Source organism: Mytilus trossulus, chromosome 2 (genome assembly GCF_036588685.1).
Source record: "Mytilus trossulus isolate FHL-02 chromosome 2, PNRI_Mtr1.1.1.hap1, whole genome shotgun sequence".
Lineage (NCBI taxonomy): Eukaryota > Metazoa > Mollusca > Bivalvia > Mytilida > Mytilidae > Mytilus > Mytilus trossulus.
The window spans coordinates 99,315,216-99,439,160 of record NC_086374.1 but is presented as its reverse complement, the minus strand read 5'-3'; the positions used below and the strand labels follow the sequence as shown (position 1 = coordinate 99,439,160).

Here is a 123,945-nt window from a genome sequence, read left to right as displayed (position 1 = left end):
CATCAAGAAATGCCAAAAAATGTGTATTTTTATTATGTCATCTGTTTTTGATTTTAACCTACATGGAATGCCACATTATCAGTTCACTCCAAATTAACTGTAAAATTAAAGGGCACATAAAATTAATTTCCAGTTTTTTCCCTCAGAATTATCACCTTCAAAAAAGAGATGCAAACAAGCGTGGATAGTCAATGTTTATTTTTCAGTACAAAAGATTTTTTTTTCAAGCAACTTTTTGTTTTTATTTTTTAAATTTAGGGAAACATTGTTTTTTTTTAATGTTTAAATTTCCCTCGAGCACTTCTAAAAAATGAATACTTCAGTGTATATAATTATTTTACAGTGGTGATGGAACATGTAAGCACGTGGCAGCACTCCTGTTCGGGTTGCAAAGATTTTGTCAGGATTTGTCCGATAGATCGGTTATTTGTGTTACTGACAAGGCTGCTAAATGGGTTAACCCAGTCAGAACATCAGCTCCAGTAAAAATAACCTCTTTAGACCTGAGGAGTGAGCTTACAGGACAACCACCAATCAAACCAACAAGTGACCATTATGGGCCATCTTGTCATAACATGTCACCACATGCTATAGAAAAAGAAATGCTTCGGTTAATAAAATCAGAAAACTTACCAGCATGTGCAGCATTTGTTCTGTCAGATAGCTCTGGTTCGGAGTATGATTTTGAGTGCCTGTCTGTCAACATACTAGATCTAGCAACACAATTTAATAATGATGATTCGTCAGATGATTCACTTGAATCTTTTATTGAGCACATACATAGAAATATCCCTGATAATTATTTCACTGATATATTCGAAAAGACCATCAGTCAGAGTGATAGTGATTTGTGGTTTTATCAGAGACATGGCAGAATAACAGCTTCCATTTTATATAGTTGTCTTCATTTTACAGGAAGAAACCCTGGCCATCTAGTCAAACTCATTTTAGGTCTTGCAAACAGTGTTAATTCAGACTTGCCTGCTTTAAGACATGGAAAAAAATTTGAACATGTTGCTAGAGAGTCTTATCTTCATGACAAAAAAAACTTGTTTAGTTTAGAATGTAAATTATCTGGGTTTGTAATTGACAACAACAGTCCTTACTTAGGTTGCTCTCCTGATGGTTTACTAGAGTGTAAATGCTGTGGACAAGGTTGTTTGGAAATAAAATGTCCGTTTAAATTTTCAGAAGAAACTCCAATCAATGCTGCTTGTTTAGACAAAACAAACTTTCACATAGAAAATGATACTCCACTTATGAAGAGAAATGACACATCTCCGTATTACTGTCAAATTCAATGTCAGCTTGCAGTTACTAAAAGAAAATGGTGTGATTTTGTATTATTTACTTTTAAAGGTGTACATCATGAGCGAATACCATTTGATGAACAATTTTGGTCTAATGTTTTACCAAAACTTGCATCATTCTACAGTTCATATGTTCTACCAAAAATTCTGCTAGTATAGACGTTAGAATTCCACATGTACATTTTGTATCAGTTGAATACTTTGTTCGAAGTTCATTACAATTCACGAAATAAAACAGTGATAAAGTTTGGTTATATAATTTAATTTGATTAAACATAACTAAAATAAACAATATTAAACATAATAAATATCATCTTTTATTTTAAGACAACTTATGATATATGCTAAATAGTCTCTATTCTTCTAAATTTATAAAAGACAACTCTTTCAAACGGGAGATAACCTACTGTTGTGCCTAGACGTGTACATCTGTTAGTTTTTTTTTTTTTTTTTTTTAAGACATACAAACGTTTTATTTCTAAATATTTCCTGTGTACAATTAACTTAGTCGTCCAGGATCAGGCTAAGGGTCCCTGTTTACAAAATGAAACCATCTATCCAGGGGAAATAGAAGGCAATAAAAAAAAATATCCACTTTTAACCTTGGAATACATTTAGTGTAAAAAATATAATATCCATATAATGTAAGAAGCATCTAACAGTTCTACACTTTAATTTCAAAATAGTAAGTAAATAATTATAAGATACCCACATAAAAGATGTGCATTTACTACAATAACCATGATAGGCTAATACTTTTTTTTATCATTTGTTTTTGATACAATTATTATTCTAATACTATAAACCATAAAAAATGTACTTTGACTCAAGCTGTATAAAAAATGTCTAAATTCTCATTATTACAGACTCCAATTTTGTCTTATCAATGATATCAACGCCTTTCAAAAGAAGAACAAATTTTAGATTATATTTCAAGTTTTGTTTCCAGATTTTATAAATATCTTGTGGTGTTTTAGGCGTTTTATTAAATTTTATTGAATTCCTAATTTTCCATAGTGTCCATTTAAAATATATGATTATTATGTTTAATAAATTATCATATTTTAGTTGTTTCGTGTTTATACCCAATAGAACCTCCTTTTCACCAAAAGGATTACTTATTCCTATTTTTGACTTAATAAGTATTTCTTGGAGGTTTTTTAAAATTAACTGTGATGTACTACAACTGAAAAATAAGTGTTGCAGGGTTTCTATATTATTGTCATTTTGACAAATGTGGCATTTTCCATTTGATATCTTCATTTTTTTTAATCTTTCTTCAGTATATAAAATATTGTGCAAGGATTTCCATTGGAATTCTTTTACTTTATTTTCAATTTTCAAAAAGTTTAGTCCCGACCACATATTTTCCCAAGGTAAATTTGTTCCATATATTTCCTCCCACTTAATTTGACATTTTGGAGATACATCTTTATTTAAAACCGTACGAATATAATTGAGTTTTAACTTTGATGGTTTGATTTTTTTGTTGTTTAAATTAATGATCTCAAGGTCATTTGAAATCTTTAATTTACTTTCATGATGCAAATTCTGGTTTCCGCAAGATTTCAAAATTTGCACGAAATCTTTAGGAATTGCCTGTTTAATTTTTGAAAATTCGGAAATACAATTTCTTCGATCAATCAACTTCTTATAAATTTCATTGCAGCTGATGAAATCTGTAGTTTCTAAATTCCAAATGTCCTGGATAGTTGTGAAACCGCTGTTTAAAAAAGAAGAGTAGAACAATGATTTATTTTTGAAACGAATAGAAGAGTTTCCAAATAACCTCGTATTCAAAATAGCACTTTTATAGGGAGGTATTTCAACATTTTGAATAAATCCTGACCACGTATTTATAATTTTCTGATAAATTTGTGGTAGTTGGTTCATATCTAAACCGTTTAAACTTGAACATTTACATACAAAAAAAGTGTCATTATATTTTTCGTCAAATTTCCGAAGCCAATACTTACCGATCGCATTCCAGCTTTCCAATGGCTCATGAACTAAACGATATACTAGTTTTGTTTGTTTGCTTTTTATAAACGTATCTATACTTACCATTCCCATCCCCCCTTTTATTTCGTCCAAACAACAGACATTTCTATCTACCTGGTTCACTTTACCGTCCCATATAAAGTTCCAAATTATATTATTTAGCTCTTTAGTATATTTATCCGGAATTCCTCGTATTTCGATCTCGTAAGAACAAAGAGAAAGTATCATATATTTTACTATAAGTGTTTTACCTTTAAATGTAAGCTTCCTACTTTTCCATACATGTACACAGTTTTTAACCTTTTCTATTATTTTTCTCCAAATATCATTGTCATCTATTTCATAACCATGGCACACCCCTAAAGTTTTAACATTGCCTGTGATCCATTTGATTTTATCAAATTTAAATCGTTTTCTTTTAGAAGCCCCTAATAGTAAGCCTTTTGTTTTGTCATAGTTTATTTTAGAACCCGAAGCTTTTTCGTATAAGGACAAAACTTTAAAAGTATTTTCTACAGATTTTTCATTTTTATTAAATACCTGGGTGTCATCTGCAAACATACATAATTTGGTTTCTATAAAGTTCGCTCCCCCTCCTGGTAATTTTAATCCTTCTATTTTAATGTCACCCCTTATTGCACATGCCATGGGTTCAGCTTGTATGATATACAACAGAGGCGCTATTGGACACCCTTGCCTAGCGGAGCGAGTAATAGAAAAGTATCTTGATACAAACCCATTAGTTTTGATACACGTAGTAGCATTATATAATAGCATGTTTATCCATGCTCTAAATTTCCCGCCAAATTCAAATTTCTCCAATACAAAATCTATCCATTCCCATTCAACCCTATCAAAAGCTTTTGTTAGTTTTGACAATACACGATAAAGCCATATTTCCACTACTTATCAGTGTTTGAAAGAAAATTTTAGAACAGAATAATTCTCTTATCAAGCTGTTGATTTTTTTTAATCAAGGAATATAAATTTTAGTATTAACATGAATCATAAAAGAAAAAAAGAAACACTGGAAAAAAAAAATTGCCAATCATTGCTCCTTAAATTAATATATATGTCAAATAAATTTCCAATGATTTATAAAACAAAACACGTTTTATAACTTTTGAACTAATGGTTTCATCAGGTTACAAAAAAATCCTGCAACCTTAAGAGCCTGATTAGCTACAGAAAGTGAATTTATTGGCATAACACCACTTAAGAATTTATAAGATTTCAGTCTCTGGATTGATCTTTCTACATGTATTCTCAAAGATGCTATGGATTTTGATTCCTTAATCTCCTTTGCCGTAAGACATCGTCCTTTTCCATGTTTACATGGTCTGGTAAATGGTGGCATATTTAAGGTGGCACCTTTTGATAATAATAAGTCTTTGATTAAAAAAACCTCTGTCAGCCATTACATGATCCCCCTTTTCAATCAGATCAATGAATCCACTTCTTTCAGTAATGCTCCTATCAGAAATGTTACCAGTCCATAAGTCAGATATAAACGAAAAAGCTCCATTTGGTGTTATACCTACAAGCGTTTTAAAAGTGTTCTTTGACTTGTAATTTGACCACGTTTTTGACTGTGCTGTTGGGTTTCTTGGTCTCTGCACATAAAATTCAGTAGCATCGATGATTACACGAGTGTTAAGATATTTTCTACGAAATGATAGAGGCATGTGTTTTTTAATCTTTTCTGTAGATGGCCATTTAATAAGTGGTCCTAAACATTGTGCCATTAAAGATGTCCAAGTCGTGAAAACCCTGCTAATTGTTGACTGTGAAACACCAAACAAAAGAGACAACACATATGTGGTTAGTCCTAGCCTCAATCTCAAAAGAGTTATAACAAACTCTTCAAAAAAGTCAACTTCCTTGAAGCACCAGGTTTTTTCTTATTATTTACTTGCCATCTTTTACCGTCACTTGAGTCGGGACCCATCAAGTATTTCATTTTTGAAGCATGTCCTTCTAATAATTTAAAAATTCCAAAAAGCATTGAAATACTTGGCAGTCCAAGAAAACATTTAACATTACTATTTGATTTAGTCAACTTTTCAACAAGTTTGTCCTTAAGCAGTTCATCTGTATTATTAAACTTCTCATTTAAAACTTTATTTTCCTCTTTGGTAGCATGAAGTTCAACTTGTAGCAATTTAACTTGCTTCTGTAGCTGGTTATTATCTGTCTCATATCTTTGACATTTTTGCTGTGAAAAAAAGTAATAATTATAAATATATAAATCAAGGCAAACAATTTATGAAATTGTTTTTGTATTTTTTGTTTTCTTAAGTCAAGTTGGTAACAATAAAAGATTGATTGATTTTTGGTTGCTTAACATTCAATTTCAGTGGCAAATATTTCATGCATGTTCAGAATGAAATACAGTTTGAAAAAAACACCAATATAATAAGCATATTTTGTGAATAAATATATATGGTAAAATGACTTAAAAAACCCCATTTACATGTAATACTATATTTCAACATGTTCATGTTGGATTACAAATTTTAAAAGTAAATATATATTTAGTAAAATGTTTGAATAGATCATATTTAATATTGATGTATTAATTTGAATATAAAAACACCTTGCTTCTGACATTACATCATTTTTGATGTATGAACTGCCATCTAATAAATTAAAACAAATCAATTTTTGATTGAAATACATATTATTTCTATAGTTCATAAGATTAAAAAATATCTTTTTCATGGCTTTTGACTCTTATATCCAATGGAGGAATTTTCAATATCAAATAAAATCCCAATTAATTTCGTACCTCTAAAGCGTTGCTATTTTCAATTAATATCGCAAATTTTTCCTCAATGGAGACATCTTCACTAACTTCAGTGCTAGTGCAATAAGTGTGGTCCAAACTTGGCTTTTCAATGTAGGAAATTACTGAAAGTAAGTAAATATGTACCATTTAAATTAGAATTATTTGACTACAATGTACATCAGTCAGGATCATAGACTGGTCGATTTTAAAGAATTAAACGTACAAAATGTGCATGTAATTTAGAAAGTTGTAGTACAAAAATGTAGTTAGTCATTTTATAAATGGGAACTAGAACCATATGTTTAATAATAATACTTTATTCCGAAAGCAATACAGCTTATAAATAGGATACATATATACACAATTTTACACCAATATAAGAATTTTACAAGAGATATATAATATATATAAATATAAGGTGTGAACGAAAGAACATATGCAATGTAATACATAATACATAATACTTAAGAGCCATAACTTTCAGAATACATATCTTTTCTACTGGACCTTTAACGACTGTCCACCAGTATGCCAGTTGATGGTGTACATGTAGTGTGCAGACAAAATTAATCTGAGACTCATATCTATCTTTTCAAAATACTTTTTAAATTTTGTTTTTGAAGTTAAGTTTATTTTGTGATAAAATAATATTGACAATTATTTTATCTTGAAATTGTGAAGATAAATTGTTTTAAATTTAATATATGACTTTTATATTTGTATTTTAATTAGAATAATATTATAATTGTTATTTTAGCATTGTTTACTAATTGATTTTATGTCGTCATTGACTGATTAATCACAATTATTATTGTTAAATTAAATTATGAAAACCATCCATGCACTTTATATATATATATGTATGCCTATCAGAACATGCAGTCATACAATAGACTGACCCCTATGTTCCTTGGTTCAATTACAAGTAGCTGCTCCCTCTGATTTACAACAGTACCATGGTGGCACACTGACTATTCAGTCATAACATCATTTTTTTTAGTAGTTTTACTTAAAATTACCTGGAATATCTGGTATGTTATTCTTTTGTCTTGGTACTTTTGGCAGTTGTGAAACTGTAACAATGACTGCTGGTCTGTAAAATATATATATACATGTATATTAAAAAATAAATATATCTTCATGTGCATCCAGTCCAATATTTAAAAAACACTGTTTCATCATAATAGGCAAACAAGACAAAAATATATTGAAGAATGAAAAAGAAAGAGGACACTAATTTCAACTATTTGTTACTTACTGTGTTGTCAATATCAATTGTTCAAAGGGACGTAAAATACTGTTCTTGGTGTCTCTTGGTGTTCCAGTTTTGTAGTTGTTGTAGGCAAATAGGGTTGGGACTGCATTTTCCTTCGTAGGTCTTCATACAATAAAATGACGGGAGCAAAGTGCATGCCAGTGACAATTTGGATCGGGATTACACCCTTCCCTTCTTATCTGAGACAACCAGAGCTTCCTTAGTTTAGGATTCTTTATAACTGAAGGAAGTACATGAAAGTCGACGATACATCCATTTAAAATCATATCAGGATACTTTACAGCATTATGTTTCTTTCGTGAATCGTTGGAGCAACCCTCCGCTATGCAGTGAAAATTCACCATGCTTCTTTTCGAAGCTTTACCGCTCAAAAACTATCATAATAATTTTACATGACGTACATTATATACATGTGCTTTGACACAAAACATGCCCATAATAACGCAAAATCTCGCAGTAAACGTTATCACTAGGGCGAGACTAACGGTAACCTCAAATACGGAACGGATAATCTGAATCTTACGTATTACTAAGCATAACACAGTTTACCACATTATGATGAGTATACGTAATCAAAGGTTGTACGATAACCTGTAGGTATTTTCATCTTAAAGTTTGTTCTTTTGGTCTCAATGGATACTTTCCCTATTGGCAAGTATATATCTCAATACCATACTTTATATTCATTTTGTTCTTCAATACCTGGACGAAGATGTTCCTTAACGCTTGCGAATGCTTCTACAGTTAAATCTTTGGTTTATTAAACAGTCTATTGAGGCCGAATGCGGCCGACTTTATGAGTGATTTAGCATTGTATGTACAAAGGAAAAAAGCCCTTTAGACGAAAACACAAATTGAGAAATCGGAAAAAAACGAAGAATCGCGAAAATGTATATCGTTATTTCGCGTTTTTACAATTTTACATTTCGGAAATGATATGTTTTTTCTCTAACCCAGGATAATAAAACTGCGTTTATACAGTTGTTATATGGTGGCTTCAAGGCGAGTAAGAGGTATCGATTATGACGAGACCTTGATTATTCGGGTTATGTTTTTTTTCAATTCCTTAATTTCATGTAAAACATTTCTCAACGGCACATGACAGTAGTGTTATTATATGTGATACTATTAAAAAGACGAACATAGTTTGAAGTATTTGATTTAAGATCTAAATACAATATCACAGTTGTATTTCTTATAACTCAAATATATATTAATGATAGTATGTAAGTAAATGTTCATGTTAACCTTAAAACAAAGTAATTTTTAATCAGTTAAGGGATGGTTGTTTAAATATTTAAATAGATCTACGACATACCCTGTTGTTGTATCATAATCACAAGTCTTTGAGTTAAATAAATAAAAAAAGGATTCATCTTTCACGACTGTCATTCGTACGTCAGGATGTACAATCCTTTCTACGATTGTTTATATACTAAAGAGATCGTTTCATTATTTTATATTCCTCGTCGTATGCTCGCATTCTTTGACTGTCCCTGTGGTATCTTTCGTCCCTCTTTTACTAGAAATAGCGTCTGAAATTAGTGACTAACTCTGTTTGATTTCGAGCATTACATGTACGTGCCCGAGTTACCAGATTTGTGTTGTGGCTTTTATTGATCGTTTGAGTGGAGAAAACTGAAACTGATTTTTAAAGTTTGTTCGTGCGTTGTGCTGCTACGCCACAGATAGTTTCAAGTCAGTAGCATGACAATTGTTTCCATTCGTTTTTAATTTTTGTCTGGGATCAGTATTTTTGTGTTTTAACTATTTACTCAATCAAATTGTTTTTGGCGACGTTAACTACAAACAAATGCTTAATTTTGTCCATCTGATGAGTTAAGCTTTTTTTAAACTGATTTTTATAGTTTGTTCTTATGTTGTACTGTTATACCACTGTCCCGGTTAAGAGGAGGGTTGTGATCCCGCTAAGATGTTTAAACCCGCCGCATTATGTTTGTATGTGCCTGTCCCGAGTCAGGAGCCTGTAATTAATGGTTGTCGCTTGTTTATTTGTTACATATTTGATTTTCGTTCATCTTTTGTACATAAATAAGGCCGTTAGTTTTCTCGTTTGAATTGTTTTCATTGTCATTTCGGGGCCTTTTCTAGCTGACTATGCAGTATGGGCTTAGCTCATCGTTAAAGGCAATAAGGTAACATATAGTTGTTTATTACTGTGTCATTTTGGTCTCCTGAGAGAGTTGTCTCATTTGCGATCATACCATATTGTTTGTTTTATATTTCAAAACTAATATGTCTGTCATTAAACTTCAAGTACATAGATGACTATAATTGAAATAAAACTTTTTTTTAAATTAAGTACATGAAAACAAAGAAATTCCTGCTTTTGACGGTTGCCAGATATTGATTTTTAACTCTACACTACACTTTCAAAATGTTTTATCAAACAGAGATGTTCTTATCTAATTAAATGTATTTTCTTCTGTTTATGACGTCTTAACATTGAAGCCGTTGGATGTGTAATGATTGATATCTGGAAATACCCGATGTATTTATAAGTCGAAATTTGGTTAGCTTTCAGTCACTATTAATAGAAATAAATTTATACCTTATGTTTGTTGTCTTTTTGGTCAGAGTATTTGTGTGTGCTTGCATTGGTACCGGTCTGATGAGTCGATGATTTTACAGGTTGTATTTATTTATATATCAATTTTCGGATATAAAGTTCAGTTTCTCTCGGAAAGTATAAAAACTAACGATTTAGATTTTATTTAGATAGTTATCTTGCTCAGTTGTATACCAGTTTGTCGTACTATAGTTGCATGAAGTGATTTATACTAAAGCATTCAAATGTATCAATAAGCGTACTTGATATCCTTAGATCAGCTGCTATATAGATGTCACAGTATATTCTTGATCATCCAAAAAAAAGGGTATGGATGATGACTATGAACAGATTTACTCATTAAGTGAAAAGACATCGTGTCAATAGAAGAACTCAAACGAATTGCGAAATTTTTCAATGGGAAATCCCAAACTCATGTTGAAATACAAACTAATATTACCAGAAAAAAAAAACAGAAAAAAAGACCAAAATACAAACAACAGCACACAAAAATTACATAAAGTAGGCTACGCAACGCGAACCTCACAAATACCGGATGTGGTCTCGTGTACCCTGGAACGGTTAGCAGCTTCTGCTCAACACGTTCTTTCAAGTCATTTCCACTTTTCTTGATAAGGTTACTTAAATTTTGGATAATAAGAATAAAGGGAGAAATGAATGACGAACTAGCCGAATAAATCTAAGGGTATATACGCCTTTGGGAAGTAAACTTTAGTGTTTTGAATAAATTCGAAACATTATACAAAGTAAATTAACAGTTCAAAGAGTCACTTTTCCTCAGAAATATTTAAATATAAGTTGTTATATATTTAATCATTCGTGGCGACCTTTTCAACCAGTCCTTGTTTTCAATTTATATAACAAGGCATGGAACGACTCAAACTTATTTTTTTTTGAATTGATTGAAAAAACATATTTCATTTGTTAATATTGTTTTGTTTAAAACCTTTAAAACATTGTGATTTATGCTTACTGTTGATATTTTAGTTCATACTCAAACTAATTCGTTCACCATGGATTTCTTTCAACAGGTAACATGTACATTTCATTGTACTATATATTTTCCTGCCATATATGAAGTCTTTTTAAAGGATGATATTTTCCAATATATAAAACAAATGAATAACACTAACAAAATGCACAACAATTGATTTTGTTTTCTTGACTTCAGTTTAAGAACAATAATAGAGATTTGACTTGACGTATCAACGATAAAAGGACTCGACAGAACCTCGCATTATCCAGTTTCTAAATCTAATCCTAAATCGATGATATGTACAGTCAACATTTATTCTCTATTTAATATACCATGATGACCACCTGTTCTCAAATTTCCAAAAAAATCAGAAGACAATACTGAGATATGTTTGAACTATAGTTGAAGGCATAAGAAGAGTTAAGGATGGATTTCAAGTATATCATTCTCTATATATCATTAGTTAACTTATATAAATACTGGAAACCATAATGTCAATTAATAATTTTAATTCCTCAATATTGAAATATACAAAAAGCATTAACACATCATTATGCAGTAAAATTCGTTAAAAAAAGGAAATAAAATATAAACTTTTAAGATGGGAACTTGTTATTAATGTGAGAGCACCAAAGAGATAGGAAATTTCTATGCTCCAGAATGGCCCCTTTTTGTTTAAAGGGATCAGCAATTAAAAGAACTCGGATCTTCAATTTTAATTCGCTTGTATGAATATCTCTCAATGGTAAGTCGAAGTTGTATTGTTATATCAATAATAGAGTGTTTTGCATCATATCTGGTGCAGTTAAATCCGAACCGTATGATATAATCGATCAGCGTAAATGTAGGTATTTCGGACAGTTTGCATAAATATTCCAGAGCAAATTGTCCTCGACATCATCTATAGTGATGTGTATGATGTGGCTTCAGTTGACCTTACACGGCCAAAGTTTAAAAAATAAGTTAAATAAGCTGACTTCTGCATTAAGGAAAAGGAAAGCGATACGCTTCATCGAATCGACGTAGGAGATCAACAATAGAAATGTTTACCATGGGGTTTGTGTCATCGACTTAAATGTATCATACCTATTAATGGTAGATGCAAGTTCTTTCTAGAAAGGCGAAGTAGATGTACAATGTAAAGCAAGAGAAGCAATTGGTGTTATTTTAACTCTTATCGAACTTTTGATTAAAGAGTTCAAAGGGTGTAAAATATTTATGTGTTCATAATATACATAATCAGAGTTAACAGAAGCAGTGAACTGATCCCATCCAATCGGCCGGATCCATTAACATTGTTATTTGTAAGATTTTGAAGGTATGCATCGGCAGCAATTTCAGCTTTACACGAATCAGCTGCTACAATGAATGCCAGCATTTCCTTATTGTCCCACTGAAGAGACATTTGTCTAATCAATTCGTAAACGTCACCTTTCATACATGGATGCTCTGCAAAAAGGACCTCAAGTGTCGCTTTGCATTCAGATAGACAATTCCCGAACGGTTTACAATTTGCCATTACTTCATCCTTTACGCGCTTTGTTTCGTTTACATTGACATTCATAAAATCAGACCATTTGCAATCTTCATGTTCTCGTGTAACCCACAAATTGCATATTGAGATATCTTTCCATGCTGTACACGTGGAGAATGGCATGTTTGCAGCAGGGTAAAACGCCAGGAATCCGAAACACATCTCATCACTTGTAGCATCACCAAAAAACGTTGTTTTTGGCCTCGACAGTGATTTGAATTTGCATGTTGTTACAATTTCGTCTCCTGGTAGCACCTGAACTGCAGTTGAGTACCTATAACATATTATATGACGGTTATTTTTTTTTTAATTTACATTTTTAATCTTTGAATGTTTATGTTAAAATGCTATAATTTAAAATACCTACCAAAAAGTAGAGTGGTAGTCATTACAATAATGGCTCTAAGGACAATTAGAGAGTACAATAAGATAGGTTTCGATGCCAGTAATTTGAGTCAAGTTGTTAATCGACTCTTTGCCAGTTATATTATTGGCCAAGAATAAATTATACAAATTCAAAATTTCTTATACGGTAGCGAATAGTATGTCCCATACTTTCATATTGTTATTTTAACGTTGTCAAAACTGATAGCGTTGAAGTATTAAGCCCCAAAAAAATTGTACCTCAAAATATGAGGAAACAAGTACGGGTCTAAAAAGGACACACACATCACAGCACATCATTAACAAACTGCTGATCAATTATATAGTAACTTTGTTAGTAGTTTTGAATAAAAATGTTCATTCAATTTGATGCATGATGCAGAGAATCAACAGTCAGAAGGCAGTCGTCTCAATCTTAACACTGTAAAGTTGCTGGCCAAATATGAAGACGTTCTGTTTAGTAGAACTGAATTAATACGAAACGTGATATTACTATTGCAAATGGAAAGCGGGTTTTGATCCAAAAAAGGCTAAACAATTCACTATCAGTGTCGGTGTCAAGTTAAATATCAAGTTTAAAGTTATTCTGTTCAATATGTTCGTGCGCATCATTAACAAACTGCTGATCCATTATATAGTAATTCTGTTAGTAGTTTTGAATAAAAATGTTTTGATTCAATTAAATTATTTGATGCATGATGCAGAAAATCAACAGTCAGAAGGCAGTCGTCTAAAACTCAACACTGTAAAGTTGCTGGCCAAATATGAAGACGTTCTGTTTAGTAGAACTGAATTAATACGAAACTAGCACCACACATTATTTTTTAAAGTCCCTATCTTTACGTTATAAAGCAGAGGTTTGCGTTATAACGCAAGGATAGGGGGAAATGGTTGGCGCTATTACGCTTCCATAATTAAGTCCGCACTGAAACAATCTTATTTTGAAATATATTGCCAATAGTTATCAAATGTACCAGAATTATAATTTAGTACGCCAGACGCGCGTTTTGTCTACATAAGACTCATCAGTGACGCTCATATCAAAATATTTATGAAGCCAAACAAGTACAAAGATGAAGAGCATTGAGGATCCAAAATTCCAAAAAGTTTGTATTATATCATGTATATATATAGAAAAAAAGTAATAACAATAACGTATGTTATATTACTGATTTTTAAAGATTTCATAGCTACAAAACAAACGATTTATACACTCACTTTTTCTCTACAGGACTGTCATAGTTGTAAATAACATCATTTGTGAGTTCTGTGTAATAAACGCCGTCTCTGTATACCTTAATATTCATTTCATGTCCTGAAATATTTTAACAATAGAATGATCAATTTCTTTGTCAACTCTTAGTTACTATTTCGGTTTCAAACACTTCTATATGTGACTATTTAGTATATTGCTATACATGGACATTATTCCCAGTCATATATCATAAAGGCGTGTAACCAGGTGTAACGACATCATTACATCGTTTCAAGGCAAAGAAATGACATGATAATATACTGTCAACGCATTTTGACTGTTCAAATAGAACGAGTGCAGCATAAATGTATATAACAGTAAATTAGGTTTGGTTTTAAATTACAGGTGATATAAAGTTTGTCCCAATAATAACAAAATCACCTGGACTCAGGGGCTAGCTTGATTAATGAATTAAAGGAACTACAAGGATTAAAAAGTGTGTGTTTAATTAATTCGTATGCCAAAGTCGCCATCTTAATTAACAGCTTTGATTTGGTATAACAACATTCAACCCTTAACTTTTGAAATGCTAATTCGAATAGTATTGACATTGTTATTGAAATGAAAAACACAAAGCGCATTTTGATATATATTTTCTAATAATAGTAAAGTGTTACCTAGATAATGCATATGGTTTGTAGCCCAAAATATATTAATTGGTGCTTGTATTAATTTCCTTGAACATTCTGAATGGCATTTCCCTACTACTGTGTAACTCTGTTGTCCTGGTGGAATTTCAAGGTCTTCCTGACCAGTCATCATAATACCAGCATCATTATCTCGGAGTTTTGGAGTATAATAAAGAGTGACTCCCGATGAATCTTTCCAGTTGGAAACTAACTGCGGATTGTTCCAGTGAAACTATGAAATGACAAATCATATTTTTTTAACAATTTAGTATGATTGCCAATGAGACAACTCTCCACGAAAGACCAAAATACAACAGAACTGCCAATAAAATGAATCGACAATCAGTACAAAACAAGAAAAAGATGAATGGAACAGATTTCTTATTGATGCATTTTTATCTATTTTTGAAGAGGCATTTATCAAAGTTTCGTATTATCCAATGTGGTATGTGGTATGAATGCCAATAAAACAACTACTCATGTAACGTCAAATGAAGTGGATGCAGTTGTTCAATTTGATGACTGATAGATATAGGATTATTGCATGCAATGCTAGCATTGATTTCCTTAAAACAAGTTTATAAATGTAGTTATTGGATAAAACAAATATAAATATGGACAAATTCAAGTACACCTTTTAGGGTGCGCTCGACTTTAGTGACTCAGCACGAGGTGTTTTGGAATTTACAGGTTGCTTAGAACTTTTTGTAAAAAATAAACACTAGCACATCATAGAAAATCAAGTGAGTAATTTATGTTTTAAATTTTGTAACAAAAATCTCTGTATTAAAGGCTGTGGATTTTCTTTATTTATTTGCAACAAAGTTCTCTTTTTCTATCAAATGCAATGAAACAGTAAAAAATAATGCTTTGCATCAAGTTTCCCCTTGGAATATGTACTAAATGGCTTATCTCTATTATTCATTATATCTGTAGTTTTGATACAATTGAGGTTTGAAAAATTCCTACAAAAATGGCTACAGAAGGGTACATAAACCTTAAATATAAACAAAATAAGTCCTCTTATCAGTAAAATACGTAAAACACAAAAGAAATTGTAAAAAGGTTACTCTGTATGTATATCCGTTATAAGCATGATATACAAAACTATTCATATTTAAAACAGTTAACCCAGGCCTAGCCTAAACGGTGACACAGCCGATGCTTATTGCAAAGTAAATTATGTTACACAAATAATTAACTGACACACTCGAATCAATAAAATGGCTAAATATAATTTAGATGGCATTGCGATATGAACTTGTTACTTTTAAAGGTCGGTCATTTAAAGACGTATCAACCATATCGTTTACGTTGACGTATCCGCATCTGCAAATTTATCAAAAACAGTATGAGATCTCGCTTTAGTTTTATGTACTTTCAATAATACAAATGAGCAACTGATTAATTTCTAATGCAATAATTAACAAAACAATTAGGAAATATCGAGTTTTGGTGAACATGTAATTTGGCTTTTAAAGATATTCTAGATAGTTGAACAGTTTACAGGCATAATAAGAGTGAATACGGTAAAATCGTTTATATGTGTGCTAACTTGTGCTTACGTAGAACCAAATTGTTATTTGACAAATAGAGTAATACTCAGTACTGTTTTTATTAAATGTACATGTATGTATATGACATCTGAAGACAACTCGTGTTTCTATTACCAGTTATGATAACATTGCAAATGAACAATATTCAAAAGTTCCTTACATGTATATAAGTAGTACATTTGTTTTTTTGTGTGTGTGTTTATTCCTGTAAGATCTGTAAAAAAATTTTAAACTACATTATCAAAGGATTGTATACGATATTCATGTACCTGCCCTAAATTGGCTCCTTTCCCAGGGCATGTAAAAGTAGTTGATAGACCCCTTTTATTATTTTTACAAAGCACCACTATTGCTAATTTTTTAAGTGAATGTTTGATTGTTTGGAACGTTAAGTGTTCTTAAGCTCGGGATCACAATATATTTTTTGATAAGTCTGCAGATGCGGATACGTCAATGTATACGATACGGTGGATACGTTTTTAAATGACCGACCTCTGTTGATATTGTTATTAGCAAAACGTGACTTTATAGTGAGACTGGATTGTTTCCCTTAGTACATCCAACCAACCGTAATTGTATGAGCTATGGATCAGCCAGTTAGAGCACTGCCTTTTTGCACAGACGTCACTGGTTTGAGTTTCGAAGGAAACAATAATGTTTTTTGTAATATATATATGACGCAATCCAATTATTTAACAAATTATTCAAACTTGGGTTAAACTGAATAAGGAATTTAAATTAAACATAAATTTGACTCACACCGACACCTTTGAAACAAAAAACAACAAAATTTAACTATCTATTTATGTTTGTTCACAGAAAATTTAAAAATGAGATAGATAGATAGATAGATAGATATTTTATTCTCTAAAAACTATAGATACAAGTTTACAGAGAAACATACAATATAAAGATGAAATGAGTTGTATATGATAGGTCTGAAGGCCTAATGCACATACCAAAGCTTATGAAAAATGTCTACAATGTCAAAGGAACTACGAGTGAAAGTAATGTATAGCATTTCTTTTTGTGAAATACTATTGTCAAGATCGTTTTACTACCAAACCTCAAATGCGGCCTGTTTGAATCCACTTTGACCAATACGGAATCCCATTGGTCCATCTATACAATATCCAGTAAATCCAACCGACCATAATCCGATCATTTGATTACAGTTACTAGCTGCACTCATGCCACATTTGGTAACTGTGTTAAGCTGTTCGTCTGGCACTGGGTCCTCTGTATAAGGATAATCATTTATTTGTTGAATTTTTTCAGATTCAGACATTTCAGATGAAAAGTTATTTTATCTCGATAGTAATTAATACTTTTCTAATTCTTACATGATTTATCCTTTTCCTGACATGTTGATTTGTTTTATTTAATCAACGTGTGGATCGTTTTATCTCAGTTCTTCATTGGTCAAAATTCGATTATGACGTCGAATTTTCTTGCTTTCCTCTGAATTTCCTATTGTAACGGCACGAAAAAAGGCGACCGTGGCATATTTGAAAAGAAGTATTGAATTTGTCTGCATATTGTTCGAAAATCATAAGAGAAACAGATGCCACCACAAAATCTCGTTAAATACTATATTTATCCACTTTTTATAGTTAAATTAAAAATATTTAAAACGCTTGGCGATCCTCGCGTTTAACATTTGAGAATTTAAATGTCTCGAGTAGATAAATATCATATCACACTCGATGCAGTATAGATAAATCTTCATACAACAAAAAAGATGCCAGTGCCAGCTGTTATGTAAATTAAAAAGAAAATTTAAGACACTGTCAATTTAAAAAATAATGTTCAGCATGTCAAGCTGAAATAGTTACGGAGCCCTATAGGATTCTGATGCAATAAAAATGTGACATATAACTAATTCACATAACGTCAACTTTGTCTGAGTGAGTTTAAACATTGGTACATTAGTCATTTTTTAAACGTATCAATGGATTCTGTTGTTCAGGATATTGTATATTAGTCAGGTCTCAGCCAGGGTATATACTGTGACATTCCTGGCTTAGAGTTTATATCCCCTGAGCCGAAGGCGAAGGAGATATTAGCCTTAAGCTGGGAGTGTCACAGTATATACCCTGTTTGAGACCTGTATTACACATATATAACGGATTACGTCACATAGTAACCGGTGTTATGATAACGTTTTTGAGGTTCCACTTGGGGATGACAACGTCGTAAATACCCCGGCAGTTTCCTGAATATATACTGACATCTTTGCGTTGTTATCCAATCACAAACCTCGGCACATTTTTAATCCGTTATATTATAAATTATGTCATATAATTAATATCAATGTTGTTTTTTGTCTTCGATTGAAGTTTTCTTGAAGTTATATACTCATGGCAAAATTGTTGAGAACAAAACGAACTATATGAGGCCGTTTTGTTTTACATCTTGATAAATGATCTATTTGTCACATGACCTGTATTTGTTTGGTTGTATGTAATGAGTCTTGTTGAGAACTACATTTTTATACATCCTTTATTTTTAAATTTTCGACATTGAACATTTGTAACGATAGTAAATCCAGAAGACGATAAGGTCGCATGATATTTGTGTTCTTGTCATAGTGTACCTACCATTCGGATCACATCCGTAAATTATTATATGATGCATGACCATCTCATTATCTATGTAAGGTTCATATGCCATCAGATGATAATCTTGGTCAGAAGGAAGATTGAAGATCATACAGGAATACGTTGTTTCTTCAGCTGGCACTGCCGTCTCAGGAAAGCGAATGGTTTTATTTAATGTCTCTGAAAACACAGTCGTACGACGTAAACTTCTGGATTAATGAAATTAGACACAAAGTATCATCTTACTATCAAAGCAACTTTAACCTCATATCATTAAGTAATAAAAAAAATTAAAAAAAACGACATATCTTTTTTTTATTTCTTATTCGAAAAGATCTCTTGTCGTTTTAGGATTATTTTTATTACAAAGTTTCAGTTGCGCCAATCATACTTTTTAATTTTTATCGCATCAAACTTGTTTGACAAATTTCTTTTATTTAGAATGTAGCATAATTCTAGGATGAAGGAAAAAAAACAGAAGATCACTTCGGACGCATGCAATTAATAACTTGTTATTTTATTTTTATTTTTTTAAAGTTAAGTACTTCCGTTACATTCTCTGTTGTTTCTTTCATATGTAACTAGAAATGTTTTATTTTCAAACGAACAGTCAGTGTTTGACATATTATCGGTCGTCCCACTGTTTATATCACTCTGTTCAGCTCTTAATATTATTCCGTATCATGTCTTTGTGACGTAAAATACGTTGACCCGTTCTGAAAAACTTTGACCCGGACATATCAGCGACGTCATAATGTTTGAACCGACGTTAATAACTTTGACCCGAACTTATCAAGTCATCTTTTGTGTGCTTGTGTAACATAGAAAACCATTCTGAAACACGCAAATATAGCCCGATAAATCGATTATCAGATTATCTGCATATTGATATTGTAAAATATCAGCTGCTTGACATTATATGAAGGCTTTTTGATCTCGTTCGCTACACTCACTCGACAAAAAGCTTTATATTATGTCTCGCAGCTGATATTTTACGATATCAACATGTAGATAACCTGATAATCGGTACTTATACATACTCACCTTATCATACACGTTTACATCAAAGCTCACTAAATTTTTTTATTATGTATTGTTTTTTTCATGCAGATATATTGAAACAAGAACAATAAATTTGAATGTATAAACCCAGGACAAATGTTCATGTCACTGTGCTATCTAAGTCAGTGGTTGTGTCCGAGGTAATCTTTTGATAGCAAACTTGTGTCATATTATCTAATAGTTATTTAAAACGTTAAACACTCGAAGCTTTATCAGAATTGGCGTCATGTTGTGATGTAAGCGTACTTTCATTTCACCGTGTTTGTATTCCGGGTAACTGTTTTTACAGGAGAATATTGGATGTACATAGTGTGAAAGCGTCGATCTTGATATCGTTGGTTTTTGTTTATATAAGACCGGTTTATTGTTTGTATAAATAAATGGGTTAATGAGATTTCCAATGAACCAGTTTAGTTAATCGTTGATTGATGATGATAAGGAGGATATTTTCATAACTTCAAACACTTTCAACAATGATCGAGACACAAAACTTGATATAAACCAAAGAGCAGATTTGTTCTTAGAGAAAGTTCAATTATAGATTTTGACATAAAAGATATGTTTCGATCTCCTAGCAGGGGTTCGTCAGCTAAGCCCATTTTCTATTGCCTTTGTCCCTTTTTTTCTTTTACAGTACAGTAATAACTGATAAAATCTTGTTCAGTATCTTAAACCTGTGTGTAGTTCTCTACCATTTTTTATGATTTTTACCTGGTTCTTTCAAAACATCGCAGTTTTTCAGTCCATCTTCCACTTGACAATCTACCCATCCCTTATCAGCATCGCATACAGACCCATCTGATAACGTACAAACTCCTGAAAATTGTCATAATTATCACATAAATTCATTGCTTGGGTGTTTGATATCAAATATTAACTCAATGATGCCCGATACAATCAGTATAAAACACAAATGACCCCAAAAATAAAAGAAGAATGTGTCTGAGGTCACGAATTCCTACGCTCAAGATTGAAAAAGAAGCATTCGGATAGGAAGACAACTGACCAAGGGTAGCTCTTATGCATGCAACATTTTGTTTTTTAGGACGAAAAAATAAGCAAATATTCGTAAAAAAAAAGAATTTACCTTCGCCATTTATAAAAAAAATGGAATGAAGCCTAAATCTAACGAATTTCCGTTACAATCGAGAATGACATAAGACCTCCTGATCGAAACATGTCTCACTTCAATTTTCAATCTTACCTGGGTGTGTTATATCTGATAAACGTGATGGTAAACTTCCTATTTTCCAGACACATTCAGGATCTCCAAGTTCTTCGCCATTTGTTCGTCCATCTCCATCAGAATCTTTTCTACATAATTCAGGTGTCCATGACTAAATACAAATGAATTTCGATGAGATTGATTACACGAGATCCGACAGCGCCAAAGATTTTCTACATGTTATCAATTACTTTTTTTTTTGTTCAAATCTTTTATACTCTTTCTATTAGGAACAAACAAACAAAGATAAATAATAAGTAATCAAAAGTTAATCCCAAAACACTGATTGATTGTTGGTTGCTTAACTTTCAATGATTGGTGTTGTATACTTAATCAAATAAGACATGAATAAGAATAAAGGATGATGTCGTATGTGCTGTCTGTAAATAATCTATTTATAAAGATCAATATACTTAGATATGATACAGTAAGATACACCTACTTCGAGATGCACAGCCTATTTCGGTAGCCAGTGGAACAAAATGGTTGGTCAAAACAATAAGCCACAACATAAACCCTCGAACTTTCGGAACATGAACAGAATGTGAAACTTTTATTACACACGTAACAAGAAATAATGGCCAATTTTAACATACGTGTCGGCGTATACCTCCAAATCGGACGGATGCATCTTTTTACATGCATTTGTTTTCAAATATGCCTACTTTCTGTATTCTATTCAACTCGAGTAAAACGGAAGGTAAAAAATATAATTGTATGTCTGGTGTCATTGCAAAATGGATTATGATCATTGATGAATAAAAATGAATAAGATAATCAGTTATATGGAATTATAAGTTATGATATTTTGAATAAGCGACATACCACAACTACTGTACCCAATGTGTTTTAAATGTTTGACCAAAAAGGTTTCAATAGTGCACCAAATGTGAATACTCAAATGTTCCGTTCATGTTTTGTTTTTTTTCTTAATTTTCAGCTATCTCAATGAAGCATCATTTTACTGGTACATATTTTTCTTGAAGTGAAGTATCAAAGTTTTTTGGCTCTTTTAATAAACATAAACTGCAAGAACCATCAATTATAAGGAACATTCAAACGATTATTACATGCTTTTTCAGAACACCTAGTGCAAACGAAGAAATAAAATGCATCGTTCAGGAAGTCAGAACGTTCAAGACCCTACGCTACAAATATATTTCATGCATTGTCTGTTTCAATATAAAATTTCGATCCTTATCAATAAAACCTCTAAAGATGGTTTAAATCTTCTGTTCTTTATCTTAGTTATGCTGTACAAAACAATTCTAATGATTTCATATAGCATATATAGTCATATGTAGATAAACACACCACGTCAAACAAACAACAATTAATCTATCTATTTTAATATTTTAAGAAACTTATTTTTTCAACATACCAATCCCGCTGTTTTAAAATCCAAACCAAACTGGTTTCTACTTCCACCTCCAAGTGGATTGTTGTGGCCTACACCATGCCACACGTAGTTCGCTTTACATGGATGTGGTACTTCGTTCCCATTCGGAAGGATATCTTTAAAGTTAGGATAGGCAGTTGCAATGCCGACACAGACAAGAGTTTTGAGTAATATTTCAATCCTGCCATACAAATAAATAATGAAAACATTTTAAAATAGGTTATTAGATTTCAAATAAAAGACAGCATGCTATAACAATAATACTAATTTCAACTTGTTTCTGTGATACAAAATAACAGCACCATCATGGTCTTCCGAGTGATTCTGCTAAGCTCCCTAATATAACATGCACAAAACAAATAAACAAGCTTTTTAAGTTCAGTTAAAGACGACGTTAATACAATTATACAAACAAATATATCGATATCAAGGGTATAAAAAAATCATGCTAAGATAAGAGATGCATATGTGCTTATATCTAGCTAAGAGGTATGAAGGCATTAAATCAATAAGCATATAGATAAATATCGAGTGTTTTGCACGAACAGAGCATTAAGGATAGTGAAAAGCAAAGGTAAAGTTTTAATTACCGAAATATACCTTTTCAACATAATCATTTTTTAATTGTATGATTTGAAAAAGGTTTTACCACTCTGTTTGTGACACTGGGCTAAATTATACTATTTTGTTCTTGCTTTGCAACTGATATTTACTGTCGATTAATTGTAAACTACTTTCATTTGATTAGACTAGGAGCAATTTATTTCTATTGACAATGCGATAATTTTCACATTAAATCTTATTCATTTTCATCAAAAGAGTGTCTTATTTTAGCCAATTCCCTTACTTTGTGGGTGTTAATCAAACTTATAAAGAAATAGTTCAGTAAAATGAGTTTTTGGTTCGAATTCTTCAAATTCTTCAAATTGTTAGTTCAACTAAATGTGAACACTTTTTACAGTATTATGGTTGATCCTGTCGAGAATCGTACCACCTACTACGGCAATCAAGGCAATCATATACCTATATCGCAGAAAGGTAAATAAATTGTACTTATATAAATTTTGACCTCTTGACACAATATAGTCTGTTTGACAGTTTATTTTCACTTTATTAATGCTTTTATACGCGGTCGTTTCGTGGTTTTAATTACTTGAGAAAAAAAACCTGTTATTCACCAAAGCTGCGTGCACTGATCTGTTGAAAATAATGTGTTGAAATTATAAATCAAAACGTTGTTAAATGCTGAAATATTTCTCATCAATAGATGCAGAATCTGATCCTGATACATTTGTTTTCCTAAAAATTTCACTGGGAAAGAGGGTCAAACTTGACCCATGATTGGCGTTTGTTTGTATAGGTGCGATGAGGAAATACTCAATCAAGCTGCGATTTGAATGTTGAAATTATACTCGATGACTCGTGTATGAGAAACAAAAACACCATGCAACAACCCTTTATTATTATTGAGTCATTATAGGTGGCATGTTGAAGACAATAACAATAAAAACCAAGGAGTAAACAAAGACTTACAAAACCAAAGGACTTTCACATAAACAGTTTCAAATAATAAATAAGAAATAACACGAACTCCATTAAAAACCGGGAGTGATGAAAAAGCAACTTTTTTGATATTATAAAATTCAAACTTCTATTTAATCTTTAACTATCAGTAAGCTCTTCCTTTCCAATCATTTATAAAACTCGTTTTAATTTTTTATTGACTTTTGACATTTACAAGTATTTGAGCAGACAGCTTCTTTAAAGTTCAAACAAAAAAATCAATTCCTTGTTTTTACACATCCCACCTTTCAGTGTGCTATGAAAATTTTTGTATTCTTGTCCTTCCTTTTTACTTATACATGTTTTCTATTGAGTGGCTTTATGTCGTTTTGCTTTTTTTTGTTGGGATAGTTATTTGCTTTTAAGTGATAAAGATCAAATATGTCTGTTTGTTTTGTGCACATATTGTCGTCAAGATAAGGAAGTTGATGAAAGTATTACTTATATATTTGAATGGCAATCATTTAGCAGCAAACATACATGAGAAAAAGTGGAGATACAACGCTATTTAATACTTTCCTTTGAACCAGCTAAAATTAAAAAAGCATTATAATATAATGGGAGTGATGAAATAGCTTAGTGTAGTTCTGAGAAAAATGTCGTATTATAGTTAAAGAGAGATATACCATTGGATTTTGATTTCAACTATAACCTTTTCCCAATGTTATCAAAAGTTGACATATAACACCAGTAGATTTCTACTCAGAAGTGTAGATCAAATCATTTATCTGCAGAATGACAGCTCGATATGTTTCATTAGGCATGATCATTCTGTTGTAAGGGCACGAAATCTAGATATACGAACCCCATTTTGGAAAGGGTACATTTAAGTTTTTTAAGAATGTATTGTGGTTGAGTGTATGACCATAAATGTGTATCGTCCTTATAATCAATACAATGTTGGTTGATAAGAAACCCTTCAATATGTCATCAATGGGTCAAAAATGGTTCATAAATTAAGATTATTTAAAAATAAAATGTTGTATAATTGACTCATTTTTTTATCAATTTTGCATGTCTTATGAAATAAGTTGATTTTTATTTACTTTTCTACATTAGATTTCAAAATCATATCAAATTTATAACTTGTTGCTTATAAGTTTCCCAATAATTGTGGAAACTTGTGGTAAATGATAATGTTTGGATAGTCGAATAGCGAATGTGCGTGTATTTTCTGAACCATATAATGCAAGTAAATAAGTGGTCATTCAGACTATATGCTGAAGTTTATCAATCAATTAACCTTTAATTGGTCAACAGAGATTACCTTATGAAAATATCACAGTATGCTTTTATTACTGTCCTTCATTTCAAAGTTACACTGACACTTCAACCAAACAGTCCTTTATTTCAAAGGTACACTGACACTTCAACGTAGCAGTCCTTTATTTCAATGTCACACTGACATAAGGCAAACAGTTCGCTAGTGTCGGTTGTAATAAATACATTATTATATATGTTACTACTTACTAGTAGTGCTCTTAGTGAGGATAATTGTTATTGTTATTTTTATCATTTGATTTATACTTGATAATTATTATCTAATGTGTTTTCTTATTTGGATGATTATAATACAGTAAGGTTAAATGATACCATATATTGTGCACATAGTTACATTCGTTTTATTCTATTTCATTTTCGGGATGTGAAAGAAACGCCCTTTGTCTATTATCCTTTCAAACATTTGAATCAAGGATACATGTTGCGTATTAATTTGAAAAACTGGGTGCAGGTTTGGGGGTTGCGGGCTTCTCTTTTTTTTCTCTTTACTTTTCTCGAGTTCCTTTTTTCTAAATTAATATTAACTCATGTACTGACAGCGATACCCTTGGTTAATCATTTGTAAATAGGTACCAGGATTATAATTTAGTACGCCAGACGCGCGTTTCGTCTACATAAGACTCATCAGTGACGCTCATATCGAAATAGTTATAAACCAAACAAATACAAAGTTGAAGAGCATTGAAGATCAAAAATTCCAAAAGTTGTGCCAAATACAGCTAAGGTAATCTATGCCTGGGATAAGAAAACAGTTTTATCCATTTCAACAGGCAGCAGAACAAACTACAGATATTTATATGAAGATCGATACGGCCTTTGTAGGAGAATATTGCGCATAAATAGTTTTAGGTATGAATACCAAATGGATGACAAATATGATATAATTTAAAATTAAGATTTAAAGTTAAGGTAGTATGAGTGTCTTAAATAAAAAATTATAGAAATTGTTCATATTTTGCCAAAACGTAGTATGGTTTGATATATGTTCAAAACTATAATAAAAATGATAGGTCATTGCGCAATTTTTCACGCTATAGGTTGTTACAAAATGACACATTGTGTATGGATTGTAAAGGAAAACACACCAGTTTGTTATTTGAAACTTAACTAAATGATAGGAGAAATAATTTTCTCACACCGACCAATTAATGTGAAATTAGCAAAGAAAATGGCATTTACTGTACGACCATCGTCCATTTTGACTCCAAAAAGATATTATGTTTAGTCTCACCAAAACGCAAAAACATTTGAGTCGAGTTTCGTTGAGGAATAAAAATAAACAGTTAATTGAAATGTACATTATTTGGGGAACAAGTATTATAGATATAGTAAATCACAGGTGATAAATCAAATCACTGACACCTTGATGATCGAACAAAGGAAGAATGACGCTCATTGTCCTATATACTAACATCAAAGTTGGGGTTGAAGTGTTAACGGTCCATCAAATCTCTTTTAAATGCAAAATATATTGACCGTAGGCAAATGAAATTAAATTTACCGTTCAAACACTACTTGATATTTTGTTTGTAATTTGTATATTTTATTTGAAATATTGTCCGAAAGACTCGAACTTTGAGCGAACGTGTGTAATATAACATACGTTTTGAGAGCCATGTAAGATGCATGTATTGATTGAAAGAGACGAACCTTTTTTTTACATTTCTTAATATTTGAGCGAACGTTTTCTATCAAATACAGACGGAAATACAAAGATTTTACTCATTTAATACTTATTTTTTGGACAAAATACATAAGTGTTATTGCCTTACTTAAAAAGATTGTTTACATCCATTAGAATATTTGTAAATAGATATATGAAGATGTCGTATGAGTGCAAATGAGGCAGCTCTCAAACCAAGAAACAATTCATAAAAAGTAAACCATTATAAGTCAAGGTACGGCCTTCAACATAAGCCATGACTCAACCAAACTGAAAGCTATAAAGGGCCCAAACATATAACTAGTGTAAATGGTTATCAAAGGTACCAGGATTATAATTTAGTACACCAGACGCGCGTTTCGTATACATAAGACTCATCCGTGACGCTCATATCAAACTATTTATGAAGCCAAACAATTACAAAGTTGGAGAGCATTGAGGATCCAAAATTCCAAAAAGTTGTGCCAAATACGGTTAAGGTTATCTATGCCTAGAATTAGAAAATCCTTAGTTTTTCGAAAAAATTTTGTTAACAGGAAATTAATCAAAACATGACCACATTATTGTAAAACCATTCAAACAGGGAAACAACGGTCTTTAGTTTTCTATGTTGTGTTTTCTGAACTATAATTTGTCTGTTTGACTTTTTATTTTTAGCCATTAGGCAAAGTCAGTGGTTATCTATCCGATATAAAAAAAACATAAATAAAAATACTTATCACCATGGTTAACTAAGAACAATTCAAGTTAAACAAAAGAATGGTGTTATTTGTTATGTTTATAAATCTTTGTAAGTGTCGCCAATGAGCGATGAAGATTGTGTGTAGTCCTGAGGATATTGGGATTGATATAGAAATTGTAAAATTATTTGAATTATTATCACAAAATATATACCAGGAAATGACATGGACAACCGAAATAAAAAAAAATGTGGAAAATTTCAAATTAAAATACATTTGTAATTAGAATCATATTCAAAACAGTGTAGCTGTAGCCATTTATTGACGATCTAACTGGGACAGATTATGTAAACGTTAGTCTGTAACGATCACTGCTCACTATGTACTTGTTAAAGACACTTAAACTGTGGGGTCACTAAAGGTTCTCAACACAAAAATAAAGTAATTCGAAAAACTAATCAGGAATAATACGATGTTTTGATTTTTATCAATAATATAAATCAAAACATACAGGGTTTTTTTTATTAACTTTTTCAAATTATTTTATTATTAAAGGTGTTAAGAACCTTTGCTGACCCCACACTTTAAATTTTATAATAAGCAAGTAGTGAGCAGTGGTGGTTACAGACACATATCCACCTAATCTGTCCCAGTCAATGGGACAGTTTAGATCGTCAATCAATGGCCACAACCACACTGTTTTGAATCTGATACTATATGTTGATATTTACAAGTTTTAAACGACAGAAAATACGATTAAGTTATCTAAGTGGAAAATTCATCAACAAATATCTCAACTATGACACATGTTATATAGGTAACGAAATAAAAAAAAATTGAAATCATAGCAATGTTCATATTAAGTATTCTTGTAAGAGGGTTCTAAATTTCATCTTTTCTCGGTTATACATTCTCCTTCATAAAAAAAAACCTGATTGGCTAGTTAAATAATTTTGAAAACATTCGAACAATGATATTTCATTAAATACGAGTTCACTATTTTTCCCCTGATGAACAGATCAAAATGTTTCAAAGACACTGTCAGTTCAACAAAAGCGATCACAATTCTATACAACTAGGGCGATTGTACTTTAAACTGTTCATCTTTAATTTCACAAAGTATATCTAAATGTCTAAAAAAAAATCAATCCTCGATTTTGTATGATCAGATCAGTATAAAGGTCTCTGTTATAATCAATCGCAATTTCTATCTAATAAATTTTAAAAAGAAATACATTAGTTAAGAAAACATCTTGAACTACATAATACTGGATTAAAAACATACCTCATTGCACTAGTCTTTCAGTATTCCTCTGGCCGTTGACCAAAAAAAAAAAAATTTAATATGTTCAATCTAGTTTTAAAATGGGTTAGTAAATGGACCGAAAAATCCTAACTATGTGATTTTGATTTTTTGTATATGAAAGATGTGTATGTTTAGTAAACATCTATAAAGTTACTTTGATGGGACACTCAATTAAATTGTAGACTATATACGAGGGTTTGGATGGGGTTAAATAATTAAAGAACAATGCCCTTAAAAAAAGGAAGATAAGAAAATAACGGACAAAAAAAAGAAGATTAGAGAAAAAAGGGGTTTAATTTTTCACAGGCATAGATGAATAAAGTCAGATTTGGGACGCCTTTTTTCACAATTTTGATTTCGATTGCTGTTCAACTGTGTTGCCGAATTGAAGGACATATCCCTTCATACAAATACCACAAAACAGCTAAGCAAATCAATTGCAATTAAAATAAATTACCTCAATTCCATAAAAAGCAAGTATCCCCTTTTCTATGCGTACAAATTCATATATTTTGATTTAAGTTTTTCTTTAAGCTTTGATGCATTTTATTTTTTAAAAAATGCAAAATTCAGATTGTTGCAACAATTTTTTAGGGCAATGCATGTCAAATCGTCTTGGTTTGACGGAAATATGTTCAAGTGGTAACAACAGCTACTCACTAATTTAAATTATTACCGATATTGACCAAGGGAGAAAAACCAAAACGAAGAATGTTGGCCTTTCTTATCGTTTATTATCTATACGATTTTTGTTGAAGTTGACCATTCTTCTTCATGAGTCAATTACATTGATACTTTTCTTACCCGACTCAATTCAAAATTGTGCATTGGAATTTAAATTCTGGTAGCTTTTTTTTTTATCGAAAATGACATTAGATACAAATTCATCATTAACTTTGCAAAACATTGCGTACGAAAATCCTATAACCTTATTATAAAATTTTTGACTTTCCTTCGGTTTAATTTTGTAATTCTATATTCATACTTACATCCTGGTTAATAAGTGGAGCGATTAGACATACACATGTGACTACACTTTGGTATTGGTATATTTGCTTATTATAGTTTATTCCTTTATTACTGGCTGACTCTTTTTTATACATTCTCGATCTTTTTCTGAAATTAGTTCTATTAAAACTTTTGATTTTTCAACCTTGTATACAACCATTCCCCATGTGAAATTGAAAAATCGTCTAAAAGAAATAATACACAATGCTTTTCGTCATAAAAATGGTAGCATACGCTATAAATTTATCACGTTGGGATACCATAAGGCATATTTTGTTAATAAGGAACAAAAGGGTAAAACATACTACACAGAGGAACAAGTGATCAGTATGCTAGAGTTTCTTATTGACAATATATTTGTTGAATTTGGAGGTAGACTTTTTCAACAAATTGTCGGCATTCCTATGGGAACGAATTGTGCGCCTCTCCTTGCCGATCTCTTCTTATTTTCATATGAATCGGAGTTCCTTCAGACACTTGTTAAAAAACAAGAAGATCAAAGAAGCCAGGTTATTTAATTTCACTTTCAGATATATTGATGATGTTCTTTCCATTAACAATCCGAACTTTTCTGATTGGGTTCCATTAATATACCCACCAGAACTAGAAATTAAAGAGACCACAGACACGGCTTCCTCCGCCTCATTTTTAGACTTATACCTCGAATTTGACATACACAGTCATCTCAGTACCAGAATCTATGACAAACGAGACGATTTCAATTTTGAAATTATCAATTTCCCCCACCTTAGTAGTAATATACCAACTTCACCTGCATATGGAATATACATTTCCCAACTTATTAGGTATTCAAGAGCTTGCAGCTCCTATTCAGACTTTGTACAACGTCACCAGTGTCTGAGCAGAAAGTTGATGAACCAGGGGTATGTCAAAGAACGTCTCGTCCTTTTTCTAAAAAAGTTCATCGGAAGATACCCAGAACTTGTTGATAAATATTCTGTATCAACTTCACAAATAATACAAGATGGTCTTGAAGTATAGATTTTGCGTACTGACGTTGGTTATCATCCTAATAACGCGTTATAGTGTTATTTTATTAGTCTTTATTAATATTGCTTGTACATTTTTGAGATATTCTTTTGAATTGACTCTATGGTTATATAAAAACATCATGCTTTGAACGACAAAATTATTTCATTTACTTAAATTACTCTTACTTATGGATTTTTACATACTATGAATGATAAAATTATTTCATTCATTAAAATACTTTAAATTTCTGTTAAGTCTGTTTTTTATTTTATACATTTGACGTGATATTGTACGTATGTATCCCATCATACTTTGAACCACACCTTATTTATCTATTTTTATTACATTTACTGTTGAGTCTGTTGTTTGTTATATCATGGAAGTATTATATTGACAGGAACTCCAACAAGCGGACTTCAAACGTTTATAGTGCGATGCCGCAAAATCGTTAAGTATCTGTTAATTAACTCAACATGTCAATGTATGCATGGGTTCCGATCAAATTTTTGGAACCTCGTGAATGATCGTAATTACGGAACATACCGAAATAACCGGATGCGTACTTAATTGTCAAGGAAATGACATTTACCGACCATGTGAATGACAAATATGTCAGTTTTTACGGGTATTGCTGCTTAAAAACAAATAAAAAGAAACGAAACGAAATCCCCGCGACTGTTTTCACCAAATAAAAAAAAAGAAAAACTAAAAAACTGAAGAGTAAAAAGATTTCAGTTTAAGTTGCAATCAATTTTAAAATAGTAAGATTTTTATTCATGAGAGGGCCGACCGTTGGCTAAACACGTGTAACAGTTATATACATGTTAGGCTTGCAAATCATAAAATCCTCATGTAAAGTAAACGGAAAAGTTTTTATCAGTAATTATTATCGTGTTTTACTGCTAACTTTGACAAATATTTTAATGAAAGAATTTCCAACAAAAATTTAATCAAAAAGTTGGCCGGGGGGGAGGGGGGTACGGGATTAAAGAGCTCTGATCCGAAAAAATATTAAATATTTTGATTTATTGTTTACTGAAAGTCCAATGGCAAATATTTCATGCAATTAAACAAGAAACAGAAACATAAAATGCTTAGCATACGGCGTATTAAAGATGTTTCAGAACTGTTAAGCACATTTTAAACACATAAATAAATTCTTATTTGGTTTCCATGATAAAAAAAATAAACTGCTTAGGGCCCATCATGGTGATCTATTCAAATGCATCCAGAAATATTTAAAGTCATCTTTTAAAAATAAATCTGTCAGACGTCAAAGTAATGTCGGACTATGTTGAATGTTTAAGGTTTTGGAATTATCATAAAAGGTGTAACAATTCATCTGCATGTCTCGTAACCTGATATTGCTATGTAGAGGTCATCACATGCGTGTAATTATTAACCTCTTTTAGTCTTTAAAACATATTTGATAAATAAGTTAATAACATTTTACGATATTTTACGATAGAGAAAACCATAAATATTTGTGTTACACTCGATAAAAGTTTTCAATCTTTAACTTAAAATTTGAGTTATCTGGCAATATCTGGCACATTACACGCGCATCCCATTATTTTCTGCAAACACTCTACTTCAGAATCATGTAATTTTCATAATCCGATATTTCCCGATTTCCAAGTTCCAATGATTAAAACATACTCAACAAAACTAAAAATAAGCTTGCCCTCTATGCGAATGCAGTTAATTTTCTTATGTTATTCTGTTAAATGTGGAGCGATTTTTTCGATCTTTTCAGCTTTGTTCTTCATTTATTGAACGGACACAGGTGTTGTTATTCATGTGGCGATTCATAAATAACCACGGGAGTTTCCGTGTTTATTTACATTGGTAGGTAGATAAGACAATCGATATCAAATCACGTGATGAGACCAGCTTCAGTTAAAAGAACAGGCGAAGGCGGCATCGCAGATACCCCACAAAGGAGTTATCACGTACTTGACAAACTGAGTATGAACCTTTTATTTTCTTAAAGAAATCAGTGGGATGGGAATGTGCTAATTTTTCGTTGGAGTTCCTGTCAATATAATACTTCCATGGTTATATCAACTTGACTATGCATGTATGTATACCTTCATACTTTAAACGACAAAACTATTTTTATGTCTACCTGTGCGAATTTCAAACGCGCAATTTTACACCAGCAATGAAAACCTTCTATTCTTTCCGAGTAGACTTTATATAGATAAATTAAGTGGTATAAGAAAAGCAAAATGAGTATATTTAATTTGATGTATGCCTTTTTGTGCTTCTTCGTTACATTTGTTGTTTTTATAGTGATGCAAGTATGTTTGTTTTGTTCATACTTTTAACGACAAAATTATTTTTATGTCTACCTGTACGAATTTCAAACGCGAATTTTTACACCAGCAATGAAAACCTTCTTTCCTTTACGGGTAGACTTTATATACATAAATTAAGTGGTACAAGAAAAGCAAAATGAGTATGTTAAATTTGATGTATGCCTTTTTGTGATTCTTCGTTACATTTGTTGTTTTTATAGTGATGCAAGTATGTTTGTTTTGTTCATACTTTTAACGACAAAATTATTTTTATGTCTACCTGTACGAATTTCAAAGGTAAACGGACAGAAAGTCACAGGACAAAAAGTCACAGGACATAAAGTCACAGATTTGATAGGACAAAAAGTCACAGGACAAAAAGTCACAAACATTTTTTGACAATTGTTTAAATATATAAGAGAAATATCTTGAAACATTTACTTTTTAATACATATATTCATATTAAAGTCAATGAAATTTATCTTTTTACTTGAAAAATGAAGATTTATTTAATTTAATCATACAAAGGACATATTTCTTGGCAGTGCTATGAAGCCATTTAAGTGCCAATCTACTTTGACATTTTGTTTTCGTAACAATTATTTGATCATATTTGATATTTTTTGGATAAATTTTGCTTATAAAGTTGGTTAATATACAATACTTCAAGAAAAATACAAAAATGTTTTTGTAAAATGAAGCATTTTTATTCAAAGAAAATAATCAGAAAAAATTAATTGTGACTTTTTGTCCTGTGACTTTTTGTCCGTGACTTTTTGTCTGTGACTTTTTGTCCTGTGACTTTCTGTCCTACATTCATTTCAAACGCGCATTTTTACACCAGCAATGAAAACCTTCTTTCCTTGACGGGTAGACTTTATATACATAAATTAAGTGGTACAAGAAAAGCAAAATGAGTATATTAAATTTGATGTATGCCTTTTTGTGATTCTTCGTTACATTTGTTGTTTTTATAGTGATATTAAGATGATAACACAATAATGACTGCTGTACCCCTATTTTTGACATTTTTACTCTTTGAGTATGTTTGTTTTGTTCATACATCGTTGACAATGTAATGGAATTTGATGCGACTGTCATACAAGTGAGAGGTTTAGCTAGCTATAAAACCAGGTTCAATCCACCATTTTCTACATTAGAAAATGCCTGTACCAAGTCAGGAATATGACAGTTGTTATCCATTCGTTTGATGTGTTTGGACTTTTGATTTTGCCTTTTGATTTTGGATTTTCCTTTTGAATTTTCCTCGAAGTTCGGTATTTTTGTGTTTTTACTTTTTTCCACCATTCAATAAAATTTACATATGAATCCTCTATGGAGAAAATTAACTTCCTGGATACTACGAGTTACAATAAGAACGGAACCATTATAACGGACCTTCATACCAAACAAACGGACAAACATCAATTCCTTTCTCCTAAAAGTTGCCATCCTTAACACTGCTCCCGTGGTATCCCATTCAGCCAGGCATTACGAATCAAGAGAATATGCTCTAATGAAAATACGAAAGATGCTCGACTTGGACAACTTCGTAAACATCTAGTTGTTCGAGGATACAATAACAACATCATTGATAGCGCTTTCGAAAGAGCAAATAAAACTAGTCGCCAAGAACTTCTTGAGTACAAAGATAAAAATAAAGCAGCTAACAGAACACCCCTTGTACTCATTTACCATCCTGATTTTAAAAATGTGTCATCCATTGTTCAGAAGCATTGGAAAATTATAGAAAATGATTTAAATCTAAAAAAAGTATTTTCATCACCACCAGTCATGGCCTTCAGAAGACCTAAAAACATCCGTGACAAATTAGTGACTTCTGTATTAGCAAAGCAGCCTACTCCATCGCCCGGTTGCTACAAACAATGTGGTCGAAGGAATTGTTTGTGTTGTAAAGCTGCCAATACAAGCAGTTCTTTCATCAGCTCCGTTACTAAACAAAATTATACCATCTACTCAAATTCCAACTGTAAAACGGAGAACTCAATTTATATATTAACATGTGACACTTGTTGCATTCAGTATGTGGGAGAAACAATGGACAAATTTAATATTCGGCTTAATAACCATCGTTCATCGTACAAAACCAACAAAAACTGTCCTCTCACAAGACATCTTCGTTCAACGAAACATTCTTTTGAAAATGTCACTTTCCAAATCATAGAAGTCAACACCGAGTGGGACACCACGGCGAGAAGGAGAAGAGAAAACTTTTGGATCCACCAACTCCACACTTTAGAACCTGATGGTCTAAACGAAAAAGACGAAAAAAGATACAGGAAAGATAAAGAATAATTTAAAAACAAAGCATCGTCCTTTTTATCCCGTAATATCGGCCAATGGACGTTGCTAATTTCAACTACCAATTATGTATTTTTAAGGCAGCTTAATCCAAGAGCAACATATACATGGAGCTGCAATTTTTATTTTTTTTTCAAGGCAGCTCAATCCATATTCAACATGGACATTGAGCTGCAAAATTTTCTTATTTTCAAGGCAGCTAAGTTCAACATATACATTGAGCTGCAAAAGTTTCTTATCATCTACATCCGATTTCACCTGGATAGATGCACGCTTGATAAAGCTAGTTGGTCTAGCGAAATATTGCGTTTATTTTCATCATATTGTAAATATTTTAAACATTCTTATATTTACATACAATATAGTGTGTTAAAATTACATTGTTAGGCAATCTATAATTTTATTTGTGTAATTGAATTAATCTCTGTACTGATTAATCCACACTTCCATAGATTTGTATGTCATGTGCTGCTATTTATAGGCACTTATATATATATATATAATGTGATGTTTTCTTAACGTTAAAATACCTGGGGGAGGGGGGTGTGGGTCGGAACAAAAACAAAACAATAACTTTCATTTTATTTCAGGAATAGATGAATATAGTCAGATTTTAATTTCGATTGCTGTTCAACTGTGTTACCGAATTGAAGGACATATCCCTTCATACAAATACCCAAAAACAGATAAGCAAATTAATTGCAATTAAAATTAATTTCCTAAATTCCATAAGAAACAATTATCCCCTTTACTATACGTACAAATTCATATATTTTGATTTAACTTTTTTTTCAAGCATTGATGCATTTTGTTTTAAAAAAATGCAAAATTCACATTGTTGCAACAATTTGTTATGGCAATGGATGTCAAATCGTCTTGGTTTGACGAAAATATGTTCAAGTTGTAACAACAGCTACTCACTAATTTAAATTATAACCGATATTGGCCAAGAGAGTAAATCCAGTACCAAGAATGTTGGCCTTTCTTATCGTTTATCATCTATACGATTTTTGTTGAAGTTGACCATTCTCCTTCATGAGCCAAGGCCATTGCTACTTTTCTTACCCGACTCAATTCAAAATTGTGCATTGAAATTTTTAAAATTTTGTAGCTTTTTTTTTATATCGAAAATGACATTAGATACAAATTAATCATTATGTTTGCAAAACATTGCAAAAGAAAATCCTGTAACCTCATTATAAAATTTTTGACTTTCCTTCGGTTTAATTTTGTTATTCTATATATTTATACTTACATCCTGGTTAATAAATGGCGCGATTAGACATACACATGTGACTACAATTTGGTATTGGTATATTTGCTTATTATAGTTTATTCCTTTGGAGAAGTTTTAAATAAAGTAAATACATTGGGTTGCGAAATACACATAACCTCTTAGTAGGACGAACCGCTTGAAAAGATCACATTTTTGATAATATGAGGTGAAGAAATTGACATAAAATAATCATACTACTTTCTTTGGATGCTGAAAAAAATCCAAAACTCATAAGATTTTAATTTTTCAAAGATCCGATTAAAACCACAGTCGTAAATGCATCATATATTCCTAAAATCAATGTTTCTCTCCGTGAAAAAGCGTGACAATAAAAATCTTATATAGATGTATTTTTTTATTCAAAAACATGTAAAAAGAGTAGTGTTCTTGGTGTCTCAGATGCTGCTATCTCCCCATTCCCCAGCACTCAACAACATGGAAGCTTTTAAACGTGGTTGCGTATACTATAGAGTTAGAATGTAATTGAATTTTTAGATCCATGTTTCAAAATTAGTTCTTCATTTTATTAATAGAAGAGGGCAAAGGATACCAGAACTTATTGATAGAAAATAAACTAACAACGACAAGGCTTAAAAAAGAAAAAAAGACAAACATACAAATAAGAGTACACAAAATAGAAAACTTAAGACTTAGCAATAGGAACCCTTCCAAAATTGGGGGTGATCTCAGGTGCTTCGGAAGGATGAACAGATCCTGTTCCACATGCGGTACCCATGTTGCTGTACAATATAAATATGAATTACACAGTCATTCGTTTTAGTAACTTATAAGTTGAAATAAATTGATATGGTCACTTTTGTCTTAGATTGTCGATATGTTTTACTTAGCATTACATGAATGACTTCTAATGACGTCTTGACGCTGTACCAGTTTTTATGTGTTCTGCTTGATATGTGAGAGAACATGGTTTATTGTCTCACCTGCATTTAGCGTCATAAAATGACATAATAATGGGTATCAGATAACGGCGACGGTGTAAACTATTCATTTAAGGAATACAAATCGTTTATGCAGAAAACTTATTCAAATTATTTGCACATTGATCAATTACTAAGCATAGCACAGTTAACCACATTATGATGAGTATACGTAATCAAAGGTTGTACGATAACCTGTAGGTATTTTCATCTTTGTTCTTTTGGTCTCAATGGATACTTTCCCTATTGGCAAGTATATATCTCAATACCATACTTTATATTCGTTTTGTTCTTCAATACCTGGACGAAGAAGGTCCTTAACACTTGCGAAAGCTTCTACAGTCAAATCTTTGGTTTATTAATCAGTCTTTTGAGGCCGAATGCGGCCGACTTTGAGTGATTTTGCATTGTATGTACAAAGGAAAAACGCTCTTTAGACGAAAACACAAATTGAGAAATCGGGAAAAAACGAAGAATCGCCAAAATGTATATCGTTATTTCGCGTTTTTACGATTTTACATTTCGGATATGATATGTTTTTTCTCTAACCCAGGATAATAAAACTGCGTTTATACAGTTGTTATATGGTGGCTACAAGGCGAGTAAGAGGTATCGATTATGTAGAGACCTTAATTATTCGGGTTATGTTTTTTTCAATTCCTTAATTTCATGTAAAACATTTCTCAACGGCACATGACAGTAGTGTTAGTATATGTAACACTATTAAAAAAACGAACATAGTTTGAAGTATTTGATTTAAGATCTAAATAAAATATCACAGTTGTATTTCTTATACCTCAAATATATATTAATGATAGTCTGTAAGTAAATGTTCATGTTAACCTTAAAAAAAATCATTGTTAATCAGTTAAGGGATGATTGTTTAATATTTTAATAGATCTACGACATACCCTGTTGTTGTGTCATAATCACAAGTTTTTGAGTTAAAAAAAAAGGATTCATCTTTCACGACTGTCATTCGTACGTCAGGATGTACAATCCTTTCTACGATTGTTTATATACTAAAGAGATCGTTTCATTATTTTATATTCCTCGTCGTATGCTCGTATTCTTTGACTGTCCCTGTGGTATCTTTCGTCCCTCTTTTACTAGAAATAGCGTCTGAAATTAGTGACTAATATAGTCTTAAGTCTGTTTGATTTCGAGCATTACATGTACGTGCCCGAGTCTCCAGATTTGTGTTGTGTCTTGTATTGATCGTTTGAGTGGAGAATACTGCAACTGATTTTAAAAAGTTTGTTCGTGCGTTGTGCTGCTACGCCACAGATAGTTTCAAGTCAGTAGCATGACAATTGTTTCCATTTGTTTTTAATTTTTCTCGGAGATCAGTATTTTTGTATTTTAACTTTTTTTGGCGACGTAAACTACAAACAAATGCTTAATTTTGTCCATCTGATGAGTTAACCTTTTTTGAACTGATTTTTATAGTTTGTTCTTATGTTGTACTGTTATACCACTATCCCTGTTAAGAGAAGGGTTGTGATCCCGCTAAGATGTTTAACCCCGCCACATTATGTTTGCATGTGCCTGTCCCGAGTCAGGATCCTGTAATTTATTGGTTGTCGTTTGTTTATTTGTTACATATTTGATTTTCGTTCATCTTTTGTACATAAATAAGGCCATAGTTTTCTCGTTTGAATTGTTTTCATTGTCATTTCGGGGCCTTTTCTAGCTGACTATGCAGTATAGGCTTTGCTCATCGTTGAAGGCAATAAGGTAACATATAGTTGTTAATTACTGTGTCATTTTGGTCTCCTGGGAGAGTTGTCTCATTTGCGATCATACCATATCTTTTGTTTTATATTTCAAAACTAATATTTCTGTCATTAAACTTCAAGTACTTAGATGACTATAATTGAAAAAAAAACTTTTTTTTAAAATTAAGTACATGAAAACAAAGAAATTCCTGCTTTTGACGGTTGCCAGATATTGATTTTTGACGCTACACTGCACTTTCACAAAGTTTAATCAAACAGATATGTTCTTATCTAATTAAATGTATTTTCTTCTGTTTATGACGTCTTAACATTGAAGCTGTTGGATGTGTAATGATTGATATCTGGAAATACCCGATGTATTTATAAGTCAAAATTTGGTTAGCTTTCAGTCACTATAATAGAAATAGATTTATACCTTATGTTTGTTGTCTTTTTGGTCAGAGTATTTGTGTGTGCTTGCATTGGTACCGGTCTGATAAGTCGAGATTTTTTCAATAATTTTACAGGTTGTAGTTATTTATATATCAATTTTCGGATATAAAGTTCAGTTTCTCTCGGAAAGTATAAAAGCTAAAGATTTAGATTTTATTTAGATAGTTATCTTGCTCAGTTGTATATCAGTGTGTCGTACTATAATTGCATGAAGGAATTTATACTACAGCATTTTAATTAATCAATAAGCGTACCTGATATCCTTAGATCAGCTGCTATATAGATGTCGCAGTATATTCTTGATCATTCAAAAAAAAGGTATGGACAAGAATTGATTTTTTTTTCTAGACTACAGTTTAAGAACAATAATAGAGTTTTGACTTGACGTATGAACTATAAAAGGACTCGGCAGAACCTCGCATTATCCAGTTTCTAAATATAATCCTTATATCGTTGATATGTCCAGTCAACACTTATTCTCTATTTAATATACTATGATGACCACCTGTCCTCAAATTTCCAAAAAAATCAGAAGACAATACTGAGATATGTTTGAACTATAGTTGAAGGCATAAGAAGAGGTAAGGATGGATTTTAAGTATATCATTCTCTATATATCATTAGTAAACTTATATAAATACTGGAAACAATAATGTCAATCAATAATTTTAATTCATGAATATTGAAATATGCAAAAAGCATTAACACATAATTATGCAGTAAAATTCGTTAAAAAAAATGAAATAAAATATAAACTTTTAAGATGGGAACTAGTTATTAATGTGAGAGCACCAAAAAGATAGGAAATATCTATGCTTCAGGATGGCCCCTTTTTGTTTAAAGGGATCAGCAATGAAAAGAACCCGGATCATCAATTTTAATTCGCTTGTATGATTATCTCTCAAAGGTAAGTTGTATTTTTATATCCTTAATAGAGTGTTTTGCATCATAGCTGGTGCAGTTAAATCCGAACCGTATGCTATAATCGATCAGCGTAAATGCAGATATTTCGGACAGTTTGCATAAATATTCCAGAGCAAATTGTCCTCGACATCATCTTTAGTGATGTGTATGATGTGGCTTCAGTTGACCTTACACAGCCAAAGTTTAAGTTAAATAAGTTGACTTCGGCATTACGGAAAGGAAAAGCGATACGCTTCATCGAATCGACGTAGGATGTCAACAATAGAAATGTTTACCATGGGGTTTGTGTCATCGACTTTAATGTATCATGCCTATTAATGGTAGATGCAAGTTTTTTCTAGAATAACGAGGTAAATGTACAATGTAAAGCAAGAGGAGCAATTGGTGTTATTTCAACTCTTATCGAACTTTTGATTGAAGAGTACAAAGGGTGTAAAATATTTATGTGTTCATAATATACATAATCAGAGTAAACAGAAGCAGTGAACTGATCCCATTCAATCGGTCGGATTCATTAACATTGTCATTTGTAAGATTTTGAAGGTATGCATCGGCAGCCATTTCAGCTTTACATGAATCAGCTGCTACAATGAACGCCAGCATTTCCTTATTGTCCCACCGAAGAGACATTTGTCTAATCAATTCGTAAACGTCACCTTTCATACATGGATGCTCTGCAAAAAGGACCTCAAGTGTCGCTTTGCATTCAGATAGACAATTTCCGAACGGTTTACAATTTGCCATTACTTCATCCTTTACGCGCTTTGTTTCGTTTACATTGACATTCATAAAATCAGACCATTTGCAATCTTCATGTTCTCGTGTAATCCACAAATTGCACATTGAGATATCTTTCCATGCTGTACACGTAGAGAATGGCATGTTTGAAGCAGGGTAAAAAGCCAGGAATCCGAAACACATCTCATCACTTGTAGCATCACCATAAAACGTTGTTTTTGGCCTAGAAAGGGATTTGAATTTGCATGTCGTTACAATTTCGTCTCCTGGTAGCACTTGAACTGCAGTTGAGTACCTATAACATATTAAATGAGGGTTTTTTTTTTTTTAATTTACATTTTTAATCTTTGAATGTTTATGTTTAAATGTTATAATTTAAAATACCTACCAAAAAGTAGAGTGGTAGTCATTACAATAATGGCTCTAAGGACAATTAGAGAGTACAATAAGATAGGTTTCGATACCAGTAATATGAGTCAAGTTGTAAATCGACTCTATGCCAGACGCGGTTTTGTCTACATAAGACTCATCAGTGACGCTCATATCAAAATATTTATAAAGCCAAACAAGTACAAAGATGAAGAGCATTGAGGATCCAAAATTCCAAAAAGTTTGTATTATATCATGTATATATATAGAAAAAAAGTAATAACAATAACGTATGTTATAACACTGATTTTTAAAGATTTCATAGCTACAAAACAAACGATTTATACACTCACTTTTTCTCTACAGGACTGTCATAGTTGTAAATAACATCATTTGTGAGTTCTGTGTAATAAACGCCGTCTCTGTATACCTTAATATTCATTTCATGTCCTGAAATATTTTAACAATAGAATGATCAATTTCTTTGTCAACTCTTAGTTACTATTTCGGTTTCAAACACTTCTATATGTAGATATAGGAAGATGTGGTGTGACTAATTAGTATATTGCTATACATGAACATTATTCCCAGTCATGTATCATCAAGGCGTGTAACCAGGTGTAACGACATCATTACATCGTTTCAAAGCAAAGAAATGACATGATAATATACAGTCAACGCATTTTGACTGTTCAAATAGAACGAGTGCAGCATAAATGTATATAACAGTAAATTAAGTTTGGTTTTAAATTACAGGTGATATAAAGTTTGTCCCAACAGTTTCAATAATAACAAAATCACCTGGACTCAGGGGCTAGCTTGATTAATGAATTCAAGGAACTACAAAGATTAAAAAGTGTGTGTTTAATTAATTCGTATGCCAAAGTCGCCATCTTGATTAACAGCTTTGATTTGGTATAACAACATTCAACCCTTAAGTTTTGAAATGCAAATTCGAATAGTATTGACATCGTTATTGAAATGAGAAACACAAAGCGCATTTTAATACATATTTTCTAATGATAGTGAAGTGTTACCTAGATAATGCATATGGTTTGTAGCCCAAAATATGTTAATTGGTGCTTGTATTAATTTCCTGGAACATTCTGAATGGCATTTCCCTACTACTGTGTAACTCTGTTGTCCTGGTGGAATTTCAAGGTCTGTCTGACCAGTCATCATAATACCAGCATCATTATCTCGGAGTTTTGGAGTATAATAAAGAGTGACTCCCGATGAATCTTTCCAGTTGGAAACTAACTGCGGATTGTTCCAGTGAAACTATGAAATGACAAATCATATTTTTTAACAATTTAGTATGTTTGCCAATGAGACAACTCTCCACAAAAGACCAAAATACAAAATGAATCGATAATCACTACAAAACAAGAAAAAGATGAATGGAACAGATTTCTCATTGATGCATTTTTATCTATTTTTGAAGAGGCATTTATCAAAGTTTCATATTATCCAATGTGGTATGTGGTATGAATGCCAATAAAACAACTACTCATGTAACTTCAAATGAAGTGGATGCAGTTGTTCATGTCTATAAAAGGTAATAAGATTGTATCAATTTGTTAAGGTTTATGTACCCTTCTGTAGCCATTTTTGTACGAATTTTTAAAACTTCAATTGTATAAAAACTTCAGATATAATGAATAATAGAGATAGGCCATTGTGTACATATTCCAAGGGGAAACTTGATGCGAAGCATTAACTTTTCTGTTCCACTGCATTTAATAGAAAAAGAGGACTTTATGGCAAATAAATCAAGATTTTTATAGAAATCCACATCCTTTATCGTTGTACTCTCATATTTGGCAATTTGATGACTGATAGATATAGGATTATTGCATGCAGTGCTATCATTGATTTCCTTAAAACAAGTTTATAAATGTAGTTATTGGATAAAACAAATATAAATGTGGACAAACTCAAGTACACCTTTTAGGGTGCGCTCGACTTTAGTGACTCAGCACGAGGTGTTTTGGAATTTACAGGTTGCTTAGAACTTTTTGTAAAAAATAAACACTAGCACATCATAGAAAATCAAGTGAGTAATTTATGTTTTGAATTTTATAACAAAAATCTCTGTATTAAAGGCTATGGATTTTCTTTATTCATTTGCAACAAAGTTCTCTTTTTCTATCAAATGCAATGAAACAGTAAAAAATAATGCTTTGCATCTAGTTTCCCCTTGGAATATGTACTAAATGGCCTATCTCTATTAATCATTATAGCTGTAGTTTTGATACAATTGAGGTTTGAAAAATTCCTACAAAAATGGCTACAGAAGGGTACATAAACCTTAAATGTTAACAAAATAAGTCCTCTTATCAGTAAAATACGTAAAACACAAAAGAAATTGTAAAAAGGTTACTATGTATGTATATCCGTTATTAGCATGATGTACAAAACTATTCATATTTAAAACAGTTAACCCAGGCCTAGCCTAAACGGTGACACAGCCGATGCTGTTTGCAAAGTAAATTATGTTACAAAAATGATTAACTGACACACTCGAATCAATAAAATGGCTAAATATAATTTAGATGGCATTGCGATATGAACTTGTTACTTTTAAAGGTCGGTCATTTAAAGACGTATCAACCATATCGTTTACGTTTACGTATCCGCATCTGCAAATTTATCAAAAACAGTATGAGATCTCGAGCTTTAATTTTATGTACTTTCAATAATACAAATGAGCAACTGATTAATTTCTAATGCAATAATTAACAAAACAATTAGGAAATATCGAGTTTTGGTGAACATGTAATTCGACTTTTAAAGATATTCTAGATAGTTGAACAGTTTACAGGCATAATAGGAGTGAATACGGTCAAATCGTTTATATGTGTGCTAACTTGTGCTCACGTAGAACCAAATTGTTATTTGACAAATAGAGTACTAGAGCATTTGCATTAATCAAGTATTTGCTGACGTATCCGTATCGACGTATCGTGTAACACGTATATGAGGAAAGGGTTAATTAAGTCAAGTTGGTCCCGATGAAAATATTATATAATGCATTTTATTTTAATTGAGATCGGGGTAAACTCATTTTTGTAAACAAATCTGGTCGATAAGTATACGTCGATCCGTGCACGTATCCTGATACGTGAATAATGCAAATGCTCTAATACTCAGTACTGTTTTATTAAATGTGCATGTATGTATATGACATATGAAGACAACTCGTGTTTCTATAACCAGTTATGATAACATTGCAAATGAACAATTTTCAAAAGTTCCTTACATGTATATAAGTAGTACATTTGTTTTTTTGTGTGTGTTTATTCATGTAAGATCTTGAAATATTTTTTTAACTAGATTATCAAAGGATTGTATACGATATTCATGTACCTGCCCTACATTGGCTCCTTTCCCAGGGCATGTAAAAGTAGTTGATAGACCACTTTTTATTATTTTTACAAAGTACCACTATTGCAAATTTTGAAAGTGAATGTTTGATTGTTTGGAACGTTAAGTGTTCTTAAGCTCGGGATCACAATATATTTTTTGATAAATCTGCAGATGCAGATACGTCAATGTATACGATACGGTTGATATGTTTTTAAATGACCGACCTCTGTTGATATTGTTATTAGCAAAACGTGACTTTATCGTGAGACTGGATTGTTTCCCTTAGTACATCCAACAAAGCGTAATTGTATGAGCTATGGATTAGCCGGTTAGAGCACTGCCTTTTTGCACAGACGTCACTGGTTTGAGTGTCGAAGGAAACAATCATGTTTTTGTAATATATATATGACGCAATCCAGTCATTTAACAAATTATTTAAACTTGGATTAAACTGAATAAGGAATTTAAAATAAACATAAATATGACGCACACCGACACTTTTGAAACAATTAACAAAAAAATCTTTATGGTTGAATTTTACTATCTATTTATGTTTGTTCACAGAAAATTTCAAAATGAGATGAAATGAGTGTAACTTTTTGGAATTTTGGATCCTCAATGCTCTTCAACTTTGTATTTTTTTGGTTAATAACTATTTCGGTATGAGCCTCACTGATGAGTCTTATGTAGACGAAACGCGCGTCTGGCGTACTAAATTATAATCCTGGTACCTTTGATAACTTTTTACACCACTGGGTCGATGCCTCTGCTGGTGGACGTTTCGTCCCCGAGGATATCACTAGCCCAGTAGTCAGCACTTCGGTGTTGACATGAATATCAATTATATGGTCATTTTTATAAATTTCCCGTTTACAAAACTTTGAATTTTTCGAAAAACTAAGGATTTTCTTATTCCAGGGATAGATTACCTTAGCCGTATTTGGCACAACTTTTTGGAATTTTGGATCCTCAATGCTCTTCAACTTTGTATTTGTTTGGTTAATAACTTTTCGGTATGAGCGTCACTGATGAGTCTTATGTAGACGAAACGCGCGTCTGGCGTACTAAATTATAATCCTGGTACCTTTGATAACTTTGTATATGATATTTCTGAAGGCCTAATGCACATACCAAAGCTTATGAAAAATGTCTACAATGTCAAAGGAACTACGAGTGAAAGTAATGTATATCATATCTTTTTGTGAAATACTATTGTCAATATCGTTTTACTATCAAACCTCTAATGCGGCCTGTTTGAATCCACTTTGACCAATACGGAATCCCATTGGTCCATCTAAACAATATCCAGTAAATCCAACCGCCCATAGTCCGATCATTTGATTACAGTTACTAGCTGCGCTCATGCCACATTTGGTAACTGTGTTAAGCTGTTCGTCTGGCACTGGGTCCTCTATATAAGTATAAACATTTATTTGTTTAAGTTCTTTAGATTCAGACATTTCAAATTGAAGTTATTTTATCTCGATAGTAATTAATACTTATCTAATTCTTACATGATTTATCCCTTTCCTGACATGTTGATTATTTTTATTTAATCAACGTGTGGATCGTTTTATCTCAGTTCTTCATTGGTCAAAATCGATTATGACGTCGAATTTTCTTGCTTTCCTCTGAATTTCCTATTGTAACGGCACGAAAAATGGCGACCGTGGCATATTTGAAAAGAAATATTGAATTTGTCTGCATATTGTTCGAAAATCATAAGAGAAACAGATGCCACCACAAAATTTTATCCACTCTTTACAGTTTAATTTAAAATATTTAAAACACTCGGCGAGCCTCGCGTTTAACATTTGAGAATTTAAATGTCTCGAGTAGATAAATATCATATCACACTCAATGCAGTGGATAAATCTTTATACAACACAAATGATGTCAGTCCCAGCTGTTATGTAAATTAAAAAGAAAATTTAAGACACTGTCAATTTAAAAAATAATGTTCAGCATGTCAAGCTGAAATAGTTACGGAGCCCTATATGATTCTGATGCAATAGAAATGTGACACATAACTAATTCACATAACGTCAACTTTTTCCGAGTGAGTTTAAACATTGGTACAATAGTCATTTTTAAACGTATCAATGGATACTGTTGTTCAGGAATATTGTATGTTAGTCAGGTCTCAGGCAGGGTATATACTGTGACATTCCCGGTTTACAGTTCATATCCCCTGAGCCGAAGGCGAATGAGATATAAGCCCTAAGCCGGGAATGTCACAGTATATACCCTGTCTAAGACCTGTATTACACATATATAACGGATTACGTCACATAGTAACCGGTGTTATTATGACGTTTTTGAGGTTCCAATTGGGCATGAAAACGTCGTATATACCCTGGCAGTTTCCTGAATATGTACTGACATCTCTGTGTTGTTATCCAATTACAAACCTCGACACGTTTGTAATCCGTAATATTATAAATTATGTCATATAATTAATATCAATGTTGTTTTTGTCCCCGATTGAAGTTTTCTTCAAGTTATACATTCATGGCAAAATTTTCAAAAATATGCTTACATTGCATTTTCACCTTGAAGGGAGGAGGTAAAACAAAAGTAATTGTAAAAATTAATAACTTTGCACATTTTTGCCATGTTTATACACTTAAAAAACATTTTGAGAACAAAACGAACTATATGAGGCCGTTTTGTTTTACATCTAGATAAATGATATATTTGTCACATGACCTGTATTTGTTTGGTTGTATGTAATGATTCTTATTGAGACTTATAATTACATTTTTATACATCCTTTATTTTTAATTTTTCGACATTGAACATTTGTAACTATAGTAAAACCAAAGACGATTAGGTCGCATGATACATGTGTTGTTGTCATAGTGTACCTACCATTCGGATCACATCCGTAAATTATTATATGATGCATGACCATCTCATTATCTATGTAAGGTTCATATGCCATCAGATGATAATCTTGGTCAGAAGGAAGATTGAAGATCATACAGGAATACGTTGTTTCTTCAGCTGGCACTGCTGTCTCAGGAAAGCGAATGGTTCTATTTAATGTCTCTGAAAACGTAAACTTCTGGATTAATGAAATTAGACAAAAAGTATCATCGTACTATCCAAGCAACTTTAACCTCATATCATTAAGTAATAAAAAAAAATCAAAAACCGACATATCTTTTTTTTCTATTTCTTATGCGAAAGGATCTCTTTTTAATCGTTTAGGATTATTTATATAACAAAGTTTCAGTTGCGCCAATCATACATTTCATTTTTTTATCGCATCAAACTTGTTTGACAAATTTCTTTTATTTCGAATGAAGCATAATTCTAGGATGAAGGAAAAAAACAGAAGATCACTTCGGACGCATGCACTTAATAACTTGTTATTTTATTTTTATTTTTTTAAAGTTAAGTACTTCCGTTACATTCTCTGTTGTTTCTTTCATATGTAACTAGAAATGGTTTATTTTCAAACGAACAGACAGTGTTTGACATATTATACATACTCACCTTATCATACACGTTTACATCAAAGCTCACTTACTTTTTTATTATCTATTGTTTTTTCATGCAGATATATTGAAACAAGAACAATAAATTTGAATGTATAAACCCAGGACAAATGTTCATGTCACTGTGCTATCTAAGTCAGTGGTTGTGTCAGAGGTAATTTTTTGATGGCAAACTTTTGTCATATTATCTAATAGTTATTTAAAACGTTAAACATTCACAGCTTTATCAGAATTGGCGTTATGTTGTGATGTAAACGTACTTTCATTTCACCGTGTTTGTATTCCGGGTAACTGTTTTCACTGGAGAATATTGGATGTACATAGTGTGAAAGCGTCGATCTTGATATCGTTGTTTTTTGTGTATATAAGACCGGTTTATTGTTTATATAAATAAATGGGTTAAAATTAGATTTCCAATGAACCAGTTTAGTTAATCTGCGTCAATCTCACAAATAATGTTGATTGATGATGGATGATAAGGAGGATATTTTCATAACTTCAAACACTTTCAACAATGTTCGAGACATAAAACTTGATATAAACCAAAGAGCAGATTTGTTCTTACAGAAAGTTCAATTATAGATATTGACATAAAAGATATGTTTCGATCTCCTAGCAGGGGTTCGTCAGCTAAGCCCATTTTCTATTGCCTTTGTCCCTTTTTTTCTTTTACAGTACAATAGTAACTAATAAAAAATCTTGCTCAATATCTTTAACCTTTGTGTCATTCTCTACCAATTCTGAGTGTTACCTGGTTCTTTCAAAACATCGCAGTTTTTCAGTCCATCTTCCACTTCACAATCTACCCATCCCTTATCAGCATCGCATACAGACCCATCTGATAACGTACACACTCCTGAAAATTGTCATAATTATCAAATAAATTCATTGCTTGGGTGTTTGATATCAGATATTAACTCAATGATGCCGATACAATCAGTATAAAACATAAATGACCCCAAAAATAAAAGAAGAATGTGTCTGAGGTCACGATTCTCTACGCTCAAGATTGAAAAAAAAACGTTCAGTTGGAAAGACGAATGACCAAGGCTAGCTCTTATTCATGCAACATTTTGCTTTTTAGGACCAAAAAATAAGCAAATATTCGTTAAGAAAAATCTAGCGAAGAAATTATTTTCGCCATTTATGAAACAAAATGTAATTGAAGCCTAAATCTAACGAAATTCCGTTACAACCGAGAATGACATTAAGACCTCCTGATCGAAACATGTCTCACTTCAGTTTCAATCTTACCTGGGTGTGTTATATTTGATAAATGTGATGGTAAACTTCCTTCTTTCCAGACACATTTAGGATCTCCAAGTTCTTCGCCATTTGTTCGTCCGTCTCCATCAGAATCTTTTCTACATAATTCAGGTGTCCATGACTAAATACAAATGAATTTCGGTGAGATTGTATGCACGAGATCCGTCAGAGCCAACGATTTTCTACATGTTATCAATTATTTTTTGGTTCAAATATTTTATACTCTATTTTATATTCTATTAGAAACAAACAAACAAAGACAAATAATAAGTAATCAAAAGATAATCCCAAAACACTGATTGATTGTTGGTTGCTTAACTTTCAATAATTGGTGTTGTATACTTAATCAAACATGAATAAGAATAAAGGATGATACCGTATATGCTGTCTATAAATAATCTATTTATAAAGATCAAAATACTTAGATATGATTCAGAAAAGTTCACCTACTTCGAGATGCACTGCCTATTTCGGAAGTCAGTGGACAAATGGTTGGTCAAATCAATAAGCCACAGCCTGAACCCTCGACCTTCTTGACCATGCACAGATTGTGTAATTTTTATTACACACGGAACAAGAAATAATGGCCAATTTTAACATACGTGTCGGCGTATACCTCCAACTCGGACGAATGCATCTCTTTACATGCATTTGTTTTTATATATGCCTACTTTCTGTATTCTATTCAACTGGAGTTGTAAAATAATTGTATGTCTGGTGTCATTGCAAAATGGATTATGACCATTCATGAATAAAAATGAATAAGATAATCAGTTATATGAAATTGTTAGGTAGGATATTTTTAATAAGCGACATACCACAACTACTCTACCCAATGTGTTTTACATTTTTGACCTAAAAGGTTCCAATAATGATTCAAATGTGAATACTCAAATGTTCCGTTCATGTTTTTTTCTCTAAATTTTCGGCTTTTTCAATGAAGTATCACTTTACTTGTACATGTTTTTCTTGAAGTGTATTATAGTTTTGAGCTACTAAACCCACTTTTGATTAACTTCAAGAACCATTAATTATAAGAAACATTCATGATTATGAACACCTAGTGTAAACCTAATAAAATGACTCGTTTAGAAAGTCCGAACGTTCAAGACCCTACGTTACAAATCTATTGCATGCATAGTCTGCCTCAATATAAAACTTTGATCCTTATCAATAAAACCTCCAAAGATGGTTTCAATCTTTTGTTCTTTATCTTGGTCAGGCTGTACAAAACAATCCTTACGACTTCGTATATCATATACAGGCATATATAGATAAACACAACACGTCAAACAAACAACAATTAATATATATATTTTAATTGTGTGGTATAAAAGATATATTTTCAACATACCAATCCCGCTGTTTTAAAATCCAAACCAAACTGGTTTCTACTTCCACCTCCAAGTGGATTGTTGTGACCTACACCATGCCACAAGTAGTTCGCCTTACATGGATGTGGTACTTCGTTACCATTCGGAAGGATATCTTTAAATTTAGGATAGGCAGTTGCAATACCGACACAGAAAAGAGTTTTGAGTAATGTTTCAATCCTTCAATACAAATGAATAAATAAAAACATAAATAAGTTATTAGATTTCAAATAAAAGACAACATGCTATAACAATAATTCTAATATCAACATGTTTCTGTGATATAAAAGGACAGCACCAACTGATTGTCCCGTCGCCATCATGTTCTTCCGAGTGATTCTGCTAAGCTCCATTATATAACTTGCATAAAACAAATAAACTAGCTTTACAAGTTCAGTGAAAGACGAAATTATTACAATTGTACAAACAAATATATCAATGTCAAGGGAGCATTTGTAGTACAACAAAATAACAACTGTTTGTCAGCAATATACCCTTTGACTATCAGTAAATACAAAGTGAGATTCCTCAAATACCATACCTATAGTGTATTTCAGATGTATAATGATAAATAAACAGATGAAAAATTGATAAGTCTTTAACAGTAGAAAAGAAATGATATACAAAATATATATTATAAAAAAAATCATAATCAGATAAAAGATGCATATGTGTTTATATCTAGCTAAGAGGTATGCACGCATTAAATCAATAAACATAATATTATATACAGTAATGGGTGAGAGCAAAGCTCGAATCCCCATATGGAATTAACTGACCCCATATATACCGTATAAGGTCACTAGCACACTATGTAACGAATTTATCTTACCGACTATCTTAACGTGTGAAATTTGGACCTATCAAAATGAGCAAGTCTTAACATGTTTAACCCCGCCACATTATTTATGTATGTGCCTGTCCCAAGTCAGGAGCCTGTAATTCAGTGGTTGTCGTTGTTTATGTGTTACATATTTGTTTTTTCGTTTATTTTTTATATCAATAACGCCGTTAGTTTTTTCGTTTGAATTGTTTTACATTATCTTATCGGGGCCTTTTATAGCGTCTATGCCGTATGTGTTTTGTTCATTGTTGAAGGCCGTACATGACCTATAGTTGTTAATGTCTGTGTCATGTTGGTCTCTTGTGGACAGTTGTCTCACTGGCAATCATACCACATCTTCTTTTTATATTCAATGCTGTTAGCATTAAGAAACTACTTCCATTGATTTTACAAAAACAGAAACAAACAAACAATGAGAACTGTTTAGGTTTAATTGTGTTTTATGAATATATTTTAATCTTAATCATCAATTTCTTCGATGTTGAAATCTTTTTGTTGTTTTTTTCAGTACCGATTTGTTTTTATAAAGGGACGTAACACCACTACTAACCGTGTATGAAATAAGCGCCGCATCGCTACTACCTTATATGGAATATTTATTTTTGTCGAGTTCCCTTTTTCTAAATAAACATTAACTCATGCACTGACAGCGATACCCTTGGTTCTTCATTTGTAACCATTTAAATAGGCCGCAGAACAAAATACAGATAAAATTGAGAATGGAAATGGGAAATGTGTCAAAGAGTCAACAACCCGACCATAGAAAAAAGAACAGCAGAAGGTCACCAACAGGTCTTCAATGTAGCGAGAAATTCCCGCACCCGGAGGCGTCCTTCAGCTAGCCCCTAAACAGATGTTTATTTAAAAATCTATATGGCCTTTGTAAGAGAATATTGCTCATAAATAGTGTAAGGTATGAATGCCAAATGGATGACAAATATGATGCAATTTAAATTTGAGATTACAAGTTAAGGTAGTATGAGTGTCTTAAATAAAAATAATAGAAGTTGTTCATAATTTGCCAAAACGTAGTATGTATTGATTTATGTTCAAAAATATAATAAAAATGATATGTCATCGTGCATTTTTCAAGCTAGAGGTTGTGACAAAATGTCAAATTTTGTTTTGATTATACAGGAAAATACACCATTTCTTATCGGAAACTTAACTAAAAGATAGAGTTGTAAAATAAATTACGAAAAGGCTTACTTAATCGTTAGCTGAAATAATATATTTCACTAGGAGAAATATTTATTCTCACACCGGCCAATTAATGTGAAATTAGCAAACAAAATGCAATTTATTTGTACTACCACCGTCCATTTCCACTCCAAATAGCTCACCAAAACGCAAAAACATTTGACTTGGGGAACAAGTATTGTAGATATAGTAAATCACAGGTGATAAATAAAATTACAGACACCTTGATGATTGAACAAAGGAAGAATGACGCTCATTGTTCTATATACTAACAATAAAGTTGGGGTTGAAGTTTTCACGGTCCATCAAACCTCTTATAAATGTTAAATGTATTGCCCGTAGTAAAAGAGGGACGAAAGATACCAAAGAGACAGTCAAACTCATAAATCTAAAACAAACTGACAATGCCATGGCTAAAAACGAAAAAGACAAACAGACAAACAATAGTACACATGACACACCATAGAAAACCAAAGAATAAACAACACGAACTCCACCAAAAGCTAGGGGTGATCTCAGGTGATCCGGAAGGGTAAGCAGATCCTGCTCCACATGTGGCACCCGTCGTGTTGCTTATGTGATATCAAATCCGGTAAATAGTCTAATTCGGTAGGTCACATTCATGAAAGGGAAGGGGATTGTAGTTACGACGTAAGGAACATATCCGATATCATTTGTGAAACGGTTTTCCATAACGGTCAACCAACTCGTGATGGCGTCCGTAAAATTTACGAAGGGATGATTTCAACTTCACCATTTGGAACTCTTGGTTTAATAGCTTCCTTGTAAGCAGCAACCCTCTATCAAGAAAATCATGATAGGAAATGCAAGCACGGGAATAACCTAAATTTCACAATCGATATAATGTTGTATTAGTACATGTACTCATTTTGAAACATGAAACTTTAATAGACTATTGAATAAAGTTACACTTAAACTTGTTATTTGGTTTACATGCTGAAATCATTTCTTTTGTCGTAAAGTTTTGTTTTCAACCGACCCTCCTTGTCAATTTCTAGATGTAAGTCAAGATATGAGGCCGACTTACCTGTATTTGTAGTATCCTTTACCTCTAGTGCAATGGGATAGATGCGAAATGAACTTAAATTCACCGTTCAAACACTACTTAAATTATTTGTTTGTCATTTGTATATTTTATTTGAAACATTGTACGGACGACTCAAAATTTGAGCGAACGTGTGAAATATGACATAAGTTTTGAGAACCATGTAAGATGCATGTATTGATTTAAAGAGACGAAAATCTTTTTTTTTACATTTATTGATATTTCAGCGAATGTTTTCTATCAAATACAGACGGAAGGACAAAGACATGCGGTTTCTAAGCATCCTTTTGTTGTTGGGAACATTCCTAAAGACTGGAACCTTAATTAATTAATTAATCCTGTATTAAGTGTTAGATATAATTCCAAAAAGAAAAGTATGGAATTTTGAAAGACAAATAACTAGTTATCAATTATATAGTTGTATTTGTTTCTTTACTATACTTTACAATGTCAAAAAAAATCCAAATTTCAGTGATTATTTTTTTTTATTTTAATTTTGTTTTTGTTTTTTATTTATTTACTATTTTCTCATCTGTATTTTCTTTCTCTATGGAATACAATTTTCTCTTTATTGAACAATATGGAAATAATGGATACATAATAATATAGTAACGTATATTTCATAAATAAGAATACTAACAATTCCTAACTAATTTAAATTCAAATATGCAATATAATGTTTAACGAGGTCGGGATAAGGTACTGCCTCTTTATATATCTAACTAAAAAATGTTAAAAATTCTCAATAAAGTATGATGCAATTATCTAAAAAAAGAAAAATTAAAAAAACCCAAATTTAATTTGAAGCAATTATATGCTTTACTTTGGGTACTGTTTAATACTTTTTGGTCTAATTTTTCTGTAGATACTCTTTAACCTCATTTTAAAATTTGTAAATATCCTTCTGGGTAATTATGTTATTCACTTTTCATACTTACTGTCGGGTTGGCAAATAAAGCGATGCGCCGAGACATAAACATGTGACTACATTTTTGTATTTGTATATTTGCATTTCATATTCATTCCTTTGTATAAGTTTTAAATAAAGTAAATATGTTTTGTTGTGAAATTCACACAAACCTCGTATGATGAAACGCTTGAATAGGTCACCTGTCTGAAAATGTGTAATATGTTCGAGATATATAACTTTTATATATGGTTGTTGAAATAAATCTCAAACTAGTCTGTATTTATTTATAAAGATGCGAATATAACCGCAGTCGTAAATGCATCAGATATTCGTCAAATCTATCTATTTTTTCTATCCGTGGAAAAGCGTAACCATTATAATAGTTTTATATAGTACGTGAATCCACACAACATTGTTTAGAAAGAGTTACTATTGTTTTGAGGAATTTATTTCTATCCACTAGCTTGAGGTGTTTTGGTTTTCGTCAATTCGCAACGCAAAAATAGAAAATAAAGGTAACCGCCAATCAAAATCCATTTTTCAATTGGCAAGCCTTTCCGCTTTTATTTAAAATTATCGAATTTACGACTCAATAGGTGGAGTTTAGTTATCATTGTCGAAACAATTCATCTTATCGTCTGTTAATGCATTACCAAAAATGTAACTACCATTGTCTACGTGCGGGTCACACTAATTAGATCATCTATGATGATCGACCGTAAAGTATACTTTACGCCGTACATCTACAATGGTCGACTGATAAACTATCATTATCCCCGATACATTGTGATTATCTATTAATGTGCTTCCCGCGTTTCATATAGGTGTATGTTTTTGTTTACAACATATATATTAAAACGGTAAGGTACTAAAATGATGCCTCAGATGCTGTTAACACTATTCCCGAGCACTTAAAAAACGGAAGCTTTAAACTTGGTGTTGTATACCATATATAGTACCAATGTCAATATATATGCAGCATGTATTGTCTGTGATTTTGCATACTTTAGTGTTTAGTCTAACAATATTAATACTGCACTTGTCCCGCTCAATGCAATTGCTTGAGGTAACATGTTTACAAAAGTATGACTGATCATTCCTTTGAATCATTGATGTAAAATTCAAAACTATCGACAAACAGAAATTGGTTGCACAGCTAATATAAAAAAAATTATACGCTACAAGCAACCATAATCAATCTACTGTCCAAATATAAAATAACTTGCTTCCAGAGATCAAACAAAGTTTGGCCAAGGTTGGTAAAATGAGTGATGTAAAATTAGAAGCCCAAAAGTGATGGTTTTTTTAATTGTTTTTTTATATAAATATTTGTGCATAAGGTGATGTAAATTTTATAACTATCAGTTAACAGGAGTTCCTGCACAGAAAATGTAAAATTTCAAACATCATCAAACTGCAGACCAAATATAAAATCAAACACTTTCATAAACAAACAAAACATTGGCCCAAATAGATTTGTAAAGTGAGTGATGTAAATTTTCAATCTATTGACTTACAAGAAATGGCGGTACAGCAGATGTTAATTCTGCTTACTCTCTACAACTCAACATTATTACGATACAAACTTAACTAAAATCGTTCCATTTCATCTAAGTCAATCAGATTTGAGTGAAAAAAATCCTACACAAAGTTCTTCGTCAAACAGACAAATAGATTCGAGCGGTTACTTAGCTTGCTTTTGGTGTTAGTGACTAGGGTTAAAGAGACCGCCTTCCTAAAAACTGGCCACATAATTAACGAATAAATCATTTATCATTTACAACCAGTACAACCAGGAAAACTTTGTTCCCAGTTTCTACCATTGCACATTTGAGAACACTAATAAATCGGCGGGGCCATTAGATGTGACCAATCCGTCATGTGTTACAACAACTTATTAAAGCTAGGTTTTTGCCTTTGATATTTGACTCATTTAATACTGGTTTATTTTTGACAAAATGCATGAGTGTTATTGTCTTACTTAAAAAGATAGTTTACATCCATTAGAATATTTGTAAATAGATATATGAAGATGTGGTATGAGTGCAAATGAGACAGCTCTCCAACCAAGTAACAATCATAAAAAGTAAACCATTATAAGTCAATGTACGGCCTTCAACATAGAGCCTTGGCTCACACCAAACTGCAAGCTATAAAGGGCCACAAAATATGACTAGTGTGAAACCATTCAAATTGGGAAACCAACGGTCTTTAGTTTTCTTTGTTGTCTTCTAAATTATTATTTGTCTATGAGTTTGACTCTCCCTCTGGTATCTTTCGTCTCTCGCTTCTAATCTATATAAAAACGAGAACGAGAAACAATTATGAAGAACAACCCCTGAACATCAGATTCTTGACTTCGGACGGGTGCAAACATAGCAGCCAAATACTTATTTTGGTAAATTCGCTTTATCTATATCTATATATTGATAACAAGACCTCAAACTGATGATATATTGAAAATTTAAAAAATGACAGGGGAATGGTTTTATTTGTTACATTTATTAGACTTTTAATTGTCGTAAAAAATATTGAAAGGAAACATTCTCTTTTATTGACAGATAGTTAACTCCGTGCAATAATGGGATTTATATAGAAATTGTGTATTGTATATGATCGTATAAGTGCATAAATTATCACTATACGTTTTAACACCAGGATATGTATTTAGACAAAAGAAACAACCACAATGACAAAGTCAGTGGTTATCTATCCGATATAAGAAAAACACAAATAAGAATACTCATCACCATGGTTAACAAAGAATAATTCAAGTTAAACAAACGAATGGTGTTATTTGTTATATTTATAAGTCTTTGTAATTGTCGCCAATGAACGATGAAGAGAAAGTATCAAAGCTTGAGATTGTGTGTAGTCCTTAGGATATGGGGATGATATAGAAATTGTATAATAGTTTAAATTATTATCATTCACTTTATACCAAGAAATGAACTTAGACAACAGAAATAAAAAAAAAAATGAAGAAAATTTCAAATTAAAATACAAATTTAATTATATATGTTATACACGACAGAAAATACGATCAAGTTATTTAAATGGAAAATTCATCAAAAACTATCTCAACTACGACACATGTGATATAGGGAACGAAATTAAAAAAAATGGAAATCATGACAATGTTCATATTAAGTATTCTTGAAAGAGGTTTCTAAATTTCATCTTTTCTCGGTTATAAATGTTCTTCTCATAAAAAAACTGATTGGTTAGTTAAATAATGGTGAAAACATTCGAACACTGATAGTTCATCAAATACGAGTACGATATTTTATATTTTCCCCTGATAAACAGATTAAAATGTTACAAAGACAAACATCTCTTTACTCTCTTTCAACACATCAAAAGAAATCACAATTCTAGACAACTAGGGCGATTGTACTTTAAACTGTTCATCTTTAATTTCACAAAGTATATCTAAATGTCCTAAAAAAAATCAATCCCCGATTTTGTATAGACAGATAAGTAAACAGGTCTCTGTTATAATCAATCGCAATCTCTATCTAATAAATTTAAAAAGAAATATACTAGTTAAAAAAAAATCTTGAACTACATAATACTGGATTGAAAAATTTACCTCATTATACTAGTCTTTCAGTATTCCTCTGGCCGTTGACTAAAGTTTTTAAATTTATATTCAATCTAGTTTTAAAAAGGGTTAGTAAATGGACCGAAAAATCCAAACCATGTGATTTTGATTGGCTTTTGTATATGAAAGATAATTATGTTTAGTACACATGTATAAAGATACATTACAGGAACACTCAATTTAATTGTAGACTATATACGAGGGTTTGGATGGGGTTAAATGATTAAAGAATAATGCTCTTAAAAAATGAAGAGTAGAGAATAACGGGCAAAAAAATGAAGATTAGAGAAATGCGTGGTCTAATTTTTTGAAGATTAGAGAAATTTGCGGTCTAATTATTTGATTAGAGAAAAAAGCGGTTGGCCTTTCTTATCGTTTATTATCTATACGATTTTTGTTGAAGTTGACCATTCTCCTTCATGAGCCAAGGACATTGATACTTTTCTTACCCGACTCAATTCAAAATTGTTTATGGGAGTTTTTTAAATCATGTAGTTTTTTTCATCGAAAATTACATCAGATACAAATTAATCATTAACTTTGCAAAACATTGCACAAGAAAATCCTGTAACCTTATTATAACATTTTTGACTTTCCTTCGGTTTAATTTTGTTATTCTATATATTTATACTTACATCCTGGTTAATAAATGGCGCGATTAGACATACACATGTGACTACAATTTGGTATTGGTATATTTGCTTATTATAGTTTATTCCTTTGGAGAAGTTTAAAATAAAGTAAATACATTGGGTTGCGAAATACACATAACCTCTTAGTAGGGATGAACCGCTTGAAAAGATCACATTTTTGATAATATGAGGTGAAGAAATTGACATAAAATAATCATACTACTTTCTTTGGATGCTGAAAAAAATCCAAAACTCATAAGATTTTAATTTTTCAAAGATCCGATTAAAACCACAGTCGTAAATGCATCATATATTCCTAAAATCAATGTTTCTCTCCGTGAAAAAGCGTGACAATAAAAATCTTATATAGATGTATTTTTTATTCAAAAACATGTAAAAACGGTAGTGTTCTTGGTGTCTCAGATGCTGCTATCTCCCCATTCCCCAGCACTCAACAACATGGAAGCTTTTAAACGTGGTTGCGTATACTATAGAGTTAGAATGTAATTGAATTTTTAGATCCATGTTTCAAAATTAGTTCTTCATTTTATTAATAGAAGAGGGCAAAGGATACAAGAACTTATTGATAGAAAATAAACTAACAACGACAAGGCTTAAAAAAGAAAAAAAGACAAACATACAAATAAGAGTACACAAAATAGAAAACTTAAGACTTAGCAATAGGAACCCTTCCACAATTGGGGGTGATCTCAGGTGCTTCGGAAGGGTGAACAGATCCTGTTCCACATGCGGTACCCATGTTGCTGTACAATATAAATATGAATTACACAGTCATTCGTTTTAGTAACTTATAAGTAGAAATAAATTGATATGGTCACTTTTGTCTTAGATTGTCGATATGTTTTACTTAGCATTACATGAATGACTTCTAATGACGTCTTGACGCTGTACCAGTTTTTATGTTTTCTGCTTGATATGTGAGAGAACATGGTTTATTGTCTCGCCTGCATTTAGCGTCATAAAATGACATAATAATGGGTATCAGATAACGGCGACGGTGTAAACTATTCATTTAAAGAATACAAATCGTTTATGCAGAAGTCTTATTCAAATTATTTGCACATTGGTCAACTACTAAGCATAGCACAGTTTACCACATGATGATGAGTATACGTAATCAAAGGTTGTACGATAACCTGTAGGTATTTTCATCTTTGTTCTTTTGGTCTCAATGGATACTTTCCCTATTGGCAAGTATATATCTCAATACCATAGTCGAATGCGGCCGACTTTGAGTGATTTTGCATCGTATGTACAAAGGAAAAACGCTCTTTAGACGAAAACACAAATTGAGAAATCGGGAAAAAACGAAGAATCGCGAAAATGTATATCGTTATTTCGCGTTTTTACGATTTTACATTTCGGAGATGATATGTTTTTTCTCTAACCCAGGATAATAAAACTGCGTTTATACAGTTGTTATATGGTGGCTACAAGGCGAGTTAGAGGTATCGATTATGTAGAGACCTTTATTATTCGGGTTATGTTTTTTTCAATTCCTTAATTTCATGCAAAACATTTCTCAACGGCACATGACAGTAGTGTTAGTATATGTTACACTATTAAAAAAACGAACATAGTTTGAAGTATTTGATTTAAGATCTAAATAAAATATCACAGTTATATTTCTTATACCTCAAATATATATTAATGATAGTCTGTAAGTAAATGTTCATGTTAACCTTAAAAACAATCATTTTTAATCAGTTAAGGGATGATTGTTTAATATTTTAATAGATCTACGACATACCCTGTTGTTGTGTCATAATCACAAGTCTTTGAGTTAAAAAAAAAAAAAAAAAAGGATTCATCTTTCACGACTGTCATTCGTACGTCAGGATGTACAATCCACTCTACGATTGTTTATATACTAAGGAGATCGTTTCATTATTTCATATTCCTCGTCGTATGCTTGCATTCTTTCACTGTCCCTGTGGTATCTTTTGTCCCTTTCTTACTAGAAATAGCGTCTGAAATTAGTGACTAATATAGTCTTAACTCTGTTTGAGAATACTGCAACTGATTTTTAAAGTTTGTTCCTGCGTTGTGCTGCTACGCCACAGATAGTTTCAAGTCAGTAGCATGACAATTGTTTCCATTCGTTTTTAATTTTTCTCGGAGATCAGTATTTTTGTATTTTAACTTTTTTTTTGCGACGTAAACTAAAAACAAATGCTTAATTTTGTCCATCTGATGAGTTAAGCTTTTTTGAACTGATTTTTATAGTTTGTTCTTATGTTGTACTGTTATACCACTATCCCGGTTAAGAGAAGGGTTGTGATCCCGCTAAGATGTTTAACCCCGCCACATTATGTTTGTATGTGCCTGTCCCGAGTCAGGATCCTGTAATTTATTGGTTGTCGTTTGTTTATTTGTTACATATTTGATTTTCGTTCATCTTTTGTACATAAATAAGGCCATAGTTTTCTCGTTTTAATTGTTTTCATTGTCATTTCGGGGCCTTTTCTAGCTGACTATGCAGATCGTTGAAGGCAATAAGGTAACATATAGTTGTTAATTACTGTGTCATTTTGGTCTCCTGGGAGAGTTGTCTCATTTGCGATCATACCATATCTTTTGTTTTATATTTCAAAACTAATATGTCTGTCAATAAACTTCAAGTACTTAGATGACTATAATTGAAAAAAAAACTTTTTTTAAAATTAAGTACATGAAAACAAAGAAATTCCTGCTTTTGACGGTTGACAGATTTTGATTTTTAACTCTACACTACACTTTCAAAAAGTTTAATCAAACAGATATGTTCTTATCTAATTAAATATATTTTCTTCTGTTTATGACGTCTTAACATTGAAGCCGTTGGGTGTGTAATGATTGATATCTGGAAATACCCGATGTATTTATAAGTCGAAATTTGGTTAGCTTTCAGTCACTATAAATAGAAATAGATTTATACCTTATGTTTGTTGTCTTTTTGGTCAGAGTATTTGTGTGTGCTTGCATTGGTACCGGTCTAATGAGTCGAGCTTTTTTTAATGATTTTACAGGTTGTATTTATTTATGTATCAATTTTCGGATATAAAGTTCAGTTTCTCTCGGAAAGTATAAAAGCTAAAGATTTAGATTTTATTTAGATAGTTATCTTGCTCAGTTGTATATCAGTGTGTCGTACTATAATTGCATGAAGGGATTTATACTAAAGCATCAATAAGCGTACCTGATATCCTTAGATCAGCTGCTATATAGATGTCGCAGTATATTCATGATCATTCCAAAAAAAGGGTATGGATGATGACTATGAACAGATTTACTCTTTAAGTGAGAGGACATCGTGTAAATAGAAGAACGTAAACGAATGGCGAAACTTTCCAATGGGAAATCCCAAATTCATGTCGTAAAACAAACTACCATTACCATTAAAAAAAAGAAAAAAGGCCAAAACACAAACACAAACAACAGCACACACAAATTACATAGAATAGCCTTAGCAAACCAACCTCACACATACCGGATGTGTTCTCGTGTGCCCCGGAAGGGTAAACAGCTTCTGCCCTACACGTTATTTCAAGTCATTTCCACTTTTCTTGAATACAGTGTATGTAAAGTGCGGATCCAAAAATATCATTTTTACTGTATATGCCAGAAATTTCGGCTGTAGAATGATAAATAAACAGACGACTTTTTTTTTATTTTTGAAGAAAATGAAGAAAATGAGTTAAAATGTATATGCTAAAGACTACATAATACTAGTAAAACAAAGTAAGAGATGCGAACGGGTTTTTTTCGCGCCTAAAGCCAAATAGCTGTGAAATATATACCAAAATAGGTGAATATTTAGGACATTTCACGAGCAGTTCGTGCAGGTGTTTTATAACTAACAGATAAGATATTGTTGCAGAAAAAATATTCATTTCAACACAATTATCAAAGTTGTATAACGTAGAATAGGTTTTGTCTATCAGCGTATTTTTTAAGCATGTAAAGCAAGACTTTAGTTAGCGTGCTTGCTTTGTTTTTTATTGTACAATCATTATGATAACATCCAATTTAATTTAAGTATTATAATTGCATAAATACAGGTTACACTATGCCGATACATATTGTTTTAAGATGTCAATCTTATTTGCAAAGTTTGTATAAACAATTATACAAACGAAGCAAGCAAGTCAACCAAAGTTTTGCTTTACATGCATTAGGAAATTAGCTGTAAGGGAGCTACCATTTGATTTTTATGGGGGGAAGGGGGGAGGATGATATATGAAAAAAAGGCAGGACAGGATTTTGAGTAAAAAAAAAGCAGGATGAGTAACTTGGTAAAAAAAAAAAGGCAGGATGACAATTGTTGTAAAAAAGTCAGGATAAGCTAAGAAAAAAAGGCAGGACCGAATAGATTGAAAAATAAAAAGGCAGGACAGAGATTACAACTAAAAAAAGGCAGGACATGATTTTTCATCCTACCCCCCCCCCCCCTAAAAATCAAATGATAGCTCCCTAAAACCTTAATTTAGCCGACTTGCTCAAACAATAGATTAAGTAAGAGACGGAATTGATGAAATGTAACTTACGGAAAAAAGTTTGATTTTAAAACACTCCAAATAAATTCAATAGAAATAACATTTATTTAAAATGTATTCCATTTAATTTCTTATAAATCGTATAAGGATCTTTATCCTTGTTTTTTTTTTTTTTGTATCCATTTCCATATCCTTGTTCTTTTATCCATTTCCATGACACTTCACCACTAATTACGTACATCTTGATATAGATTGAATCGTTGGTTTTCCCATTTAAAAGATTTTACACTGGGGCCCTTTATAACTTGCTGTTCTGTGTGAGCCAAGACTCTAGGTTGAAGACCGTCTTTTGACGTATAAAGGTACACTTTTATAAATTGTGACTCGGATGGAGAGTTGTCTCATTGTCACATATGTCATCTTATCAATCTTTTGCTCAAACCGAAACGAGACGGGATAAAAAGGGATAAAAAACCATTTTTTAAATATATTTATAATGGGCTTAATATGAGTCAGAAAAGAGTAGAATAGTGGTTCGCGTTGGGGTATAAGCGTCACGCGGAATTGTCGATTTTTTTTGTAAGCGTGACACGTGGAAGTCAAATGATTGTGTCGTGAAAACGGGAAATAAAGTATAGCGGGACACGTGAAATTTAGAAAAATGAGAACTGCATAGTATAGTGGGATACGGGAATCTGACAAAACAGTAAGCGGGATCAGGAATCAGACCCCCCTCCCCCCAAAATGAGACCCCAGAATAAGATATTTATTTATCTTCATCCTATTGTTACAGTCATGCCATCAATAACAAATGTATCCCATGCATGCATTTTTATATGTTTGGTCCCGTTTTCAAGTTTGTGGTCTCCAAATTTATAGACAAAAGTCCTTATGGATATTTGGGGTTCTTCGACATGCTGAATCTAACCGTGTATCCAGTTTGGGGATTTTTTGCCAAGTTACCGAAATAGCCCACATAGGTCCAAAGGGTCTAAGATCATCAAACATGATTTGTAGCATGCATGTCATGTACAATTACCCAAATATGCATTGTTTGACCTCTGTGGTAGTATCCCCTTCCGGATCTAGAAATTTTCATAAGTAGGGGCCCGATGACTGCCTAAGAGGATTATTCTATATAATAGTAACCATTTTTTTCCCAAAAGGGGGATAACCCCCTATCTCCTCTAAATCCTCCTCTGGTATCGAGCTGTGCATTACGGATCATTTTTTTTTTGTATCAATAGTGCTCTACGTCACGTACCAATGCAAACAAAAAAGTTCGCCCACACACCATACAGCCCTTACGTTTCATGTTTTAATGACTGTGGATAATTTATGTCACATACCGTTTCACCTTATACAGTTAAAATCATGCAAGCAACGATCGAGTCAAGAACATTTATTCTACTTAAAACTATCTTTTTCAGAATATGGAAATTGAAGCAGTTGAGGGTACAATTGGGAAAGAGAATCTTTTATAAGCTTTTCCTGTCACCATTGCGTTTCAAGATGCACATTTCTCTGTTCGCAAGTGTATGTATTGCGTGGAAGATAACGTCCTCAAATGTACTCGTCTCAATTTTTCACAGACTGCACTAAAACTCCGCCATATCAATTTTTGACTTAAAAAAAATACAGAAATATCTTTAAAAAAAAAATTTTAAATCAAGGAAAAATGTAATTTGAAAAATACAATATGACATTTTGAGAAGCGTTATTGTTACAAGTTTGAAAAGCTATATATTTGATAAAGAATGAATGAGGAGTTTGTATTTCAATTTGAAAATACATTCATCATAAATTCTAAAGTCACCAACCAAGTTTTTTCACGACTCAAACTTTTTTTTTTTAAATTGTTTGAAAAACATATTTCATTTGTTAATATGGTTTTGTTTTAAACCTTTAAAACATTGTGATTTATGCTTACTGTTGAAATTTTAGTCCATACTCAAACTAAGTCGTTCACCATCGATTTCTTTCAACAGGTATTAGTACATTTCATTGTACTATATATTTTCCCGCCATATATGAAGTCTTTGTAAAGGAGGATATTTTCCAATATTTAAAACAAATGAATAACACTAACAAAATGAACACAATTGATTTGTTTTTTCTTGACTACAGTTTAAGAACAATAATAGAGTTTTGACTCGACGTATCAACGATATAAGAACTCGGCAGAACCTCGCATTATCCAGTTTTTAAATCTAATCCTTATATCGTAGATATGTACAGTCAACAATTATTCTCTATTTAATATACCATGATGACCACCTGTCCTCAAATTTCCAAAAAAATCAGAAGACAATACTGAGATATGTTTGAAAACTAGTTGAAGGCATAAGAAGAGGTAAGGATGGATTTCAAGTATATCATTCTCTATATATCATTAGTAAACTTATATAAATACTGGAAACCATAATGTCAATCAATAATTTTAATTCATGAATATTGAAATATGCAAAAAGCATTCACACATAATTATGCAGTAAAATTCGTTAAAAAAAGGAAATAAAATATAAACTTTTAAGATGGGAACTAGTTATTAATGTGAGAGCACCAAAGAGATAGGAAATTTCTATGCTCCAGAATGGCCCCTTTTTGTTTAAAGGGATCAGCAATGAAAAGAACTCGGATCTTCAATTTTAATTCGCTTGTATGATTATCTCTCAATGGTAAGTCGAAGTTGTATTTTTATATCCTTAATAGAGTGTTTTGCATCATAGCTGGTGCAGTTGAATCCGAACCGTATGATATAATCGATCAGCGTAAATTCAGGTATTTCGGACAGTTTGCATAAATATTCCAGAGAAAATTGTCCTCGACATCATCTATAGTGATGTGTATAATGGGGCTTCAGTTGACCTTACACAGCCAAAGTTTAAGTTAAATAAGTTGACTTCTGCATTAAGGAAAAGGAAAGCGATACGCTTCATCGAATCGACGTAGGATGTCAACAATAGAAATGTTTACCATGGGGTTTGTGTCATCGACTTAAATGTATCATACCTATTAATGGTAGATGCAAGTTCTTTCTAGAATGGCGAAGTAGATGTACAATGTAAAGCAAGAGGAGCAATTGGTGTTATTTTAACTCTTATCGAACTTTTGATTAAAGAGTACAAAGGGTGTAAAATATTTATGTGTTCATAATATACACAATCAGAGTTAACAGAAGCAGTGAACTGATCCCATTCAATCGGTCGGATCCATTAACATTGTTATTTGTAAGATTTTGAAGGTATGCATCGGCAGCCATTTCAGCTTTACATGAATCAACTGCTACAATGAATGCCTGCATTTCTTTATTGTCCCACTGAAGAGACATTTGTCTAATCAATTCGTAAACGTCACCTTTCATACATGGATGCTCTGCAAAAAGGACCTCAAGTGTCGCTTTGCATTCAGATAGACAATTCCCGAACGGTTTACAATTTGCCATTACTTCATCCTTTACGCGCTTCGTTTCGTTTACATTGACATTCATAAAATCAGACCATTTGCAATCTTCATGTTCTCGTGTAACCCACAAATTGCACATTGAGATATCTTTCCATGCTGTACACGTAGAGAATGGCATGTTTGCAGCAGGGTAAAACGCCAAGAATCCGAAACACATCTCGTCACTTGTAGCATCACCATAAAACGTTGTTTTTGGCCTAGAAAGTGATTTGAATTTGCATGTCGTTACAATTTCGTCTCCTGGTAGCACTTGAACTGCAGTTGAGTACCTATAACATATAAATAACGGTTATTTTTTTTTGATTTACATTTTTAATCTTTGAATGTTTATGTTAAAATGTTATAATTTAGAATACCTACCAAAAAGAAGAGTGGTAGTCATTACAATAATGGCTCTAAGGACAATTAGAGAGTACAATAAGATAGGTTTCGATACCAGTAATATGAGTCAAGTTGTTAATCGACTCTTTGCTAGTTATATTATTGGCCAAGAATAAATTTTACAAATTCAAAATTTCTTATGCGGTAGCGAATAGTATGTCCCATACTTTCATATTGTTATTTTGACGTTGTCAAAACTGATAGCGTTGAAGTATTAAGCCCCAAAAAATTGTACCTCAAAATATGAGGAAACAAGTACGGGTCTAAAAAGGACACACACATCACAGCACATCATTAACAAACTGCTGATCAATTATATAGTAATTTTGTTAGTAGTTTTGAATAAAAATGTTCATTCAATTTGATGCATGATGCAGAGAATCAACAGTCAGTAGGCAGTCGTCTCAATCTTAACACTGTAAAGTTGCTGGCCAAATATGAAGACTTTCTGTTTAGTAGAACTGAATTAATACGAAACGTGATATTACTATTGCAAATGGAAAGCGGGTTTTGATCCGAAAAAGGCTAAACAATTCACTGTCAGTGTCGGTGTCAAGTTAAATATTAAGTTTAAAGTTATTCTGTTCAATATGTGAGTGCGCATCATTAACAAACTGCTGATCCATTATATAGTAATTCTGTTAGTAGTTTTGAATAAAAATGTTTTGATTCAATTAAATTATTATGCATGATGCAGAGAACCAACAGTCAGAAGGCAGTCGTCTTAAACTTAACACTGTAAAGTTGCTGGCCAAATATGAAGACGTTCTGTTTAGTAGAACTGAATTCATACGAAACATCATATTAATATTGCAAATGGAAAGCGGGTTTCTATCAGATCCGAAAAAGGCTAAACAATTCATTGTCAGTGTCAAGCTAATGATCAAGTTTAAAGTATTTCTGTTCAATATGTTAAAAAAACCTGTTAGATTGACAATCAGATGGACGGACGAATAAGTAAACAAGGTGATTGCTATCAAGTACGGACGCGTACTAGCGCCACACATTTTTTTTTAAAGTCCCTATCTTTACGTTATAAAGCAGAGGTTTGCGTTATAACGCAAGGATAGGGGGAAATGTTTGGCGCTATTACGCTTCCATAATTAAGTCCGCACTGAAACAATCTTATTTTGAAATATATTGCCAATAGTTATCAAATGTACCAGGATTATAATTTAGTACGCCAGACGCGGTTTCGTCTACATAAGACTCATCAGTGACGCTCATATCAAAATATTTATAAAGCCAAACAAGTACAAAGATGAAGAGCATTGAGGATCCAAAATTCCAAAAAGTTTGTATTATATCATGTATATATAGAGAGAAAAAAGTAATAATTATAACGTATGTTATAACACTGATTTTTAAAGATTTTATAGCTACAAAACAAACGATTTATACACTCACTTTTTCTCTACAGGACTGTCATAGTTGTAAATAACATCATTTGTGAGTTCTGTGTAATAAACGCCGTCTCTGTATACCTTTATATTCATTTCATGTCCTGAAATATTTTAACAATAGAAAAATCAATTTCTTTGTCAACTCTTAGTTACTATTTCGGTTTCAAACATTTCTATATGTGACTATTTAGTATATTGCTATACATGAACATTATTCCCAGTCATGTATCATCAAGGCGTGTAACCAGGTGTAACGACATCATTACATCGTTTCAAAGCAAAGAAATGACATGATAATATACAGTCAACGCATTTTGACTGTTCAAATAGAACGAGTGCAGCATAAATGTATATAACAGTAAATTAAGTTTGGTTTTAAATTACAGGTGATATAAAGTTTGTCCCAATAGTTTCAATAATAACAAAATCACCTGGACTCAGGGGCTAGCTTGATTAATGAATTCAAGGAACTACAAAGATTAAAAAGTGTGTGTTTAATTAATTCGTATGCCAAAGTCGCCATCTTAATTAACAGCTTTGATTTGGTATAACAACATTCAACCCTTAAGTTTTGAAATGCAAATTCGAATAGTTTTGACATTGTTATTGAAATGAAAAACACAAAGCGCATTTTAATACATATTTTCTAATAATAGTAAAGTGTTACCTAGATAATGCATATGGTTTGTAGCCCAAAATATGTTAATTGGTGCTTGTATTAATTTCCTGGAACATTCTGAATGGCATTTTCCTACTACTGTGTAACTCTGTTGTCCTGGTGGAATTTCAAGGTCTGTCTGACCAGTCATCATAATACCAGCATCATTATCTCGGAGTTTTGGAGTATAATAAAGAGTGACTCCCGATGAATCTTTCCAGTTAGAAACTAACTGCGGATTGTTCCAGTGAAACTATGAAATGACAAATCATATTTTTTAACAATTTAGTATGATTGCCCATGAGACAACTCTCCACAAAAGACCAAAATACAAAATGAATCGATAATCAGTACAAAACAAGAAAAAGATGAATGGAACAGATTTCTTATTGATGCATTTTTATCTATTTTTGAAGAGGCATTTATCAAAGTTTCATATTATCCAATGTGGTATGTGGTATAAATGTCAATAAAACAACTGATCATGTAACTTCAAATGAAGTGGATGCAGTTGTTCATGTCTATAAAAGGTAATAAGATTGTATCAATTTGTTAAGGTTTATGTACCCTTCTGTAGCCATTTTTGTACGAATTTTTAATACTTCAATTGTATAAAAACTTCAGATATAATGAATAATAGAGATAGGCCATTGTGTACATATTCCAAGGGGAAACTTGATGCAAAGCATTAACTTTTCTATTCCATTGCATTTAATAGAAAAAGAGGACTTTATGGCAAATAAATCAAGATTTTTATAGAAATCCACAGCCTTTATCGTTGTACTCTCATATTTGGCAATTTGATGACTGATAGATATAGGATTATTGCATGCAGTGCTATCATTGATTTCCTTAAAACAAGTTTATAAATGTAGTTATTGGATAAAACAAATATAAATATGGACAAAAACAAGTACACCTTTTAGGGTGCGCTCGACTTTAGTGACTCAGAACGAGGTGTTTTGGAATTTACAGGTTGCTTAGAACTTTTTGTAAAAAATAAACACTAGCACATCATAGAAAATCAAGTGAGTAATTTATGTTTTAAATTTTATAACAAAAATCTCTGTATTAAAGGCTGTGGATTTTCTTTATTTATTTGCAACAAAGTTTTCTTTTTCTATCAAATGCAATGAAACAGTAAAAAATAATGCTTTGCATCTAGTTTCCCCTTGGAATATGTACTAAATGGCCTATCTCTATTAATCATTATATCTGTAGTTTTGATACAATTGAGGTTTGAAACATTCCTACAAAAATGGCTACAGAAGGGTACATAAACCTTAAATGTAAACAAAATAAGTCCTCTTATCAGTAAAATACGTAAAACACAAAAGAAATTGTAAAAAGGTTACTCTGTATGTATATCCGTTATAAGCATGATGTACAAAACTATTCATATTTAAAACAGTTAACCCAGGCCTAGCCTAAACGGTGACACAGCCGATGCTTATTGCAAAGTAAATTATGTTACAAAAATGATCAACTGACACACTCGAATCAATAAAATGGCTAAATATAATTTAGATGGCATTGCGATATGAACTTGTTACTTTTAAAGGTCGGTCATTTAAAGACGTATCAACCATATCGTTTACGTTGACGTATCCGCATCTGCAAATTTATCAAAAACAGTATGAGATCTCGAGCTTTAATTTTATGTACTTTCAATAATACAAATGAGCAACTGATTAATTTCTAATGCAATAATTAACAAAACAATTAGGAAATATAGAGTTTTGGTGAACATGTAATTCGACTTTTAAAGATATTCTAGATAGTTGAACAGTTTACAGGCATAATAGGAGTGAATACGGTCAAATCGTTTATATGTGTGCTAACTTGTGCTCACGTAGAACCAAATTGTTATTTGACAAATAGAGTAATACTCAGTACTGTTTTATTAAATGTACATGTATGTATATGACATATGAAGACAACTCGTGTTTCTATAACCAGTTATGATAACATTGCAAATGAACAATATTCAAAAGTTCCTTACATGTATATAAGTAGTACATTTGTTTTTTTGTGTGTGTTTATTCATGTAAGATCTTGAAATATTTTTTAACTAGATTATCAAAGGATTGTATACGATATTCATGTACCTGCCCTACATTGGCTCCTTTCCCAGGGCATGTAAAAGTAGTTGATAGACCACTTTTTATTATTTTTACAAAGCACCACTATTGCAAATTTTGAAAGTGAATGTTTGATTGTTTGGAACGTTAAGTGTTCTTAAGCTCGGGATCACAATATATTTTTTGATAAATCTGCAGATGCAGATACGTCAATGTATACGATACGGTTGATATGTTTTTAAATGACCGACCTCTGTTGATATTGTTATTAGCAAAACGTGACTTTATCGTGAGACTGGATTGTTTCCCTTAGTACATCCAACAAAGCGTAATTGTATGAGCTATGGATCAGCCGGTTAGAGCACTGCCTTTTTGCACAGACGTCACTGGTTTGAGTTTCGAAGGAAACAATCATGTTTTTGTAATATATATATGACGCAATCCAGTTATTTAACAAATTATTTAAACTTGGATTAAACTGAATAAGGAATTTAAAATAAACATAAATATGACTCACACCGACACCTTTGAAACAATTAACAAAAAAATCGTTATGGTTGAATTTTACTATCTATTTATGTTTGTTCACAGAAAATTTCAAAATGAGATGAAATGAGTGTAACTTTTTGGAATTTTGGATCCGCAATGCTCTTCAACTTTGTAATTGTTTGGTTAATAACTATTTCGGTATGAGCGTCACTGATGAGTCTTATGTAGACGAAACGCGCGTCTGGCGTACTAAATTATAATCCTGGTACCTTTGATAACTTTTTACACCACTGGGTCGATGCCTCTGCTGGTGGACGTTTCGTCCCCGAGGGTATCACCAGCCCAGTAGTCAGCACTTCGGTGTTGACATGAATATCAATTATATGGTCATTTTTATAAATTTCCCGTTTACAAAACTTTGAATTTTTCGAAAAACTAAGGATTTTCTTATTCCAGGGATAGATTACCTTAGCCGTATTTGGCACAACTTTTTGGAATTTTGGATCCTCAATGCTCTTCAACTTTGTATTTGTTTGGTTAATAACTATTTCGGTATGAGCGTCACTGATGAGTCTTATGTAGACGAAACGCGCGTCTGGCGTACTAAATTATAATCCTGGTACCTTTGATAACTTTGTATATGATATTTCTGAAGGCCTAATGCACATACCAAAGCTTATGAAAAATGTCTACAATGTTAAAGGAACTACGAGTGAAAGTAATGTATTATCATATCTTTTTGTGAAATACTATTGTCAAGATCGTTTTACTATCAAACCTCTAATGCGGCCTGTTTGAATCCACTTTGACCAATACGGAATCCCATTGGTCCATCTAAACAATATCCAGTAAATCCAACCGCCCATAGTCCGATCATTTGATTACAGTTACTAGCTGCGCTCATGCCACATTTGGTAACTGTGTTAAGCTGTTCGTCTGGCACTGGGTCCTCTATATAAGTATAAACATTTATTTGTTTAAGTTCTTTAGATTCAGACATTTCAAATTGAAATTATTTTATCTCGATAGTAATTAATACTTATCTAATTCTTACATGATTTATCCCTTTCCTGACATGTTGATTATTTTTATTTAATCAACGTGTGGATCGTTTTATCTCAGTTCTTCATTGGTCAAAATTCGATTATGACGTCGAATTTTCTTGCTTTCCTCTGAATTTCCTATTGTAACGGCACGAAAAATGGCGACCGTGGCATATTTGAAAAGAAGTATTGAATTTGTCTGCATATTGTTCGAAAATCATAAGAGAAACAGATGCCACCACAAAATTTCGTGTAATACGATATTTATCCACTCTTTACAGTTTAATTTAAAATATTTAAAACACTCGGCGAGCCTCGCGTTTAACATTTGAGAATTTAAATGTCTCGAGTAGATAAATATCATATCACACTCGATGCAGTGGATAAATCTTTATACAACACAAATGATGTCAGTCCCAGCTGTTATGTAAATTAAAAAGAAAATTTAAGACACTGTCAATTTAAAAAATAATGTTCAGCATGTCAAGCTGAAATAGTTACGGAGCCCTATAGGATTCTGATGCAATAAAAATGTGACACATAACTAATTCACATAACGTCAACTTTGTCCGAGTGAGTTTAAACATTGGTACAATAGTCATTTTTAAACGTATCAATGGATACTGTTGTTCAGGAATATTGTATGTTAGTCAGGCCTCAGGCAGGGTATATACTGTGACATTCCCGGTTTACAGTTCATATCCCCTGAGCCGAAGGCGAATGAGATATAAGCCCTAAGCCGGGAATGTCACAGTATATACCCTGTCTAAGACCTGTATTACACATATATAACGGATTACGTCACATAGTAACCGGTGTTATTATGACGTTTTTGAGGTTCCAATTGGGCATGAAAACGTCGTATATACCCTGGCAGTTTCCTGAATATGTACTGACATCTCTGTGTTGTTATCCAATCACAAACCTCGACACGTTTGTAATCCGTAATATTATAAATTATGTCATATAATTAATATCAATGTTGTTTTTGTCTCCGATTAAAGTTTTCTTCAAGTTATACATTCATGGCAAAATTTTAAAAAATATGCTTACATTGCATTTTCACCTTGAAGGGAGGAGGTAAAACAAAAGTAATTGTAAAAATTAATAACTTTGCACATTTTTGCCATGTTTATACACTTAAAAAACATTTTGAGAACAAAACGAACTATATGAGGCCGTTTTGTTTTACATCTAGATAAATGATGTATTTGTCACATGACCTGTATTTGTTTGGTTGTATGTAATGATTCTTATTGAGACTTATAATTACATTTTTATACATCCTTTATTTTTAATTTTTCGACATTGAACATTTGTAACTATAGTAAAACCAAAGACGATTAGGTCGCATGATACATGTGTTGTTGTCATAGTGTACCTACCATTCGGATCACATCCGTAAATTATTATATGATGCATGACCATCTCATTATCTATGTAAGGTTCATATGCCATCAGATGATAATCTTGGTCAGAAGGAAGATTGAAGATCATACAGGAATACGTTGTTTCTTCAGCTGGCACTGCTGTCTCAGGAAAGCGAATGGTTCTATTTAATGTCTCTGAAAACGTAAACTTCTGGATTAATGAAATTAGACACAAAGTATCATCTTACTACCAAAGCAACTTTAATCTCATATCATTAAGTAATAAACAAAAAAACGACATATCCTTTTTTCTATTTTTTATGCGAAAAGATCTCTTGTCGTTTGGGGATCATTTTTATTATAAAGTTTGAGTTGCGTCAATCATACTTTTCAATTTTCATCGCATCCAACTTGTTTGACAAATTTCTTTTATTTAGAATGTAGCCTAATCCTAGGATGAAGGAAAAACAGAAGAGCACTTCGGACGCATGCAATTAATAACTTGTTATTTTATTTTTATTTTTTAAAAGTTAAGTACTTCCGTTACATTCTCTGTTGTTTCTTTCATATGTAACTAGAAATGGTTTATTTTCAAACGAAGTCAGTGTTTGACATATTATACATACTCACCTTATCATACACGTTTACATCAAAGCTCACTTACTTTTTTATTATCTATTGTTTTTTCATGCAGATATATTGAAACAAGAACAATAAATTTGAATGTATAAACCCAGGACAAATGTTCATGTCACTGTGCTATCTAAGTCAGTGGTTGTGTCAGAGGTAATCTTTTGATGGCAAACTTTTGTCATATTATCTAATAGTTATTTAAAACGTTAAAGACTCACAGCTTTATCAGAATTGGCGTTATGTTGTGATGTAAACGTACTTTCATTTCACCGTGTTTGTATTCCGGGTAACTGTTTTCACTGGAGAATATTGGATGTACATAGTGTGAAAGCGTCGATCTTGATATCGTTGTTTTTTGTGTATATAAGACCGGTTTATTGTTTATATAAATAAATGGGTTAAAATTAGATTTCCAATGAACCAGTTTAGTTAATCTGCGTCAATCTAACAAATAATGTTGATTGATGATGGATGATAAGGAGGATATTTTCATAACTTCAAACACTTTCAACAATGTTCGAGACATAACACTTGATATAAACCAAAGAGCAGATTTGTTCTTACAGAAAGTTCAATTATAGATATTGACATAAAAGATATGTTTCGATCTCCTAGCAGGGGTTCGTCAGCTAAGCCCATTTTCTATTGCCTTTGTCCCTTTTTTCTTTTACAGTACAATAGTAACTAATAAAAAATCTTGCTCAATATCTTTAACCTTTGTGTAATTCTCTACCAATTCTGAGTGTTACCTGGTTCTTTCAAAACATCGCAGTTTTTCAGTCCATCTTCCACTTCACAATCTACCCCTAAGCCCATTTTCTATTGCCTTTGTCCCTTTTTTTCTTTTACAGTACAGTAATAACTGATAAAATATTGTTCAGTATCTTAAACCTGTGTGTAGTTCTCTACCATTTTTTATGATTTTTACCTGGTTCTTTCAAAACATCGCAGTTTTTCAGTCCATCTTCCACTTGACAATCTACCCATCCCTTATCAGCATCGCATACAGACCCATCTGATAACGTACACACTCCTGAAAATTGTCATAATTATCAAATAAATTCATTGTTGGGGTGTTTGATATCAGATATTAACTCAATGATGCCGATACAATCAGTATAAAACATAAATGACCCCAAAAATAAAAGAAGGATGTGTCTGAGGTCACGATTCTCTACGCTCAAGATTGAAAAAAAAACCGTTCAGATGGAAAGACGAATGGCCAAGGCTAGCTCTTATTCATGCAACATTTTGCTTTTTAGGACCAAAAAATAAGCAAATATTCGTTAAGAAAAATCTAGCGAAGAATTCATTTTCGCCATTTATGAAACAAAATGTAATTGAAGCCTAAATCTAACGAAATTCCGTTACAACCGAGAATGACATTAAGACCTCCTGATCGAAACATGTCTCACTTCAGTTTCAATCTTACCTGGGTGTGTTATATTTGATAAACGTGATGGTAAACTTCCTTCTTTCCAGACACATTTAGGATCTCCAAGTTCTTCGCCATTTGTTCGTCCGTCTCCATCAGAATCTTTTCTACATAATTCAGGTGTCCATGACTAAATACAAATGAATTTCGGTGAGATTGTATGCACGAGATCCGTCAGAGCCAACGATTTTCTACATGTTATCAATTATTTTTTGGTTCAACTATTTTATACTCTATTTTATATTCTATTAGGAACAAACAAACAAAGATAAATAATAAGTAATCAAATGTTAATCCCTAAACACTGATTGATTGTTGGTTGATTAACTTTCAATGATTGGTGTTGTATACTTTATCAAATAAGACATGAATAAGAATAAAGGAGGATGCCGTATGTGCTGTCTATAAATAATATATTTATAAAGATCAAAATACTTAGATATGATTCAGTAAAGTTCACCTACTTCGAGATGCACAGCCTATTTCGGAAGTCAGTGGAAAACTGGTTGGTCAAATCATTAAGCCACAACATGATTCCTCGACCTTCTTGACCATGCACAGATTGTGTATTTTTTATTACACACGGAACAAGAAATAATGGCCAATTTTAACATACGTGTCGGCGTATACCTCCAACTCGGACGGATGCATCTCTTTACATGCATTTGTTTTTATATATGCCTACTTTCTGTATTCTATTCAACTGGAGTTGTAAAATAATTGTATGTCTGGTGTCATTGCAAAATGGATTATGACCATTCATGAATAAAAATGAATAAGATAATCAGTTATACGAAATTGTTAGGTAGGATATTTTTAATAAGCGACATACCACAACTACTCTACCCAATGTGTTTTACATTTTTGACCTAAAAGGTTCCAATAATGATTCAAATGTGAATACTCAAATGTTCCGTTCATGTTTTATTCTCTAAATTTTCGGCTATTTCAATGAAGTATCACTTTACTTGTACATGTTTTTCTTGAAGTGTATTATAGTTTTGAGCTACTAAACCCACTTTTGATTAACTTCAAGAACCATTAATTATAAGAAACATTCATGATTATGAACACCTAGTGTAAACCTAATAAAATGACTCGTTTAGAAAGTCCGAACGTTCTAGACCCTACGTTACAAATCTATTGCATGCATAGTCTGCCTCAATATAAAACTTTGATCCTTATCAATGAAACCTCCAAAAATGGTTTCAATTTTTTGTTCTTCATCTTGGTCAGGCTGTACAAAACAATCCTTACGATTTCGTATATCATATACAGGCATATATAGATAAACACAACACGTCAAACAAACAACAATTAATATATATATTTTAATTGTTTGGTATAAAAGATATATTTTCAACATACCAATCCCGCTGTTTTAAAATCCAAACCAAACTGGTTTCTACTTCCACCTCCAAGTGGATTGTTGTGACCTACACCATGCCACAAGTAGTTCGCCTTACATGGATGTGGTACTTCGTTACCATTCGGAAGGATATCTTTAAATTTAGGATAGGCAGTTGCAATACCGACACAGAAAAGAGTTTTGAGTAATGTTTCAATCCTTCAATACAAATGAATAAATAAAAACATAAATAAGTTATTAGATTTCAAATAAAAGACAATATGCTATAACAATAATGCTAATATCAACATGTTTCTGTGATATAAAAGGACAGCACCAACTGACTGTCCCGTCGCCATCATGTTCTTCCGAGTGATTCTGCTAAGCTCAATTATATAACTTGCATAAAACAAATAAACTAGCTTTACAAGTTCAGTGAAAGACGAAATTATTACAATTGTACAAACAAATATATCAATGTCAAGGGAGCATTTGTAGTACAACAAAATAACAACTGTTTGTCAGCAATATACCCTTTGACTATCAGTAAATACAAAGTGAGATTCCTAAAATACCATACCTATAGTGTATTTCAGATGTATAATGATAAATAAACAGATGAAAAATTGATAAGTCTTTAACAGTAGAAAAGAAATGATATACAAAATATATATTATAAAAAAAATCATAATCAGATAAAAGATGCATATGTGTTTATATCTAGCTAAGAGGTATGTACGCATTAAATCAATAAACATAATAGTATATACAGTAATGGGTGAGAGCAAAGCTCGAATCCCCAAATGGAATTAACTGACCCCATATATACCGTATAAGGTCACTAGCACACTATGTAACGAATTTTTCTTACCGACTATCTTAACGTGTGAAATTTGGACCTATCAAAATGAGCAAGTCTTAACATGTTTAACCCCGCCACATTATTTATGTATGTGCCTGTCCCAAGTCAGGAGCCTGTAATTCAGTGGTTGTCGTTGTTTATGTGTTACATATTTGTTTTTTCGTTTATTTTTTATATCAATAACGCCGTTAGTTTTTTCGTTTGAATTGTTTTACATTATCTTATCGGGGCCTTTTATAGCGTCTATGCCGTATGTGTTTTGTTCATTGTTGAAGGCCGTACATGACCTATAGTTGTTAATGTCTGTGTCATATTGGTCTCTTGTGGACAGTTGTCTCACTGGCAATCATACCACATCTTCTTTTTATATTCAATGCTGTTAGCATTAAGAAACTACTTCCATTGATTTTACAAAAACAGAAACAAACAAACAATGAGAACTGTTTAGGTTTAATTGTGTTTTATGAATATATTTTAATCTTAATCATCAATTTCTTCGATGTTGAAATCTTTTTGTTGTTTTTTTCAGTACCGATTTGTTTTTATAAAGGGACGTAACACCACTACTAACCGTGTATGAAATAAGCGCCGCATCGCTTCTACCTTATATGGAATATTTATTTTTGTCGAGTTCCCTTTTTCTAAATAAACATTAACTCATGCACTGACAGCGATACCCTTGGTTCTTCATTTGTAACCATTTAAACAGGCCGCAGAACAAAATACAGATAAAATTGAGAATGGAAATGGGAAATGTGTCAAAGAGTCAACAACCCGACCATAGAAAAAAGAACAGCAGAAGGTCACCAACAGGTCTTCAATGTAGCGAGAAATTCCCGCACCCGGAGGCGTCCTTCAGCTAGCCCCTAAACAGATGTTTATTTAAAAATATATATGGCCTTTGTAAGAGAATATTGCTCATAAATAGTGTAAGGTATGAATGCCAAATGGATGACAAATATGATGCAATTTAAATTTGAGATTACAAGTTAAGGTAGTATGAGTGTCTTAAATAAAAATAATAGAAGTTGTTCATAATTTGCCAAAACGTAGTATGTATTGATTTATGTTCAAAAATATAATAAAAATGATATGTCATCGTGCATTTTTCAAGCTAGAGGTTGTGACAAAATGTCAAATTTTGTTTTGATTATACAGGAAAATACACCATTTCTTATCGGAAACTTAACTAAAAGATAGAGTTGTAAAATAAATTACGAAAAGGCTTACTTAATCGTTAGCTGAAATAATATATTTCACTAGGAGAAATATTTATTCTCACACCGGCCAATTAATGTGAAATTAGCAAATAAAATGCAATTTATTTGTACTACCACCGTCCATTTACACTCCAAATAGCTCAGCAAAACGCAAAAACATTTGACTTGGGGAACAAGTATTGTAGATATAGTAAATCACCGGTGATAAATAAAATTACAGACACCTTGATGATTGAACAAAGGAAGAATGACGCTCATTGTCCTATATACTAACATCAAAGTTGGGGTTGAAGTTTTCACGGTCCATCAAACCTCTTATAAATGCTAAATGTATTGCCCGTAGTGAAAGAGGGACGAAAGATACCAAAGGGACAGTCAAACTCATAAATCTAAAACAAACTGACAACGCCATGGCTAAAAACAAAAAAGACAAACAGACAAACAATAGTACACATGACACACCATAGAAAACCAAAGAATAAACAACACGAACTCCACCAAAAGCTAGGGGTGATATCAGGTGATCCGGAAGGGTAAGCAGATCCTGCTCCACATGTGGCACCCGTCGTGTTGCTTATGTGATATCAAATCCGGTAAATAGTCTAATTCGGTAGGTCACATTCATGAAAGGGAAGGGGATTGTAGTTACGACGTAAGGAACATATCCGATATCATTTGTGAAACGGTTTTCCATAACGGTCAACCAACTCGTGATGGCGTCCGTAAAATTTACGAAGGGATGATTTCAACTTCACCATTTGGAACTCTTGGTTTAATAGCTTCCTTGTAAGCAGCAACCCTCTATCAAGAAAATCATGATAGGAAATGCAAGCACGGGAATAACCTAAATTTTACAATCGATATAATGTTGTATTAGTACATGTACTCATTTTGAAACATGAAACTTCAATAGACTATTGAATAAAGTTACACTTAAACTTGTTATTTGGTTTACATGCTGAAATCATTTCTTTTGTCGTAAAGTTTTGTTTTCAACCGACCCTCCTTGTCAATTTCTAGATGTAAGTCAAGATATGAGGCCGACTTACCTGTATTTGTAGTATCCTTTACCTCTAGTGCAATGGGATAGATGCGAAATTAACTTAAATTCACCGTTCAAACACTACTTAAATTATTTGTTTGTCATTTGTATATTTTATTTGAAACATTGTACGGACGACTCGAAATTTGAGCGAACGTGTGTAATATGACATAAGTTTTGAGAACCATGTAAGATGCATGTATTGATTTAAAGAGACGAATCTTTTTTTTTACATTTATTGATATTTCAGCGAATGTTTTCTATCAAATACAGACGGAAGGACAAAGACATGCGGTTTCTAAGCATCCTTTTGTTGTTGGGAACATTCCTAAAGACTGGAACCTTAATTAATCAATTAATCCTGTATTAAGTGTTAGATATAATTCCAAAAATAAAAGTATGGAATTTTGAAAGACAAATAACTAGTTATCAATTATATAGTTGTATTTGTTTCTTTACTATACTTTACAATGTCAAAAAAAATCCAAATTTCAGTGATTATTTTTTTTTATTTTAATTTTGTTTTTGTTTTTTATTTATTTACAATTTTCTCATCTGTATTTTCTTTCTCTATGGAATACAATTTTCTCTTTATTGAACAATATGGAAATAATGGATACATAATAATATAGTAACGTATATTTCATAAATAAGAATACTAACAATTCCTAACTAATTTAAATTCAAATATGCAATATAATGTTTAACGAGGTCGGGATAAGGTACTGCCTCTTTATATATCTAACTAAAAAATGTTAAAAATTCTCAATAAAGTATGATGCAATTATCTAAAAAAAGAAAAATTAAAAAAAACAAAATTTAATTTGAAGCAATTATATGCTTTACTTTGGGTACTGTTTAATACTTTTTGGTCTAATTTTTCTGTAGATACTCTTTAACCTCATTTTAAAATTTGTAAATATCCTTCTGGGTAATTATGTTATTCACTTTTCATACTTACTGTCGGGTTGGCAAATAAAGCGATGCGCCGAGACATAAACATGTGACTACATTTTTGTATTTGTATATTTGCATTTCATATTCATTCCTTAGTATAAGTTTTAAATAAAGTAAATATGTTTTGTTGTGAAATTCACACAAACCTCGTATGATGAAACGCTTGAATAGGTCACATGTCTGAAAATTATAATATGTTCGAGATATATAACTTTTATATATGGTTGTTGAAATAAATCTCAAACTAGTCTGTATTTATTTATAAAGATGCGAATATAACCGCAGTCGTAAATGCATCAGATATTCGTCAAATCTATCTATTTTTTCTATCCGTGGAAAAGCGTAACCATTATAATAGTTTTATATACGTGAATCCACACAACATTGTTTAGAAAGAGTTACTATTGTTTTGAGGAATTTATTTCTATCCACTAGCTTGAGGTGTTTTGGTTTTCGTCAATTCGCAACGCAAAAATAGAAAATAAAGGTAACCGCCAATCAAAATCCATTTTTCAATTGGCAAGCCTTTCCGCTTTTATTTAAAATTATCGAATTTACGACTCAATAGGTGGAGTTTAGTTATCATTGTCGAAACAATTCATCTTATCGTCTGTTAATGCATTTCCAAAAATGTAACTATCATTGTCTACGTGCGGGTCACACTAATTAGATCATCTATGATGATCGACCGTAAAGTATACTTTACGCCGTACATCTACAATGGTCGACTGATAAACTATCATTATCCCCGATACATTGTGATTATCTATTAATGTGCTTCCCGCGTTTCATATAGGTGTATGTTTTTGTTTACAACATATATATTAAAACGGTAAGGTACTAAAATGATGCCTCAGATGCTGTTAACACTATTCCCGAGCACTTAAAAAACGGAAGCTTTAAAACTTGGTGTTGTATACCATATATAGTACCAATGTCAATATATATGCAGCATGTATTGTCTGTGATTTTGCATACTTTAGTGTTTAGTCTAACAATATTAATACTGCACTTGCCCCGCTCAATGCAATTGCTTGAGGTAACATGTTTACAAAAGTATGACTGATCATTCCTTTGAATCATTGATGTAAAATTCAAAACTATCGACAAACAGAAATTGGTTGCACAGCTAATATAAAATTTCTTATACACTACAAGCAACCATAATCAATCTACTGTCCAAATATAAAATAACTTGCTTCCAGAGATCAAACAAAGTTTGGCCAAGGTTGGTAAAATGAGTGATGTAAAATTAGAAGCCCAAAAGTGATGTTTTTTTTAATTGTTTTTTTATATAAATATTTGTGCATAAGGTGATGTAAATTTTAAAACTATCAGTTAACAGGAGCTCTTGCACAGAAAATGTAAAATTTCAAACATCATCAAACTGCAGACCAAATATAAAATCAAACACTTTCATAAACAAACAAAACATTGGCCCAAATAGATTTGTAAAGTGAGTGATGTAAATTTTCAATCTATTGACTTACAAGAAATGGCGGTACAGCAGATGTTAATTTTGCTTACTCTCTACAACTCAACATTATTACGATACAAACTTAACTAAAATCGTTCCATTTCATCTAAGTCAATAAGATTTGAGTGAAAAGAATCCTACACAAAGTTCTTCGTCAAACAGACAAATAGATGCGAGCGGTTACTTAGCTTGCTTTTGGTGTTAGTGACTAGGGTTAAAGAGACCGCCTTCCTAAAAACTGGCCACATAATTAACGAATAAATCATTTATCATTTACAACCAGTACAACCAGGAAAACTTTGTTCCCAGTTTCTACCATTGCACATTTGAGAACACTAATAAATCGGCGGGGCCATTAGATGTGACCAATCCGTCATGTGTTACAACAACTTATTAAAGCTAGGTTTTTGCCTTTGATATTTTACTCATTTAATACTGGTTTATTTTTGACAAAATACATGAATGTTATTGTCTTACTTAAAAAGATAGTTTACATCCATTAGAATATTTGTAAATAGATATATGAAGATGTGGTATGAGTGCAAATGAGACAGCTCTCCAACCAAGTAACAATCATAAAAAGTAAACCATTATAAGTCAATGTACGGCCTTCAACATAGAGCCTTGGCTCACACCAAACTGCAAGCTATAAAGGGCCACAAAATATGACTAGTGTGAAACCATTCAAATTGGGACACCAACGGTCTTTAGTTTTCTTTGTTATGTCTTCTAAATTATTATTTGTCTATGAGTTTGACTCTCCCTCTGGTATCTTTCGTCTCTCGCTTCTAATCTATATAAAAACGAGAACGAGAAACAATTATGAAGAACAACCCCTGAACATCAGATTCTTGACTTCGGACGGGTGCAAACATAGCAGCCAAATACTTATTTTGGTAAATTCGCTTTATCTATATCTATATATTGATAACAAGACCTCAAACTGATGATATATTGAAAATTTAAAAAAAATGACAGGGGAATGGTTTTATTTGTTATATTTATTAGACTTTTGATTGTCGTAAAAAATATTGAAAGGAAACATTCTCTTTTATTGACAGATAGTTAACTCCGTGCAATAATGGGATTTATATAGAAATTGTGTATTGTATATGATCGTATAAGTGCATAAATTATCACTATACGTTTTAACACCAGGATATGTTTTTAGACAAAAGAAACAACCACAATGACAAAGTCAGTGGTTATCTATCCGATATAAGAAAAACACAAATAAGAATACTCATAACCATGGTTAACAAAGAATAATTCAAATTAAACAAACGAATGGTGTTATTTGTTATGTTTATAAATCTTTGTAATTGTCGCCAATGAACGATGAAGAGAAAGTATCAAAGCTTGAGATTGTGTGTAGTCCTGAGGATATGGGGATGATATAGAAATTGTATAATTGTTTAAATTATTATCATTCACTTTATACCAAGAAATGAACTTAGACAACAGAAATAAAAAAAATGAAGAAAATTTCAAATTAAAATACAAATTTAATTATATATGTTTTACACGACAGAAAATACGATCAAGTTATTTAAATGGAAAATTCATCAAAAACTATCTCAACTACGACACATGTGATATAGGGAACGAAATAAAAAAAATGGAAATCATAACAATGTTCATATTAAGTATTCTTGTAAGAGGTTTCTAAATTTCATCTTTTCTCGGTTATTAATGTTCTTCTCATAAAAAAACTGATTGGTTAGTTAAATAATGGTGAAAACATTCGAACACTGATAGTTCATCAAATACGAGTACGATATTTTATATTTTCCCCTGATAAACAGATTAAAATGTTACAAAGACAAACATCTCTTTTCTCTCTGTCAACACATCAAAAGAAATCACAATTCTAGACAACTAGGGCGATTGTACTTTAAACTGTTCATCTTTAATTTCACAAAGTATATCTAAATGTCTAAAAAAAATCAATCCCCGATTTTGTATAGACAGTTAAGTAAACAGGTCTCTGTTATAATCAATCGCAATCTCTATCTTAGAAATTTAAAAAGAAATATACTAGTTAAAAAAAAATCTTGAACTACATAATACTGGATTGAAAAATTTACCTCATTATACTAGTCTTTCAGTATTCCTCTGGCCGTTGACTAAAGTTTTTAAATTTATATTCAATCTAGTTTTAAAAAGGGTTAGTAAATGGACCGAAAAATCCAAACCATGTGATTTTGATTGGCTTTTGTATATGAAAGATAATTATGTTTAGTACACATGTATAAAGATACATTACAGGAACACTCAATTTAATTGTAGACTATATACGAGGGTTTGGATGGGGTTAAATGATTAAAGAATAATGCTCTTAAAAAATGAAGATTAGAGAATAACGGGCAAAAAAATGAAGATTAGAGAAATGCGTGGTCTAATTTTTTGAAGATTAGAGAAATTTGCGGTCTAATTATTTGATTAGAGAAAAAAGCGGTTAATTTTTTTAAGATTTGAGAAAAAAATGTGTGAAATTTCATGTTTTCAGAATAGCAGATCTCCCATCCAGGCCATATACATTTTTCTATCCACCTAGGTAATCTATCAACCAAAGCAACTTTCTTTTTTCATGCCGTGTACATTTCATTTTGAAACGAAATCAATGTTTTCAATACCATAAATAAGGTCATTCTTATGTATATATATATATATATACAACTCGTCTAAACATCAACCCAACAATGTTAGATCTGTAAATTTGCTTTCGCAAATTTTTGGTTCTTCCCTCGCCGGGATTCGAACCCATGCTACTGTGATATCGTGACACCAAATCGCCTGCACTGCAGCCGTCCCGCTAGACCACACGACCACCTGGGCTCTCAAAAAAAGAGCTTTCGGTGGCCATATGTTACCTTTCCACGTCAGTTTTAATCTAGCGGCGTACTACAGTACATGATATATAAGGCATGAAGATGTTATATATATATATATATATAATGTGATGTTTTCTTAACGTTAAAATACCTGGGGGAGGGGGTGTGGGTCGGACCAAAAACAAAACAATAACTTTCATTTTATTTCAGGAATAGATGAATATAGTCAGATTTTAATTTCGATTGCTGTTCAACTGTGTTACCGAATTGAAGGACATATCCCTTCATACAAATACCCCAAAACAGATAAGCAAATCAATTACAATTAAAATTAATTTCCTAAATTCCATAAGAAACAATTATCCCCTTCACTATACGTACAAATTCATATATTTTGATTTAACTTTTTTGTTCAAGCATTGATGCATTTTGTTTTAAAAAAATGCAAAATTCACATTGTTGTAACAATTTGTTATGGCAATGGATGTCAAATCGTCTTGGTTTGACGAAAATATGTTCAAGTTGTAACAACAGCTACTCACTAATTTAAATTATAACCGATATTGGCCAAGCGAGTAAAACCAGTACGAAGAATGTTGGCCTTTCTTATCGTTTATTATCTATACGATTTTTGTTGATGTTGACCATTCTCCTTCATGAGCCAAGGACATTGATACTTTTCTTACCCGACTCAATTCAAAATTGTTTATGGGAGTTTTTTTAAATCATGTAGTTTTTTTCATCGAAAATTACATCAGATACAAATTAATCATTATCTTTGCAAAACATTGCAAAAGAAAATCCTGTAACCTTATTATAAAATTTTTGACTTTCCTTCGGTTTAATTTTGTAATTATATATTCATACTTACATCCTGGTTAATAAATGGAGCGATTAGACATACACATGTGACTACAATTTGGTATTGGTATATTTGCTTATTTTAGTTTATTCCTTTGGAGAAGTTTTGAATGAAGTAAATACATTGGGTTGCGAAATACACATAACCTCTAAGTAGGACGAACCGCTTGAAAAGATCACATTTTTGAAAATACGAGGTGAAGAAATTGACATAAAATAATCATACTACTTTCTTAGGATGCTGAAAAAAATCCAAAACTGATAAGAGTTTAATTTTTCAAAGATCCGATTAAAACCACAGTCGTAAATGCATCATATATTCCTTAAAAAATCAATTTATCTCCCCGTGAAAAAGCGTGACAGTAATAATCTTATAAAGATGTATTTTTTTTATTTAAAAACGGTAGAGTTCTTGGTGTCTCAGATGCTGCTATCACCCCATTCCCCAGCACTCAACAACATGGAAGCTTTTAAACGTGGTCGCGTATACCATATAGTTAGAATGTAATTGAATTTTTAGATCCATGTTTCAAAATTAGTTCTTCATTTTATCAATAGAAGAGGGCAAAGGATACCAGAGGAACATTCAAACTTATTGATAGAAAATAAACTAACAACGACAAGGCTAAAAAAAGAAAAAGAGACAAACATACAAATAAGAGTACACAACATAGAAAATAGATCCTGTTCCACATGCGGTACCCATGTTGCTGTACAATATAAATATAAATTACACAGTCATTCGTTTTAGTAACTTATAAGTAGAAATAAATTGATATGGTCACTTTTGTCTTAGATTGTCGATATTTTTTACTTAGCATTACACGAATGACTTCTAATTACGTCTTGACGCTATACCAGTTTTTATGTTTTCTGCTTGATATGTGAGAGAACATGATTTATTGTCTCGCCTGCATTTAGCGTCATAAAATGACATAATAATGGGTATCAGATAACGGCGACGGTGTAAACTGTTCATTTAAAGATAACAAATCGTTTATGCAGAAGACTTATTCAAATTATTTGCACATTGGTCAATACGTAAGATTCAGATTACCGAACGTCAAGAACTCTTTTGTACATTAAGATACGTAAGTCGTGTGACGTCGGGGCAACTATTTGTTTACATTGACGACAATGGACTCTGATTTTAAGAATAAAAACGTCCCGGAAATCAAACAGTTCTTGAAAAACGGAGGTGTTAAAACAACGGGTTATAAAAAGAGTAAATTAGTTGAACTAGCTGAAGAAGCGGAATTACAAAAGATTCCCGCCTTTGAACCCGATAATTACATATTCGCAAATAAAATACGGCGAACTGTAGATGGTGTTGAGTTGCCGCATCCCAAGACTGTTATTGATTGGTCTGATGATTTAAATACAATTCCAATAATTGAAGCGTTTGATGTTAATCATTATTTAAAAAACATTTGTAACTGGACAAATGAACGTTTGAAAGGCTATAAAAATGACAACAGTTACCGTCTTCATTCTAATGGACATATCCGTGATGTTAGGCAGTCAAAATTTCACAGCGATATACATTATGTAAAAGCAGCATGTGTGCCAGAAGAGAGACAGTCTGCTGACCCGTACGAAGTTTGGATAGTGGTCCTATTTGATGGGTCAATACATTCAGCAGAATGTACATGTGTGGCGTAAGTTCTTACCTGAATAATCCGAGTCCGAGGGTGTGGGTGCCGATAGGGATTACAGAATAGAGAATAATGGGGTGTTATAATATAAAGAATAACACAAGAACATAATGAATAGATTGGTTAAAAAGTATGCTGAACAGAAAAGAATAATAATATCAAGAATACGGTTATCAAGTACATGTAATTGTATAATTCTGATTAGCCATTTATCTTTTTCAAATAAAAATGAAATAATGAGCGAAAAAATAAAATAAAGATTAAAAAAGATGAATAATCCCATCAAGAAATGCCAAAAAAATGTGTATTTTTATTATGTCATCTGTTTTTGATTTTTAACCTACATGGAATGCCACATTATCAGAAATTCCAAATTAACTGTAAAATTAAAGGGCACATAAAATTAATTTCCAGTTTTTTCCCTCAGAATTATCACCTTCAAAAAAGAGATGCAAACAAGCGTGGATAGTCAATGTTGATTTTTCAGAGACAAAAGATTTTTTTTTCAAGCAACTTTTTGTTTTTATTTTTTAAATATAGGGAAACATTGTTTTTTTTTAATGTTTAAATTTCCCTCGAGCACTTCTAAAAAATGAATACTTCAGTGTATATAATTATTTTTCAGTGGTGAAAGAACATGTAAGCACGTGGCAGCACTCCTGTTCGGGATGCAAAGATTTTGTCAGGATTTGTCATAGATCGGTTATTTCTGTTACTGACAAGGCTGCTAAATGGGTTAACCCAGTCAGAACATCAGCTCCAGTAAAAATAACCTCTTTAGACCTGAGGAGTGAGCCTACAGGACAACCACCAATCAAACCAACAAGTGACCATTATAGGCCATCTTGTCATTACATGTCACCTCATGCTATAGAAAAAGAAATGCTTCGGTTAATAAAATCAGAAAACTTACCAGCATGTGCAGCATATGTTCTGTCAGATAGCTCTGGTTCGGAGTATGATTTTGAGTGCCTGCCTGTCAACATACTAGATCTAGCAACACAATTTAATAATGATGATTCGTCAGATGATTCACTTGAATCTTTTATTGAGCACATACATAGAAATATCCCTGATAATTATTTCACTGATATATTCGAAAAGACCATCAGTCAGAGTGATAGTGATTTGTGGTTTTATCAGAGACATGGCAGAATAACAGCTTCCATTTTATATAGTTGTCTTCATTTTACAGGAAGAAACCCTGATGGCCATCTAGTCAAACTCATTTTAGGTCTTGCAAACAGTGTTAATTCAGACTTGCCTGCTTTAAGACATGGAAAAAAATTTGAACATGTTGCTAGAGAGTCTTATCTTCATGACAAAAAAAACTTGCATGATAGTTTAGAATGTAAATTATCTGGGTTTGTAATTGACAACAACAGTCCTTACTTAGGTTGCTCTCTTGATGGTTTACTAGAGTGTAAATGCTGTGGACAAGGTTGTTTGGAAATAAAATGTCCGTTTAAATTTTCAGAAGAAACTCCAATCAATCCTGCTTGTTTAGACAAAACAAACTTTCACATAGAAAATGATACTCCACTTTTGAAGAGAAATGACACATCTCCGTATTACTGTCAAATTCAATGTCAGCTTGCAGTTACTAAAAGAAAATGGTGTGATTTTGTATTATTTACTTTTAAAGGTGTACATCATGAGCGAATACCATTTGATGAACAATTTTGGTCTAATGTTTTACCAAAACTTGCATCATTCTACAGTTCATATGTTCTACCAAAAATTCTGCTAGTATAGACGTTAGAATTCCACATGTACATTTTGTATCAGTTGAATACTTTATTTGAAGTTCATTACAATTCACGAAATAAAACAGTGATAAAGTTTGGTTATATAATTTAATTTGATTAAACATAACTAAAATAAACAATATTAAACATAATAAATATCATCTTTTATTTTAAGACAACTGATGATATATGCTAAATAGTCTCTATTCTTCTAAATTTATAAAAGACAACTCTTTCAAATGGGAGATAACCTACTGTTGTGCCTAGACGTGTACATCTGTTAGTTTTGACAATACACGATAAAGCCATATTTCCACTACTTATCAGTGTTTGAAAGAAAATTTTAGAACAGAATAATTCTCTTATTAAGCTGTTGATTTTTTTTAATCAAGGAATATAAATTTTAGTATTAACATGAATCATAAAAGAAAAAAAGAAACACTGGAAAAAAAATTGCCAATCATTGCTCCTTTAATTAATATATATGTCAAATAAATTTCCAATGATTTATAAAACAAAACACGTTTTATAACTTTTGAACTAATGGTTTCATCAGGTTACAAAAAAAATCCTGCAACCTTAAGAGCCTGATTAGCTACAGAAAGTGAATTTATTGGCATAACACCACTTAAGAATTTATAAGATTTCAGTCTCTGGATTGATCTTTCTACATGTATTCTCAAAGATGCTATGGATTTTGATTCCTTAATCTCCTTTGCCGTAAGACATCGTCCTTTTCCATGTTTACATGGTCAGGTAAATGGTGGCATATTTAAGGTGGCACCTTTTGATAATAATAAGTCTTTGATTAAAAAACCTCTGTCAGCCATTACATGATCCCCCTTTTCAATCAGATCAATGAATCCACTTCTTTCAGTAATGCTCCTATCAGAAATGTTACCAGTCCATAAGTCAGATATAAACGAAAAAGCTCCATTTGGTGTTATACCTACAAGCGTTTTAAAAGTGTTCTTTGACTTGTTATTTGACCACGTTTTTGACTGTGCTGTTGGGTTTCTTGGTCTCTGCACATAAAATTCAGTAGCATCGATGATTACACGAGTGTTAGGATATTTTCTACGAAATGATAGAGGCATGTGTTTTTTAATCTTTTCTTTAGATGGCCATTCAATAAGTGGTCCTAAACATTGTGCCATTAAAGATATCCAAGTCGTGAAAACCCTGCTAATTGTTGACTGTGAAACACCAAACAAAAGAGACAACACATATGTGTTTAGTCCTAGCCTCAATCTCAAAAGAGTTATAACAAACTCTTCAAAAAAAGTCAACTTCCTTGAAGCACCAGGTTTTTTCTTATTATTTACTTGCCATCTTTTACCGTCACTTGAGTCGGGACCCATCCAGTATTTCATTTTTGAAGCATGTCCTTCTAATAATTTAAAAATTCCAAAAAGCATTGAAATACTTGGCAGTCCAAGAAAACATTTAACATTACTATTTGATTTAGTCAATTTTTCAACAAGTTTGTCCTTAAGCAGTTCATCTGTATTATTAAACTTCTCATTTAAAACTTTATTTTCCTCTTTGGTAGCATGAAGTTCAACTTGTAGCAATTTAACTTGCTTCTGTAGCTGGTTATTATCTGTCTCATATCTTTGACATTTTTGCTGTGAAAAAAAGTAATAATTATAAATATATAAATCAAGGCAAACAATTTATGAAATTGTTTTTGTATTTTTTGTTTACTTAAGTCAAGTTGGTAACAATAAAAGATTGATTGATTTTTGGTTGCTTAACATTCAATTTCAGTGGCAAATATTTCATGCATGTTCAGAATGAAATACAGTTATATGGTAAAATGACTTAAAAAAACCCATTTACATGTAATACTATATTTCAACATGTTCATGTTGGATTACAAATTTTAAAAGTAAATATATATTTAGTAAAATGTTTGAATAGATCATATTTAATATTGATGTATTAATTTGAACATAAAAACACCTTGCTTCTGACATTATATCATTTTTGATGTATGAACTGCCATCTAATAAATTAAAACAAATCAATTTTTGATTGAAATACATATTATTTCTATAGTTCATAAGATTAAAAAATATCTTTTTCATGGCTTTTGACTCTTATATCCAATGGAGGAATTTTCAATATCAAATAAAATCCCAATTAATTTCGTACCTCTAAAGCGTTGCTATTTTCAATTAATATCGCACATTTTTCCTCAATGGAGACATCTTCACTAACTTCAGTGCTAGTGCAATAAGTGTGGTCCAAACTTGGCTTTTCAATGTAGGAAATTACTGAAAGTAAGTAAATATGTACCATTTAAATTAGAATTATTTGACTACAATGTACATCAGTCAGGATCATAGACTGGTCGATTTTAAAGAATTAAACGTACAAAATGTGCATGTAATTTAGAAAGTTGTAGTACAAAAATGTAGTTAGTCATTTTATAAATGGGAACTAGAACCATATGTTTAATAATAATACTTTATTCCGAAAGCAATACAGCTTATAAATAGGATACATATATACACAATTTTACACCAATATAAGAATTTTACAAGAGATATATAATATATATAAATATAAGGTGTGCACGAAAGAACATATGCAATGTAATACATAATACATAATACTTAAGAGCCATAACTCTCAGAACACATATCTTTTCTACTGGACCTTTAACGACTGTCCACCAGTATGCCAGTTGATGGTGTACATGTAGTGTGCAGACAAAATTAATCTGAGACTCATATCTATCTTTTCAAAATACTTTTTAAATTTTGTTTTTGAAGTTAAGTTTATTTTGTGATAAAATGATATTGACAATTATTTTATCTTGAAATTGTGAAAATAAATTGTTTTAAATTTAATATATGATTTTTATATTTGTATTTTAATCAGAATAATATTATAATTGTTATTTTAGCATTGTTTACTAATTGATTTTATGTCGTCATTGACTGATTAATCACAATTATTATTGTTAAATTAAATTATGAAAACCATCTATGCACTTTATATATATATATATGCCTATCAGAACATGCAGTCATACAATAGACTGACCCCTATGTTCCTTGGTTCAATTACAAGTAGCTGCTCCCTCTGATTTACAACAGTACCATGGTGGCACACTGACTATTCAGTCATAACATCAATTTTTTTTAGTTTTACTTAAAATTACATGGAATATCTGGTATGTTATTCTTTTGTCTTGGTACTTTTGGCAGTTGTGAAACTGTAACAATGTTTGCTGGTCTGTAAAATATATATATACATGTATATTAAAAAATAAATATATCTTCATGTGCATCCAGTCCAATATTTAAAAAACACTGTTTCATCATAATAGGCAAACAAGACAAAAATATATTGAAGAATGAAAAAGAAAGAGGACACTAATTTCAACTATTTGTTACTTACTGTGTTGTCAATATCAATTGTTCAATGGGACGTAAAATACTGTTCTTGGTGTCTCTTGGTGTTCCAGTTTTGTAGTTGTTGTAGGCAAATAGGGTTGGGACTGCATTTTCCTTCGTAGGTCTTCCTTCAATAAAATGACGGGAGCAAAGTGCATGCCAGTGACAATTTGGATCGGGATTAAACCCTTCCCTTCTTATCTGAGACAACCAGAGCTTCCTTAGTTTAGGATTCTTTATGACTGAAGGAAGTACATGGAAGTCGACGATACATCCATTTAAAATCATATCAGGATACTTTACAGCATTATGTTTCTTTCGTGAATCGTTGGAGCAACCCTCCGCTATGCAGTGAAAATTCACCATGCTTCTTTTCGAAGCTTTACCGCTCAAAAACTATCATAATAATTTTACATGACGTACATTATATACATGTGCTTTGACACAAAACATGCCCATAATAACGCAAAATCTCGCAGTAAACGTTATCACTAGGGCGAGACTAACGGTAACCTCAAATACGGAACGGATCTTACGTATTACTAAGCATAACACAGTTTACCACATTATGATGAGTATACGTAATCAAAGGTTGTACGATAACCTGTAGGTATTTTCATCTTAAATTTTGTTCTTTTGGTCTCAATGGATACTTTCCCTATTGGCAAGTATATATCTCAATACCATACTTTATATTCATTTTGTTCTTCAATACCTGGACGAAGATGTTCCTTAACGCTTGCGAATGCTTCTACAGTTAAATCTTTGGTTTATTAAACAGTCTATTGAGGCCGAATGCGGCCGACTTTGTGAGTGATTTAGCATTGTATGTACAAAGGAAAAAAGCTCTTTAGACGAAAACACAAATTGAGAAATCGGAAAAAAAACGAAGAATCGCCAAAATGTATATCGTTATTTCGCGTTTTTACGATTATACATTTCGGAGATGATATGTTTTTTTCTCTAACCCAGGATAATAAAACTGCGTTAATACAGTTGTTATATGGTGGCTACAAGGCGAGTAAGAGGTATCGATTATGTAGAGACCTTAATTATTCGGGTTATGTTTTTTTCAATTCCTTAATTTCATTTAAAACATTTCTCAACGGCAAATGACAGTAGTGTTATTATATGTGACACTATTAAAAAGACGAACATAGTTTGAAGTATTTGATTTAAGATCTAAATAAAATATCACAGTTGTATTTCTTATAACTCAAATATATATTAATGATAGTTTGTAAGTAAATGTTCATGTTAACCTTAAAAAAATCATTTTTAATCAGTTAAGGGATGATTGTTTAAATATTTTATATTTTTTACCCTGTTGTTGTGTCATAATTACAAGTCTTTGAGTTAAAAAAAAAAAGGATTCATCTTTCACGACTGTCATTCGTACGTCAGGATGTACAATCCTTTCTACGATTGTTTATATACTAAAGAGATCGTTTCATTATTTTATATTCCTCGTCGTATGCTCGCATTCTTTGACTGTCCCTGCGGTATCTTTCTTCCCTCTTTTACTAGAAATAGCGTCTGAAATTAGTGACTAACTCTGTTTGATTTCGAGCATTACATGTACGTGCCCGAGTTACCAGATTTGTGTTGTGGCTTTTATTGATCGTTTGAGTGGAGAAAACTGAAACTGATTTTTAAAGTTTGTTCGTGCGTTGTGCTGCTACGCCACAGATAGTTTCAAGTCAGTAGCATGACAATTGTTTCCATTCGTTTTTAATTTTTGTCGGGGATCAGTATTTTTGTGTTTTAACTATTTACGCAATCAAATTGTTTTTGGCGACGTTAACTACAAACAAATGCTTAATTTTGTCCATCTGATGAGTTAAGCTTTTTTTAAACTGATTTTTATAGTTTGTTCTTATGTTGTACTGTTATGATACTGTCCCGGTTAAGAGGAGGGTTGTGATCCCGCTAAGATGTTTAACCCCGCCGCATTATGTTTTTATGTGCCTTTCCCGAGTCAGGAGCCTGTAATTTATTGGTTGTCGTTTGTTTATTTGTTACATATTTGATTTTCGTTCATCTTTTGTACATAAATAAGGCCGTTAGTTTTCTCGTTTGAATTGTTTTCATTGTCATTTCGGGGCCTTTTCTAGCTGACTATGCAGTATGGGCTTAGCTCATCGTTAAAGGCAATAAGGTAACATATAGTTGTTAATTACTGTGTCATTTTGGTCTCCTGAGAGAGTTGTCTCATTTGCGATCATACCATATCGTTTGTTTTATATTTCAAAACTAATATGTCTGTCATTAAACTTCAAGTACATAGATGACTATAATTGAAAAAAAACTTTTTTTTAAATTAAGTACATGAAAACAAAGAAATTCCTGCTTTTGACGGTTGCCAGATATTGATTTTTAACTCTGCACTACACTTTCAAAAAGTTTAATCAAACAGAGATGTTCTTATCTAATGAAATGTATTTTCTTCTGTTTATGACGTCTTAACATTGAAGCCGTTGGATGTGTAATGATTGATATCTGGAAATACCCGATGTATTTATAAGTCGAAATTTGGTTAGCTTTCAGTCACTATAAATAGAAATAGATTTATACCTTATGTTTGTTGTCTTTTTGGTCAGAGTATTTGTGTGTGCTTGCATTGGAACCGGTCTGATGAGTCGAGCTTTTTTTAATGATTTTACAGGTTGTATTTATTTATGTATCAATTTTCGGATATAAAGTTCAGTTTCTCTCAAAAAGTATAAAAGCTAAAGATTTAGATTTTATGTAGATAGTTATCTTGCTCAGTTGTATATCAGTGTGTCGTACTATAATTGCATGAAGGGATTTATACAAAAGCATTTTAAGTAATCAATAAGCGTTCCAGATATCCTTAGATCAGCTGCTATATAGATGTCGCAGTATATTCTTGATTATTCAAAAAAAAGGTATGGATGATGACTATGAACAGATTTACTCATTAAGTGAGAGGACATCGTGTGAATAGAAGAACGTAAACGAATGACGAAACTTTCCAATGGGAAATCCCAAATTCATGTCGTAAAACAAACTACCATTACCATTAAAAAAAAGAAAAAAGGCCAAAACACAAACACAAATTACATAGAATAGCCTTAGCAATGCAAACCTCACAAATACCGGATGTGGTCTCGTGTGCACCGGAAGGGTAAGCAGCTTCTGCTCTACACGTTATTTCAAGTCATTTCCACTTTTCTTGAATAGGTTACTTAAATTTTGCATAATAAGAATATAGAGAGAAATAGGCAAGAAATAATTAGCTTAAAATAAATATCGAGCAACGTTTTTGCCTCGAATGTCGTGAAATTCCGTTATACTTTGTGCATAAACTTGTTGCTCGACGTCTTCCTATCGTAAAATGTTGATATTTTGAAAACCATTTTGGATAAAGTAAAAACTATATCAAATATCAGTGACTTTTAAAGACAAGAATGTCGAACTAGCCGAATAAATCTAAGGGAATATACGCCTTTGGGAAGTAAACTTTAGTGTTTTGGATAAATTCGACACTTAATACAAAGTAAATTAACAGTTCAAAGAGTCACTTTTCCTCAGAAATATTTAAATATAAGTTGTCATATATTTAATCATTCATGGCGACCTTTTCAACCTGTCCTTGTTTTCAATGTATATAACAAAGCATGGAACGACTCAAACTTTTTTTTTTAAATTGTTTGAAAAACATTGTGATTTATGCTTACTGTTCTATTATGAATTACTATATACGTTGAACCACAAACGTCAGAATCAATCAATGGCGTAGTGGAATTGACAATTTTTGGATTCTCATAAATTCTATGTATAACTTTTGAACTAGTTTGAATCTCGGTCTATTTCTGTAATTTATTCTTACATACTTTTGATTTTTTAACTCTGTATGCGTACATTGCCTATGAAATTTTTTTTAAATTGTTTGTATGCACATTGAACAACAAATTTATGTGACGTATATAATTTTTCTAACGTCAGACACTCAAATCAATCCATGTGTTCTTAGACAGTAGATGTTATTGTGTCCTGTTAAATTGTTCCTTTTAAAAGTTTTGGATTCTCATATATTCTATGTATTATTTTTGGACTAGTTTGAATCTCGGTCTATTTCTGTAATTTATTCTTACATACTTTTGATTTTTTAACCCTGTATGCGTACATTGCCTATGTAAATTTTAAAATTGTTTGTATGCACATTGAACGACAAATTTATATATGTGACGTATATAATTTTTCTGACGTCGGACACTCAAGAAGATCCATGTGTTCGTGGATAGGTTTTTGTGTCCTGTTAAATTGTTCCTTTTAAAAGTTTTGGATTCTCATAAATTCTATGTATAACTTTTGGACTAGTTTGATTTCTGTAATTTATTTTTACATACTTTTGATTTTTTAACTCTGTCTGCGCTCATTGCCTATGTAAATTTTTAAATTGTTTATAATCCTGGTACTTTTAATAACTATTGTATGCACATTGAACGACAAATTTATGTGACGTATATAATTTTTCTGACGTCAGACACTCAAATCAATCCATGTGTTCGTAGATAGTAGATGTTGTTGTGTCCTGTTAAATTGTTATACAATGATGACTGATGAGCCCATATTTTGACTATTTTATTGATTGTGACTATTTATTTAACGCATCATGTAAATGTAACGGAATTTGATGAGACTGTTATTAAAGTGAGAGGGTTAGCGCTATAGAACCAGGTTTAATCCACCATTTTCTACATTTGAAAATGCCTGTACCAAGTCAGGAATATGACAGTTCTTGTCCATTCGTTTTTGATGCGTTTTGTTTTTTGATTTTGCCATGTGATTATGGACTTTCCAAATTGATTTTCCTCTGAGTTCAGTATTTTTGTGATTTTACTTTTTGATAGTTTAGTCCATACTCAAACTAAATCGTTCACCATCGATTTATTTCAACAGGTAACATGTACATTTCATTGTACTATATATTTTCCCGCCATATATGAAGTCTTTTTAAAGGAGGATATTTTCCAATATTTAAAACAAATGAATAACACTAACAAAATGAACACAATTGATTTGTTTTTTCTTGACTACAGTTTAAGAACAATAATAGAGTTTTGACTTGACGTATCAACGATATAAGGACTCGGCAGAACCTCGCATTATCCAGTTTCTAAATCTAATCCTTATATCGATGATATGTACAGTCAACACTTATTCTCTATTTAATATACCATGATGACCACCTGTCCTCAAATTTCCAAAAAAATCAGAAGACAATACTGAGATATGTTTGAAATATAGTTGAAGGCATAAGAAGAGGTAAGGATGGATTTCAAGTATATCATTCTCTATATGTCATTAGTAAACGTATATAAATACTGGAAACAATAATGTCAATCGTTAAAAAAAGTAAAATAAAATATAAACTTTTAAGATGGGAACTAGTTATTAATGTGAGAGCACCAAAGAGATAGGAAATATCTATGCTCCAGGATGGCCCCATTTTGTTTAAAGGGATCAGCAATTAAAAAGAACTCGGATCTTCAATTTTAATTCGCTTGTATGAATATCTCTCAATGGTAAGTCGAAGTTGTATTGTTATATCCTTAATAGAGTGTTTTGCATCATATCTGGTGCAGTTAAATCCGAACCGTATGATATAATCGATCAGCGTAAATGTAGGTATTTCCGACAGTTTGCATAAATATTCCAGAGCAAATTGTCCTCGACATCATCTATAGTGATGTGTATGATGTGGCTTCAGTTGACCTTACACGGCCAAAGTTTAAAAATACGTTAAATAAGTTGACTTCTGCATTAAGGAAAAGGAAAGCGATACGCTTCATCGAATCGACGTAGGATGTCAACAATAGAAATGTTTACCATGGGGTTTGTGTCATCGACTGAAATGTATCATACCTATTAATGGTAGATGCAAGTTCTTTCTAGAAAGGCGAAGTAGATGTACAATGTAAAGCAAGAGGAGCAATTGGTGTTATTTAAACTCTTATCGAACTTTTGATTAAAGAGTACAAAGGGTGTAAAATATTTATGTGTTCATAATATACATAATCAGAGTTAACATAAGCAGTGAACTGATCCCATCCAATCGGCCGGATCCATTAACATTGTTATTTGTAAGATTTTGAAGGTATGCATCGGCAGCAATTTCAGCTTTACATGAATCAGCTGCTACAATGAATGCCAGCATTTCCTTATTGTCCCACTGAAGAGACATTTGTCTAATCAATTCGTAAACGTCACCTTTCATACATGGATGCTCTGCAAAAAGGACCTCAAGTGTCGCTTTGCATTCAGATAGACAATTCCCGAACGGTTTACAATTTGCCATTACTTCATCCTTTACGCGCTTTGTTTCGTTTACATTGACATTCATAAAATCAGACCATTTGCAATCTTCATGTTCTCGTGTAACCCACAAATTGCATATTGAGATATCTTTCCATGCTGTACACGTGGAGAATGGCATGTTTGCAGCAGGGTAAAACGCCAGGAATCCGAAACACATCTCATCACTTGTAGCATCACCAAAAAACGTTGTTTTTGGCCTCGACAGTGATTTGAATTTGCATGTTGTTACAATTTCGTCTCCTGGTAGCACCTGAACTGCAGTTGAGTACCTATAACATATCATATGACGGTTAATTTTTTTTTAATTTACATTTTTAATCTTTGAATGTTTATGTTAAAATGCTATAATTTAAAATACCTACCAAAAAGTAGAGTGGTAGTCATTACAATAATGGCTCTAAGGACAATTAGAGAGTACAATAAGATAGGTTTCGATGCCAGTAATATGAGTCAAGTTGTTAATCGACTCTTTGCCAGTTATATTATTGGCCAAGAATAAATTATATAAATTCAAAATTTCTTATACGGTAGCGAATAGTATGTCCCATACTTTCATATTGTTATTTTGACGTTGTCAAAACTGATAGCGTTGAAGTATTAAGCGCCAAAAAATGTTTACCTCAAAATATGAGGAAACAAGTACGGGTCTAAAAAGGACTCACACATCACAGCACATCATTAACAAACTGCTGATCAATTATATAGTAATTTTGTTAGTAGTTTTGAATAAAAATGTTCATTCAATTTGATGCATGATGCAGAGAATCAACAGTCAGAAGGCAGTCGTCTTAATCTTAACACTGTAAAGTTGCTGGACAAATATGAAGACGTTCTGTTTAGTAGAACTGAATTAATACGAAACGTGATATTACTATTGCAAATGGAAAGCGGGTTTTGATCCGAAAAAGGCTAAACAATTCACTGTCAGTGTCGGTGTCAAGTTAAATATCAAGTTTAAAGTTATTCTGTTCAATATGTTCGTGCACATCATTAACAAACTGCTGATCCATTATATAGTAATTATGTTATTAGTTTTGGATAAAAATGTTTTGATTCAATTAAATTATTTGATGCATGATGCAGAGAATCAACAGTCAGAGGGCAGTCGTCTCAATCTTAACACTGTAAAGTTGCTGGCCAAATATGAAGACGTTCTGTTTAGTAGAACTGAATTCATACGAAACATCATATTAATATTGCAAATGGAAAGCGGGTTTCTATCAGATCCGAAAAAGGCTAAACAATTCATTGTCAGTGTCAAGCTAATGATCAAGTTTAAAGTATTTCTGTTCAATATGTTTAAAAAACTGTTAGATTGACAATCAGATGGACGGACGAATAAGTAAACAAGGTAATTGCTATCAAGTACGGACGCGTACTAGCGCCACACATTTTTTTTAAAGTCCCTATCTTTACGTTATAAAGCAGAGGTTTGCGTTATAACGCAAGGATAGGGGGAAATGGTTGGCGCTATTACGCTTCCATAATTAAGTCCGCACTGAAACAATCTTATTTTGAAATATATTGCCAATAGTTATCAAATGTACCAGGATTATCATTTAGTACGCCAGACGCGGTTTTGTCTACATAAGACTCATCAGTGACGCTCATATCAAAATATTTATAAAGCCAAACAAGTACAAAGATGAAGAGCATTGAGGATCCAAAATTCCACAAAGTTTGTATTATATCATGTATATATAGAGAGAAAAAAGTAATAACAATAACGTATGTTATAACACTGATTTTTAAAGATTTCATAGCTACAAAACAAACGATTTATACACTCACTTTTTCTCTACAGGACTGTCATAGTTGTAAATAACATCATTTGTGAGTTCTGTGTAATAAACGCCGTCTCTGTATACCTTTATATTATATTTTAACAATAGAATTTCTTTGTCAACTCTTAGTTACTATTTCGGTTTCAAACACTTCTATATGTGACTATTTAGTATATTGCTATACATGAACATTATTCCCAGTCATGTATCATCAATGCGTGTAACCAGGTGTAACGACATCATTACATCGTTTCAAAGCAAAGAAATGTTATGATAATATACAGTCAACGCATTTTGACTGTTCAAATAGAACGAGTGCAGCATAAATGTATATAACAGTAAATTAAGTTTGGTTTTAAATTACAGGTGATATAAAGTTTGTCCCAATAGTTTCAATAATAACAAAATCACCTGGACTCAAAGGGTTGCTTGATTAATGAATTCAAGGAATTACAAAGATTAAAAAGTGTGTGTTTAATTAATTCGTATGCCAAAGTCGCCATCTTAATTAACAGCTTTGATTTGGTATAACAACATTCAACCCTTAACTTTTGAAATGCAAATTCGAATAGTATTGACATTGTTATTGAAATGAAAAACACAAAGCGCATTTTGATACATATTTTCTAATAATAGTAAAGTGTTACCTAGATAATGCATATGGTTTGTAGCCCAAAATATGTTAATTGGTGCTTGTATTAATTTCCTGGAACATTCTGAATGGCATTTCCCTACTACTGTGTAACTCTGTTGTCCTGGTGGAATTTCAAGGTCTGTCTGACCAGTCATCATAATACCAGCATCATTATCTCGGAGTTTTGGAGTATAATAAAGAGTGACTCCCGATGAATCTTTCCAGTTGGAAACTAACTGCGGATTGTTCCAGTGAAACTATGAAATGACAAATCATATTGTTTAACAATTTAGTATGATTGCCAATGAGACAACTCTCCACAAAAGACCAAAATACAAAATGAATCGATAATCAGTACAAAACAAGAAAAAGATGAATGGAACAGATTTCTTATTGATGCATTTTTATCTATTTTTGAAGAGGCATTAATCAAAGTTCCATATTATCCAATGTGGTATGTGGTATGAATGCCAATAAAACAACTACTCATGTAACTCCAAATGAAGTGGATGCAGTTGTTCATGTCTATAAAAGGTAATAAGATTGTATCAATTTGTTAAGGTTTATGTACCCTTCTGTAGCCATTTTTGTACGAATATTTAAAACTTCAATTGTATAAAAACTTCAGATATAATGAATAATAGAGATAGGCCATTGTGTACATATTCCAAGGGGAAACTTGATGCAAAGCATTAAATTTTCTGTTCCATTGCATTTAATAGAAAAAGAGGACTTTATGGCAAATAAATCAAGATTTTTATAGAAATCCACAGCCTTTATCGTTGTACTCTCATATTTGCAATTTGATGACTGATAGATATAGGATTATTGCATGCAGTGCTATCATTGATTTCCTTAAAACAAGTTTATAAATGTAGTTATTGGATAAAACAAACATAAATATGGACAAACTCAAGTACACCTTTTAGGGTGCGCTCGCTTTAGTGACTCAGCACGAGGTGTTTTGGAATTTACAGGTTGCTTAGAACTTTTTGTAATAAATAAACACTAGCACATCATAGAAAATCAAGTGAGTAATTTATGTTTTAAATTTTATAACAAAAATCTCTGTATTAAAGGCTGTGGATTTTCTTTATTTATTTGCAACAAAGTTCTCTTTTTTCTATCAAATGCAATGAAACAGTAAAAAATAATGCTTTGCATCTAGTTTCCCCTTGGAATATGTACTAAATGGCCTATCTCTATTAATCATTATATCTGTAGTTTTGATACAATTGAGGTTTGAAAAATTCCTACAAAAATGGCTACAGAAGGGTACATAAACCTTAAATGTAAACAAAATAAGTGCTCTTATCAGTAAAATACGTAAAACACAAAAGAAATTGTAAAAAGGTTACTCTGTATGTATATCCGTTATAAGCATGATGTACAAAACTATTCATATTTAAAACAGTTAACCCAGGCCTAGCCTAAACGGTGACACAGCCGATGCTGTTTGCAAAGTAAATTATGTTACAAAAATGATTAACTGACACACTCGAATCAATAAAATGGCTAAATATAATTTAGATTGCATTGCGATATGAACTTGTTACTTTTAAAGGTCGGTCATTTAAAGACGTATCAACCATATCGTTTACGTTGACGTATCCGCATCTGCAAATTTATCAAAAACAGTATGAGATCTCGAGCTTTAATTTTATGTACTTTCAATAATACAAATGAGCAACTGATTAATTTCTAATGCAATAATTAACAAAACAATTAGGAAATATCGAGTTTTGGTGAACATGTAATTCGACTTTTAAAGATATTCTATATAGTTGAACAGTTTACAGGCATAATAGGAGTGAATACGGTCAAATCGTTTATATGTGTGCTAACTTGTGCTCACGTAGAACCAAATTGTTATTTGACAAATAGAGTAATACTCAGTACTGTTTTATTAAATGTACATGTATGTATATGACTTATGAAGACAACTCGTGTTTCTATAACCAGTTATGATAACATTGCAAATAAACAATATTCAAAAGTTCCTTACATGTATATAAGTAGTACATTTGTTTTTTTGTGTGTGTTTATTCATGTAAGATCTTGAAATATTTTTTTAACTAGATTATCAAAGGATTGTATACGATATTCATGTACCTGCCCTACATTGGCTCCTTTCCCAGGGCATGTAAAAGTAGTTGATAGACCACTTTTTATTATTTTTACAAAGCACCACTATTGCAAATTTTGAAAGTGAATGTTTGATTGTTTGGAACGTTAAGTGTTCTTAAGCTCGGGATCACAATATATTTTTTGATAAATCTGCAGATGCAGATACGTCAATGTATACGATACGGTTGATATGTTTTTAAATGACCGACCTCTGTTGATATTGTTATTAGCAAAACGTGACTTTATCGTGAGACTGGATTGTTTCCCTTAGTACATCCAACAAAGCGTAATTGTATGAGCTATGGATCAGCCGGTTAGAGCACTGCCTTTTTGCACAGACGTCACTGGTTTGACGCAATCCAGTTATTTAACAAATTATTTAAACTTGGATTAAACTGAATAAGGAATTTAAAATAAACATAAATATGACTCACACCGACACCTTTGAAACAATTAACAAAAAAATCGTTATGGTTGAATTTTACTATCTATTTATGTTTGTTCACAGAAAATTTCAAAATGAGATGAAATGAGTGTAACTTTTTGGAATTTTGGATCATCAATGCTCTTCAACTTTGTATTTGTTTGGTTAATAACTATTTCGGTATGAGCGTCACTGATGAGTCTTATGTAGACGAAACGCGCGTCTGGCGTACTAAATTATAATCCTGGTACCTTTGATAACTTTTTACACCACTGGGTCGATGCCTCTGCTGGTGGACGTTTCGTCCCCGAGGGTATCACCAGCCCAGTAGTCAGCACTTCGGTGTTGACATGAATATCAATTATATGGTCATTTTTATAAATTTCCCGTTTACAAAACTTTGAATTTTTCGAAAAACTAAGGATTTTCTTATTCCAGGGATAGATTACCTTAGCCGTATTTGGCACAACTTTTTGGAATTTTGGATCCTCAATGCTCTTCAACTTTGTATTTGTTTGGTTAATAACTATTTCGGTATGAGCGTCACTGATGAGTCATATGTAGACGAAACGCGCGTCTGGCGTACTAAATTATAATCCTGGTACCTTTGATAACTTTTTATATGATATTTCTGAAGGCCTAATGCACATACCAAAGCTTATGAAAAATGTCTACAATGTCAAAGGAACTACGAGTGAAAGTAATGTATATCATATCTTTTTGTGAAATACTATTGTCAAGATCGTTTTACTATCAAACCTCTAATGCGGCCTGTTTGAATCCACTTTGACCAATACGGAATCCCATTGGTCCATCTAAACAATACCCAGTAAATCCAACCGCCCATAGTCCGATCATTTGATTACAGTTACTAGCTGCGCTCATGCCACATTTGGTAACTGTGTTAAGCTGTTCGTCTGGCACTGGGTCCTCTATATAAGTATAAACATTTATTTGTTTAAGTTCTTTAGATTCAGACATTTCTAATTGAAGTTATTTTATCTCGATAGTAATTAATACTTATCTAATTCTTACATGATTTATCCCTTTCCTGACATGTTGATTATTTTTATTTAATCAACGTGTGGATCGTTTTATCTCAGTTCTTCATTGGTCAAAATTCGATTATGACGTCGAATTTTCTTGCTTTTCTCTGAATTTCCTATTGTAACGGCACGAAAAATGGCGACCGTGGCATATTTGAAAAGAAGTATTGAATTTGTCTGCATATTGTTCGAAAATCATAAGAGAAACAGATGCCACCACAAAATTTCGTGTAATACGATATTTATCCACTCTTTACAGTTTAATTTAAAATATTTAAAACACTCGGCGAGCCTCGCGTTTAACATTTGAGAATTTAAATGTCTCGAGTAGATAAATATCATATCACACTCGATGCAGTGGATAAATCTTTATACAACACAAATGATGTCAGTCCCAGCTGTTATGTAAATTAAAAAGAAAATTTAAGACACTGTCAATTTAAAAAATAATGTTCAGCATGTCAAGCTGAAATAGTTACGGAGCCCTATAGGATTCTGATGCAATAAAAATGTGACACATAACTAATTCACATAACGTCAACTTTGTCCGAGTGAGTTTAAACATTGGTACAATAGTCATTTTTAAACGTATCAATGGATACTGTTGTTCAGGAATATTGTATGTTAGTCAGGCCTCAGGCAGGGTATATACTGTGACATTCCCGGTTTACAGTTCATATCCCCTGAGCCGAAGGCGAATGAGATATAAGCCCTAAGCCGGGAATGTCACAGTATATACCCTGTCTAAGACCTGTATTACACATATATAACGGATTACGTCACATAGTAACCGGTGTTATTACGACGTTTTTGAGGTTCCAATTGGGCATGAAAACGTCGTATATACCCTGGCAGTTTCCTGAATATGTACTGACATCTCTGTGTTGTTATCCAATCACAAACCTCGACACGTTTGTAATCCGTAATATTATAAATTATGTCATATAATTAATATCAATGTTGTTTTTGTCTCCGATTGAAGTTTTCTTCAAGTTATACATTCATGGCAAAATTTTCAAAAATATGCTTACATTGCATTTTCACCTTGAAGGGAGGAGGTAAAACAAAAGTAATTGTAAAAATTAATAACTTTGCACATTTTTGTCATGTTTATACGCTTAAAAAACATTTTGAGAACAAAACGAACTATATGAGGCCGTTTTGTTTTACATCTAGATAAATGATATATTTGTCACATGACCTGTATTTGTTTGGTTGTATGTAATGATTCTTATTGAGACTTATAATTACATTTTTATACATCCTTTATTTTTAATTTTTCGACATTGAACATTTGTAACTATAGTAAAACCAAAGACGATTAGGTCGCATGATACATGTGTTGTTGTCATAGTGTACCTACCATTCGGATCACATCCGTAAATTATTATATGATGCATGACCATTTCATTATCTATGTAAGGTTCATATGCCATCAGATGATAATCTTGGTCAGAAGGAAGATTGAAGATCATACAGGAATACGTTGTTTCTTCAGCTGGCACTGCTGTCTCAGGAAAGCGAATGGTTCTATTTAATGTCTCTGAAAACGTAAACTTCTGGATTAATGAAATTAGACACAAAGTATCATCTTACTACCAAAGCAACTTTAACCTCATATCATTAAGTAATAAACAAAAAAACGACATATCCTTTTTTCTATTTTTTATGCGAAAAGATCTCTTGTCGTTTGGGGATCATTTTTATTATAAAGTTTGAGTTGCGTCAATCATACTTTTCAATTTTCATCGCATCCAACTTGTTTGACAAATTTCTTTTATTTAGAATGTAGCCTAATCCTAGGATGAAGGAAAAACAGAAGAGCACTTCGGACGCATGCAATTAATAACTTGTTATTTTATTTTTATTTTTTAAAAGTTAAGTACTTCCGTTACATTCTCTGTTGTTTCTTTCATATGTAACTAGAAATGGTTTATTTTCAAACGAAGTCAGTGTTTGACATATTATACATACTCACCTTATCATACACGTTTACATCAAAGCTCACTTACTTTTTTATTATCTATTGTTTTTTCATGCAGATATATTGAAACAAGAACAATTAATTTGAATGTATAAACCCAGGACAAATGTTCATGTCACTGTGCTATCTAAGTCAGTGGTTGTGTCAGAGGTAATCTTTTGATGGCAAACTTTTGTCATATTATCTAATAGTTATTTAAAACGTTAAACACTCACAGCTTTATCAGAATTGGCGTTATGTTGTGATTTAAACGTACTTTCATTTCACCGTGTTTGTATTCCGGGTAACTGTTTTCACTGGAGAATATTGGATGTACATAGTGTGAAAGCGTCGATCTTGATATCGTTGTTTTTTGTGTATATAAGACCGGTTTATTGTTTATATAAATAAATGGGTTAAAATTAGATTTCCAATGAACCAGTTTAGTTAATCTGCGTCAATCTAACAAATAATGTTGATTGATGATGGATGATAAGGAGGATATTTTCATAACTTCAAACACTTTCAACAATGTTCGAGACATAAAACTTGATATAAACCAAAGAGCAGATTTGTTCTTACAGAAAGTTCAATTATAGATATTGACATAAAAGATATGTTTCGATCTCCTAGCAGGGGTTCGTCAGCTAAGCCCATTTTCTATTGCCTTTGTCCCTTTTTTCTTTTACAGTACAATAGTAACTAATAAAAAATCTTGCTCAATATCTTTAACCTTTGTGTAATTCTCTACCAATTCTGAGTGTTACCTGGTTCTTTCAAAACATCGCAGTTTTTCAGTCCATCTTCCACTTCACAATCTACCCATCCCTTATCAGCATCGCATACAGACCCATCTGATAAGGTACACACTCCTGAAATTTGTCATAATTATCAAATAAATTCATTGCTTGGGTGTTTGATATCAGATATTAACTCAATGATGCCGATACAATCAGTATAAAACATAAATGACCCCAAAAATAAAAGAAGAATGTGTCTGAGGTCACGATTCTCTACGCTCAAGATTGAAAAAAAACGTTCAGATGGAAAGACGAATGACCAAGGCTAGCTCTTATTCATGCAACATTTTCCTTTTTAGGACCAAAAAATAAGCAAATATTCGTTAAGAAAAATCTAGCAAAGAATTTATTTTCGCCATTTATGAAACAAAATGTAATTGAAGCCTAAATCTAACGAAATTCCGTTACAACCGAGAATGACATTAAGACCTCCTGATCGAAACATGTCTCACTTCAGTTTTCAATATTACCTGGGTGTGTTATATTTGATAAACGTGATGGTAAACTTCCTTCTTTCCAGACACATTTAGGATCTCCAAGTTCTTCGCCATTTGTTCGTCCGTCTCCATCAGAATCTTTTCTACATAATTCAGGTGTCCATGACTAAATACAAATGAATTTCGGTGAGATTGTATGCACGAGATCCGTCAGAGCCAACGATTTTCTACATGTTATCAATTATTTTTTGGTTCAAATATTTTATACTCTATTTTATATTCTATTAGGAACAAACAAACAAAGATAAATAATAAGTAATCAAATGTTAATCCCTAAACACTGATTGATTATTGGTTGCTTAACTTTCAATGATTGGTGTTGTATACTTAATCAAATAGGACATGAATAAGAATAAAGAATGATGCCGTATGTTCTGTCTATAAATAATCTATTTATAAAGATCAAAATACTTAGATATGATTCAGTAAAGTTCACCTACTTCGAGATGCACAGCCTATTTCGGAAGTCAGTGAAAAAATGGTTGGTCAAATCAATAAGCCACAACATGAACCCTCGACCTTCTTGACCATGCACAGATTGTGTAATTTTTTTTACACACGGAACAAGAAATAATGGCCAATTTTAACATACGTGTCGGCGTATACCTCCAACTCGGACGGATGCATCTCTTTACATGCATTTGTTTTTATATATGCCTACTTTCTGAATTCTATTCAACTGGAGTTGTAAAATAATTGTATGTCTGGTGTCATTGCAAAATGGATTATGACCATTCATGAATAAAAATGAATAAGATAATCAGTTATATGAAATTGTTAGGTAGGATATTTTTAATAAGCGACATACCACAACTACTCTACCCAATGTGTTTTACATTTTTGACCTAAAAGGTTCCAATAATGATTCAAATGTGAATACTCAAATGTTCCGTTCATGTTTTTTTCTCTAAATTTTCGGCTATTTCAATGAAGTATCACTTTACTTGAACATGTTTTTCTTGAAGTGTATTATAGTTTTGAGCTACTTAACCCACTTTTGATTAACTTCAAGAACCATTAATTATAAGAAACATTCATGATTATGAACACCTAGTGTAAACCTAATAAAATGACTCGTTTAGAAAGTCCGATCGTTCTAGACCCTACGTTACAAATCTATTGCATGCATAGTCTGCCTCAATATAAAACTTTGATCCTTATCAATAAAACCTCCAAAGATGGCTTCAATCTTTTGTTCTTCATCTTGGTCAGGCTGTACAAAACAATCCTTACGATTTCGTGTATCATATACAGGCATATATAGATAAACACAACACGTCAAACAAACAACAATTAATATATATATTTTAATTGTGTGGTATAAAAGATATATTTCCCACATACCAATCCCGCTGTTTTAAAATCCAAACCAAACTGGTTTCTACTTCCACCTCCAAGTGGATTGTTGTGACCTACACCATGCCACAAGTAGTTCGCCTTACATGGATGTGGTACTTCGTTACCATTCGGAAGGATATCTTTAAATTTAGGATAGGCAGTTGCAATACCGACACAGAAAAGAGTTTTGAGTAATGTTTCAATCCTTCAATACAAATGAATAAATAAAAACATAAATAAGTTATTAGATTTCAAATAAAAGACAATATGCTATAACAATAATGCTAATATCAACATGTTTCTGTGATATAAAAGGACAGCACCAACTGACTGTCCCGTCGCCATCATGTTCTTCCGAGTGATTCTGCTAAGCTCCATTATATAACTTGCATAAAACAAATAAATTAGCTTTACAAGTTCAGTGAAAGACGAAATTATTACAATTGTACAAACAAATATATCAATGTCAAGGGAGCATTTGTAGTACAACAAAATAACAACTGTTTGTCAGCAATATACCCTTTGACTATCAGTAAATACAAAGTGAGATTCCTAAAATACCATACCTATAGTGTATTTCAGATGTATAATGATAAATAAACAGATGAAAAATTGATAAGTCTTTAACAGTAGAAAAGAAATGATATACAAAATATATATTATAAAAAAAATCATAATCAGATAAAACATGCATATGTGTTTATATCTAGCTAAGAGGTATGTACGCATTAAATCAATAAACATAATATTATATACAGTAATGGGTGAGAGCAAAGCTCGAATCCCCATATGGAATTAACTGACCCCATATATACCGTATAAGGTCACTAGCACACTATGTAACGAATTTATCTTACCGAATATCTTAACGTGTGAATTTGGACCTATCAAAATGAGCAAGTCTTAACATGTTTAACCCCGCCACATTATTTATGTATGTGCCTGTCCCAAGTCAGGAGCCTGTAATTCAGTGGTTGTCGTTGTTTATGTATTACATATTTGTTTTTTCTTTTATTTTTTATATCAATAACGCCGTTAGTTTTTTCGTTTGAATTGTTTTACATTATCTTATCGGGGCCTTTTATAGCGTCTATGCCGTATGTGTGTTTGTTCATTGTTGAAGGCCGTACATGACCTATAGTTGTTAATGTCTGTGTCATGTTGGTCTCTTGTGGACAGTTGTCTCACTGGAAATCATACCACATCTTCTTTTTATATTCAATGCTGTTAGCATTAAGAAACTACTTCCATTGATTTTACAAAAACAGAAACAAAAAACAATGAGAACTGTTTAGGTTTAATTGTGTTTTATGAATATATTTTAATCTTAATCATCAATTTCTTCGATGTTGAAATCTTTTTGTTGTTTTTTTCAGTACCGATTTGTTTTTATAAAGGGACGTAACACCACTACTAACCGTGTATGAAATAAGCGCCGCATCGCTACTACCTTATATGGAATATTTATTTTTGTCGAGTTCCCTTTTTCTAAATAAACATTAACTCATGCACTGACAGCGATACCCTTGGTTCTTCATTTTTAACCATTTAAACAGGCCGCAGAACAAAATACAGATAAAATTGAGAATGGAAATGGGAAATGTGTCAAAGAGTCAACAACCCGACCATAGAAAAAAGAACAGCAGAAGGTCACCAACAGGTCTTCAATGTAGCGAGAAATTCCCGCACCCGGAGGCGTCCTTCAGGTAGCCCCTAAACAGATGTTTATTTAAAAATCTATATGGCCTTTGTAAGAGAATATTGCTCATAAATAGTGTAAGGTATGAATGCCAAATGGATGACAAATATGATGCAATTTAAATTTGAGATTACAAGTTAAGGTAGTATGAGTGTCTTAAATAAAAATAATAGAAGTTGTTCATAATTTGCCAAAACGTAGTATGTATTGATTTATGTTCAAAAATATAATAAAAATGATATGTCGTCGTGCATTTTTCAAGCTAGAGGTTATGACAAAATGTCAAATTTTGTTTTGATTATACAGGAAAATACACCATTTCTTATCGGAAACTTAACTAAAAGATAGAGTTTTAAAATAAATTACGAAAAGGCTTTCTTAATCGTTAGCTGAAATAATATATTTCACTAGGAGAAATATTTATTCTCACACCGACCAATTAATGTGAAATTAGCAATTATAATGCAATTTATTTGTACTATTACCGTCCATTTCCACTCCAAATAGCTCACCAAAACGCAAAAACATTTGACTTGGGGAACAAGTATTGTAGATAAAGTAAATCACAGGTGATAAATAAAATTACAGACACCTTGATGATTGAACAAAGGAAGAATGACGCTCATAGTTCTATATACTAACAATAAAGTTGGGGTTGAAGTTTTCACGGTCTTTCAAACCTCTTATAAATGCTAAATGTATTGACCGTAGTGAAAGAGGGACGAAAGATACCAAAGGGACAGTCAAACTCATAAATCTAAAACAAACTGACAACGCCATGACTAAAAACGAAAAAGACAAACAGACAAACAATAGTACACATGACACACCATAGAAAACCAAAGAATAAACAACACGAACTCCACCAAAAACTAGGGGTGATCTCAGGTGATCCGGAAGGGTAAGCAGATCCTGCTCCACATGTGGCATCCGTCGTGTTGCTTATGTCATATCAAATCCGGTATATAGTCTAATTCGGTAGGTCACATTCATGAAAGGGAAGGGGATTGTAGTTACGACGTAAGGAACATATCCGATATCATTTGTGAAACGGTTATTCAATAACGGTCAACCAACTCGTGATGGCGTCCGTAAAATTTACGAAGGGATGATTTCAACTTCACCATTTGGAACTCTTGGTTTAATAGCTTCCTTGTAAGCAGCAACCCTCTATCAAGAAAATCATGATAGGAAATGCAAGCACGGGAATAACCTAAATTTCACAATCGATATAATGTTGTATTAGTACATGTACTCATTTTGAAACATGAAACTTAAATAGACTATTGAATAAAGTTACACTTAAACTTGTTATTTGGTTTACCTGCTGAAATTATTTCTTTTGTCGTAAAGTTTTGTTTTCAACCGACCCTCCTTGTCAATTTCTAGATGTAAGTCAAGATATGAGGCCGACTTAACTGTATTTGTAGTATCCTTTATCTCTAGTGCAATAGGATATATGCGAAATGAACTTAAATTCACCGTTCAAACACTACTTAAATTATTTGTTTGTCATTTGTATATTTTATTTGAAACATTGTACGGACGACTCGAAATTTGAGCGAACGTGTGTAATATGACATAAGTTTTGAGAACCATGTAAGATGAATGTATTGATTTAAAGAGACGAATCTTTTTTTTACATTTATTGATATTACAGCGAATGTTTTCTATCAAATACAGACGGAAAGACAAAGACATGCGGTTTCTTAGCATCCTTTTGTTGTTGGGGACATTCATAATGACTGGAACCTTAATTAATTAATTAATCCTGTATCAAGTGTTAGATATAATTCCAAAAAGAAAAGTATGGAATTTTGAAAGACGAATAACTAGTTATCTATTATATAGTTGTATTTGTGTCTTTACTATACTAAACAATGTCAAAAAAAATCCAAATTTCAGTGATTATTTTTTTTTATTTTAATTTTTAATTTTTTTTTATTTTAATTTCCATTTTTGTACCTGTATTTTCTTTCTCTATGGAATACAATTTTCTCTTTATTGAACAATATGGAAATAATGGATACATAATAATATAGTAACGTATATTTTTATGGATTTCATAAATAAGAATACTAACAATTCCTAACTAATTTAAATTCAAATATGCAATATAATGTTCAACGAGGTCGGGTTAAGGTACTGCCTCTTTATATATCTAACTAAATAATGTTAAAAATTCTCAATAAAGTATGATGCAATTATCTAAAAAAAAAGAAAAATAAAAAATAAAAAAATTTATTTGAAGCAATTATATGCTTTACCTATGGTACTGTTTAATATTTTTTGGTCTTATTTTTCTGTAGATACATTTTAAAATTTGTAAATATCCTTCTGGATAATTTTGTTATTCCCTTTTCATACTTACTGTCGGGTTGGCAAATAAAGCGATGTAGTCACATGTTTATGTCTCGTGTGACTACATTTTTGCATTTGTATATTTGCATTTCATATTCATTCCTTAGTATAAGTTTTAAATAAAGTAAATATGTTTTGTTGTGAAATTCACACAAACCTCGTATGATGAAACGCTTGAATAGGTCACCTGTCTGAAAATGTGTAATATGTTCGAGATATATAACTTTTATATATGGTTGTTGAAATAAATCTCAAACTAGTCTGTATTCATTTTTTGTAAAGATGCGAATATAACCGCAGTCTTAAATGCATCAGATATTCGTCAAATCTATCTATTTTTCTCTCCGTGGAAAAGCGTAACCATAATAATAGTTTTATATACGTGAATCCACACAACATTGTTTAGATAGAGTAACTATTGTTTTGAGGAAATAATTTCTATCCACTAGCTTGAGGTGTTTGGCTTTCGTCAATTCGCAACGCAAAAATACAAAAATAAAGGTGACCGCCAATCAAAATCGATTTTTCAATTGGCAAGCCTTTCCGGTTGTATTTAAAATTATCGAATTTACGACTCAATAGGTGGAGGTTAATTATCATTGTCGAAACAATTCATCTTATCGTCTGTTAATGCATTACCAAAAATGTAACTTTCATTGTCTACGTGCGGGTCACACTAATTAGATCATCTATGATGATCGACCGTAAAGTATACTTTACGCCGTACATCTACAATGGTCGACTGATAAACTATCATTATCCCCGATACATTGTGATTATCTATTAATGTGCTTCCCGCGTTTCATATAGGTGTATGTTTTTGTTTACAAAATATATATTAAAACGGTAAGGTACTAAAATGATGCCTCAGATGCTGTTAACACTATTCCCGAGCACTTAAAAAACGGAAGCTTTAAAACTTGGTGTTGTATACCATATATAGTACCAATGTCAATACATATGCAGCATGTATTGTCTGTGATTTTGCATACTTTAGTGTTTAGTCTAACAATATTAATACTGCACTTGCCCCGCTCAATGCAATTGCTTGAGGTAAAATGTTTACAAAAGTATGACTGATCATTCCTTTAAATCATTGATGTAAAATTCAAAACTATTGACAAACAGAAATTGATTGCACAGCTAATATAAAATTTCTGATACACTATAAGCAACCATAATCAATCTACTGTCCAAATATAAAATAACTTTCTTCCAGAGATCAAACAAAGTTTGGCCAAGGTTGGTAAAATGAGTGATGTAAAATTAGAAGCCCAAAAGTGATGGGTTTTGTAATTGTTTTTTTTTATATAAATACTTGTGCATAAGGTGATGTAAATTTTAAAACTATCAGTTAACAGGAGTTCTTGCACAGAAAATGTAAAATTTCAAACATCATCAAACTGCAGACCAAATATAAAATCAAACACTTTCATAAACAAACAAAACATTGGCCCAAATAGATTTGTAAAGTGAGTGATGTAAATTTTCAATCTATTGACTTACAAGAAATGGCGGTACAGCAGATGTTAATTCTGCTTACTCTCTACAACTCAACATTATTACGATACAAACTTAACTAAAATCGTTCCATTTCATCTAAGTCAATAAGATTTGAGAGAAAAAAATCCTACACAAAGTTCTTCGTCAAACAGACAAATAGATTCGAGCGGTTACTTAGCTTGCTTTTGGTGTTAGTGACTAGGGTTAAAGAGACTGCCTTCCTAAAAACTGGCCACATAATTAACGAATAAATCATTTATCATTTACAACCAGTACAACCAGGAAAACTTTGTTCCCAGTTTCTACCATTGCACATTTGTGAACACTAATAAATCGGCAGGGCCATTAGATGTGACCAATCCGTCATGTGTTACAACAACTTATTAAAGCTAGGTTTTTGCCTTTGATATTTTACTCATTTAATACTGGTTTATTTTTGACAAAATACATGAATGTTATTGTCTTACTTAAAAAGATAGTTAACATCCATTAGAATATTTGTAAATAGATATATGAAGATGTGGTATGAGTGCAAATGAGACAGCTCTCCAACCAAGTAACAATCATAAAAAGTAAACCATTATAAGTCAATGTACGGCCTTCTACATAGAGCCTTGGCTCACACCAAACTGCAAGCTATAAAGGGCCACAAAATATGACTAGTGTGAAACCATTCAAATTGGGTAACCAACGGTCTTTAGTTTTCTTTGTTATGTCTTCTGAATTATTATTTGTCTATGAGTTTGACTCTCCCTCTGGTATCTTTCGTCTCTCGCTTCTAATCTATATAAAAACGAGAATGAGAAACAATTATGAAGAACAACCCCTGAACATCAGATTCTTGACTTCGGACGGGTGCAAACATAGCAGCCAAATACTTATTTTGGTAAATTCGCTTTATCTATATCTATATATTGATAACAAGACCTCAAACTGATGATATATTGAAAATTAAAAAAATGACAGGGGAATGGTTTTATTTATTATATTTATTAGACTTTTGATTGTCGTAAAAAAAATTGAAAGGAAACATTCTCTTTTATTGACAGATAGTTAACTCCGTGCAATAATGGGATTTATATAGAAATTGTGTATTGTATATGATCGTATAAGTGCATAAATTATCACTATACGTTTTAACACCAGGATATGTATTTAGACAAAAGAAACAACCACAATGACAAAGTCAGTGGTTATCTATCCGATATAAGAAAAACACAAATAAGAATACTCATCACCATGGTTATCAAAGAATAATTCAAGTTAAACAAACGAATGGTGTTATTTGTTATGTTTATAAATCTTTGTAATTGTCGCCAATGAACGATGAAGAGAAAGTATCAAAGCTTGAGATTGTGTGTAGTCCTGAGGATATGGGGATGATATAGAAATTGTATAATTGTTTAAATTATTATCATTCCCTTTATACCAAGAAATGAACTTAGACAACAGAAATAAAAAAAAAAATTAGGAAAATTTCAAATTAAAATACAAATTTAATTATATATGTTATACACGACAGAAAATACGATCAAGTTATTTAAATGGAAAATTCATCAAAAACTATCTCAACTACGACACATGTGATATAGGGAACGAAATAAAAAAAAAATGGAAATCATAACAATGTTCATATTAAGTATTCTTGTAAGAGGTTTCTAAATTTCATCTTTTCTCGGTTATAAATGTTCTCCTCATAAAAAAAACCTGATTGGTTAGTTAAATAATTGTGAAAACATTCGAACACTGATAGTTCATCAAATACGAGTACGATATTTTATATTTTTTTCCCTGATGAACAGATTAAAATGTTTCAAAGACAAAACATCTCTCTCTCTCTCTCTCTCTCTCTCTCTCTCTCTCTCTCTCTCTCTCTCTCTCTCTCAGTTCATCAAAAGAAATCACAATTCTAGACAACTAGGGCGATTGTACTTTAAACTGTTCATCTTTAATTCCACAAGGTATACCTTCAATCCCCGATTTTGTATAGACAGATAAGTATACAGGTCTCTGTTATAATCAATCGCAATTTCTATCTAATAAATTCTAAAAAGAAATACATTAGTTAAAAAAAATCTTGAACTACATAATACTGGATTAAAAAATTTACCTCATTATACTAGTCATTCAGTATTCATCTGGCCGTTGACTAAATTTTTTAAATTTATATTCAATCTAGTTTTAAAAAGGGTTAGTAAATGGACCGAAAAATCCAAACCATGTGATTTTGATTTGCTTTTGTATATGAAAGCTAATTATGTTTAGAACACATGTAAGAAGTTACCTTACAGGGACACTCAATTTAATTGTAGACTATATACGAGGGTTTGGATGGGGTTAAATGATGAAAGATTAATGCCCTTAAAAAGTGAAGATTAGAGAATAACGGGCAAAAAAAATAAGATTAGAGAAATGCGTGGTCTAATTTTTTGAAGATTAGAGAAATTTGTGGTCTAATTTTTTGAAGATAAGAGAAAAGAGCGGTTAATTTTTTGAAGATTTGAGAGGAAAAAAAAGGGTAAAATTAAATGTTTACAGAATAGCAGACCACCCCCCCCCCCCCCCCCCCCCCCATCCAGGCCATATACATTATTCTATCCACCTAGGTAATCTGTCAACCAAAGCTTCATTTTGAAACGAAATCAATGTTTTTAATACCATAAATAAGGTCATTCTTATATATATATATATATATATAATGTGATGTTTTCTTCATGTTGAATACTCGAGGAGGGGGAGGGTCGGAACAAAAACAAAACAATAAGTTTTATTATATTACAGGCATAGATGAATATAGTCAGATTTTAATTTCGATTGTTGTTCAACTGTGTTGCTGAATTGAAGGACATATCTCTTCATACAAATACCCCAAAACAGCTAAGCAAATCAATTGCAATTAAAATAAATTTCCTAAATTCCATAAGAAGCAATTATCCCCTTTACTATACGTACAAATTCATATATTTTTATTTAAGTTTTTCTTTAAGCATTGATGCATTTTGTTTTATAAAAATGCAAAATTCAGAATTGTGCAACAATTTTTTAGGTCAATGTATGTCAAATAGTCTTGGTTTGACGAAAATATGTTCAAGTGGTAACAACGGCTACTCACTGATATAAATTATTACCGATATTGACCAAGTGAGAAAAACAAATACGAAGAATGTTGGCCTTTCTTATCGATTTTTATCTATACGATTTTTGTTGAAGTTGACCATTCCCCTTCATGAGCCAAGGACATTTATACTTTTCTTACCCGACGCAATTCAAAATTGTGCATTGAAATTTTTTAAATCAGGTAGTTTTTTTCATCGAAAATTACATCAGATACATATAAATCATTATCTTTGCAAAACATTGCATAAGAAAATCCTGTAACCTTATTATAAAATTTTTGACTATCCTTTGGTATAATTTTGTAATTCTATATTCGAGCTTACATTCTGGTTAATAAACGGAGCGATGAGACATACACATGTGACTACAATTTGGTATTTGTGTATTTGCTTGTTATAGTTTATTCCTTGGGAGAAGTTTTAAATAAAGTAAATATATCTGGTTGCGAAATATAAATAACCTCTTAAAAGGGACGAACCGCTTGAAAAGATCACATCTTTATTAATATGAGGTGAAGAAATTGATATAAAATAGTCGTACTAATTTGTTTGGATGCTGAAAAAAATCCGAAAATGATAAGATTTTAATTTTTCAAAGATACGATTAAAACCACAGTCGTAAATGCATCATATATTCCTTAAAAAAAACAATTGATCTCCCCGTGAAAAATCGTGACAATAACAAATTTATTTAGATATATTTTTCATTCAAAAATATGTGAAAATGGTAAGGTACTTGATCATTGTTGATGTCTCAGATGCTGCTCCCTCCCCAGAACTCAACAAGATGGCAGCTTTTTAACGTGTACTTGTATACTTTAGAGTAATTGAATTGCACACTATTGTTAGATTTATGTTTCAAAATGAGTACTAACTTGTATTAATTGAAGGATGCAAAATATGGCAGAGTGACAATCAAACTCATAGATCGAAAATAAGCTAACAGCGCCATGGCTTGATAAAGACAAACAAACAAATAATAGTACACAGCATAGAAAACTAACAGCGCCATGGCTTGATAAAGACAAACAAACAAATAATAGTACAAAGCATAGAAAACTAAAGACTAAGCAACAGGAACCTACCCAAAACTGGTTCCATATGTGGGACCTATGTAGCTGTTCAATATTAATATGATTTACACAGTCATTCGTGTTACCAACTTATAAGTAGACTGAAATTGATATAGTCATTTTTGTCCTAAATTGTCGATATTTATAATTTGCATTACATGAATGACTGCTAACGACGCTGTACCAGTTTTTATGTTTTCTGCTTGGTGTGTGGAAGAAAATGGTTTATTGTCTCGCCTGCATCAAGTGTCACAAAATGAGATACATAATAATGAGTAGGTATCAGATACCGGCGACGGTGTGAACTATTCACTTAAAGATTACAAATCGTTTATGCAGAAGACTTAATCAAATCATTTGCACGTTTGTCAACCACAAAGCCTAGTATAGCTCACCGCAATATCAAATTTATACTTGATAAGAGGTCTTAGGATGACCTGTAATTATTTACATCTTTGTTCTTTGGTCTCAATGGATACTTTCCCTATTGGCAAGTATACCTCTCAATACCATACTTTATATTCATTTCGAGAGATTTTGCATTGTATGTTCAAAGGGGGAAATCGCACTTTAGATGAAAAAGCAAACTGCGAAATCGTGAAAAAAAAACCGGTGAATCGCGACAATTAGAAACGCAAAAGTGAATTTCTGTTTTTGCATTTTTGCTTTCGTGATTTCGCGTTTTTTGCGATTTCACATGTCGGAGGTGATATGTGTTATCTCTTACCCAGAATGATTAAAACAGTCGTTAATACAATTGTTATATGATGGCTACGAGGCGAGTAAGAGATATCGAGTGTGTAGAGACCTAAATTATTCGTTTCATGTTTTTTCAGTTCTTAAAGTTCATGTTAAACATTTCACAACGGCACTTGACAGTAGTGTTATAATATGGAACACTATAAGTTGCTGTTAACAGATTTCGTCAATGGTACAGCTATTGTAGTGGAATACACTGTATATAAGTAAATTATGACCGGGTTTTTTTAAAAGACGTACATACTTTATTTATAGTATTTTATTTAAGATTTAAATCAAATATCATATTTGTATTTCTTGTAACTGCAATATAAATGAATAATAGACTTTAAGTAAACGTCTCTGCAACCTTCAAAACATGTTCATTTTTTAATCAGTTATTTATGGATGGTTGTTTAAATATTTCAATTGATTGACGGCATACCCCGTTGTTGTTTCATAATCACAAGAGTTAAATAAAAAAAAAGTATTCATCTTTCACGACTGTCAGTCGCACGTCAGGATGTACAATCATTTCTACGAAAATGCGCACCTTTGTTTATATACTCAAGATATGGTTTCATTATTTTATATTCCTCGTCGTATGCTCACATTCTTTGACTGTCCCTGTGGTATCTTTCGTTCCTCTTTTACTAGAAATAGCGTCTGAAATTGGTGACTAATATAGTCTTAACTCTGTTTGACTTCGAGCATTATATGTACGTGCCCAAGTTATCAGATTTGTTTGTGTGCCTTTTATTGGTCTTTTGAGTGTAGAAAACTGCATCTGATTTTTAAAGTTTGTTCTTGCGTTGTGCTGCTATGTCATAGATAGTTTCAAGTCAGTAGTATGACAGTTGTTTCCATTCGTTTTTAATTTTTCTAGAAGTTCAGTATTTTTGTGATTTTACTTTTTGTTCAAATTGTTTTTGGTGACGTAAACTACAAAGAAACAATGCTTAACTAATGTTTCTGTCATTAAACTTCAAGTACTTAGATGACTATAATTGAAAACAAAACTTTTTTAAAAATTCAGTACATGAAAACAAAGAAACTTCTGCTTTTGACGGTTGGCAGTTATGAATTTTTGACGCTACACTACACTTTCACAAAGTTTAATCAAACAGATATTTTCTTATCTAATGAAATATATTTGCTTCTGTTTATGACGTCTTAACATTGAAGCCGTTGGATGTGTAATGATTGATATCTAAGTCTGGAAATACCCGTTTTTTTATAAGTCGACATTTTGCTAGCTTTCAGTAACTATAAATAAAAATAGATTTTATACCTTGTGCTTGTTGTCTTTTTTGTCAAAGTGTTTATGTGTGCCTGCATTGTTACCGGTCGGATAAGTCGAGTTTTTTTCCATAAGTTTTTCGTGTATAAAGTTAAGTTTCTCTCGAAAAGTATAAAAGCTAGATTAAGATTTTGTTTAGATCGTGATTTTGCTCAGTTGTATACCATTTTTTCGTGCTATAGTTGACTGAAGTGATTTATACTTAAGCATTGGGATGTATGCATAAGCGTACTTGATATCCTTAGACCAGATGTTATATAGATGTCGCAGTATATTCTTGATCATGCAAATAAAGGTATGGATGATGACTAAGAAAAGATTTACTCATTAAGTGAAAGGACAGCATGAAAATAGAAGAACGCTAAAAAAAATTAGCATTCCAATCAGAAATCCCAAACTCATGTCCAAGACAAACTAACATTGCCATTAACAAAAAAACAATACAAGC

At 31.9% G+C, this 123,945-nt stretch overlaps 6 protein-coding genes across 6 annotated transcripts; all 6 read right to left on the bottom strand.

Annotated features, from left to right (window-relative positions):
- Positions 1-4,425: 4,425 nt before the first annotated feature.
- LOC134706150 (uncharacterized) lies at positions 4,426-8,767 on the bottom strand. The gene is made up of 5 exons (XM_063564858.1): positions 8,694-8,767; positions 7,119-7,192; positions 6,100-6,221; positions 5,238-5,526; positions 4,426-4,682 (listed from the first exon to the last, which is right to left on the bottom strand). Exons 1-5 carry the CDS (start codon positions 8,765-8,767, stop codon positions 4,426-4,428), a joined length of 816 nt encoding a protein of 271 aa, XP_063420928.1.
- Positions 8,768-11,435: 2,668 nt separating this feature from the next.
- On the bottom strand, positions 11,436-29,115 carry LOC134708521 (tyramine beta-hydroxylase-like). Its single transcript, XM_063569140.1, has 9 exons — positions 29,058-29,115; positions 22,568-22,766; positions 21,166-21,298; positions 20,673-20,777; positions 18,900-19,079; positions 17,366-17,538; positions 14,732-14,975; positions 14,078-14,174; positions 11,436-12,749 (listed from the first exon to the last, which is right to left on the bottom strand). The coding sequence occupies exons 1-9, from the start codon at positions 29,060-29,062 to the stop codon at positions 12,158-12,160; spliced, it is 1,728 nt and encodes a 575-aa protein (XP_063425210.1). The 5' UTR covers positions 29,063-29,115; the 3' UTR covers positions 11,436-12,157.
- An 11,624-nt stretch (positions 29,116-40,739) lies between these two features.
- Positions 40,740-59,363, bottom strand: LOC134708520 (putative DBH-like monooxygenase protein 2). The gene is made up of 9 exons (XM_063569139.1): positions 59,241-59,363; positions 51,610-51,808; positions 50,244-50,376; positions 49,741-49,845; positions 48,358-48,537; positions 46,725-46,897; positions 43,155-43,398; positions 42,471-42,567; positions 40,740-42,043 (listed from the first exon to the last, which is right to left on the bottom strand). Exons 1-9 carry the CDS (start codon positions 59,243-59,245, stop codon positions 41,452-41,454), a joined length of 1,728 nt encoding a protein of 575 aa, XP_063425209.1. The 5' UTR covers positions 59,246-59,363; the 3' UTR covers positions 40,740-41,451.
- Positions 59,364-66,805: 7,442 nt separating this feature from the next.
- On the bottom strand, positions 66,806-86,453 carry LOC134708519 (tyramine beta-hydroxylase-like). Its single transcript, XM_063569138.1, has 9 exons — positions 86,332-86,453; positions 78,707-78,905; positions 77,336-77,468; positions 76,832-76,936; positions 75,286-75,465; positions 73,636-73,808; positions 70,297-70,540; positions 69,634-69,730; positions 66,806-68,114 (listed from the first exon to the last, which is right to left on the bottom strand). The coding sequence occupies exons 1-9, from the start codon at positions 86,334-86,336 to the stop codon at positions 67,523-67,525; spliced, it is 1,728 nt and encodes a 575-aa protein (XP_063425208.1). The 5' UTR covers positions 86,337-86,453; the 3' UTR covers positions 66,806-67,522.
- Positions 86,454-91,794: 5,341 nt separating this feature from the next.
- On the bottom strand, positions 91,795-95,232 carry LOC134705586 (uncharacterized). Its single transcript, XM_063564308.1, has 4 exons — positions 94,754-95,232; positions 94,515-94,588; positions 93,500-93,621; positions 91,795-92,970 (listed from the first exon to the last, which is right to left on the bottom strand). The coding sequence occupies exons 1-4, from the start codon at positions 95,113-95,115 to the stop codon at positions 92,095-92,097; spliced, it is 1,434 nt and encodes a 477-aa protein (XP_063420378.1). The 5' UTR covers positions 95,116-95,232; the 3' UTR covers positions 91,795-92,094.
- Positions 95,233-103,162: 7,930 nt separating this feature from the next.
- Positions 103,163-119,484, bottom strand: LOC134706149 (dopamine beta-hydroxylase-like). The gene is made up of 8 exons (XM_063564857.1): positions 119,381-119,484; positions 111,714-111,912; positions 110,343-110,475; positions 109,840-109,944; positions 108,473-108,652; positions 106,823-106,995; positions 103,526-103,769; positions 103,163-103,176 (listed from the first exon to the last, which is right to left on the bottom strand). Exons 1-8 carry the CDS (start codon positions 119,395-119,397, stop codon positions 103,163-103,165), a joined length of 1,065 nt encoding a protein of 354 aa, XP_063420927.1. The 5' UTR covers positions 119,398-119,484.
- Between the last annotated feature and the right edge of the window lie 4,461 nt (positions 119,485-123,945).

What these genes read in the sequence shown, in the direction of transcription:
- LOC134706150 (XM_063564858.1), bottom strand. Translation starts at nt 8,767, where the DNA reads ATGACAGTCGTGAAAGATGAATCCTTTTTTTATTTATTTAACTCAAAG. An exon ending in AAAATAGCAACGCTTTAGAG is followed by an intron (nt 5,527 to 6,099) that starts GTACGAAATTAA and finishes TTTTTTTCACAG; the next exon opens with CAAAAATGTCAAAGATATGA. An exon ending in GGGTCCCGACTCAAGTGACG is followed by an intron (nt 4,683 to 5,237) that starts GTAAAAGATGGC and finishes TATTATCAAAAG; the next exon opens with GTGCCACCTTAAATATGCCA.
- LOC134708521 (XM_063569140.1), bottom strand. An exon ending in ATCAGATATAACACACCCAG is followed by an intron (nt 20,778 to 21,165) that starts GTAAGATTGAAA and finishes GACAATTTTCAG; the next exon opens with GAGTTTGTACGTTATCAGAT. An exon ending in GACAGTCCTGTAGAGAAAAA is followed by an intron (nt 12,750 to 14,077) that starts GTGAGTGTATAA and finishes AATATGTTATAG; the next exon opens with GTACTCAACTGCAGTTCAGG.
- LOC134708520 (XM_063569139.1), bottom strand. An exon ending in ATTTTAAAACAGCGGGATTG is followed by an intron (nt 50,377 to 51,609) that starts GTATGTTGAAAA and finishes ATTTGTATTTAG; the next exon opens with TCATGGACACCTGAATTATG. An exon ending in TCAAACAGGCCGCATTAGAG is followed by an intron (nt 43,399 to 46,724) that starts GTTTGATAGTAA and finishes GTCATTTCATAG; the next exon opens with TTTCACTGGAACAATCCGCA.
- LOC134708519 (XM_063569138.1), bottom strand. An exon ending in AAACCATATGCATTATCTAG is followed by an intron (nt 69,731 to 70,296) that starts GTAACACTTTAC and finishes AAAATATTTCAG; the next exon opens with GACATGAAATGAATATAAAG. An exon ending in GACAGTCCTGTAGAGAAAAA is followed by an intron (nt 68,115 to 69,633) that starts GTGAGTGTATAA and finishes TATATGTTATAG; the next exon opens with GTACTCAACTGCAGTTCAAG.
- LOC134705586 (XM_063564308.1), bottom strand. Translation starts at nt 95,115, where the DNA reads ATGGTGAATTTTCACTGCATAGCGGAGGGTTGCTCCAACGATTCACGA. An exon ending in CAATTGATATTGACAACACA is followed by an intron (nt 94,589 to 94,753) that starts GTAAGTAACAAA and finishes TATATTTTACAG; the next exon opens with ACCAGCAAACATTGTTACAG. An exon ending in AAAATAGCAACGCTTTAGAG is followed by an intron (nt 92,971 to 93,499) that starts GTACGAAATTAA and finishes TTTTTTTCACAG; the next exon opens with CAAAAATGTCAAAGATATGA.
- LOC134706149 (XM_063564857.1), bottom strand. An exon ending in ATCAAATATAACACACCCAG is followed by an intron (nt 109,945 to 110,342) that starts GTAATATTGAAA and finishes GACAAATTTCAG; the next exon opens with GAGTGTGTACCTTATCAGAT. An exon ending in CGATGTTTTGAAAGAACCAG is followed by an intron (nt 108,653 to 109,839) that starts GTAACACTCAGA and finishes TTACGTTTTCAG; the next exon opens with AGACATTAAATAGAACCATT.